Source organism: Ranitomeya imitator, chromosome 1 (assembly GCF_032444005.1).
Source record: "Ranitomeya imitator isolate aRanImi1 chromosome 1, aRanImi1.pri, whole genome shotgun sequence".
Lineage (NCBI taxonomy): Eukaryota > Metazoa > Chordata > Amphibia > Anura > Dendrobatidae > Ranitomeya > Ranitomeya imitator.
The window spans coordinates 1,014,539,113-1,014,666,358 of NC_091282.1; the positions used below are offsets into that span (position 1 = coordinate 1,014,539,113).

General features: G+C 45.5%; 1 protein-coding gene across 1 annotated transcript; it reads right to left on the reverse strand.

Moving 5' to 3' along the window:
- Positions 1-534: 534 nt before the first annotated feature.
- Positions 535-90,150, reverse strand: MGARP (mitochondria localized glutamic acid rich protein). The gene is made up of 10 exons (XM_069743964.1): positions 89,991-90,150; positions 80,868-80,968; positions 77,479-77,569; positions 75,109-75,117; positions 55,770-55,960; positions 54,998-55,022; positions 51,026-51,039; positions 15,486-15,663; positions 6,267-6,315; positions 535-1,954 (listed from the first exon to the last, which is right to left on the reverse strand). The coding sequence occupies exons 1-9, from the start codon at positions 90,064-90,066 to the stop codon at positions 6,269-6,271; spliced, it is 732 nt and encodes a 243-aa protein (XP_069600065.1). The 5' UTR covers positions 90,067-90,150; the 3' UTR covers positions 535-1,954; positions 6,267-6,268.
- Between the last annotated feature and the right edge of the window lie 37,096 nt (positions 90,151-127,246).

Genomic DNA, 127,246 nt, shown 5'->3' on the forward strand with positions numbered 1-127,246 from the left:
GGGTTACTAAGCGCGGTCCTGCGCTTAGTAACCCGATGTTTACCCTGGTTACCCGGGGACCTCAGCATCGTTGGTCGATGGAGAGCTGTCTGTGTGACAGCTCCCCAGCGACCACACTACGATTTACCTACGATCACGGCCAGGTCGTATCGCTGGTCGTGATCGTAGGTAAATCGTATAGTGTGACGGTACCCTTAGAGCAGAACTTGTGATGGGATTTATAGTTTCACTAATACTACCAGAACTATCACTCAAGGAGGAGTGCCCACCATGCCAGAAACCAGAAAGTAAGCAGCTCTGAGCTGCTCAAGACACAAGTTGAGTATAACCCTTTAAGGTTACGTCTACATTAGCAGAGATTCCAATAAACAATACAATGGAGACGTTATGATCTGATTCTGTCACGTTTCCTTTTTTTTTCTTATGAGGCAGAATAGCACAGAACGCTCCAGAAAAGAATGAATGGAAATATGAACAGAACCTGACATGAGGCAATGATCACATTAGGCATCTGTCACCAGGCAATAATTATTCCATAATGGGTTTCAGCAGGGTGGCCCTATGTACTATTTAGGGTGCTTTCACACTGTGTTTTGGCACCTGTTTGCAGGTAGGGTTGGGGCTCATGTTCGAAACTCCCCCCTCAAAACGGGATTCGGGCGTATGTGCCGATGAGGTCATAGACTATAATGGTGCCGACACAGCTCGTCCACTTTGATACTCAGAGGCAGTCTACTACGTCTGGGCATCTGCCTCCGGTAGGAGTACATGCCGGAAATTAATGCATGGCATAGCTTAAGTTCTGTTGGCAATATTATAGTCTATGGCCTTGTCAGATTATATGCCTGAATCACGTTTTGCGGGGCGGGAAGGGGTTTAGGATGTAAGCCTGGACAGGACCGTCAAACTGGTGCCAAAACGCAGTGTGAAAGCACCCATACAAGCAACACTTAGATATAAGCCACATCTTTTGTTTCCTCTTTCAGATTGTCAAGCAATAGCAGCATGTTTAGAGCTGGTAGGATTCACTTCGAGTTTCTCTGAGTCTAAGGCCGGGGTCACACTTGCGAGTGTGATGCGAGAAACTCGCGTCGGTCTCTCACATCAATACCCGACACTGCCGCCGGCACTCGGGACCGGATTGTGCGACTGCATGTATTTATATGCAGCTGAGTGCCGGCGGCAGTGCCGGGTATTGAGGCGAGAGACCTGCTCGAGTTTCTCACATTACACTCGCAAGTGGGACCCCGGCCTAAGGCTTTATTCACACACGTGTGTCACAGTCCATAATCCACATGACGGCTGTGTGTCTCCAGATCCAAAATCAATAGACTCCGAGGCTGTAAAGTTGGAATCAGGAGAACCATGGCCAGTACATATGGTCCTTACTCTGAATGCGGCATATGGATGTGGGAATGGGGCCCTAATAGGCTATGCAGTGTTTGGTGCTGAGTGGTCCATCCCGTAGCCAGAATCCCCCTATTACAGGGAAGAGTCACTGCGTGAAGCTCAATTTGTAATATACCTAGATAATACATGCACATGGCTCACTGTGTTCATGTGTTATACTCAAAGTAAATGTGACTTTATGAAATGTGCATATCTGAATAATGACAGGAGACATTTCTGAAAACCAGCACACACCAAAATGTCCAAACAAAGACATCATAGAATCAGATTTCATAAATCTCCCCCTTATGTTCTGTCCCAGCCTGAAATCCTCACTTTCCCACTGAGAATATACCTATCAGGCCAGCTCGCAATTCTAAGGAGTGAAATCTTCGATTAGGACACGGTATAAATGAACGGTAATGCTTTGCAGAATAGCAGGTGAGCACTGTTTGGCGGTTCCATTAGCAGAAGCAGGATCTCTGGGATCTGGGATTAGTACAATGTCAGGAGTACTAATGCTTGTGAAGGAAGATATGAGACTCGTCTGATGATCATTTAATTCCTGCAGAAAAGAGAAGGATTTTATTACAAAGCATGCAGCATTTTTAATATTTGACAGAATAAAAGCAGCCAAGGTTTAAGAGCAGTTTTTAGGAACTTTAACATTGTTTGCCTATCCTTAGGATTAGGATACTACTGTAATGTCCTGCACATGAGGTAAGCGACATAGGTTATCAGGAGAACGATACTACATTTCTTTTCGGAGGTAGTTGCTAATATTATTATTATTACACCTACCTCATATTGGATTTGAATCTTGGAGATGGGAATACCCCTTTAACAATAAACCTATTCGCTACCCAGACTACCATGGAAGTTAACCTTAAAGGGAATACGTCATCAGATTTTTGCCACCTAATTTGAGCGCAGCATCAGAGACCCTGATTCCAGAGATGTGTCACCTACTGGACTGCTTGCTGTAGTTTTGCTAAAATCATGGTTTTATCAACAGGAGGTTATCATTAGAAGACTAGTAAACCTGCTCCAGGTAGTCCTCCATATCCATATGGGACTGGCAGGGACACAGGACTGGCAGGGATGATCAGAAACACAGGACTGGCAGGGACAGCAGATACACTGGACTGGCAGGGACAGCAGAGACACTGGACTGGCAGGGATGGCAGAGACACAGGACTGCCAGGGACAGCAGAGACACTGAACTGGCAGGGATGGCAGAGACACAGGATTGGCAGGGACAACAGAGACACTGGCCTGGCAGGGACAGCAGAGACACTGGACTGGCAGGGACGGCAGAGACACAGGACTGGCAGGGACAGCAGAGACACAGGACTGGCAGGGACAGCAGAGACACAGGACTGGCAGGGACAGCAGAGACACTGGCCTGGCAGGGACAGCAGAGACACAGGACTGGCAGGGACAGCAGAGACACTGGCCTGGCAGGGACAGCAGAGACACTGGACTGGCAGGGACAGCAGAGACACAGGACTGGCAGGGACAGCAGAGACACTGGCCTGGCAGGGACAGCAGAGACACTGGACTGGCAGGGACGGCAGAGACACAGGACTGGCTGGGATGGCAGAGACACGGGCTGAAAGGAATGGCAGAGACAATGAGTATGGAACCAAAGCAGAGTCACAGCGGAGAAAACAGAGACAGGGAGCCAAAGGAACCTAAAGAAGCGGAAGCCAAAACTAGCGACAACAATAGACACTAAGGTGTCTTACCTGGGTAGACGCAAGGAAGAAGTACCCGACGGACGCCGCCATATTTGGGGCAGAGCCACTGGGTCACGACCTCCCAGAAGCCCCAGCGGTGAGAGGAGCATGTCTGTGCATGTGCGGACCACTGAAGGGACGAGCACCAGTGAATTTGGACGGAGAAGAACGAGGAGGTGCGTCGTGAGCGCGCCGGCCGGAAAGGTAAGTATTAGGCGGTGTAACAGGCGGCGTAACACACTCATTTTTAGATAGATAGACTGTATAGATAGATAGACTGTACAGATAGATAGATGATAGACAGAAATCATGTAGATATACAATGTAGCCTCCTACATATACTGTAGGAAACTTTCACACTTTAGAAATAACATGGGGCCACTCCCGGTCATGTCTCACACTTGATGATGTTAGTAACTCAGTAGCGTCATTGTGCTTGAGAAATAATTGTCAGTAACCTATGAAGTGTTGTTCTCAGAACAATGCTCCATAGCTTGCAGTAGACATTCAAAGTTGCCAGCTCCCGCCAGGCCCTGCGGCTCTGAGCGGCGGTAACTACACCAATCATCAGAGTCGCCGAATCTCATAGAGGCCAGAGAGACTCAGTGACTCTGATGAGTGGTGTAGTTATTCATGTCACCGCTGTACAGAGCAGCCAGGTCTTGCAGGAGCCGGCAGCTCTGATTCTGTACTGCAACCATAGGTCACTCCCAGTCATGTCTCACGAGCGATGACGTTACTGAGTTACTGACCTCATCACTCATGATACATGACCAGAAATGACCTATGAAGCATCATTTTCAGAACGATGCTCTGTAGGTTACAGTACTAAATCAGTGGACATCGTGATAACGCCATGGATTATGTCAGAGCTGGGCTTGATGCCAGTGAACATTTTAAAGCTGACATCAATCCCATAAACCATTACCTCAATTGCCACCACATCAGGAAAATTAGAAAAAGCCAGGCCATGCACCAGAACTGGCACACCTCATGTGATGCCCCAATTCTGGGGTGGCTGCGGGCTTGTATTTTTAGGCTGGGAAGGGTACAATAATCAGGGACCTTCCCAGCATGAAAATATCAGCCAACAGCTGTCTGATTTACCTTGGCTGGTTATCAAATATAGGGGGGACTCTACATTTTTTTAAATTACTTATTAATTTAATTTAGGTTATATAAGGCTAAAAAACACTCTTAGAGACACATGAAAGGCACTAAAGGGTCCTAATAAAATATGTAGGGGGCTTGTGAAATTAAATATCTACATGATATCTATCTATTGTACAGATCTATTCTTTCTCTCTATTCTATCTGTTTATCTATTCTATATATTGTATTCTATTTATATAGTCTGTCAATCTTCATATATTCTATCTATCTATTCTACTTTGATAGTACAGGCTGTGAATTTACTGTACTTGGCTGATGAAATGTCAGGTTTCCTTTGAGATTTGGATGGCACATGCATGGTCCGTGTCCCATCTGGTTTTTCTCTCTTGCACCCATTGACTTGCATTGGCGAGTGCTATCCGATTCCTGCACCCACTCGCAGCATGATGCAATTTTTTTCCTCAGTCCCATTACATCTGAGGAAAAAACTTGCAGATGAGCGCTGACTCATTTACTAACATTGGTCAGAGTGCGATGTTACATTTTGGCACAACTTGTAGTTACACAAAAAGTGTGAGAATTTTAGTGTTTTTATACAAGTCCTGACCAGCTTTGGCAACATTTTAACAGCGGGTGGAGCCTCACCTTGAGGGGCATACAAGAGTGCGTCTAGAAAATTCATCATAATTTATGCCACAAAAATAACATAGTATACGAATATAATGCACTAGATGGTGGCCCGATTCTAACGCATCGGGTATTCTAGAATATGCATGTCCACGCAGTATATTGCCCAGCCACGTAGTATATTGCCCAGCCACGTAGTATATTGCAGTCACGTAGTATATTGCCCAGTCACGTAGTATATTGCCCAGTCACGCAGTATATTGCCCAGCCACGAAGTATATTGCCCAGTCACGTAGTATATTGCCCAGTCACGCAGTATATTGCCAAGCCACGTAGTATATTGCCCAGCCACGCAGTATATTGCCCAGCCACGTAGTATATTGCCCAGTCACGTAGTATATTGCCAAGCCACGTAGTATATTGCCCAGTCACGTAGTATATTGCCCAGTCACGTAGTATATTGCCCAGTCACGTAGTATATTGCACAGCAACGGAGTATACAGCACAGAGCCATGTAGTATACAGACTTAAAATGAAAAATAAACATATACTCACCCTCCGTTGAGGTCCTGGCCCTGTGTGCGGTGCACGCGGCAGCTTCCAGTCCCAGGGTTGGTATGGGCGCAGGACCTGTGATGACGTCGCGGTCCTTGTCGCATACGATCCTTGCCTTGCCATCGGACCCTGCCGCTTGCATGGAGCGGTCACCGGAGCGTCGCGAGGAGCGGGAAAGGCGCCGGAATGTGAGTATATGATGATTTTTTATTTTTTTTATTATTTTTAACATTAGATCGTTTTACTATTGAGGCTGCATAGGCTGCATCAATAGTAAAAACTTGGTCACACAGGGTTAATAGCAGCGTTAATGGAGTGCGTTACACCGCGGCATAACACAGTCCATTAGTGCTGCCATTAACCCTGTGTGAGCAGTGACTGGAGGGGAGTATGGAGCGGGCACTGACTGCGGGGAGGAAGGAGCGGCCATGTTGCCGCCGGACTGCGCCCGTCGCTGATTGGTCGTGGCAATGGTCGTGGGCGTTTTGCCACGACCAATCAGCGACTTGGATTTCCATGATAGACAGAGGCCGCGACCAATGAATATCCGTGACAGAAAGAAGGAAAGACATAAGGACAGACAGAAAGACGGAAGTGACCCTTAGACAATTAGATGTACTGACTGGAGTACATTTTTTTCTGGCGCCACACAGTAGCTGAAAGTTATTTTTCAGCCTCATAATGAATTTGACAAATCTTACTCCAGTGATAGTTCATCAACACTGATATGCAAAACACCGACTTGGGTCAATCAGGCCTGAACCTTTTATTAGACCTATGTAGTAATGTAGTGAAAACTATGGAGATTTGCAGTAAACAGGCTAAAATAAGGGTGGGATGTACCTTTAGGAGCTTGCTGATGATTGCTCAGATACCACGGCCTCTTCACTCTCTAAAATGAAGACAAAAAACTCATATACTGCTTCAATGTATAAATATTAAAGGGATCATTTAAGGAAACTTAGTGTGCCTTGATATTGTTGTTACATAACTGTTATTATAGTGCCCTTTACTAGTCTCTTGTTAACATCTCAGAATGTCGGCCTAGCGTGACCAGGGTCAGAGATCGTACACACTCCAGCAGCCGTTCCTGTCCTTGTACATGCCAGCCAACAAGAATCCAAGCACTAGAGGCGGCATCTTTTCACCAGGACTGGCCGCATTACGTGGGCACTCTGAGAGGGAAACAAAAGAACACTAGAGGACGCCACAACAGGAATTTTACAGCAGTCTATAGAACAATGGAGAATTATTTCTATGAATCTCAATGAATCCTATTAAAAACTTGCTATGTTTTGCTACTTTAGTAGTTGAAAGTATTTTTAATAATCTAACAATTCTGGAGCACCTTTCCTACAACTCTGCATTGTGCCATATCTCTATTATTGCTCTTCGAAATGTTTGAATAGATTGAAAACTGGGTGTTACCAATTTGTGGTGTGTCCATACCCAAAGTCTGACACTGTCCCATCAATGCTGCCAGTGCTGGATTGTGTGAGGACGCGCCTCTTTGACAAGACAATGGTACCTCCCAGTTGTCAATTTACATTCAGGAGGAATAACAGAGCAATGGAACAACATAGATTAATGATAAAAAAAATATTCTAGAATAGTAAGTCCTTGGATATATCATGTTCTCTTTAATATCATAAACAAGATACTACCAGATAGCTTTTCTTTAAGGGTATATGCACACATTGCATTTTGGCGCAGTGTTTTCGGAGCTGTCCTGGCATAAAACCTGAAGGTTATCCTAGACCCAGAAAAGTGAATGACATTCTTGAAGTCTCATGCACACATTGCTTATTTTTTCTTGCAGATTTAAAGCACCACTCCAGTCCTCTGCCCCGTCTGATACTCACCTGCATGTGACCTGGGGCAGGGGGCTTACATTTAAACTGCTACTCCAGTGGTGTAAAAAGAAACAATGCTAGAGTGGTGCTTTAAATCTGCACTGTCAATTCAGTGTTTTTACTGCAGATTTCACCCATTTTATGAAGGGAAAAATACAAGCATCCAAAATACATACACAAAAGTGTAATGCATGTATTTTATGCTGTGTTTTTGCTGTTTTTCTACCAGATATTCAGCATATTTTTCTGCTGCAAAAACTTAACATGTGCACAGAAAGTGCAACTATCAGCATAAAATGACTTATTGTTTAAATCATGTTTTTACATGTATTTTGTCTAAACTTTTGGACAATGTTTTTTTTCACATCCCTATTTTATTTACTTAAAAAAATAATTAGTAATCTTGCAATTTTCACCCTAGCCACTTATGCTTTTTAGGCTATGTGCACACGTATTCTTGAGGTCTGCGGATTCTTCTGCAGCTGATTTCAGAAATCCGCAGGTAAAAGGCACTGCGTTTTACCTGCGGATTTACGGCGGATTTTGTGCGGATTCCACCTGCGGTTTTACTCCTGCGGATTCCTATTATGGAGCAAGTGTAAGCCACTGCGGAATCCGCACAAAGAATTGACATGCTGCGGAATATAAACCGCTGCATTTCTGCGCATTTTTTTCCGCAGCATGGGCACAGCGGTTTCTGTTTTCCATAGGTTTACATGGTACTGTAAACTCATGGAAAACTGCTGTGGACCCGCAGCAAAATCCGCACATAGCCTTAGGCTGCCGTCACACTGCAGTATTTGGTCAGTATTTTACATCAGTATTTGTTTTTCAATAATTTTATTGGGTTTACAGATTATTATGGGGATAAGGGGAGGGGAAAAAAAAGGTGGGGGGAGGATAGGTAATTCCCTGTGGGGCAGGGAATGGAAGAGAGAAGACAGGCTTATCAATGTACACAATCAGTATTTGTAAGCCAAAACCAGGAGTGGAACAATTAGAGGAAAAATATAATAGAAACATATGCACCACTTCTGCATTTATCACCCACTCCTGGTTTTGGCTTACAGATACTGATGTAAAATACTGACCACATACTGCTAGTGTGACGGCAGCCTTAGACTCTTGCAGCAAGAGTGTTCAGCAGGATTGTCATCAGCAGAGGAAGGATCACAATGACAGGTAAGGCTGGGCTCACATTGTGTTGCTGGCGTCCGTTAGACGGACTACGTTACACCGCGGCATAACGCGGTGTAACGCAGTCCATTAACGCCGCCATTAATTCCTATGTCGGACGCATTGCTAGCGCACGCCCACAATGGGCGTGCGCTAGCGATGTGCCGTCATTGAGTGACGGAGCCAGAGACGCGGGCTGCCGTGTTTTCGGGTCTGTCACTGCTAGCACAGTTGGAGCATCTGCTAGCTCTATCTGCACTAGTGCGATGGAATGTCGGCACTTGCGGTAACAGCAGCCTGTTAACGTATGTGTTGAATGGGCTGCTGTTAACGCAATGTGAACCCGGCCTAACACCTCTATACAGACTTTCCTCTGCTCCTAGAATTCACATGGTATGTTCATCCACCCAGCTCTCCTGCTCTCCTGCCTTGCCTGTCTATGAAGTGCACATAGTACATCACCCAACTTTCCACACAGACTTTCCTCTGCTCCTAGCATTCACATGGTATGCCTTTCAGCTAACCCCAGCTTACCCTGTGTTATTTATGACGTTGTTTACTCAATGCTTGATTGTATGCATCTGTCCACTTTTAATTCTCTGACCAAGGTGAACAGAGACCACTCCTCTCTGCTTCACCCCTGAATGCACTTAGTTGTTCATATATTGCATAGTACAAGTCTGCAATGACTTTAGTCTGCAGTGTCATTCCTATAAGTGTGTCCTAGAAGTGTGAAGATTAATTTAGAATTAAAACCAGAATTAAACCAGAATTGAACCAGAAGGGAACTGGCCAGTCACTGTAAACAATGTTTCTGTTTGTTTTCACTTTCTCCCCTATAATTCTTCACTTTGTGCTAACTCCCCTAATCCCTATTCATAGTAAAGAACTGTTCATCTCCTCTTCAATCCTTCCCATCCCTCTCACCTCCTCCTCACAACTGTTCCTTAACATACAATCCTCTGTCTCCAAGCACAGACAGCCACCTCATGCCCTCTCCTGCTCCCACCTGCTAACACTTTCTCTGCTCCTTCTCACTGCTGGTGATATCTCTCCAAATCCTGGTCCTCCTCACCACATCCCCACAGTCAGATCTACCTCCCATCCACGCTCTATCACAAATTTCTGTAACCTCTCTAACCTTATACCCATTCACCCAGCACCCACTTCCGCAGTCCCACTAACAGGAGCTCTGTGGGACGCTCGCTCTGTCTGCAACAAGCTTTCCTACAGCCACGATCTTTTTGTTACTACCAAACTTTCCTTCCTTGCCATCACTGAAACCTGGCTCTCCCCTTCTGACACAGCCTCTCCTGCTGCACTTTCCTATGGTGGCTTCCACCTTTCTCACACACCCCGCCCCAGCAGCAAGCATGGCGGAGGAGTTGGTTTTCTCCTATCAGGTACCTGCTCCTTCACCCCAATCCCACTGCCACCCTCTGTTACCCTCCCTTCCTTTGAGGTGCACTCTGCACATCTATGCCCCCACCAACCTCCAACTGGCTGTCATTTACCGCCCCCCAGGGCCAGCTACCACTTTTTTGACCACTTCACCACCTGGCTACTTCATTTCCTTTCTGTGGACCTCCCCACTATCATCATGGGCAACTTCAACATACCCATTGACACTTCCCTCTCAGTTGCCACTAAACTTCTATCTCTCATTTCCTCCTTCGGCCTCACTCAATGGTTTTCTGCAGCCACTCACAAAGATGGTCACACATTGGACCTCATCTTCACCTGCCTCTGCTCCCTATCTAACCTTTCTAACTCCCCACTTCCTCTTTCTGACCACAATCTACTCACATTCTCTTCCCTATCCGCTCCTTGTCTACAATCCCCTCCCCATAAACTTGCACACCCTCGCAGAAATCTTAAACACCTTGATCTACATTCACTCTCTGAATCCCTCCTCCCTCTCACAGACATAATTTCCCTACACAATGCGGATGACGCTGCCGCTCTATGTAACACCACAATAGCTGCAGCTTTGGAATCTCTTGCCCCTCTCACACATACCAAAGCTCGTAAAATAAACAGACAGCCCTGGCACACCAGCCTGACCAAAGAACTGAGGCGAGCTTCCAGGGCTGCAGAGCGGAGATGGAAAAGATCCCACTCCAACGAGCACTTTATCACATTCAAACAGTCTCTCACTACTTTCAAGACCACACTCGCCACAACTAAACAAACCTACTTCTCATCTCTCATATCCTCCCTGTCTCACAACCCTAAACAGTTATTCAACACCTTCAACTCTCTCCTCCGTCCCCCAGCACCTCCTCCCTCCCCACTCATTTCAGCTGAAGACTTTGCCTCATTTTTCAAGCAGAAGATTGAGAACATCAGAGACAGTTTTAGTCGACAACCCCCAGAGCCCTTCCTCCCAACTACCCAGCCCTCCACCTCCAAAACCAACTTCTCCACCATTACAGAAGATCGACTCTCCACTCTACTCTCAAGATCGCATCTCACCACCTGTGCACTTCACCCGATCCCTTCCCACTTCATCCCAAACCTCGCCACAGTCTTCATCCCAACTCTAACCCATCTCTTCAACCTATCACTAACAACTGGTGTTTTCCCCTCAAGCTTTAAACATGCCTCAATCACACCTATCCTCAAAAAGCCCTCTCTTGACCCATCCTCTGAATCTAGCTATCGCCCTATATCATTTCTCCCCAATGCCTCAAAACTACTGGAACAACACGTCCATCTTGAACTGTCCTCTTTGGTTCTCCTCCTACCTCTCTGACCGCTCCTTCACTGTATGTTTTGCTGGCTCCTCTTCCTCTCCTCGTCCCCTTACTATTGGGGGTTCCGCAAGGCTCAGTCCTTGGCCCCCTCCTCTTCTCTCTTTACACGACCCCTATTGGACAAACAATCAGCAGATTTGGGTTCCAGTATCATCTCTATGCTGATGACACCCAATTATACACTTCTTCCCCCGACATCACCCCTACCCTAATTCAAAATACCAAGGATTGTCTGTCTGCTGTCTCTAACATCATGTCCTCCCTCTACCTGAAACTAAATCTCTTCAAAACGGAACTTCTTGTGTTTCTCCCTTCTATTAACCTCACTCTACCCAACATTGAAATTACCCTGGAGGGTTCAACCATAACTCCCAAGCAGCATGCCCGCTGTCTTGGGGTCATATTCGACACAGAACTTTTCTTTACTCCCTATATCCGATCACTTACTCGTTCTTGTCACCTGCATCTGAAAAACATCTCCAGAATCCGAACTTTTCTCACCGTTGAAACTGCTAAGACTCTTACTGGCACTCTTATTCATTCCCGTCTGGACTACTGCAACTCTCTTCTGATCAGTCTCCCTCTTACCAAACTTTCTCCTCTCCAATCCATCTTGAATGCTGCAGCCAGTCATATTTCTGTCCAGCCGCTTCACCGATGCCTCCATCTTGTGCCAGTCATTACACTGGCTACCCATTCGCTACAGGGTCCAGTATAAACTCATCTCTCTCACCCACAAAGCTCTCCACAGTTCTGCACCGCCTTATATCTCCTCTCTCATCTCTGTCTATCACCCTACACGTGCCCTCCATTCTATAAATGACCTAAGACTAACATCCCCTGTAATCCGAACCTCACATCTCCGTCTCCAAGACTTCTCTCGTGCTGCGCCAGCTCTCTGGAATGCACTTCCCCAGACGATCAGACTGATACCTAGCCCCGACCTATTCAAGCGCGCTTTGAAAACCCATCTCTTCAAACAAGCCTACCACATCAACTACTCAGTAAACTAACTTTGCCCTGTTCCCTCCTTCCAAATATTACTCTGAATCTGCACCCTACTATTCATCTGTCTCCACACCCTCCATACACATGATAACTGCACTTGATACTTGACTATTGCACTTAAACACACGTGCTGATGACCAGATCATGCAGCTTTGCATGAAAATCCCTATTTATTATAATTGCCAGACCTGAAATAACAAGCACTTTTCACCTATTGTGTCCCATTTCCTTGTAGATTGTAAGCTTGCGAGCAGGGACCTCACTCCTAATGTCACTGTTTAAATTGTCTTAACTCGTACCGAATTTATTGTTTGTACATGTCCCCGCTTAATTGTAAAGTACTGCGGAATATGTTGGCGCTATATAAATAAAAAAATTATTATTATTATTATCTTCCTGCTCCCTTTTCGACAGCTTACAATCAGGCTTCCGGTCACACCACTCCACTGAAACTGCCCTAACTAAGGTCACCAATGACCTATTGACCGCCAAGAGCAAGCGACACTACTCTATCCTCCTCCTCCTGGACCTGTCCTCTGCCTTTGACACAGTGGACCATTCCCTATTACTACAGACCCTCTTATCCCTTGGCATCACAGACTTGGCCCTATCCTGGATCTCATCATACCTAACTGACCGAACATTCAGCGTCTCCCATTCACACACCACCTCCTCACCTCACCCCCTATCTGTCGGAGTCCCGCAAGGTTCAGTTCTAGGGCCTCTGCTCTTCTCCATTTACACTTTTGGCCTGGGACAGCTCATAGAATTTCATGGCTTTCAGTATCATCTCTATGCTGATGACATACAGATCTACATCTCTGGACCAGATATCACCACCCTACTAGCCAGAATCCCTCAATGTCTATCCGCTATTTCATCCTTCTTCTCCGCTAGATTTCTAAAACTTAACATGGACAAAACAGAATTCATTGTCTTTCCCCCATCTCACGCGACCCCCCCCCAACGAACCTATCCATTACAGTAAACGGCTGCCCACTCTCCCCAGTCCCACAATCTCGCTGTCTCAGGGTAATCCTGATCTCTCCTTCAAACTGCATATCCAAGCCCTTTCCACTTCCTGCCGCCTTCAACTCAAAAATATTTCACGGATCCGTACATTCCTAAACCAAGAATCTGCAAAAACCCTAGTCCATGCCCTCATCATCTCCCGCCTCGACTACTGTAACCTCCTGCTCTGTGGCCTCCCCTCGAACACTCTCGCACCCCTCCAATCTATTCTAACTCTGCTGCCCGACTAATCCACCTGTCCCCCCGCTATTCCCCGGCCTCTCCCCTCTGTCAATCCCTTCACTGGCTCCCCATTACCCAGAGACTCCAGTACAAAAGCCTAACCATGACATACAAAGCCATCCACAACCTGTCTCCTCCATACCATCTGTGACCTCGTCTCCCGGTACTTTCCTGCACGCAACCTCCGATCCTCACAAATCTCCTTCTCTACTCCCCTCTTATCTCCTCTTCCCACAATTGCATACAAGATTTCTCTCGCGCATCACCCCTACTCTGGAACTCTCTACCACAACATATCAGACTCTCGCCTACCATCAAAACCTTCAAAAAGAACCTGAAGACCCACCTCTTCCGGCAAGCCTACAACCTGCAGTAACCACCGATCGACCAAACCGCTGCTCAACCAGCTATACCCTCACCTACTGCATCCTCACCCATCCCTTGTAGATTGTGAGCCCTCACGGGCAGGGTTCTCTATTCTCCTGTACCAGTTGTGACTTGTATTGTTCAAGATTATTGTACCTGTTTTAATTATGTATACCCCTCCAGTCCTCACATGTAAAGCGCCATGGAATAAATGGCGCTATAATAATAAATAATAATAATAATAATAATAATACACATCTGCTAACACAAGATCCACCAATCACAATAGATGAGGTCACTGCTGACCCTGTTTCAACCTCTTCCGACACACGCTCATTAGATGTTTCAATACAGGAGATAGTTCATTGCAGTTAATGTACATGTGATTTTCCTGAAACAACAGGAAATTAGGGGCTAAGAAATGCCCCAGTGATCAGTGTAAAAATTGCAAGATTTCTATTTTTTCATTTTTTTATTGTTTGGTATGTGAAAAAAAATTGCCAAAAATTGAAAAAAATAAATCTACATTTAACACTAAAACTTGATTCAAGTCATTTTCTAATGACACATAAGGGCCTGTAACCCTACATGTTTGTAACCATTCTGCATTAAGGTCTGCAAATCTAAAAAGTCTATTAAAGGGAACCTGTCACCCCGTTTTTTCAGATTGAGATAAAAATACTGTTAAATAGGGCCTGCGCTGTGCGTTACAATAGTGTATGTAGTGTACCCTGATTCCCCACCTATGCTGCGAAATACATTACCAAAGTCGCCGTTTTCGCCTGTCAATCAGGCTAGTCAGGTCAGGTGGGCGTGGTGACATCGCTCTTTTCTTCCCCAGCTTTCCGTTGGTGGCGTAGTGGTATGCGCATGTCCAAGTTCCGAATTCCCCGCGCGCACGTGAAGAAACAGCGCGCGATCTGCGCTATTATCCCTGTCATCGGTGGGGGCAGCCATCTTCCTGGGGCCGCGCGTGCGCAGATGGAGTGCTCTGCTGCACGGGGCTTCAGGAAAATGGCCGCGGGATGCCGCGCGTGCGCAGAAGAGATCGCGGCGGCCATTTTCCCAAAGCCGAGATGCAAACTCGGCTTTGGGAAAATGGCCGCCGCGATCTCTTCTGCGCACGCGCGGCATCCCACGGCCATTTTCCTGAAGCCCCGTGCAGCAGAGCACTCCATCTGCGCACGCGCGGCCCCAGGAAGATGGCCGCCCCCACCGATGACAGGGGGTGATAGCGCAGATCGCGCGCTCCTTGTTCACGTGCCCACAGTGGATTAGTCACCTCAACATGCGCACACCACTACGCCACCAACGTAAAGCTGAGGAAGAAACAGCGCTGTGAACACGCCCACCCGACCTGACAAGCCTGATTGACAGGCGAAAACGGCGACTTTGGTAATGTATTGCGCAGCGTAGGTGGGGAATCAGGGTACACTACATACACTATTGTAACGCACAGCGCAGGCCCTATTTAACAGTATTTTTATCTCAATCTGAAAAAACGGGGTGACAGGTTCCCTTTAAGTAGGGTATTCTGACATTTCTATATCAACAAGCTAAATGGCAGAAATAGGTACATGGAAGCATTATTGATAGTTGTAGCCAGAAATGTGATGTCACTGACTGGGCACACATGTTCGGGTGCACACCTTGAGCTGCAGGCGCACTCTCTGCCTCCGCCTCAGCCTCCTCTGGTTGTCTGGCTGTGAGCTCAGACCAGTCTTCTGCTGCTGATGCCAGCTCCTCAGTAATGTTGTCTGAACTTGCTTCAAGCACAGGAGATATCTCTTCCAAAGTTTCTCCGACAGATTCAATATTCTCGGGTTCCTCCGCTGGAGAGGTATAAGGTTGATGAACAATTAATATATATCCCTATGTACTCATAACACTAGAGTAAGGTCATCCAACTTATGACAGCAATTGCAGTCTTGGTATTTCATGATGATTTTTAAATATTTTTGCATGTAACTACCGTAAATATATATTAAGCATCTTAGCAAACATTCTTGGTTATAATTACTTTTGGGGCTTTTTCACATATTGCATGTTTGTCAAGTTTTTCAAGCATTTTTTTTTTCGCAGCATGGAAAGGGTAAGCATGTAGGGGACAAGATGGAGACTAGCAGTTTGTAGGGGAAAGTATGGAGAGGCGGAAACATATGGAGGACAGTACAGACAGGGGAAGCATGTGAGGGCAAGTGTGGAGAGAGGCAGCATGGGTTGACGGTGGCGCAGTGGTTAGCACAGCAGCCTTGCAGCGCTGGAGTCCTGAGTTCTAATCCCGCCCAGGACAACATCTGCAAAGAGTTTGTATGTTCTCTAAGTGTTTGCGTGGGTTTCCTCCGGGTACTCCGGTTTCCTCCCACATTCCAAAGACATACTGATAGGGATTTTAGATTGTGAGCCCCATCAGGGACAGCGATGATAATGTGTGCAAACTGTAAAGCGCTGCGGAATATGTTAGTGCTATATAAAAAAAAATAAAAGAATAAAAAAAATTAAAGAACTTGTGTCTTCAAGTTTCTTGGTGGTGTGTGTGAACATGTTCCTACAGACTTGTTCAACATGCAAGTAGCCCATGTGTTTCTGGTTCTATAATTGTTCTCTTGTTTCTACAAGACTGGGGAGTCTACCACTCCTTTGTGGGTTATTTGCATTTAAGCTGTTCCATCTAGCATGTCCACATGGATATTCCCTCTCTGAGCCCTGCTTATACAGGTACTATACAGATGATCAGGTTTTTAAATACATCAGATAGGGATTGCATACATCAGTTAGGACTGCTCTAAATGGGTATACCTTAACGATTGGTGGAGCAGCTTAGTATACATTTTTTTGCAAAAAAAAAGTATCAACTAAATACCCTGTTTTTTTCCATCTTTTGAGTAGCACTTGCTTATTACTGTGATTTTTTTTACAACAGAGTATTTTTGACCTCATTGTGCTCTTTTGTGTCTTCAAGTTTCTTGGTGGTGTGTGAACAGGTTCCTACAGACTTGTTCAATGTGCAAGTAGCGTAGTGTTCTCTTGTTTCTACAAGACTGGGGAGTCCACCACTCCTTTGTGGGTTATTTGCATTTAAGCTGTTCCATCCAGCATGTCCACATGGATGTTCCCTCTCTGAACCCTGCTTATACAGGTACTATATACCTACAATATAATGCACGACAGCAAATATAATAAACGTAATTTTATTTAATCATAAAAACATAACACAATCCATGGTACAATTGAAAGTGAAAACAGATGGATAAAAGTACGAGATGTCACAGGGGCTATCACAATATATATAGTTCATAATGACCCATATTTAAAATCAACTATAAATATCAGTAATGAAAAATTATTAAAGGGACACTAGAACATGTAACATTCCTATGTATAGATACCCACATAAAATAAACACCAACATTTTTTAACTAAAGGGCAACATGGCTCAAGAATTAGTTATTACTATACAAAACTAATGTGCAAAAATTGCAGTAAGAGATGGGTTTGTATAGGTCAATAATACCATCATAATATATATGTATAAAAAATATTAGGGGTAAGACCTATAAACCAAAAGTGTCATGGTGCAATAAAGTGCCAAGTAGTTTATAACATTATAATATGCATACATATGCCCAATATAGTGATGAGCCAGAAAGTGGGAGATATCACCATATCAAAGGATACAAGTAAAGTGTAATGTTGGTGAAATACCCCAATATGCCCATATATGTCTATACAGTGGGGCAAAAAAGTATTTAGTCAGTCAGCAATAGTGCAAATTCCACCACTTAAAAAGATGAGAGGCGTCTGTAATTTACATCATAGGTAGACCTCAACTATGGGAGACAAACTGAGAAAAAAAAATCCAGAAAATCACATTGTCTGTTTTTTTAATATTTTATTTGCATATTATGGTGGAAAATAAGTATTTGGTCAGAAACAAAATTTCATCTCAATACTTTGTAATATATCCTTTGTTGGCAATGACAGAGGTCAAACGTTTTCCGTAAGTCTTCACAAGGTTGCCACACACTGTTGTTGGTATGTTGGCCCATTCCTCCATGCAGATCTCCTCTAGAGCAGTGATGTTTTTGGCTTTTCGCTTGGCAAAACGGACTTTCAACTCCCTCCAAAGGTTTTCTATAGGGTTGAGATCTGGAGACTGGCTAGGCCACTCCAGGACCTTGAAATGCTTCTTACGAAGCCACTCCTTCGTTGCCCTGGCGGTGTGCTTTGGATCATTGTCATGTTGAAAGACCCAGCCACGTTTCATCTTCAATGCCCTTGCTGATGGAAGGAGGTTTGCACTCAAAATCTCACGATACATGGCCCCATTCATTCTTTCATGTACCCGGATCAGTCGTCCTGGCCCCTTTGCAGAGAAACAGCCCCAAAGCATGATGTTTCCACCACCATGCTTTACAGTAGGTATGGTGTTTGATGGATGCAACTCAGTATTCTTTTTCCTCCAAACACGACAAGTTGTGTTTCTACCAAACAGTTCCAGTTTGGTTTCATCAGACCATAGGACATTCTCCCAAAACTCCTCTGAATCATCCAAATGCTCTCTAGCAAACTTCAGACGGGCCCGGACATGTACTGGCTTAAGCAGTGGGACACGTCTGGCACTGCAGGATCTGAGTCCATGGTGGCGTAGTGTGTTACTTATGGTAGGCCTTGTTACATTGGTCCCAGCTCTCTGCAGTTCATTCACTAGGTCCCCCCGCGTGGTTCTGGGATTTTTGCTCACCGTTCTTGTGATCATTCTGACCCCACGGGGTGGGATTTTGCATGGATCCCCAGATCGAGGGAGATTATCAGTGATCTTGTATGTCTTCCATTTTCTAATTATTGCTCCCACTGTTGATTTCTTCACTCCAAGATGGTTGGCTATTGCAGATTCAGTCTTCCCAGCCTGGTGCAGGGCTACAATTTTGTTTCTGGTGTCCTTTGACAGCTCTTTGGTCTTCACCATAGTGGAGTTTGGAGTCAGACTGTTTGAGGGTGTGCACAGGTGTCTTTTTATACTGATAACAAGTTTAAACAGGTGCCATTACTACAGGTAATGAGTGGAGGAAAGAGGAGACTCTTAAAGAAGAAGTTACAGGTCTGTGAGAGCCAGAAATCTTGATTGTTTGTTTCTGACCAAATACTTATTTTCCACCATAATATGCAAAAAAAATGATAAAAAAACAGACAATGTGATTTTCTGGATTTTTTTTTTCTCAGTTTGTCTCCCATAGTTGAGGTCTACCTATGATGTAAATTACAGACACCTCTCATCTTTTTAAGTGGTGGAACTTGCACTATTGCTGACTGACTAAATACTTTTTTGCCCCACTGTATATCTCAATAATAAGCATAAATCTTAAGGAGACAAAGTGTCATAATGTCAAAAAGAGAGATGAAATCCAGTGGGATACTAACCATAGAAAGAGCCCCGTGGCAGCCCGCACCTGCCCGATGCACGTTTCGCCTGAGCTTTGACAAGGGAATGGAATAGTGACATGTGGAACAGTATTTAACTGATAAAAGACTAATCGGTGGTGTTGTGCGCAATAAGTTGAAAACGAACAGCTGGGATTAGGTGCGTGTATTTTGCCATGCATGGTAACGCCGGAGTTAAACTCCTCCCACATGACGCATCTCCTCGGAGCGCACCACGTGGGGGAGAAAAACAACAGCTTGCGCTCCAACCTGGAGTGACGGTGAAGTGTGGCGAGTAAGTGTGACACAGCAGTGAGCATAATGTATACCCGGCGCTACTATCAAAACGCAAAAGAATCACATGTGAGTAAGAAAATATAAATAAAGAGAAGGGGAGGGTTAGAAATTAGCATAAGCTAGGATAACAAATAAAAAATATATATATGGGTATATAATAGTTAACATGTGATTATAATGCAGTGTATAACAGTGAAGGGCAGTGCATAAACAACATGAATATATGCACATGAAAACAGTCAAATACAATAAACATGATGTTATGAAGCAAAAATTATATAAAAATATGGCAAAAGATCTAAAAAAAGAATAATAATTAGTAAATAAGTAATATAACGTGATCAGAGAAAATCCAAATAAAAACCACATAAAAAACAATATATGTGCCGCAAATGCCCACAACACCAGTGCGCACACATACATATGTACGAACCAACACAATGATACTACGATTAAAACTAATAAAATAAGTACACATACATATATATACACATATATACATACACATCTCAAAACAAAACAAAGGGGAGAAAGGAGGGGAGGAAAGAAAATCATAAACACATTAGAGGACGGGAGCAAAACTAATGGTCTCATTGAGACCCTTTGGTGCCATAGTATCTAAAATAGTAATCCACCTTGATTCTTTTTGAGCTAAAAGTTTTTTCCAATCTCCACCATGGTTATCAATAATGACTTTATCTATGCCACTTACCTTGAAGGTAGATGGATCACAATTGTGATATAATTTATAATGCCGGGGGATTGTTTTTAGTTCAGCAAAATTAGTGGTCTCTGCTGCCGCTATAATGTCCAGGACGTGTTCCCGGTCTCTTCTACGCAATTCGCGTGATGTTAGTCCTATATACAGTTTGTTACAAGGACACTTAGCACTGTATATGACAGCTAAAGTTTTACAAGAAATGTTATGAGTAATTTTGTAGATTTTGGAATTAGAAGAATTAGAAAAAGTTTTTGTAGTTTCAACATTTGAGCATGCAACGCATGACCCACAGGATTTGCATCCCCAAGGAGGTCCCTTGGATTCAAAAATATTTTTCACTTTAGGTTCAAAATTGCTCTTGACAAGGATGTCCCTTATATTCTGTGACCTACGGTAGGTAATTGTAGGATGTGACGCAATATATCTGGAGAGAGAGTCATCCATTTTCAATAGATTCCAGTATTTGTTCATGGCTGCCCACATTTCACCATTTCTGCCATTAACCCCTTAATGACCGCCAATACGCCTTTTAACTGACCTGAGATATAAGAGAATAGCCTCCCCATACAGGAGACAATCCAGCAGCTGTCGGTTGTACACTATAGCTGACAACTTTCTGCATCAGCCACGATCAGTGTTTGCACCGTCCAACTCTGTTTAACCCCTTAGATGCTGCTGTAAATAGTGACTACATCATTATATATGGTTAACAGAGTGTGGGGGCTTCCTCTTTATCCAAATTGGTGCCCTCAGATCATGATTGTGTGGTCCTGATGTTTGCCATGGCAATTCATGACCAAATAGCGACCTTAGAGTCTGACGGCTGTTGTAACCTGTTCAGAAGTTAGAGGCATTTAGGTGGTAAAAATACACATTTTCATTTCTGTCATACCACTTTGCATTAATTCCTGTAAAGCACCTGAAGTGTTAATAAACTACCTGACAGCAGTTTTTGATATGTCAGGGGGTGCTGTTTTTAAAATGGTATCACGTTTGGGGGTTTCCCAATATATGAGACCCCTAAAGTCACTTCAAACATGGATAAGTCCCTAAAAAAATACATTTAGTAAATTTTCTTGAAAAAATGAAAAATTGCTGCTACAATTTTAAACCTCCTAAAATGCTAAAAAAATAAAATAACATTTTACAAATGATGCTGATGTAAAGCAGACATGTGGGAAATGTTATTTATTAATGGTTTGCTGTGGTATGACTGTCTGGATTAAAGGGATAATCATTCAAATTTTGAAAATTGCTAATTTTTTAACATTTTTCTCAAATTTTTGATATTTTTTTTATAAATAAACACAAAACATATTGACCTACATTTACCATTATCAGAAAGTATAATATGTCACGAAAAAACAGTCTCAAAATCACTGGGATTCGTTGAAGCGTTGCAGAGTTATTACCACATAAAGTGACACTGGTCAGATTTTAAAAAATTGGCTCCGTCACTAAGGGGTTAAACGTAGAAATAAATCTTACAATATTGTTATCCTTAGGTATCTTACGTTGATATAAAAGATCAGATCGTCTGGTAAATGTAGCTCGTCTGTAGCTCTTCTGTGTAACGGTATCTGAGTATCCTCTGTTTAAAAATCGTTTCCTAAGATCGCTGGCCTGTGCTTCGAACTTAGCATCATCAGAACATATCCTGCGCATTCTAACAAACTGTCCCGTTGGGATGCTATTAATCAAATTTCTAGGATTTGAAGATTCAGCATGGAGTAAAGTGTTCACAGAAGTTGGTTTGCGATGCACATCAGTTTGTATCCAGCCCAGATCATCAACGTTGAATAAAACATCCAAAAATTCCATATTTTGTCTTCCTGATTTGTAAGTTAGTTTGATATTTAGGTCATTCATGTTCAATGACCCAATGAATGTGTGAAGATCTTCCTCCGTGCCCTGCCATAGAAAAAAATATATTGTCTATGAATCTACTCCAAGACAATACCTTATCACTGAGGGGTATATAATCAGATGAAAAGAGGTCCCTCTCCCACAGCCCCAGGAACAGGTTGGCATATGAGGGCGCACAGGATGCCCCCATAGCTGTTCCCTGGAGCTGCAGGAAGAAGGACCCCTTAAATAAAAATAAATTATGAGTAAGTGCAAATCTGCGTAATTCAAGGACAAAGGTAATCATCTCTACCTCCATGTTAGATGTTTCCAAAAAGAACTTAACTGCTCTAATACCATCCTCATGTTTAATGGAGGTGTACAAAGATTCAACATCACACACAACCAGAAGTGTGTCCGAATGAATCTGCACACCATCAATTTTGCGAAGGATATCTGATGTGTCCTTCAGGTATGAAGGTAGTTCTTCCACAAATGGCCTCAGAATATGGTCAATAAATCTACATATTGGTTCACACATGTTATTAATACCTGAAATGATTGGTCTTCCAGGCGGACATTCCAAATTTTTGTGAACTTTAGGTAGGAGGTAGAATGACGCAATCCTAGGGTTTTTCTTAAATAAACATTCCATTTCATATTTAGTGATTATTCCCAACGTTTCTGCAGTAGATAATATGGAAAATAGTTGATCTTGATAACTGGATAACGGATTATATGTCAATTTTTTGTATGTCACTACATCAGAAAGATGTCGTCTTGCCTCCTTCTCATACTGTACAGTTGGCCACAATACCGTGTTCCCACCTTTGTTGGATGGTTTTATAATAATGTCATCCATTTTTTTGAGTTGTGTCAGAGCTACTCGTTCGTCTCTAGTCAGATTATCATAAGGTAACGAAGATGATATAGGTTTAAATTCCTCACTAACCATTTTTACAAATAATTCAATATTTGAGAACATTGAAATGGACAGAAATCGTGTGGAGGTTGGTACAATAGATTTGGGTAGCTTACCAGATTTTTGGTGGTATCTGTTAGTCCAAAAGACTTTGTAAAGTATTCAGCGTCTCCTGTTCTTCTGGGGTTAAAAATATATTATCATCAAGATTTTCATTATCTATAGTCCTGATATATAGTCCTGAAAGATCCGTCCGGTTTCTTCTTCAGGAATAGAGGGGAGTAATATGCCTGCCCTCTTTCTTGCGGGGGAACCTCCAGGAGAACCTCTTTGCTCACTAGTCCCATGAATTATTTTTCTAACGCTAGTTGTTCTTCCTAAGAAGACCTCAGTGATGTCGTCATAAAGGAGGGACGAGGAAGTTTTGGAAATGTTAGCTTTAGTCCTGATTTTATTATATTCAAAATCCAAGGACTGCTGGTAATTTTCTCCCAGGCTGAAAGAGGGACAGTCTTCCCCCCACCTGGGGCAAGCCTTCATTGGGTAGGCTTTTTGTTGTCGTTAGGGTTCTTATTGAATATGAATCCCTTGTTTTTGTTTCTTTTATCTTCCCACTTGTCTTGATTTTTCCCCGGCTTCCTTCGGAAGAACCTCTTGCTCCGAAAGGGCCTCCTGTAGGAAGGGAAACCGAGGGAGGGGAATTAATTCTTTTTATCACCCGCCTTCTCTAAGATGTCGTCTAGAGTGGGCCCGAATAGGAATTCTCCTTCACAGGGGATGGTACACAATTTAGACTTTGTCTGGAGATCTCCCGGCCAACATTTTAGCCAAAGGGCTTGTCTTGCGGCATTAGAAAATGCCGCTGACCTAGCAGATAGTCTGATCGAATCCGCAAAGGCATCTGCTAAGAAGGCAGCAGCTCCACGCATTACTGGCAAGGTATTTAAGATTGAGTCATGAGATGACCTGTTTTTAAGCTGGATTTCTAATTGGTCTAACCATACCATTAGGGAACATGTGGCAGCAACCACCAGTTTTAGCCCTCCACCAGCTGCCTCACATGAACTTTTGAGGAAAGCATCTGCCTTTTTGTCCATTGGGTCTTTCAGGACCCCCATGTCCTCGAATGGAAGAGCATATTTTTTAGATGCCTTAGCGATGGCAACATCTAGCTTACGCGCCTTTTCCCAAAAGGAACAATATTGGTCATCAAGCAGATATTTCCTTTTTGGCGTAAGTAGTGCCTTCCTTATAGTGCCCACTCCTTTTTAATTAATGCTAGGATTTTCTCATTAAGAGGAAATGCCCTTCTCTTTTTTTGGTTGAGACCTCCAAACGTTATGTCCTGAACCGATCTTTTCGGATGAGGGTCTGTTAGTCCCATAGTGCTCCTAACTGCCTTTACAAGACTGTCCGTTTCCTCTAGAGGAAAGCAACTACGACCTCCAGAGGAAGATGATGATGATGATGATGATGAGGAAGAATTAGACGTATTCGAATCCACATTTTCCCCCGAATCGCTGGACTCAGGAGTCGGGGATCTGTGCCTGGTCTTCCTTTGCTTTTTTTCCCTCTCTAAGGGATCTAAAGGTATCTTCTACCTAGTCCCTGATAAGGTTTTTAAGGTCTGCTGCGATCCCGGGAAGCCCTTTGGACACTGTCTGTTGAATGAAAACACTGCAAAGTCTCTTTTTCCACGAAGATGGAAGATGCTTTCTACACAGAGCACATATCTTATGCTTAGTTTTGCCTGTGCTTTTCTTCCCCTATAGCAAGAAAAGACAAATATAGGCCCTTACTATCACTAGCTTTCACGGAGATCACTTACCACCTTATGGACCCATAAATACCGGTTGGGGACGATCCGTGTCTGTTATCGGTTTATCCCTTGTGCCAGACGCTGTACTGGACTCCTTGCTGTGCAGTGATCCAGAGCGTCCCTTGCCGGTAGTATCCTGGTGTCCTTTCTGGGGTCGTCGCTTCTGCTGCTGTGGCGGCGGCGGCGGCAGTGGAGATGACCTGGACAGGGAAGATGCCTGCTCTGGGTCGTTCATGGCTGGCGAATGCTGGTCGGTCTCCACTGGAAGCGTTCTGCTCCCAGGTGTGCTTTCTTGAAATAGCGGTGGATGGCGCCATCTTGCCTGCCCGCGCATGCGTAGTCCCTACGCAAGATCGCATTCTTAATCCCGCACCTGCGCAGAGAACGGCAATCGCGTTCTCGGGCTCGCGCATGCGCAGAGAGCGACAATCGCGGCCTGTATCCCACGCATTCGTGGTGCATTGCTTTGGCCACGCATGCACAGAGCGACCCGCGCCGCGTGAAATCTTGCCCAATCTCGCGCATGCGCAGATGGGGATCCAAGATGGCACCACACATTTGCCGCATGTTGCTTGATCCCGGGAACTTCAGCCCGCAGACTGACGCTGGGGGAGGCAGTGTTAGCTCCTATCCATAGAGGGACCCCCTTTGGATACCACTGCTGCTGTTTGCCTTACCTAGAGAGGTGGCCGTGATCCATGCCACCTCTCTTCGCGCACCCTAGAGGCCCACTAGCCCCAGTGGTGGCGCCTCGGGTCGCCACACCAGCCGAGGCAGGGGGACCCCCGCTGCCTGAATCGGACTGATTGGCCCCGGAATCCCATGACGGTGTCATCTTCTTAAGGTGAGTCTGTAGGTCTCCCACCAAGGACAGGAAACCAACTGATGCGGAAGAGAGGTATCGCCTTTTCATCTGTAGGTTTCCTGTCCTTGGTGGGCGGATCCCCTCTCTCCGTGGTCCCGTCATGGGCGTCAGAGAAATAGATATGATTTGACGAACTAATGACGTTTTTGACCCATTTTTCGATGTTAGATTCCAGGTTCTCTGATCTATTTTCTCTGCTGTTATTATATGCACTACTGTATTGAAGTCTTACCCTCACTTTTCTGTTCTGATACAACCTAATATATCCTGAATATGGTTAGGCCCCTTTCTAGGTACTCTTGTTTTTCGTTTAGTAGACATACGGTAGTTGTCTGTTTTCCAATCTTGAATATACATATACACCAAACAGAGAGTATATGAGGTGCATCCACTCAAGATTATAATACCTACATGATGCACGGCTACAACAAATATATTGGAACAAATAATTTTATTGTGTCATAAAAACATGGCAGAATACATAATATAGGGGAAAGAACAAGACAAATGGAAATGAAATACGGGTTGTCACGGAGTTAAAAAAATACATAATGTCACACAACTAGGATAATTCCAATAAATTAACCTATCAAATGTACAAATATAAAAAATAATAGTTGTGGACAATAAAGTGTATACAATATAGTTGATATGGCACCTATGTAATATGATCTCCAGAACCTACATATAGAATAAATATATAAGATGATAGTTATTGACTATAAAATCCACAAAATAAAAAGAATAATATATTGCAATAAAGTGCCAAATAATTATAGTATACAGTGGATATTATAAGTCAATAGTATATAAAAATTGCACATATATTCAATGTAATACAACGTAGTCATATAGAAATAAAGTGTCATAGTGTCAGAAAGTGCAAATAAAGATTGTAATGTAGTGCTTGTAGAGTCACTACCACATGTGCTTATATTACCAGTATAAATGCCTCGTCCTATAGAGACAAAGTGTCATGGTGCCATAAGGAAGGAGATCCAATGTAATACTGACCAGTACCAGAGACCCCATGGCAGCCCGCACCTGCCCGACGCGCGTTTCGCCTGAGCTATCCCTTGTCAAGATAAGCTGTGGACTCCGCGTCTGCAGCACCACAGCAGGGCTGCGCCCATACCTGAGTATTCTAACCAGTGCCTCCCCTTAAAGGGCAATTAGCACTATAGTCTGTTAAACAGAGCTAACACTTACTTCACCAGCAATCACTTTACGTAACTGATGAAGGTCATGTGTTTATGACCGAAACGTTTGCTGTTACTGCACCTCCGCTTGGAATAATAAAATATCACCTATATAAAGTTGAGTGCCAGGTTTTTCTTATATGTATCACCACGGTTTTGGAACCTACCTGGGCACCTTCATATAGAGCTGTGCACACGTTTTTTGTTGATACAGTATTATGTGGTCTGTGAACATTTCTGTGATCTCTAAAACTGAGGAAAAGCTTAAAAAAATTGTGTAGGGTTCCATTTCTCAGCCATTCAGCGTTGCATGGTCTGTGAACATTTCTGTGATCTCTAAAACTGAGAAAAATCTGTTAAAAATTTTGTAGGCTTCCATGTCTCAGCCATGCAGTATTACATGGTTTAGGAACATTTCTGTGATCTCTAAAACTGAAAAAAAGTTTTTGTAGGCTTCAATTTCTCAGTGATACAGTGTTACGTGGTCTGGAAACATTTCTGTGACCTGAAAAAAGTTGTAAAAATGTTGTAGGCTTCCATTTCTCAGCCATACAGTGTTGCATGGTCTGTGAACATTTCTGTGATCTCTAAAACTGAAAAAGATTTTAAAAATGTTGTATGCTTCCATTTCAGTACCAGGGCGCAGTTGTGGAAGACAAAGTCACTGACCCAACCTGGAAAGCTGGCATGCAGAGCGAGGCCAGCATCTCTGAGGGGGAGAGATTGGCAGCACCAAAACAGACAGGGAGGTGACCAGAGTGACAAGGCGGGAAACTGTTCCGCAAAGCACCGACAGTCCTGAGTTTCTCCATCAAAGAGTTAGGTGTTCCCTAGTCTGGAACATTTTTTAAAGAGTGTTCTGAGACAAACAAAATGGCCATTTAGAACCTGTGCCATGCAAAGAGCACCCAACTTGGTGGGCCGAACACCTGAGTCTAAAATTGGTGCCATAGGAGACACCACTGCCTCTTCCCCTGTGATAGGTGCTTCCCAATCCCCTGTCCGAAACACTGGCGCAGATGCCTCCTGCCATGCACCTATCCTTGCACATTGTAACTTAATACCATGAGGCCTTTCCAAATACTTGCTCTAGCACAGCAGTCAGCTGTCCCTACCCCACGCCTTGGAATGAAAAAGAAAGTTCCTAGCCACCCACCCACAGGCCCAAATGCTAAATGGGCAGATTTCCAGGCTGCTTGCTGTGGAAATGTTGCCACTTAGGCTGATAGAGACGGAGGATTTCTGCCGTCTCTTGGTACTTGGTACCCAGCCGCTACTTTTTCTCCTGGTGTGGCATCCCTGCATTGTACCAGCACGTGTCCAAGGACATCACTCATGCCCTTCCCAACACCCTTATTGTGTGTGATAATGGGTGTAACCTGGTGACAACTATGAAGCTTGGCAAGCTCTCACACACATAAAATGCTTGACACATGTGCTTAACTTGCTAGTTCAGTGGTTTCTGAAAATGTACCCAGATTTGCCAGAGCTTCTGGTCAAGGTAACGCACGTCAGTGCCCATTTCCGCAAGACTGCTACTGTTGCCACCGCTCTGGTAGCGCATGCAAGTGCCAGCTCACAGACTGGTGCGTGACATCACCACGTGCTAGAAATCTGCACTGCACATGTTGGAAAAGTTTTGTGAGCAGAAGAGGCCAGTGGTTGAGTTCCAGCTTCAACACGCCCATCTGTATTCTGGTCAGCCTCCACACATAACAATTGAAGAGTGGGCATGGATGTCTGACATTTTTGTGGTTCTCCAAGACTTTGAGTGCTCCACAAGTCAGCACAACTATACCACTCCTGTGCCTAATTAAATATGAAGCTTTGCATATGGACGAAGAGAGAATGGAGGAAGACATAACACAGAGAGATTGTAGCCAGCCCAGCATCTCTTCTTCCTGAGGTGGAGAGGTCTTCTAAAATGGTGCTATACCAGAAGGCCATTGTGGAAAATATGATGAAAAAAATATCATCAGACAACGATAGCAGCAGGAGGAAAGCTTCCTTGTCCAACCAAGGAGGAGAGGCCAGGGAAACACATAGCAGAGGCAGAGGTACACTGTTAAAGCATTGAGCCAATTTCATAACACCAGCCCAGTGCCTGATGACGGGGTATTTTTGACGAAGGCAAAAGTTTTTAAAGATGGTCAACAATACCTGGCCAATCAAACCAGTGTACTCCCCAATTCCTCTGCAACTTTCAACTATTGGGTCTCAAAGCTGGACAACGGGCATGGACTGTCCCTCTTTGTCCCTTGAAGGTGTTATTATTATTATTATTTATATAGCACCATTAATTCCATGGTGCTGTACATGTGAAAAGGGGTTACATACAGAGTTATAGATATCGTTAACAGTAAACAAATTTACAGTGACAGACTGGTATAGAGGGGAGAGGACCCTGTCCTTGCGGACTTACATTCTTTAGGATAGTGGGGAAGAGACAGGAGGTTGGTGTGCTGCAGCACTGGTGGTGGTGAGGCGGCAGCTCTGGTGGTCGTGGCAGCAGCTCTGGTGGTCATGGCGGCAGATCGGGTGGTCGGTGACATGGCGGCAGCTTGGGTGGTCGGTGACGTGGCGGCAGCTCGGGTGGTTGGTGAGGTGGCAGAATGGTTATTGCAGGCTGTAGACTTTCCTGAAGAGATGGGTTTTCAGGTTCTGTCTGAAGGATCCGAGGGTGGTGGATAATCAGACGTGTTGAGGTGTGGAATTCCAGAGGATGGGGGATATTCGGGAGAAATCTTGGAGGCGGTTGTGTGAGGAACGAATAAGTGTGGAGGAGAGAAGGAGGTCTTAGGTGGATCGAAGATTACGTGAGGGAAGATAGTGGGAGATTAGTTCAGAGATATAGGGAGGGGACAGGTTGTGGATGGCTTTGTAGATCAGTGTTAGTAGTTTGAACTGGATTCGTTGGGGAATTGGGAGCCAGTGGAGGGATTTGCAGAGGGGTGAAGCAGGGGAGTAGCGAGGGAAGAGGTGGATTAGCCGAGCAGCAGAGTTGAGGACAGACAGGAGTGGTGCAAGGAAGTTAGCGGGGAGGCCACAGAGGAGGGTGTTGCAGTAATCGAGGCGGGAGATGATGAGGGCATGCACAAGAGTTTTAGTAGATTGTGGGCTGAGGAAGGGACGGATTCTGCCAATATTTTTGAGTTGGAGGCAACAGGAGGTGGCAAGGGTTTGGATGTGCGGTTTGAAGGACAGGGCAGAATCGAGAGTTACCCCGAGGCAGTGGATTTCAGGTGCGGGAGAGAGCGTGATGCCATTTACTATAATAGATAGTTCAGGTAGGGGGGATACACGAGACGGGGGAAAGATGATGAGTTTGATTTTGTCTACATTGAGTTTTAGGAAACGAGAGTTGAAGGAGGATATGTCTGACAGACACTCCGGGATTCTGAACAGAAGAGAGGCGACATCTGAGCCAGAGAGGTAGATCTGAGTGTCATCCACTTATAGTTGGTACTGGAAGCCATGGGACTTTATGAGTTGTCCTAGGCCAAGGGTATACATGGAAAAAAGTTGAGGCCCTAGGACAGAGCCTTGTCTCCATCAGAGAGAGGGCGGGATGAGGAGGTAGTGTGGGAGTGGGAAATGCTAAATGTGCGGTTGGAAAGGTATGAGGCAATCCAGGACAGGGCAAGGCCGAGGGAAGAAAGAATCTGTAGCAGTAGGAGGTGGTCGACTGTGTCGAAAGCAGAGGACAGATCGAGAAGGAGGAGGATGGAGAACTGTCTGTTAGCTTTGGCTGTGAGTAAGTCATTAGTCATTTTGGTCAGATCAGTTTTGGTGGAGTGGTGGGGGCGGAAGCCAGATTGGAGGTTGTCAAGAAGAGAGTTAGATGAGAGGTGGGAGGAAAGTTGACCATGGACATGCTGCTCAAGCAGTTTGCAAGCAAGCGGGAGCAGTGATATGGGGTGATAGCAGGGCATAGCAGTTGGGTCAAGGTTAGCTTTTTTGAGGATGGGTGTGATGGTGGCATATTTGAAGGCAGAGGGGAAAGTACCAGAAGATAGCGATAGGTTGAAGAGATGAGATAGGGCTGGAATGAGCGTGTTAGTGAGGTTGGGGAGCAAGTGGGAAGCGATGGGGTCAAGTGCACAGGTGTTGTGCTGCCTTGCTGCAAGTGTCTTGTCTGAGCGGGGTTTTAATGCCACTGGGGGAGTCATAACATACAGATACTTTCGCCTGTCAATAGAGAATGTAGACATTCTCACTCTCATAAACATGAACAAAGTATGGATTAGCCCACACTTTTTAACACCTCCAGATGACAGCAGCACATAAAGTATTTGTGATTCAATACTTTAATGAGGCCCACCAGTTGTTGCCCTTCAGGGGTCTATGGATGACTTTCCTCATAATTTCTGTCTGGCTTTGCACTTTCTGCAAAGCATTTATGATTTCAACTACACTTTCAAAATATAGTTCAATTTTTTTATGGATTCAATGATTGATTCATGCATACATTTTAAATAGTTAAATAGTCCTCACCAAGGACAACATCTGCAAAGAGTTTGTATGTTCTCTCCGTGTTTCCGTGGGTATCCTTCGGGCACTCTGGTTTCCTCCCACATTCCAAAGACATACTGATAGGGAATTTAGATTGTGAGCCCCATCAGGGACAGTGATGATAATGTGTGCAAAATGTAAAGCGCTGCGGAATATGTTAGCGCTATATAAAAATAAAGACTATTATTATAGTCATTGTTGCATTACGGTGGTATGTAAAACTTACAAAAATAGAATAGAAAACTATTTCAGGATTAGATTATTCATCCATAGACTATTACGTGCTTTCTGTCTCATTTTGGTGGTATATAACAGTTCAAAAAAGCGTTTGAAAATGTTGCTTGCTTGTTCACATTTCTTATCCATACACTTTGTGTGCTGGGGTATATTTTTGTGATATATAACACTCAAAAAAAAGTTAAAATTTTTTGCTGGGTTACATTTCTCAGCCATATAGTACTACGTGTTCATGGATGCATTTAGTTGGTAAATAACCCTTAAAAAGTGTTCAAAATTTTAGCTTTATTGTATTGATCACCCATAGACTATTCTGTGGTCTCGAGTACATTTCCTTGGTGTGTAAAGGTACCGTCACACATAGCGACGCTGCAGCGATACCGACAACGATCCGGATCGCTGCAGCGTCGCTGTTTGGTCGCTGGAGAGCTGTCACACAGACAGCTCTCCAGCGACCAACGATCCCGAGGTTCCCGGTAACCAGAGTAAACATCGGGTAACTAAGCGCAGGGCCGCGCTTAGTAACCCGATGTTTACCCTGGTTACCATCCTAAAAAGTAAAAAAAAACAAATGCTACATACTTATCTTCCGCTGTCTGTCCTCGGCGCTCTGCTTCTCTGGTCTGGCTGTGAGCGCCGGGCAGCCAGAAAGCAGAGCGGTGACGTCACCGCTCTGCTTTCCGGCTGACCGACGCTCACAGCCAGAGCAGGAGGAGAGCAGAGCACAGCGCTGGAGGACAGAGAGCGGTAGGTAAGTATGTAGTGTTTGTTTTTTTACTTTTGGGATGGTAACCAGGGTAAACATCGGGTTACTAAGCGTGGCCCTGCGCTTAGTTACCCGATGTTTACCCTGGTTACCAGCAAAGACATCGCTGAATCGGTGTCACACACGCCGATTCAGCGATGTCTACGGGGAGTCCAGCGACGAAATAAAGTTCTGGACTTTCTTCCCCGACCAGCGATCTCCCAGCAGGGGCCTGATCGCTGCTGCCTGTCACACTGGACGATATCGCTAGCGAGGACGCTGCAACGTCACGGATCGCTAGCGATATCGTCTAGTGTGACAGTACCTTTACCCTCAAAAAGCTTGTTCAAAATTTAATTGTATTATACTGCTCATCCATTGGGTGTTACATCTTTTTGGGGACATTTTGTTGCAATATAATCCTCAAACAACTTGTTCATAAATTTATTGGTATTATATTGCTCATCCATAGACTATTCCGTGGTCTGGAGTACATTTCATTGGTATATAACAGTCAAAAAAACTTGACCAAAAATTTAGGTTGTGTGCACATGTTGCAGATTTGGTGCGTTTTTGTCACTTTTTTCTGTTTGGGTTTGTGACAAAACCTGATGCCAGTAAAATGATCGGGAAACCTGACATGTCATGCACACATGAGTTCTTTTGACTTGCAGATTTGGTGCAGAAAATAATCTGCTGCATGTAAATTCTCTGTGCGTTTTTGCCCTGCGTTTTTTTACCATTGACTTCAATCAAAAACACAGGGCAAAAAAATACCACCTGCCAAGAGATGAGGAAATGATGCAGAAATTTTACTTATCTTGTGCATATACCCTTATCTGTATTATATTGCTCACCCATAGACTATTCCATGATCTGGAGATCATTTCCTTGGTATATAACACGTAAAAGTGCATAGGTATGAGTCTAGGAGACCAATACATGACAATTGAACAGAATGTGTATGAGGCCCTCCTTTATGTCTAATACTAGGTGGATGTGAGTCCTTTATTTTTGGAAGTTCTTGATTCCTTCATAAATTACACTGAAATGTCCTATTTTTTTATTTAAAAAAAGAATTTCGGTTTACATTATTTTTTTTGCATCATTTTTAAATTTTGCCTTATATACAAGAAAAATGTTTCTTAACATTTTTTTCCCCTGTAAAATGCAATTTCTCATTGGTTAGAAATGCTTTATTGTCACTCCTTAATGTGGAGTAAAAGTGTGACACCGTTGTTCTCAGCAGCGATCTGGGAGTCAAAGATGCTTCCAGGGGTTTTCCCCAATTTGCTCTCTTTCCACTCAGCACTTTTATTATCCACTAGCTGAAGAGCCCGGCGTTGCCTGGGCATAGTAAATATCTGTGGTTAGTTATAGCACCCCACTTCTCTTATTTTCCCATCACGCCTCTCATTTTCCCCATCACATCTTTCATTTTCCCTCTCACATCTCTCATTTTCCCCCTCACTCCTCTTATTTTCCCCCTCACTCCTCTTATTTTCCCCCTCACACCTCTCATTCCCCCCTAACACTTGTCATTTCGACCTCACATCTTTCATTTTCCGATCACTCCACTATTTTCCCTCAATCCTCTCATTTTGCACTCACACCTTTTCATTTTCACCTCACACCTCTCATTTTCACATCAGTATATACATGTTTGTCATCTCCCTTATATATAGTATACACCTGTATGTCATCTCCTGTATATAGTATATACCTGTATGTCATCTCCCCTGTATATAGTATATACCTGCTGTGTGTCATCTCCCCTGTATATAGTATATACCTGTATGTCATCTCCTGCTATATATAGTATATACCTGTATGTCATCTCCTGTATATAGTATATACCTGTGTGTCATCTCCCCTGTATATAGTATATATCTGTGTGTCATCTCCTCCTGTATATAGTATATACCTGTATGTCATCTCCCCTGTATATAGTATATACCTGCTGTGTGTCATCTCCCCTGTATATAGTATATACCTGTATGTCATCTCCTGCTATATATAGTATATACCTGTATGTCATCTCCTCCTGTATATAGTATATACCTGTGTGTCATCTCCCCTGTATATAGTATATATCTGTGTGTCATCTCCTGTATATAGTATATACCTGTATGTCATCTCCTCCTGTATATAGTATGAACCTGTATGTCATCTCCTCCTGTATATAGTATATACCTGTGTGTTATCTCCCCTGTACATAGTATATATCTGTATGTCATTTCCTCCTGTATTAGACCTCGTTCACACGTTATTTGGTCAATATTTTTACCTCAGTATTTGTAAGCTAAATTGGCAGCCTGATAAATCCCCAGCCAACAGGAAGCCCTCCCCCCTGGCAGTATATATTAGCTCACACATACACATAATAGACAGGTCATGTGACTGACAGCTGCTGGATTTCCTATATGGTACATTTGTTGCTCTTGTAGTTTGCTTATTAATCAGATTTTTATTTTTGAAGGATAATACCAGACTTGTATGTGTTTTAGGGCGAGTTTCGTGTGTCAAGTTGTGTGTGTTGAGTTGCGTGTGGCGACATGCATGTAGCGACTTTTGTGAGATGAGTTTTGTGTGGCGACATGCGTGTGTCGAGTTGCATGTGACAGGTTAGTGTAGCAAGTTGTGTGCAGCAAGTTTTGCGCATGGTGAGTTTTATGTCTGGTGCCTTTTGAGTATGTGCAAGTTTTGTGTGAGGCAACTTTTGCATGTGTTGCAAATTTTGTGCATGTGGCAATTTTTCCGCATGTGCAAGTTTTGCGTGTGGCGAGTTTTCCATGAGGTGAGTTTTGCACTTGTGGCGAGTTTTGCGTGAGCCTAGCTTTTGCATGTGGCGAGTTTTGCGCGTGGTGAGTTTTGAGCGGCGACTTTTGTGTTTGGACTTTTATGTGGCGAGGTTGGTGTATGTGTGGTGAAATGTGGGCTGAGGGTGGTATATGTGTTCAAGCACGTGGTAGTGTGTGGCGCATTTTGTGTGTGTTCATATCCCCGTGTGTGGTGAGTATCCCATGTCGGGGCCCCACCTTAGCAACTGTACGGTATATACTCTTTGGCGCCATCGCTCTCATTCTTTAAGTCCCCCTTGTTCACATCTGGCAGCTGTCAATTTGCCTCCAACACTTTTCCTTTCACTTTTCCCCATTATGTAGATAGGGGAAAAATAGTTTGGTGAATTGGAAAGCGCGGGGTTAAAATTTCACCTCACAACATAGCCTATGATGCTCTCAGGGTCCAGACATGTGACTGTGCCAAATTTTGTGGCTGTAGCTGCGACACCTCCAACACTTTTCCTTTCACTTTTTTCCCCATTATGTAGATAGGGGCAAAATTGTTTGGTGAATTGGAAAGCGCGGGGTTAAAATTTCACCTCACAACGTAGGCTATGACGCTCTCAGGGTCCAGACGTGTGACTGTGCAAAATTTTGTTTCTGTAGCTGCGACGCCTCCAACACTTTTCCTTTCACTTTTTTCCCCATTATGTAGATAGGGGCAAAATTGTTTGGTGAATTGGAACGCGCGGGGTTAAAATTTCACCTCACAACATAGCCTATGACTCTCTCAGGGTCCAGACGTGTGACTGTGCAAAATTTTGTGGCTGTAGCTGCCACGCCTCCAACACTTGTCCTTTCACTTTTTTCCCCATTATGTAGATAGGGGCAAAATTGTTTGGTGAATTGGAACGCGCGGGGTTAAAATTTCGCCTCACAACATAGCCTATGACGCTCTCGGGGTCCAGACGTGTGACTGTGCAAAATTTTGTGGCTGTAGCTGCGACGGTGCAGATGCCAATCCCGGACATACATACACACACACATACACACATTCAGCTTTATATATTAGATTTCAACATTTTCACTGCCCCCCCCCAGACCTCTTTGTAGGGTCAGCCGGAAAAAACTTTTCCATTGACTCCCATTATACTCGTTAATCAAAATGAGCATGCGAGTATTTAGAATTGCTCGGTTTGAGAAGCGAGCACACGAGTATTTTAGTGTTTGCTAATCTCTACACAGAATTTCAGGAAAAGAACATCTCACCAATTATTAATCATGGGGGTGGATCAATCATGCTTTGGGGTTGTATTGCAGCCAATGGCACAGGGAACATTTCACGGGTAGAGGAAAGAATGGATTGAATGAAATGTCAACAAATTCTTGATAGAAACATAAAACCATCTGTAAAAAAAAGCTGAAGCTGAACAGAGGATGGCTGCTACAAATGGATAATGATCATAAATATCTGTCAAAATCCGCAATAGACGACGAAGGTGCAAGCTGAAGGTTTTACAATGGGTCTCAAAATGCCCTGATCTGAACATCATCTCCACAGCATCTTTCTAGAGTCTCCGCAAGAGGTAATTCACATGCTGTGGTCCTAAAAGACGCATGTCAATGTCTGCAGGTGATCGATTCACAGAGACACGCATAGTGGACATGGGATTTATAGAAATCCCATCCATTATGCTGTAATATCTGGCTGCTGTGGTTTTGACGCTGTATAAATACGCAGTGCCAAAACCGCAGCAATTCCCAAAAGTGGGAATATACCCTCATGGTCCAGGCTTACTCACCACCTTTTTGTCTCATCAGTATTTTTTCTCTTTTAATAAATATACAATTATACTTTGATTTTAACTTTGTTTAAATAAAGTTTTGCAATTTTATTCTGGCCTCACAGTTAATTGCTCTACTTCACTATTTGCATTTTGACTCTATGGCATAACTTATGGGATAACTTATGTAGGTGTATTTATATTTCTCCTTTCGGCTAAATACACATAGTGTACATTTAGTATTTTTTTATTTTTTTGTGAGAGTTTGCGTGCAGAAAATCCACATTGTAATACAGTACCAGCAAAGTTAATCAGATTTTTTAAATCTCAACTACACTTTGCGCAAATTTTTGGCACATAAATTAGCTTGTGTGGATTTTAAATTTCACAGCATGTCAATTCTTTGTGCATAATACATTGCGAGCTTCTCCATTGCAATGCATTGGTTGAAATTCTCACCAAAATAGTATTCTTATGTAACACATGCACATATTGATGCAGAAACACAGCAGAAATGTAGGGAAAAATCAGCATCAAATCCACAATGTGGATATGTTTTTTCACTGACATGCTTTAGCGCTTCAGAGAAAATATAGGTTAAAGAGCTGCTCCCAGCACCACTCTAGTTGATTAACAGGTATTTCCCATGTGTGTACCTGTCAATCACCTGGAGCGGAGCAAGGAGAAGCTGGCTAGGGACAATGTTGGATTAGTCTCATCTGGTCCCCGGCCAGCTCTTCAAACTATATTTACCTGGTGGCAATCTGTCAACCAGACTCTAAGTCATACAGCTCATGGTTTGGGCAGCATCAACTCAGTGCCAGCTTCCCTTAAAAGTCTGCTTGTTCATAGAACAGCGAGAAAGCACTTTTATAGGATAACCTAACATACAATGTTTATGGAGATCCTGTCTGGTTCAGTGAACTACTCATGGCATTTAATTGGGATATTTTTGTTCTGCCATATTGTACTACTATAGAGTAGAATTGTTCTACAATGGAGGAAAGATGTACGGTCATAGAGGAGAGATGTACGGTCATGGAGGGATGTGCTGCTATGGAGGAGAGTTTACAGTACTGCCATGGAGGAGAGTTATATGCCCATAAAGGAGAGTTGTACTGCCATGGATAAGGATTGTACTACAATGGAGGAGAGTTGTATGGCCATGGAGGAGAATTGTACTACCATGGAGGAGAGTTGTATTACAATAGAGAAGGGTTGTACTGCCATGGAGGAGGGTTGTACTGCCATGGAGGAGGGTTGTACTGCCATGGAGGAGAGTTGTACTGCCATGGGGAAGGGTTGTACTGCCATGGAGGGGAGTTGTATTACCATGGAGAGATGTATAGCCATGGAAGAGGGTTGTGCTGCCATGGAGGAGATTGTACTGCCATGGAGGGTTGTACTGCCATGGAGGAGAGTTGTACTGCCATGGAGGAGAGTTGTACTACCATGGAGGGGAGTTGTATTACCATGGAGAGATGTATAGCCATGGAAGAGGGTTGTGCTGCCATGGAGGAGGTTGTACTGCCAAGGAGGGTTGTACTGCCATGGAGGAGAGTTGTACTGCCATGGAGGAGAGTTGTACTACCATGGAGGGGAGTTGTATTACCATGGAGAGATGTATAGCCATGGAAGAGGGTTGTGCTGCCATGGAGGAGGTTGTACTGCCATGGAGTAGGTTGTACTGCCATGGAGGAGAGTTGCTTTACCATGGAGAATTGTATTACCATGGAGGAGAGTTGTATGGCGATGAAGGAGGGTTGTACTGCCATGGAGGAGAGTTGTACTACCATGGAGGAGCATTAATAAACTCAAACTCACAGACAAGATATGGGTTTCATATAATAAGTAATATCCCAGTGGTTTTATATATCTACCCATAAAGTAATAAAAAGGTAAGTGTATACTCCCAATACACATTTAAAACACCAAAAATGGAGTTCCATACACCAAGTAAAAAATATATAAATTTTATTGTAAATATAATTACTTAATAAATCATAAGTTAACAAACAAAGAAACAAAAAAGAGACCCTAGTAAGGAAACAAGTGAAACCTGGGCATAAGCATCACTAAATGTCACCATGGTATTAATAATATATCACTACCGATCATACAGACCTCCTGGATGCATCGGTGGTCTGTATGATCGGTAGAGATATATTATTAATACCATGGTGACATTTAGTGATGCTTATGCCCGAGTTTCACTTGTTTCCTTACTAGGGTCTCTTTTTTGTTTCTTTGTTTGTTAACTTATGATTCATTATGTAATTATATTTACAATAAAATTTATATATTTTTTACTTGGTGTATGGAACTCCATTTTTTGGTGTTTTAAACATGGAGGAGCATTGTATTACCATGGAGGTGAGTTGTATTACCATGGAGGAGAGTTGTGCTGCCATGGAAGATGATTGAGAGGATAGGTATGTGATGTAAAAACGGACCAAAGGAAGATAATGCAGCAAACTCTGTAAGAAGATGCCATTACAGCAGTATTTCTTTTCTTTATTCAGCCTGTATCATGATAAAGCATTGCAATCAACACGTACACTACCATTCAAAAATTTAGGGTCACTTAGAAATTTCCTTATTTTTGAAAGAAAAGCACAGTTTTTTTCCAATTAAGCTAACATTAAATGATTCAGAAATACACTCTATACATTGTTAATGTGGTAAATGACTATTCTAGTTGCAAACATCTGGTTTGTAATGCAATATCTTCATAGGTGTATAGAGGCCCATTTCCAACAACCATCACTCGTGTGTTCTTATGGTACTTTGTGTTTGCTAACTGTGTAAGAAGGCTAATGGATGGTTAAAATACCCTTGTGCAAGTATGTTAGCGCAGCTGAAAACAGTTTGGCTGATTAGAGAACCTATAAACCTGACCTTTGAGCTAGTGGAGAATCTGGAGCATTACATTTGTTGGTTCCATTAAACTCTCAAAATGGCCAGAAAAAAAGAACTTTCATGTGAAACTCGACAGTCTATTCTTGTTCTGAGAAATGAAGGCTATTCCATGTGAGAAATTGCCAAGAAACTGAAGATTTCCTACAACGACGTGCACTACTCCCTTCAGAGGAGAGCACAAACAGGCTCTAACCAGAGTAGAAAGAGAAGTGGGAGGCTCTGCTGCACAACTGAGCAACAAGACAAGTACATTAGAGTACTTTGTAGTTTGGGAAATCGACGCCTCACAAGTCCTCAGCTGGCAACTTCATTAAATAGTACACGCAAAAGGCCAGTGTCAACGTCTACAGTGAAGAGGCGACTCCGGGATGCTGGCCTTCAGGATAGAGTGGTTAAAAAAAGCCATATCTGAGACTGGCTAATAAAAGGAAAAGATTAATATGGGCAAAATAACACAGACATTGGACAGAAGAAGATTGGAAAAAAAAGTGTGGTAGACTGACGAATCCAAGTTTGAGGTGTTTGGATCACACAGAAGAACATTTGTGAGACACAGAACAACTGAAATGAGGCTGGAAGAGTGTCTGAAGCCATCTGTCAAGCATGGTGGAGGTAATGTGATGGTCTGGAGTTGTTTTGGTGCTGGTAAAGTGGGAGATTTGTACAAGGTAAAAGGGATTCTGAATAAGGAAGGCTATCACTCCATTTTGCAACGCCATGCCATACCCTGTGGACAGCGCTTGATTGGAGCCAATTTCATCTTACAACAGGACAATGACACAAAGCACATCTGCAAATTATGCAAGAACTATTTAGGGAAGAGGCAGGCAGCTGGTATTCTATCTGTAATGGAGTGGCCAGCACAGTCACCAGATCTCAACCCCATTGAGCTGTTGTGGGAGCAGCTTGACCGTATGGTAAGCAAAAAGTGCCCATCAAGCCAAACCAACTTGTGGGAGGGGCTTCTGATTCATGGGGTGAAATTTCTCCAGATTATCTCAGCAAATTAACTGCTAGAATGCCAAAGATACTGTAATTGCTGCAAAGGGAGCATTCTTTGATGAAAGCAAAGTTTGAAGGAAAAAATTATTTCAAATAAAAAATTTTTTTTCGAACCTTGTCAATATCTGGACTAGATTTTCAATTCATTTGGCAACTCATTTGATTAATAAAAGTATGAGTTTTCATGGAAAACACAAAATTGTCTGGGTGACCCCAAACTTTTGAACAGTAGTGTATTTCACTGTTATTTACTTCTGCAATAGTATTGTTAGGTCACTGTATGACAGTATTATTCAGTCATGGTATGGTGGGGCTAAGGCATAATGCTTAGCTATGATTATAAAATGTTCTATGGATTATAGCTAGTAATATTGTATGGAGGGATGATAAAGTCATATTTACATTGTGTCATATATTTTATAAGAACTACATATACTAAATAAGGCATTTGGGGACTGTTGTATTAAGGGGAATAACTGCTGGAGAAAGAAAGCCTTGATTGTTTTTAGAGCATCTTAGGAATCACTAGTGAGAGGAGGAAGATGCAGGAGTTATGTTTTTGCTTATCTTGCAAGATAGTACATGTACATTTACTACTGTTTTGTGGGCACTTCATATTTATGGAGGAACAGACGTTGCCACTGCTTTGGAGGTGTCAAAATGTAAAGTGAAATGTATATACCGGAATATCTGCAAGAAAATTCAATTTTGGGTCATTCACACTGGCTAATAGGTCTGGGATATGACTGTAAACTGTACTAGTGACATCTTCATAAATCCCTTAGAACTTCAAAACACTGTCAGAGCCACCATACTATATAAAAGAAAAGATTTGGTATAACTGTGATGAATATTATTTCAGTATAAATGACTTCAAACGGTAATTGGTGCAATGGTAACTGAGGATTCATGCTAGAAATCATATCACACCCCGATTCCTGCAGACAATGGGCTAGGACCTGTTAGCCTGCCAGAGGCAGATATTTAACTAATGCATGTTGTCGTGTACAAAAGCTGACACAGGAAAGCTAAATGAAGCTGATATAATGTAATATGTTCGGTAATAGTGGAATGTTCCAGTAGTTGTTAGTCGTGACCCGACATTCTGACAACTGCCTATAAAGTAGCTGTATGGTTATATTTTTTTCTCTATAATTTATCTGGTCACTAGTCCCCCAATATATATATATATATATAATTCTGCCAGTATTACATTATTTGATTCTTTCTATCTGAAAACTAATTTGCTTGAGAAAGGGCTGTACCCAGGACCGAAACGTCGCCACATGGGCTATTAAAAAGCAATTTATAACTTTGGATTTGGTGTGCTGCCTCAACTTTTTTGGAAAAGTATTTACTAGGACTGGTATGTACCTGTGAGGCGTCTGCACCCTACCTCTTAAGGCCCCTTCACATTTAGCGACGCTGCAGCGATACCGACAACGATCCGAATCGCTGCAGCGTCGCTGTTTGGTCGCTGGAGAGCTGTCACACAGACCGCTCTCCAGCGACCAACGATGCCGGTAACCAGGGTAAACATCGGGTAACTAAGCGCAGGGCCGCGCTTAGTAACCCGATGTTTACCCTGGTTACCATGCTAAAAGTAAAAAAAAACAAACAGTACATACTTACCTACAGCCGTCTGTCCTCCAGCGCTGCGCTCTGCTTCTCTGCTCTCCTCCTGTACTGTCTGGGAGCCGGAAAGCAGAGCGGTGACGTCACCGCTCTGCTTTCCGGCTCACAGCCAGTACAGGAGGAGTGCAGAGCGCAGCGCTGGAGGACAGACGGCTGTAGGTAAGTATGTACTGTTTGTTTTTTTTTACTTTTAGCATGGTAACCAGGGTAAACATCGGGTTACTAAGCGCGGCCCTGCGCGTAGTTACCCGATGTTTACCCTGGTTACCAGTGAAGACATCGCTGGATCGGTGTCACACACGCCGATCCATCGATGTCTCCAGGGAGTCCAGCGACGAAATAAAGTTCTGGACTTTATTCAGCGACCAACGATCTCCCAGCAGGGGCCTGATCGTTGGTCGCTGTCACACATAACGATTTCATTAACGATATCGTTGCTACGTCACAAATAGCAACGATATCGTTAACAATATCGTTATGTGTGAAGGTACCTTTAGTTGTGCTGTTTTGTTCTATTTATGTAACCTGAAAGATGAGAAAAAGAGGTTAGATTATACTCACCCGGGGGCGGTGCCGCTGCGGTCCGGTCTGATGGGCATCATGGTCCGGTCCAGCGCCTCCCATCTTCTTACGATGACGTCCTCTTCTTGTCTTCACGCAGTGCACAGGTGCTGGGCCTCTCTGACCTTTCCCGGCACCTGTGCAATGCAGTACTTCGCTCTGCCCTCAACAGGGCAGACAAAGTACGCCGGAGCGTGAAGACAAGAGGACGTCATCCAATGAAGATGGGAGGCCCCGGACCGGGACGCCCATCAGATCGGGCTGCCCGCCCAGGTGAGTATAATCTAACCTCTTTTTCTCATCTTTCAGGTTACATTGGGGGCTTATCTACAGCATTACAGAATGCTGTAGATAAACCCCTGATGGCGGTGGGCTTAGCTCACCTTCGATTTTGGGGATGACAGGTTCCCTTTAAAAGAAAGAACCTGGCACTCAACTTAATGCTTGTGAGATTTTAATCGTAGTAGCCAAAAAACGTTTCGGTCCTATATCTGGACCTTCATCAGTTAGGCTACGTTCACGTTTGTGTTGTGCGCCGCTGCGTCGGCGACGCAACGCACAAACGCAAATAAAAACGCACCAAAACGCACGCAAAAACGCTGCGTTTTGCGACGCAGGCGTCCTTTTTTGCAGAAATTTGGACACAAGAAAAATGCAAATTGTTGCGTTTTCTGTGCCCGTTGCTTGCGTAAAAAAAACACGCATGCGTCGCACAACGCAGCACAACGCATGTCCATGCGTCCCCCATGTTAAATATAGGGGCGCATGACGCATGCGTCGCCGCTGCGTCGCCCGACGCAAACACGCAAAACGCTAATGTGAACGTAGCCTTACGTACTATAATGAAAAAAGTAAATGACTGTAGTGTCATATGAGGCACAGCATGGTCTGCGTCTGGTATTTATTCAGATAGGTTTAGGCACACAGAATGGACTTATTCACGCTGATAGGTGCTGTGCTTGTGTCCAGACGCGGTGTCCCCGCTTGTCTCTGAGACAGATATAGATATAGGACCGAAACGTTTTTTGGCTACTATGATTAAAATCTCACAAGCATTAAGTTGAGTGCCAGGTTCTTTCTTTTAGTATCACATGGTGTGGGAACCTACCTGGGCACCACTAGTAGTAGTGCACACGGCTTTATCTTTGAAATTAGGTTCCCTTTAAAGGCTAGAAAAGACAAAATAGCAATAAACATTTTCTAAGCCTATTGATAATGTTATGATAAACAGGACAGTGTACAGTATAAAATGGAATATACCCCCAGAATATAAAAAGTAGTATTTTTCCAAAACCATGTTACCGGCTCTATGCGTTTCCCCTATGAGATATCAGGTTCATCAGGAGACCAAGAGATAAGTCTTCAGTCCTATATAGGACGATGTAGAGGGACGCCATATGAGAGGTTACCATATTATATTGATCAGGGGTTCCACTAGGCAAATTTTAGGGTGCCAACCTCCACGGATCAGATAGGGTCAACTAAGTTTTAGAGTCTTACAGGGATACTGTAGATGTCCTCTCCTCTTTCCTATCTAGTTATTTTTTGAGTGATCCTGTTGTTCCCTCTCTTTATATGTATAGTTTTCTGATGTTATTTGGGTGTTTTTAACCAGGTCATCTAATTAAGATTTACTAATTTTAAAAGGGGTAATCTTTCTGTTGCTATATATGTTTTTGATACCCTTATGTCATTTATCTTATTTTCTCTGTAGATTTTTGTTCTCTGAAGCTGGGACAACCATCTTTGTTACTAAAACTGCCTGTATGAAGGCTGGTTTCACACTTGCATTGGGCAGAGTTGCGGAGGGCTGCATAGTTCCTCCGTTTAGCCCCGCCCACTGTCGCACATCTCCCATTCAGCTCTGCCTACAGAGGCATGCGTCCTACGTACCTATCTTTAACATTGGGTACGCAGGCCATGCTAATGTATGCTGATGCCTCCGCATGTGTCGTTTTGACGCTGTGCCGACTGCAACAAAATGCATCATATTGCGTTCGGCACAGCGTCAAAACGACGCAGACGTAGGCGGAGCTGAATGGAAGAGGTGTGGCAGTGGGCGGGGCTTAACGGAGGAGCTACGCAGCCCTCCACAGTTCTGCCCTACACAAGTGAGAAACCAGCCGAAGACATTGCATGTACTGTATTGCAGAAGTTTTCTACAGTGGATAGTGAGGAGCTCCTATCACAGTTACTGATGATGAGTAGACGGTGCCTGTCACACAGTTATGAGGATGATGACAATTCAACCTCCTGATAGTAAACTTAATATTTAAGCTTCTTTCAAATATATAGAGAAGAATATCATACTGTTGCCACAGCAAATAGAGATACTACTGACTTTAGCTGACCTTTTAATGTTGTATTGACACATCATTGGACTGACAGCAGAGCATAGAGCAATACACTGCAGGATGAAATCTGGGAATCAACATGAGGGATGAAGAGAAAAAATAGAAGGCTGAACTGTGTGGCTGTAAGTAACCCATGTATAAGGCTGCCGTCACACTAGCAGTATTTGGTCAGAATTTTACATCAGTATTTGTAAGCCAAAACCAGGAGTGGAGCAATCAGAGGAAAAGTATAATAGAAACACGTCACCACTTCTGTATTTATCACCCACTCCTGGTTTTGGCTTACAAATACTGATGTAAAATACTGACCAAATACTGCTAGTGTGACGGCAGCCTAAGATAAGTGCAAAATATGATAAACAATTGGTATCAGGGAGCTTTGTAAGAACTGACTTATATAGCACAATAGGGAACCTGTCACCAGAAAAAGCTATATTAACCTGCAGATATGGGGTTAATCTGCAGGTTAACAGCGTTATTAACCTGCCCTGGGCCTGCATTTACCTGAATGCTGCTGGGTGAAAGTGAACTGTATTCTCCCCGCTAGCATTCCGGTTTTGGTCACCGCTGAGAATACAGAGCGGCGCTGTAACCGTGCCCCCGGCACTGACTGACAGCTGGACCCAATGCAGAGGGAGTGTCAGGGCCAGGGGCACATTTATAGTCGCCCATGTTACTGAACTCGTGCTGGCACTGCCCCAGTGACTGAAATGGAACCGCTGCCGGGAAGAATAGAGTTCTTTTTCTCCCCACAGTGTTTGGGTAAGTGCTGGCGCCGGGCAGGTTATTAACGCTGTTAACCCGCGATTAACCGCGTATCTGCAGGTTAATAGCATTTTTTCTAGTGACAAGTTCTCTTTAAGTTGTAATTTACTTTTTTAAAAAGGACATTTTTACTTTCTTACCCAGTATAGTATTGAACTTCGTTCACACGCTCAGTTTTTGGTCAGTATTTTACCTCAGTATTTGTAAGCCAAAAGCAGGAGTGCAACAATCTGAGAAAAAGTATAATAGAAGCACGTCACCACTTACTTCAAAGTATAATAGAAGCACGTCACCACTTCTGTATTTATCACCCACTCCTGGTTTTGGCTTACACTTACTGACCATGTGAATGGTGCCTTACGGTGAGTGTTTAATGCTGTATCTTACATATCTATGGAAACCACGTGTAATTTTGGCATTTGTCCAGTTGTTATACGTTGGTGTGGCTTCTTTTTGCTGCATGAAATGGAGCAGTTTATACAGGAATTATTCAGGAAACCTGTGTAACTATGCATCCGGCGACACAACACCACTCATTGTGAATGCATCCTAATATACAGTTATATGAAAAAGTTTGGGCACCCCTATTAATTTTGAAATGAGGTTTATTGCACTAACAGAAAATGTGCAATCTGCATTCAAGCAAAATTTGACAGGTGCATAAGTATGGGCACCCTTACCATTTTCTTGTTTTAAATACTCCTACCTATGTTTTACTGACTTACTAAAACACTTTTTTTTGGTTTTCTAACCTCATTGAGCTTTGAACTTCATAGCCAGGTGTATGCAATCATGAGAAAAGCTACTTAAAGTGGCTACTTGCAAGTTGTTCTCCTGTTTGAATCTCTTCTGAAGAGTGGCATCATGGGCTCCTCAAAACAACTGTCTAATGATCTGAAAACAAAGATTATTCAACATAGTTGTTCAGGGGAAGGATACAAAAAGCTGTCTCAGAGATTTAACCTTTCAATTTCCACTGTGAGGAACATAGTAAGGAAATGGAAGAACACAGGTACAGTTCTTGTTAAGGCCAGAAGTGGCAGGCCAAGAAAAACATCAGAAAGGCAGAGAAGAATGGTGAGATCAGTCAAGGACAATCCTCAGACCACCTCCAGAGAGCTGCAGCATCAACTTGCTGCAGATGGTGTCACTGTGCATCGGTCAACTATAGAACGCACTTTGCACAAGGAGAAGCTGTATGGGAGAGTGATGCAAAAGAAGCCGTTTCTGCAAGCACGCCACAACCAGAGTCGGCTGAGGTATGCAAAAGCACATTTGGAGAAGCCAATTTCTTTTAGGAAGAAGGTCCTGTGGACTGATGATACCAAGATTGAGTTGTTTGGTCATATAAAAAGGCGTTATGCATGGCGGCCGAAAAACACAGCATTCCAAGAAAAACACTTGCTACCCACAGTAAAATTTGGTGGAGGTTCCATCATACTTTGGGGCTGTGTGGCCAATGCCAGCACCGGGAATCTTGTTAAAGTTGAGGGACGCATGGATTCCTCTCAGTATCAGCAGATTCTTGACAATAATGTTCATGAATCAGTGACAAAGTTGAAGTTACGCAGGGGATGGATCTTTCAGCAAGACAATGATCCAAAACACCGCTCCAAATCTACTCAGGCATTCATGCAGAGGAACAATTACACTGTTCTGGAATGGCCATCCCAGTCCCCAGACCTGAATATCATTGAACATCTGTGGGATCATTTGAAGAGGGCTGTCCATGCTCGGCGACCATCAAACTTAACTGAACTGGAATTGTTTTGTAAAGAGGAATGGTCAAAAATACCTTCATCCAGGATCCAGGAACTCATTAAAAGCTACAGGAAGCGACTAGAGGCTGCTATTTTTGCAAAAGGAGGATCTACTAAATTTTAATGTCACTTTTCTGGTGGGGTGCCCATACTTATGCACCTGCCAAATTTTGTTTGAATGCAGATTGCACATTTTCTGCTAGTACAATAAACCTCATTTCAAGGCAGAAACATTACTGTGTCCAACAGTTATTAGATATATGAAACTGAAATAGCTGTTGCAAAAAAAAACAACAATTTTTATAAAACGTTAAGCTTAAGATTAATAGGGGTGCCCAAACTTTTTCATATAACTGTATATATATGTTACAGGAAAGAAATATATCTTGGTACCGTGTTAGCCAGTGGATAGAAAAATATTTAGAACTGAGGACTCTCAATTCTAAATATTTATATATGTTACTGCATTCTACTCTTTTAACAGTTAATTAGACATAATGCTTGCTATAAGAAAAATATATTGGCCTACCTATAGCATCATTTTGGTATATACATTTGCCAATAAATTTTAACTAAAATCAATAGAAATCGAGGCTGTCAGCATTTCTACACTTTATAGGTATAATTTATGCTTACAAAAAATGCAGACTTTGAATGTGCCTTACTTTCTAAATATACTACTGTAATCTGCATCTACATTGTAGTAATTTTTCATATCGGAACCTGATTAAAACAGGATTTTTGGTTGCTTACCATAAAATCTGTTTCTTGAAGCCTCCATTGGGGGACACAGGAACCATGGGGTGTATGCTGCTGCCACTAGGAGGCTGACACTATGCAAATAAAAAAGTTAGCTCCTCCTCTGCAGTGTACACCCCACCGACTGGCATTATACTTTTCAGTTAGTGAGAAAGCAGTAGGAGATAATGAAACAAGGTTGAAAAACCATAAACACAAACTTGAGAACTGTAACGTGAGAACAGTCATAGAACAGATAACAACAGAAAACATTGGGAGGGAGCTGTGTCCCTCAATGGAGGCTTCAAGAAACAGATTTTACGGTAAGCAACCAAAAATCCTGTTTTCTTTATCGCCTCTCATTGGGGGACACAGGAACCATGGGACGTCCCAAAGCAGTCCCAAGGGCGGGAAAAACAGACTTCCATCGGGTCAGAGGACTCACCACTGCCGCCTGCAGGATCCTTCTGCCTAGGCTGGCGTCCGCCGATGCATAGGTATGGACCTTGTAAAATTTGGCGAACATGTGGATGGAAGACCAAGTTGCCGCTTTGCAAAGCTGTAGGGCGGAAGCCCTGTGGTGCACCGCCCAGGAGGCGCCGACTGCCCGGGTAGAGTGAGCCTTAATCCCAGGAGGGGGCACTCTGTTCTTGACCCGGTAAGCCTCCAAAATTGCCATTCTGATCCATCGAGCAATAGTCGCTTTAGAAGCCGGCTGGCCTCTGCGCGTGCCATCAGGAATGACGAAAAAGGAATCCGTCTTCCGGAAAGAGGACGTTCTGTCCAGATAAATCCTCACTGCCCTGACGAGGTCTAGCTTGTTCAACGATCGCTCCAGAGGATGAGTCGGAGCTGGACAAAAGGAAGGTAGAACGATGTCCTCGTTGAGGTGGAAGGTGGAAACCACCTTAGGAAGAAAAGAAGGTGGGGGTCGGAAGACCACCTTGTCCTGGTGAATGACCAAAAACGGAGGGCGGCAAGACAGTGCCGCCAGCTCGGAAACGCGGCGAATGGACGTGATGGCCACAAGAAAAGCCACCTTCCAAGATAAAACTGATAAAGGAATCTCCCTAAGAGGTTCAAAGGGAGAAACCTTTAAAACGTCCAGTACCAGGTTTAGGTCCCATGCCTCCACAGGGGCCCTGTACGGCGGGACGGCATGGGCTACCCCCTGAAAGAAGGTCCTAACCTGTGGCCGAGAGGCCAAGGTCTTCTGAAAGAGGATGGAAAGCGCCGAGACCTGACCCTTCAGGGAACTAAGAGCCAGGCCCGAATCCAGCCCTGCCTGAAGGAAGGCCAAAAGAGAAGGCAGGGAAAAAACCATAGGCGGAACGCGGTTGGACTCGCACCAACGGAAGTAGGCCTTCCAGGTGCGGTAGTAAATCCTGGAAGGAGAAGGCTTCCGAGCCTGAATCATGGTGTGAATCACCCGGTCCGAAAGGCCGGACGCTCTTAGAACCGCGGTCTCAACAGCCACGCCGTTAAACTGAGCGACCGAGAATTCGGGTGGCAGATCGGACCCTGGGACAGCAGATCGGGCCTGTCTGGAAGGCGCCAGGGAGTGTCCGCGAGAAGGTTGACGAGCTCCGCGAACCAAGCTCTCCTGGGCCAATCCGGGGCGATCAGAATGACCGGCACCCCTTCCGCTTTGATCTTCTTCAAAAGTTTGGGAAGTAATGGAAGGGGTGGGAACAGGTAGGGCAGCTCGAACTGTGACCAGGGAATGGCCAGAGCATCGACGCCCACTGCGAGAGGATCGCGGGACCTGGAGACGAACTGCGGAACCTTCCTGTTGATTCGAGACGCCGTGACATCCACATCCGGAGTTCCCCATCGAAGACAAATCTGATGGAAGACCTCCGGATGCAAGGACCATTCCCCTGCCGCGAGACCCTCGCGGCTGAGGAAGTCTGCGGCCCAGTTTTCCACGCCGGGGATATGCACCGCGGATATCACCGGAACCGTTGCCTCTGCCCAAAGGAGGATCTTGGATACCTCGGCAAGGGCCAAGGAGCTCCGAGTCCCCCCCTGATGGTTGACATATGCCACAGCCGTGGCGTTGTCCGTCTGGACCCGGACTGGAAGGCCCCTGAGGATCCTTTCCCAATGGCGGAGGGACAGAAAGATGGCCCGAATTTCGAGGACGTTGATCGGCAGAGAAGACTCCTGCGGCGACCAACGGCCCTGAACCGTCAGGTGGCGAAAAACCGCATCCCAGCCGATCAGGCTGGCGTCCGTTGTCACCACCTGCCAGTGAACCGGAAGGAAGGACCTGCCCTGGGAGATGAGAGGTGACGTCAGCCACCAGTTGAGAGACCGCTTGACCCGAAAGGAGAGTCTGATCGGCCGATCCAGGGAGAAGACCGACCTGTCCCACTGAGACAGAATGGCTTGCTGAAGGGGTCGAGAATGGAATTGTGCGAAGGGAATCGCTTCCAAGGTAGCTACCATCCTCCCCAGAACCTTCATGGCCGATCGGAGGGAGGGAGGCCGAGGACCCTGGAGCAAGCGTATGTCCCGACAAAGGGTGGATCTCTTGTCCTTGGGAAGGAAGACTCTGGACTGATGAGTGTCGAAAAGCATGCCCAGAAAGATGATGCGCTGAGAAGGAATAAGGCAGGACTTCTTCCGGTTGACCAGCCACCCGAAACGGGATAACGTGTCGAGAACTATGGACAGGCTTTCGTGGGCCTGAGCAAAGGACGGAGCCTTGATGAGGATGTCGTCGAGGTATGGAAACAGGACCAAGCCTCTGACTCTCAAGATGGCCCTCAGTGCCGCCATGATTTTCGTGAACACCCTTGGCGCGGTTGCGAGGCCGAACGGCAGGGCGACGAACTGAAAATGATCTTGTTGCACTGCGAAGCGCAGGAAACGGTGATGTCCGGGAAATATCGGAACATGTAGGTAGGCGTCCTGGATATCTATAGAGCATAGAAATTCCTGAGCCTCCATGGAAGCAATTACTGAACGAAGGGATTCCATCCTGAAGTGTCTCAGGTGAACCCTCCTGTTCAGCAATTTGAGGTCCAGAATGGGACGAACCTTGCCGTCTTTTTTCGGTACCACAAAGAGGTTCGAGTAGAAGCCCGTGTACCGTTCCTTTTCTGGGACGGGAACGATTACCCCGGATTTGAGCAGAGAAGCGATGGCTGCGAAGAAGCCCGGAACCAGAGCGGGATCTTTTGGAGGACAGGATTGGAAGAAACGATCCCTGGGTCGGGAGGCGAACTCTATCTTGTATCCCGAGGATACAACTTCCCTGACCCATGCATCCTCCACTGCGGAAATCCAGACGTCCCTGAAACGGAGAAGACGGCCCCCCAACCTGGGAGTTGGGCTGGAGTCTTGCCAAGAGTCATGCGGAGGTGGATCTTCCAGTCCTGGACGATCTACCCTGGGAAAAGCGAGGATGCCAGGACGGAGTGGGCCTGAAGGACACCGCCTTCCTCTCTTGACGTGCCTGTGGCCTCTGTTGCTGCTGGGAAAAGGAGTTCGACGCAGCGAAGCGACGAAAAGGCTGAAAAGAGCGAAACTGTCGTCTAGGAGGAGGGCGACGAGGTTTAGCCTGGGGGAGAAGAGAACTTGTACCCCCGGTGGCGTCCTTAATGATTTGGTCCAGCTGGGAACCAAAGAGACGAGAGCCCTGGAAGGGCAGACTAGTGAGGGACTTTTTGGAGGACAAGTCCGCCTGCCAGGCCTTGAGCCAAACGGTCCGGCGGATGGCAACGGCATTGCTGGAAGCCTGAGCCGCACAAGACGCGACATCCAGGGAGGCGGAAACCAGGTATTCACCAGCGTGGGAAATCTGGTTGGCAAGTTCCGCCAATTGCGCAGGAGGTGCCCCGTCAAGGATACCTCGCCGTAGATCCTTGGCCCATTTTGAGATGGATTTTGAAGCCCAGGTGGAAGCAAAGGCTGGGCATAGCGCTGCTGAAGCCGCTTCAAAGGCAGATTTCGCGAAGGATTCTATAACTCTGTCGTTAGAATCCTTCAGAGACGCTCCGCCGGACAGTGGAAGCACCGTGTTGGTGGACAGCCTGGAAACAGGGGGATCCACCGAGGGAGAGACCGTCCAATTGGCGGTAAGTTCTGGTGAAAACGGATATAACACCCCCAGGCGTTTTCCCCTCTGAAAACGTCTGGTTGGATTCTCTCTCTCTCTGGACAAGATTTCCTCGAATTCCGGATGAGGAGCGAAAAATTTAGAAGGTGGTTTGGCCCGTCTAAACGAAACCGCCTGATCTGCGAGTTCCGTAGAGGGATCCTTGATGCCACAGGTTTGGTTTATTGCCCCAATGAGGTTCTGGACTGTCTCACTCATGGTGGCGATTTGGTTAGGATCCAGCTCCGAAATATCCTCCGAGAGCGCATCAGATAATGCCTCGCCTGACTCAGGGGAGGAGGATCGGTGGGACACCAACCGCAGGGGAGGGCCGAGCGGCGAGATGGAGCGCGAAGAGGACTCAGACCGACGTTCCTGTCTGGACCTTTTGTGGCTTATCAAGGAGGGCTCGGGCGGCGGTTCCTGCGACCCGCTGGCCACTGCAGGTGTCTGCAGGGGTAACCGATCCAGCGCGGACACTAGGGTTTGAGATACCCGTGTTAAATCGGCCACCGATTGTGACAGAGAGGCGGCCCAGCCTGGGATGGGGGGATCACTCTCGGGCGGAACAGCCGGGGGATCCTGGGCGGTGGGAACAATTGGGTTGCTGCAGGACTGACACAGCGGGGAGGACTGACCTGAGGGAAGTTTGCTGTTACAGGACGAACATGCAAAGTACGTGACTAAGGCAGTAGATGAAGAAGAAGTAGGGGGGCGAGAGCGGCCCCCTTTAGAGGTAGACATTTTGAGGGACCCTGAAGATGCCAGTGGGTTAGGGGACAGTGGGCAGAGGGGGGTGTCAGTCTGCAGTGCAGCTACTCACGGACCCGGTCCTGGGAGATGTCCCACTTGTCGATGAAGTGCCCTGAGGAGCTGAATTCAGCGCAGATAGAGCTGCCCACAGAGGATGCGTACGAAGGTGCGGGTGCGCTTGCGAGGGCTGGTGCTGCTGCCGGTACAAAGCGGTGCTCACACCAGACGAGTGTCCCAGGAGGAAGGGGGCGGAGCCAGACGCAGGGGCGCGCCGGTAGGCAGGGCACAGTAAGTCGGGCGGGAAAAAGCCCGCCCGCAGAGCCGGAAGTGAGGGGCCCGAAAACCGGAAGTAGGCCCCGACAGAAGCCGGGGCCTAAATTAGGGGCCGGCGGCCGAGGAAAGGAGCCAAGGCGCCGGAATAGAGCGCCCTAAGAGACAGCTAGCGGCGCGGTCGCCCACCAGGCTGCGCCGCTGAGGGGCGCCCAGAGAAAGACCTCCCGCGGCGCCAGAGCAGAGCGCCGCAGGGAGAAGCAGCGCGACAGCCTGCAGGGCTGCCGCTCTGTGGATGGTGCCCCATGAAGAGCCGCAGCACCGAGTGGTGCGCCGCAGGGGGGAACGTATGGCAGCCCAACGTGCAGGCATACAGAAGAACGGCGCAGCAGCCTGTAAGGGCCCAGCGCCGGAAAGAAGGCAGAGGGCCCCCGTATCTGAATTGGGGGAAGAGGTGCTGTGGGGGAAGAAAGCGCACCTACGGATGTCGCAGCGCGACACAACAATCCCGGCCGCGTCACTGTATGGACGCATCATGGTGTTGACAGGTATGAAAGGAGGCTGGGAGCCCCTAACAAGACCCCCCCCTATAAAAGATGTGGGATGGGACTGGGGAAAATACTCACCTAAAACATCCCACGCCAAAACTAACCTGACAGGAAGGGTATGAGACGTCCAGGGAGCTGATGGACGTCCTCGTCTCCGCAACCGACAGGCTCTGGTGGGCGAGTGGGTGGGGGACGGAGCCAGGACCGGACTTCTGAGCACGCTTGTGTGCTAGGATCTTGGTCCTGGAGAGGGATCTATGAGGATACGGGGTGGCAGTACACGCCGTACTCATAGTCCGCTTGTGGGACTACAGGTGTGACTGCTCACCCTGTATCCCTCCGGAAAAACCTGAAAAGAAACGACGCACATTGAGGTAGATAAGGGTCTAATGAAAGACCCGTGTCCACCTCCTACTGACACTAAGCTAAACTGAAGAGTATAATGCCAGTCGGTGGGGTGTACACTGCAGAGGAGGAGCTAACTTTTTTATTTGCATAGTGTCAGCCTCCTAGTGGCAGCAGCATACACCCCATGGTTCCTGTGTCCCCCAATGAGAGGCGATAAAGAAAAACACATTATTGCAGAAATGTTTGCTTTAACCTTGTTCTGTACCTGGCGCTGGCTCCTGTTCTGTTGGTGCTGATGTAACTTCATCTCCTGCTTGCTCTTGTTCCACAGTTGGGAAGGTGGTTGTCTCTTGCTCCACAGTTGCTGACTCTTGCTCTAGAGCTGCGGCGGGGGCTGACTCCTGCTCCAGAGCCGGGTCGGGGGCTGACTCCTGCTCCAGAGCCGGGTCGGGGGCTGACTCCTGCTCCAGAGCTGTGTCGGGGGCTGACTCCTGCTCCAGAGCCGGGTCTGGTGCCGACTCCTGCTCCAGAGCTGCAGCAGGGGCCGACTCCTGCTCCATAGCTGAGTTAGGGGCCGACTCCTGCTCCAGAGCCGGGTCTGGGGCTGACTCCTGCTCCAGAGCCGGGTCGGGGGCTGACTCCTGCTCCATAGCTGAGTTGGGGGTTGACTCCTGCTCCAGAGCTGCGGTGGGGGCTGACTCCTGCTCCACAGCTGCGTCGGGGGCTGACTCCTGCTCCACAGCTGCGTCGGGGGCTGACTCCTGCTCCAGAGCTGCGTCGGGGGCTGCCTCCTGCTCCAGAGCTACGGCGGGGGCCGACTCCTGCTCCAGAGCTGCGGCGGGGGCCGACTCCTGCTCCAGAGCTGCGTCGGGAGCCGACTCCTGCTCCAGAGCTGCGTCGGGAGCCGACTCCTGCTCCAGAGCTGCGTCGGGAGCCGACTCCTGCTCCAGAGCTGCGGCGGGGGCCGACTCCTGCTCCAGTGCTGCGTCGGGGGCCGACTCCTGCTCCAGAGCTGCGTCGGGGGCCGACTCCTGCTCCAGAGCTGCGTCGGGGGCCGACTCCTGCTCCAGAGCTGCGGCGGGGGCTGACTCCTGCTCCAGAGCTGCGGCAGGGGCTGTCTCCTGCTCAGAGACCTCTTCTGCAGCAACTTCCTCAATGCCTGCTTCTACAGCTTCTTTAATGGTTTCAGGCACTGCATTGGCTTCCACTTTATCACCTTTCAAAGGAGGCGAGTAAAGATGACACGGCTCCAAGATCAGACAATTTATAAAGAGGCACTCACGTGCACTTATGCAAAATGAAGAAATGGTACGCATACTCGTGCTGGGTTGTGTATGCATAGGGCTTGGATGGTTTCTCTACTTTATACCTTTGGTTGCTGCAAGAATGACACTACGGCAGCATTCGTCATAACAATGGTGATTCTAGGGCCATTCTAGCTGAACAGATTATGGACATAAGCAATGAGCACTATTTGGTCACACTGCAAATAATATTATAATATTCCCTATTACCTTGGGATTTATTTAATCCAATTTATTATTAAACCATTCCCAATGCATTCACTTTACTTGTCAGTAAAAGAAAAAAGGGCTATGTACCTGAAACTATAGAGGTAATCATTCTGCAATTCAGTAATGCCATTGGCAATTTTTTTAATAATCTATATAAGAAAGTGCACCAGGTACTTTCCTATTAAGAGGGCTACTTAAAAAAAAAATCAAACCTGAAAAACAAGAAAGTATTTCATGTGATGTAGAATATGACGATGGGACCCTTATGGGCGACAGGAAATCTTCTGGGCGTATAACACCTGTAAAGGCTCAGAAGTAATGTGCACTGCACCCTTCTCTACTTCCGACTGTAGACATGAGAAATTGCATTTTTAAATAATCTATTAGGGAAATCTGAGGTTGTCAAGGTTGGTCACTGGTCTTGGATTCTAATTTATTTGCCAGAGCTGAAACGCTATTGCAAACAGTGAATCTGTCTTCAAAATCGTTAACACACATAACATGGACCTGGACGGCACAATAAGAGTGGAGCTGCAGTTCTCGCCAATAGCTTCATACACGGTTTATATTCGGCAGCTATCGGTGCTATAGAAGCTGCTCATGGGGATCCAGTTGTTGGATCCCAACTAATCTGATATTGAAGACCTGTCCTTATTATAGTTCATTATCAGAGTAGTGGACAACACCTTAAAATAGAAAACTGTGCATAATGTATTGTAAGGTATCGCTATGAGTTTCCCATAGATTACAGCCGATCAGCAGGGACTCGGAAGACGGGAAATCCAGTGACTAAGTATGGTCAAGTGAATCTTGTAATGCAATGAAAATTCATAAAAAATATGATACTGTGTGTACAGCTTCTATGGAGACCGATCCATTTCCATAGTAACAGACTACAATGAACCCTGTGCAGTCTGATCATGAAGTACCCATTTTTACTTATGGCATTTCTTGGTAATTTAAAGTTGTATGTTAGCAAGAAGAGGACAGATGGAAGTTATGATGGCTACATGATGAGACCATATCGGGTTTTTTGTACTCTAGTCCAATGGACAGCTAGATCTGCAGTTATGCTATAGAGGTTATTCCTGTGAGATAATGGCCTACTCAAAAGGTCAGGCATCAAGTGTACCTATGGAATAATTGTTCTACAGATGTCTCGTGAGAGGGTGCAGTATGCTTCAGACATACCCACAGCCATATCAAAAGCTCTATCTGATGTGGCACCTTACAATCCAATCTACAGCTCTGTTCATATCTGTGTCTTTCCAGAAGTCAAGATGCTCCGTTGGATCCATTGTGAAACTATCAAAAGCCACTCCGCAACAGATGACACGTAGATGACAAGGTCAGTTGTTCCAATGGTCAACGCAGTCCTGGGAGGCTATTCAATGTGAATGTGCTACTATTTACCACATGTATTTTATACTATTTCACACTCGCATTACTTTTGGGGCTAATTACTTGTCACTAGTCTCATACCATTCTATTCATTCTCACTATATTAATTATAGATATATAATTAAATCTGATCAGATCTTTGTCACATTCTGTGAGGAGCTCACATGGCAGGCTCCCAAATTATAGTTTATCAATATTTCACATATTATTTGTTCTACTCATATCCGATCTAAGTTAGTTAGAAGCTACACTCTCCGTCAATGTTTTTTTCTTAATTCAGGATCTTTGCCATGATTTCTGCCATGCTCTGGTGGTGCGCCAGCCATAGGATGGTGGCCTGTTTATGTAGTGATTGACTCGCTACTTTACCCAGAAAACTCGTTGTAACATCTAAAAGAGAAGATGTATCATTCTGAAATTTGGACTGTACATGAGAATTTCTCTGTCATGAGAATTTAATGTTTTAACCCCTTTCTGCCATTGGACGTAATATTCCGTCCATGTGGGGTGGGCCTTAATTCCCAAGGACGGAATATTACGTCCAGCGCGATCGGCCGCGCTCACGGGGGGAGCGCCGCCGATCGCGGCCGGGTGTCAGCTGCTTATCGCAGCTGACATCCGGCACTATGTGCCAGGAGCGGTCACGGACCGCCCCCGGCACATTAACCCCCGGCACACCGCGATCAAAGATGATCGCGATGTGCCGGCGGTGCAGGGAAGCATCGCGCAGGGAGGGGGCTCCCTGGGGGCTTCCCTGAGACCCCCGCAGCAACGCAATGTGATCGCGTTGCTCCGGGGGTCTCCTACCTCCCTCCCTGCAGTAAGTCCCGGATCCAAAATGGCCGCGGATCCGGGTCCTGCAGGGAGGGAGGTGGCTTACCAAGTGCCTGCTCAGAGCAGGCACTTGGTAACGCTGCACTGCTCTCAGACAGATCGGTGATCTGTCAGAGTGCTGTCCAAACTGGCAGATCACCGATCTGTATTGTCCCCCCCTGGGACAAAGTAAAAAAGTAAAAAAAAAAAATTCCAAGTGTGTAAAAAAAAAAAAAATCCTAAATAATGAAAAAAAAAAAATATATATTATTCCCATAAATACATTTCTTTATCTAAATAAAAAAAAACAAAACAATAAAAGTACACATATTTAGTATCGCCACGTCCGTAACGACCCGACCTATAAAACTGGCCCACTAGTTAACCCCTTCAGTAAACATCGTAAGAAAAAAAAAAAAACGAGGCAAAAAACAACGCTTTATTATCATACCGCCAAACAAAAAGTGGAATAACACGCGATCAAAAAGACGGATATAAATAACCATGGTACCGCTGAAAGCGTCATCTTGTCCCGCAAAAAACGAGCCACCATACAGCAACAGCAAAAAAATAAAAAAGTTATAGTCCTCAGAATAAAGCAATGCAAAAATAATTATTTTTTTCTATAAAATAGTTTTTATCGTATAAAAGCGCCAAAAAAAATGATATAAATGAGGTGTCGCTGTAATCGTACTGAACCGAAGATTAAAACTGCTTTATCAATTTTACCAAACGCGGAACGGTATAAACGCCTCCCCCAAAAGAAATTCATGTATAGCTGGTTTTTGGTCATTCTGCCTCACAAAAATCGGAATAAAAAGCGATCAAAAAATGTCACGTGCCCGAAAATGTTACCAATAAAAACGTCAACTCGTCCCGCAAAAAACAAGACCTCACATGACTCTGTGGACTCAAATATGGAAAAATTATAGCTCTCAAAATATGGTAACGCAAAAAATATTTTTTGCAATAAAAAGCGTCTTTCAGTGTGTGACAGCTGCCAATCATAAAAATCCGCTAAAAAACCCGCTATAAAAGTAAATGAAAAAAATGTATTTATTTCCATTTTCCCATTAGGGTTAGGGCTAGGGTTAGGGCTAGGGTTAGGGCTAGGATTAGGGCTAGGGTTAGGGCTAGGGTTAGGGCTAGGGTTGGGACTAGGGTTAGGGTTAGGGCTAGGGTTAGGGTTGGGGCTAGGGTTAGGGCTAGGGTTAGGGCTAGGTTTAGGGCTAGGGTTAGGGCTAGGGTTGGGACTAGGGTTAGGGTTGGGGCTAGGGTTAGGGCTAGGGTTGGGACTAGGGTTAGGGTTGGGGCTAGGGTTAGGGTAAGGGCTAGGGTTAGGGTTAAGGCTACAGTTAGGGTTGGGGCTAAAGTTAGGGTTAGGGTTTGGATTACATTTGCGATTGGGATTAGGGGTGTGTCTGGGTTAGAGGAGTGGTTAGGGTTACCGTTGGGATTAGGGTTAGGGGTGTGTTTGGATTAGGGTTTCAGTTATAATTGGGGGGTTTCCACTGTTTAGGCACATCAGGGGGATCTCCAAACGCGACATGGCGACCGATCTCAATTCCATCCAATTCTGCATTGAAAAAGTAAAACAGTGCTCCTTCCCTTCCGAGCTCTCCCGTGTGCCCAAACAGGAGTTTACCCCAACATATGGGGTATCAGCGTACTCAGGACAAATTGGACAACAACTTTTGGGGTCCATTTTCTCCTGTTACCCTTGGTAAAATAAAACAAATTGGAGCTGAAGTAAATTTTTTGTGAAAAAAAGTTAAATGTTAATTTTTATTTAAACATTCCAAAAATTCCTGTGAAGCACCTGAAGGGTTAATAAACTTCTTGAATGTGGTTTTGAGAACCTTGAGGGGTGCAGCTTTTAGAATGGTGTCACACTTGGGTATTTTCTATCATATAGACCCCTCAAAATGACTTCAAATGAGATGTGGTCCCTAAAATAAAATGGTGTTGTAAAAATGAGAAATTGCTGGTCAACTTTTAACCCTTAAAACTCCCTAACAAAAAAAAATTTTGGTTCCAAAATTGTGCTGATGTAAAGTAGACATGTGGGAAATGTTACTTATTAAGTATTTTGTGTGACATATCTCTGTGATTTAATTGCATAAAATTCAAAGTTGGAAAATTGCGAAATTTTCAAAATTTTCGCCAAATTTCCGTTTTTTTCACAAATAAACGCAGGTAATATCAAAGAAATTTTACCACTATCATGAAGTACAATATGTCACGAGAAAACAATGTCAGAATCACCGGGATCTGTTGAAGCGTTCCAGAGTTATAACCTCATAAAGGGACAGTGGTCAGAATTGTAAAAATTGGCCCAGTCCATAACGTGCAAACCACCCTTGGGGGTAAAGGGGTTAAAGCAGGTGTTGAAAATGTCCACTACTCGCATCCAAGCATGTGTCATTCCATATTGTTGAATGTATGCTGCAGGATGTCTGGAGTTATAGCCTGAATTTCTCACTGCATGTTTTCTCAGGGCGCCTGTAATGTTCATGGCTTGTTACTGTACACCCGAACTTTCAAATGGCCACAAAGGAAAAAATTAGACAGTGATAAATCAGGCGATCTTGGTGGCCACAGTCCCTTGGAGATTACCTTGTCATTTTTCAGGATGAAGCGCAAGCGGGTTGTCAGCTGCCTAAATACAGGTGTTTTGCGAATTGACGTAGCCACATAGGGGAAACTAGGCTTCATCAGTGTACCACGTATAATCCAACATGTTTTCTTTTTCATTAATGAAGGTCTGAAACCACGGACAATAACAAATCCTTTTCTCTTGATTAAATTCTTGAACGACAGTGACAGGCAGTGACTTTGTACAGGCAAACATAACCTTTCTTGGCCGCTCATAGACAGGCTTGTCTCACAATGCAGGCACACTCGTCCAATCTGTAGCTATACATTGATAACAAAAGAAGCAATTTGGCAGGAGATAACCGCAAGCACCACACAAACTACTGATGCGCTGAAAAACGTGCAACAAGTCTCTTGTAATAGAGACCACTAAGCACGAGGATGTTGATCATCGCTGTCACTGAGGTTCATTGCACTCACTTCTTATGAACCAAAGTACACTGCTCAATAAAATAAAGGGAACACTAAAATACCACATCCTAGATATCACTGAATGAAAGATTTCATTTGCAAATCTTTATTCATTACATAGTGGAATGTGTTAAGAACAATAAAACATAAAAATTATCAATGTAAATGAAATAGGGATTTTTGTGTTACTCACCGTAAAATCCTTTTCTCCGAGACGCTCATTGGGGGACACAGGACTGTGGGTGTATGCTTCTGCCGCCAGGAGGCTGACACTAAGTAAACGTGAAAAAAAGTTAGCTCCTCCTCCATCGTATACACCCTGACACTGGCTACCAGAGACTCCAGTTTGGTGCAAAAGCAGTAGGAGAACAAAACACAAAAAAATAATATAACAGCATAAATACAGAAAACTTATGTCTAGAAAAGATCCTACTGACTAATGTAATCAGATATAACCAAAGCAGCCATAAGGCTACCAGGGAGGGAGCTGTGTCCCCCAATGAGCATCTCGGAGAAAAGGATTTTACGGTGAGTAACACAAAAATCCCTATTTCTCCTTCGCCTCATTGGGGGACACAGGACTGTGGGATGTCCTAAAGCAGTCCCTGGGTGGGAAAAATAACTCACCAGTAAAAGACATCCAGATGATGGTTGTCTATAAGTGCGCCACTGCCGCTTGAAGAATCCTTCTACCCAGACTTGCATCTGCAGAGGTCTGGGAATGGACATTATAATGTTTGACAAACGTATGCAGACTAGACCAGGTCGCAGCCTTGCAAACCTGTTCTGCTGAGGCCTGGTGCCGAATGGGCCAGGGAGCCCCCACCGCTCTAGTCGAATGAGCCTTGATTCCGGCCGGAACCGTCATGCCCATGGAGCGATAAGCCTCCTGAATGGTCGCCCTTATCCACCTGGCCAGGGTAGATTTTGAAGCCGCGCATCCCTTCCTGCGACCCTGCGGCAGGACAAACAGAGCATCTGTCTGGCGAAAAGGAGCCGTTCAGGAGACGTACCTCCTCAGTGCCCTCACCAGATCCAACGTATGGAGAGCTTTTTCTACACGGTGCGTGGGAGCAGGACAAAAAGAGGGCAGAACAATATCCTCATTGATGTGAAATGAGGAAACAACCTTCGGCAAAAAAGACGGTGCTGGTCTGAGCACTACCTTGTCCTGATGAAAACGAAGAAAGGGAGAACGACAGGAGAGGGCTGCCAGCTCTGATACCCGCCTTATGGAGGTTATGGCCACTAAAAATACAACTTTCCAGGAAAGGAGAGTCAAGGAAATATCCTGAAGAGGCTCAAAAGGAGCGTCCTGTAAAGCCCTTAAGACCAGATTAAGGTCCCAAGGATCCAAGGGAGTCTTATAAGGAGGGACCTTATGAGCGACACCCTGGAAAAAAGTTTTGACCTGAAGATTAGTAGCAATCCTGCGCTGAAAAAAGACAGATAAGGCCGAGATCTGCCGTTTAAGAGTACTTGGCGCAAGCCCGGAATCCAGGCCTGTTTGAAGAAAGGCTAAAATGTTGAGGACGGAAAACCGCAGCCCGTGCTCTCTACACCAAGAAAGGAAAACTTTCCAAGTGTGATGGTAGATTCTGGCCGAAACAGTCTTACGTGCACTGATCATAGTATCTGCTACCTCTTGGGAGAATCCAGCCCGAGTTAACACCCAAGATTCAACGGCCAGGCCGTCAAACGTAGGACCCCTGAGTTCTGGTGGTAGATCGGCCCTTGCGAAAGAAGATCTGGCCGATCGGGGAGCCGCCATGGAACCCCAGCGAGAAGCTGCACCAGGTCTGCATACCAGGTCCGACGAGGCCAATCCGGAGCGATCAGAATAGCCGGTACTCTCTCTGCCTTGATTTTCTTGATTACTCTCGGGAGCAGAGCCAGAGGCGGGAACAGATAAGGGAAGAGAAATTGGTTCCAAGACAGTACTAGCGCATCTACCGCGATAGCCTGAGGATCTCGGTACCGAGAGACAAATCTGGGCACCTTGGCATTGCCCTTGGATGCCATTAGATCCACGTCTGGCGTCCCCCAACGATGGCATATCTGCAGAAAAACCTTGGGATGGAGAGACCCTGACGGCTTAGGAAATCTGCCGCCCAGTTCTCTTCGCCCGGAATGTGGACTGCCGAAATCACAGAGTGATTTCTCTCTGCCCAGAACAGAATCTGTTTTACTTCCTGCATGGCTGCCTTGCTGCGAGTGCCCCCCTGGTGATTTATATAGGCCACAGCTGTGGCCAGAAGATGGTGGAAATGTCGCAAGGCTAGCCGAACTGCTCGGATCTCTAAGAGATTGATGGGGAGGGCTGATTCCTGAAGGGACCAGAGCCCCTGAGCTGTGTGATGGAAGAACACTGCTCCCCAACCCCGGAGACTGGCATCTGTTGTGACCACAAGCCAATTGGTTGGAGGTCCCCCTGAGGAGTGATGAGCTGTTTAGCCACCAAGAGAGGGATTGCCTGACCTGGAGAGACAACCGGAATCTGTGGTTGAGGGAGAGAGGATTTCCGTTCCACACTGCCAGGATAGCTTGTTGGAGAGGACGAAGATGAAGCTGCGCAAAAGGAACTGCCTCTATAGTTGCAACCATTTTTCCTAACACCCTCATGCAAGACTGGATCGTATGAGAGTACGGTTGTTGAAGCTTCCACACTTCCTGCCGAAGGGCGAGGACCTTGTCCTGGGGGAGAATTGAAAGGGCTTGAGAGGTGTCGAAGATCATGCCTAAAAAAGAGATTCTCCGAGATGGTTGAAGGGATGACTTCCTTAAATTTATTAGCCAACCTAGACGAGAAAGGGTGTCCAGAGTGATGCCGACATTTTCCCTACAAGATTGAAAAGTCGCCCCTTTGATCAGTAGATCGTCTAGATAAGGCAGGACAACTATGCCCCGGGAGTGCAAAATGGACACTACAGTTGCCATGACTTTTGTGAACACCCTGGGGGCGGAGGCCAGCCCGAAGGGTAGAGCCGTGAACTGGAAGTGCTGATCGTTTAAGACAAACCGGAGAAATCTTTGATGAGGTGGAAAGATGGGAATATGTAGATAGGCGTCCTGAATGTCTATTGAGGCCAAAAACTCTCCCTTTTCTAGCGAGGCGATGACAGACCTGAGGGATTCCATCCGAAAGTGACGAACGCGGACAAACCTGTTTAAAAGTTTTAGATCTAGAATAGGCCTGACTGTTCCGTCCTTTTTGGGGACTACAAAAAGATTGGAATAAAAGCCCCGAAACCTTTCCTCCCTTGGAACAGGAGAAATTACTCCACTGAGACGAAGGGTCTCTATGGAGTTGTACAGGTCTTGTCGGAGAGACTCGGACTTGGGAAGACGGGATGGGAAGAACCGGGGAGGAGGAAGACGGACCAGCTCTATCCTGTAACCTGAAGATACGAGCTCCCCCACCCACCGGTCGTGGATTACCTGAAGCCAGACCTGGTGAAACAAAAGTAGACGTCTGCCTACTCTGTTGGAGGAACCCTGAGGAGACCTCCAGTCACTTAGCCGAAAACCTTTGAGTCCTAGATCCTCTGGATCTAGTTGACTGGGAACGCATTCTTCCCCCCTGATTGGCCGAATAGGGGAACCGAACGTCCCGGTCCTGATTGGGTGGACCCTGCGCAGCAGAACTCTATGCTGGAGCCCATCTGGCATTGCGAAAGGGTCTGAAACTAGCTTGAAAATGGCGGCGAAAAGGCTGTCTAATCCTCAGCTGAGGAAGAAACTTACTCTTCCCTCCTGTGGAATCCGAAATCAGCTGATCCAGTTTTTCACCGAACAGGCGACCACCCTGATACGGTAGAGTAGTAAGCGATTTTTTAGAGGTAGCGTCAGCCCGCCATGATCTTAGCCAGAGAGCCCTTCTAATATCAATAGCATTAGCCGCCGCTGCAGAGGCACAATCTGCAGCATCCAAAGATGCATTAATCAGATAACTGCCAGCCAGAGCTATCTGAGATGACATTTCCGCCAATTCTGCTGACAAATCACTTTCTTGAAGAGCCTTTGTTAAAGACTCTGACCAAGACATCATAGCTTTAGTAACCCAGGTTGGGCAGATGTCAGGGGGAGGGACCGCCAAACAGCGCTGCGGCCTGTAGTAGGCCTAAAGCCGGGACCTCAATTTTTTCCCCCCCGAGAGAGGAAGGGCGAAACCGGAAGTGGACGCGCCGGAAGGGGAGGAGCCCAACGGCGCAGTGTGCAGGGCGGAAGCCCAGGCCCTGTGCTGCCCGAAGATGTCCCCATGAAATCTGGAGACCTGGCCCGCACCTGGAGATAATAGTGCGGTACTAGCCGCACGTAGCGCCGCCGCACCATAGCGCCGCGGCGCCAGAAGCACCGTAGCGCCGCGGGGCCAGCCGCAACGCAGCATACAGAGACCCCACCACAGTGCCGCAGAAACGGCTGAAAGAAAAAAGGGGTCAGCAGCAAAGCAGCGCTGCAGCACAACCACTCGCAGGCGACGGATCCCCCTCCAGCACTGGAGAGCCCCTGCCATCGCAAGATGCATAAAGGTAAAACCTAAGGCGCCCTGTCAGGAGCCCCCCCAGTTAGATGCCAGCAGCGAGGAGGGAGGCAAAAAAGACGGTGCAGGAGCCCTATCTCCATTATCTAGGATAAGGAGAGGGACTGTCCACCACCCCATCTATCACCGCAGCAGAGCAGGGGTGTAGAAATCCGGGGGGGAAGCACGGACGTCTGGGGGCGCCTGTACAGCCCACGGTCTAAATACCTTAGGGTGGTCAGGGCCAAGTCCGGTGCAGAATCCCACGTAGCGGGAAAGGGAACGTGGATATGGAATCACACGTGATTGCCCGTTGATGGTTTTGGGGAGATCGGACCCTCAAAAGGATCAGTCGCCCCTTCAATTCATAATGTAGAAAAAAGGAGTCCAAAGGAACAGGACTCAGAGGTGTGCCTCCTTGAGACACTAAGCATAAAACTGGAGTCTCTGGTAGCCAGTGTCAGGGTGTATACGATGGAGGAGGAGCTAACTTTTTTTCACGTTTACTTAGTGTCAGCCTCCTGGCGGCAGAAGCATACACCCACAGTCCTGTGTCCCCCAATGAGGCGAAGGAGAAAATGAATATCCCATGGAGGTCTGGATTTGGAATGATAATCAAAGTGGAAAATCAAATTACAGTCTGATCCACCTTCAGTGGAAACGTCTCAAGACAAGGAAATGATGCTCAGTAGTGTGTGTGGCCTCCACGTGCCTGTATGATCTCCCTACAACTCCTGGGCATGCTCCTGATGAGGCGGCGGATAGTCTCCTGAGGGATCTCCTCCCAGACCTGGACTAAAGCATCCGCCAACTTCTGGACAGTCTGTGGTGCAGCGTGACATTGGTGGACCGTGCGAGACATGATGTCCCAGATATGTTCAATCGGATTCAGGTCTGGGGAACGGGCGGGCCAGTCCATAGCTTCAATGCCTTCATTTTGCAGGAACTGCTAACACACTCAAGCCACATGAGGTTTGCCATTTTCCTGCATTAGGAGGAACCCAGGGCCAACCGCACCAGCATATGGTCTCACAAGAGGTCTGAGGATCTCATCTCGGTACCTAATGGCAGTCAGGCTACCATGTCTGTCACATGTGCTCAGTGTGAACCTGCTTTCATCTGTGAAGAGCACAGGGAGCCAGTGGCGAATGTGTCAATGCTGGTGTTCTGTGGCAAATGCCAAGCGTCCTGCTTCGTGTTGGGCTGTGAGTACAACCCCCATCTGTGGATGTCAGGCACTCAGATCATCCTATTGGAGTCAGTTTCTAACCGTTTGTGCAGACACATGCACATTTGTGGCCTACTGGAGATCATTTTGCAGGGCTCTGGTAGTGTTCCTCCTTGCACAAAGGCTGAGGTAGTGGTCCTGCTGCTGGGTTGTTGCCCTCCTACAGCCCCCTCCACGTCTCCTGGTGTACTGGCCTATCTCCTGGTAGCGCCTCTAGACACTACGCTGACAGACAGCTCGCATTGATGTGCCATCCTGGATGAGCTGCACTACCTGAGCCACTTGTGTGGGTTGTGGAGTCCGTATCATGCTACCACGAGTGTGAAAGCACAACGAACATTCAAAAGTGACCAAAACATCAGCCAGAATGCATTGGTACCGAGATGTGGTCTGTGGTCCCCACCTGCAGCACCACTGCTTTATGGAGTATATCTTGATAATTGCCAATAATTTCCATCTGTTGTCTATTCCATTTGCACAACAGCATGTGAAATTGATTGTCAAACAGTGTAGCTTCCTAAGTGGATGGTTTAATTTCACAGAAGTTTGATTTACTTGGAGTTATATTCTGTTGTTTAAGTGTTCCCTTTATTTTTTTGAGCAGTGTATGTACAGTCCAAATTTCAGTACAGTCGACCATCTCTGTTAGAAGTGACAACAATTTTTCCAGGTAAAGTGGTGAGTGAATCCACCTGTATATCTCTCTATGGTAACAAGCTGAGCAGTGTGTGCAGAATGATGTTGTCCCAGCAGACATGCACAATGACACCAACAGAGCTGGACAGGACAGTTACACAGTACGTGCATGCTGGGAGAGAAGTCACTGCCAGACACCTCTGGATTAGGCATTTAGGTTACACGTGCCTGCTCTTTCTCTCCTCTGATGCCAGTAGTCAGAGCTGGGAAGGCACCACACACACACATTGCATGGTTGGCCGGCCCAGCCAATTTCTACGGGTTTATTCATCTTTTATATAAGGGCCCTAAAATGGTGTTCAAGAGAATGCCTACTACATAAAGGGAACCCATCATGTTTTAAAGTGGGCTCTGATTTGCAGGCAGGATGAGGTGATCAGATTGGGGGTCCTATTCAATGATTCACAGTCTTCCTTTTAGGACTGTGCAGGCAGAGATAGCCGTCAGTCATTGAATAGGATCACCCACTAAATATAAAATACAAGCTATAGATTTGTTGGAAAAGATTCAGTATAAATTATTCTGCTCATTGGTTTTTCTCTATCTGCAACTGCATGTACAACATAACAGGTTCCATTTAATACACTCAACATCGAAATTGCAACACCAAGAAAAGGTAGTGAAAATTAGTAAATCACAAGATTGACGGGTATGTTTATGATACAAAAACGTTAATAAAAAAAAATTAGAACAACATTTTCAAAACATCTTGACTTATTAGTATTGAGTAAGTATCTTGCATGCAGAAATACATGAACTTACATGCCTTGGCAGTCATCAAAACCTCCTGCTGGCAGCTCCTTTTGCAATTGCGGACCAATGATGTCACAGATCTGCTCGATGGGAGACAAGTCCATGGTAGCACATTTAGACCTGACATTGTTGTGTTGAAAAACTGCTCAGGGGTCACTTTGGAGAAATGGCCGTTCCACTGGTTCCATGACCACAGCAATCGTATATTACTTCACACCATAATCTCAGGAGTAGGACTGTTGTGACATTCCCTCATGAAGGACTCTATTGCATTGGTAGCGTTGTCTCAGGATCGTCCTTCAGTTATTATTTAACCCAAGACAAAAGTGGGACTGATTGCTGAGGAAAATAGATGTCCATTCCAGTCTTGCTGTGCACGATTCAACATGACAGCTCCAGGCTACATGTTGCTCGTGCTGTGAGCAGCCTGTATGTCCTAAACCTGCTACCATGGCCTGAGGTATCTCAGGACTTCTCTCTCAGCGAGCACATCTGGGACATCAGTGGCTGATAATTGCAAAGGGAGCTACCAGCATCAGATCTTGATGATTTGTGTGCCCAGGTGCATTCAGTGTTGCAGCAAATTCCTCAGATAACCATTAATAACCTGATTGATACATGCCTAAGCATGCCAAGTGCTTATATTTCTATACGTGCCACTCATACTTGATACTGTATAAATCTAGATGTTTTGAACATTTTAATATCCATTTTCTTTATCATTTGCATTTCAATAAATTATTGATCCAGTGATCATCATTCCAAGATTTTTCTTTATAGGTGTTGCAATTTCATTTTTGGAGGAGTGTATAGAAGGGTTTTGAATACATTAAATACCACAAAAGAAGATTAGAAAAAAAAAAAAAAAAAAAGTAAAATAGAGACACATGTAATTCCAGTAAATATTCTCCTGATTCTATCATCCTCTAAAAGGTATGTTTCCACGTTCAGGAAATGCTGCGTGTTTGATGCTGCGTTGAGCCACAGCGTCCAGATGTTACAGCATAGTGGAGGGGACTTCATGAAATCCTGTCTCCACTATGCACTAAAAGACGCATGCGGCATACACGCGAAAACGGACATGCGGCGCGTCTTAAAAACGCAGCATGTCCTTACATTGCAGAAACAACGCAAGGACAACGCAGGTGACCTGCCAGTGACCTCAGGTGCAGATTTGGTCAGGATTTTACCTGCATAAAATCCTGATGCAATCCTGAACGTGGACACATACCCTTAGGGACAAATTCCTATATCCTTGGATGAATAGGAAAACAGAGAATTGGCGTTTGGCCACTGCCTCGCAATTTAATTTTGGGTCATGAAACAAATTCTCTTATGTTATTCTATAGACTGGAATCTAACGAAATGATTCACTTACCTATAGAAAACCTCTTTATGAAGCATCTAAGCAGCTCTATGGTAATACTGGGACTCTCACCATTCATACACTAACCAAGACTACGACCAAGTAATAGATATTTCAGCAAAAACTAATCGGGGGAAGTTTGTATTTCTTTCTTGAAAACCCTTTTATGGAATGGAGGTCTATGAAGTAGTGTCACTAAGCAGCAGTGTTAGTTGTACCCTCGCAGACAGCCCCAATATGCCTACAGACGCCATTTTGCATAAGTGCATTAATATATTTGCAACGGCAAAGGGTTAACAGTATACAGGTGAGAAACAGGGTGAAGAACAGCAGGTGAGAAGACAACATTCTGGTTGTAACCCTTCAATGCATGGTGTGAAATAGTGGGGCTATTGTAAACCATGTGAGCAAACCTGGGCAGCCAACAGGGATGACAAGCAGCCTTCTCATGGGCATCATGCAATTAGTTGTGAGTCAGACAGGATTAGGCATGCACAAGTGTCTAAGAACATCAGTATATTGCAAGACATCTGCAGAAGGGTTGAGGTGTGACAATCTGGGTTATGGCAGCAAACTTACTGCCTTTTACATTAGACTCCTTTCTTTAATTGTGTTTTTAAAGGCATTATATTGCCTGGTATGTCATGGGTAAAGATTTTGTAATAATCACCCATTATAAAGGTTTTCACGTTTGCTTGCCTGATCAAGAACTTGTCTTTGCTAGGGTATGTACACATGGCAATTCTCTTATGAGAAAATCAGTACAAAGTTTAATCAGTTTTTCTCTGATGAGAAAGAAAAAAAAAAAGAAAAAAAAAAAAAGTTTACCACCTTCTCCGAGTACAGACCTGCTTTTTCATTAAGCCAAATTTCCATAGCCCAGTTTGATCTGACTCAGATTAACAGCACGCTCCCTGCTATTTTGCACTGAAACACTAATACTCCACACAAAATAAAAATCTGCCGTGTGCACGTTTAGTATTTGCAGCAGATTTTTCTGCACCAGAAGCCAGAGTGTTGTAAGGTAAATTGCTGAGTAAAATAGGTTTTTTATGCATTTTTGTGTGAACAAGCCCTTACATGCAGCTTTATTCTCACGACTGATCGATAAAACCATATGGTCTTAGTGTAAAATGGACTTTTGTCTATGCAGCCTTATCTTTACATGTGATCCTCCAATCAAAGTGAGTTGAATGATGGAGAATGGACAAAAAGTATTGGGAGGGAATAGTGTTAAACAACTTAATTCTTCATTAGAAAGAGCTCCTTGTAGCAATTAGGTCAATTATATATTGACGGCATCAGACTTACTAAATTTGTCTACATGACCAAAAAGCATGATCTCTGGACTCTATCATTGTCACCATTCTAAATGTTCACAATGTGGTGGAAAACAAAACAATTACGTTTTTTCACAGTAAACTACGCCCCTACACGTTTTTAAAAGGAGGAGTTTTCATAGAGAAGCAGAAAAGAACCTTCATTCATGCTGCCTAAACCCCAGGCAGCATGAATCAGAGACTGTTTGCATGGTTGCAGATAGGTATGCTTTTCTCTGCAACACACTAGCATATATATTTGGACAACCCAGCTGAAGGCGATAAGGACAAACAAGACTGGTCTGATCATATCCCAGGCCAGCTTCTCCTCGCATCCCTCAAGTTGATTGACAGGTCTCTCCTTATGTACACACATGGGAGAAACCAGTCAAACTCTGAAGCTGGCCGGCCCGGGAGTGATGCCTGACCAGTCTGCTCTGTCCTCAACCAGCTCTTCAAGCTATGCTTGCAGAGAAAAACATACCTGGCTGCAATAGAGCAACCAGGCTCTGAATCATGTGGCCCATGGTTAGGGTAACCTGAATCAACTGAAAGATTTCTTAAACTAGAAATAATGGGACCTGAACTAAAAAATATAAAGCAGTCCTATATTACCAAACTTTACATGAAGAAATCTCATGGCATGTACCAAACCTCTGTTCTCCACTGATGTGTCAAATGTATCTTACAACACTCCAAATTTTGCTGCTAATGGTGTGGTCCTCAAGGACCAAGCATTTTTGGATCTCCAGATTTGTAATCTTTTTTTCCCCCCTCAATGGTCTTTGGCAGGAGCTTACTTCTCCATCCTACTGAGATCACATACATAGTAGGCCAAGAGTGTCACGAAAAAGTGCTTTTGGCCAATTGTTCATAAACTAAACCTCATTGCCACCTTAAAACAACTGACCGGTTATACCACTAAGAATGTTAATGTTGGGTGTCCTCAGTGGTTTTCCTTCTACTGGCTAACAGTACAAACACATTTTTCCTGTAACGCTAGGTGTGGCTGATAGAAGGAATGTCCACCATAGTTTTGGTCATGAAGTGAATATATATCACCAGACACAAGTCATAATTTCCTTAAAGGGAACCTGTCACCCCGAAAATCGCGGGTGAGGTAAACCCACCGGCATCAGGGGCTTATCTACAGCATTCTGTAATGCTGTAGATAAGCCCCCGATGTTACCTGAAAGAGGAGAAAAAGACGTTATATTATACTCACCCAGGGGCGGTCCCGCTGCTGGTCAGGTCAGATGGGCGCCTCTGGTCCGCTGCGGCGCCTCCCATCTTCTTTCCATGACATCCCCTTCTGATCTTCAGCCACGGCTCCGGCGCAGGCGTACTTTGTCTGCCCTGTTGAGAGCAGAGCAAAGTACTGCAGTGCGCAGGCGCCGGGCCTCTCTGACCTTTCCGGCGCCTGTGCACTGCAGTACTTTGTTGTGCCCTCAACAGGGCAGACAAAGTACGCCTGCGCCGGAGCCGTGGCTGAAGATCAGAAGAGGACGTCATGGAAAGAAGATGGGAGGCGCCGCAGCGGACCAGAGACGCCCATCCGACCTGACCAGCAGCGGGACCTCCCCTGGGTAAGTATAATCTAACGTCTTTTTCTCCTCTTTCAGGTAACATCGGGGGCTTATCTACAGCATTACAGAATGCTGTAGATAAGCCCCTGATGCCGGTGGGCTTACCTCAGTGACAGGTTCCCTTTAAGGAGACGATCAGTGCTACAAAACGGTTTCATGAAGAATTTGCACCTTATGATTTTGCTGCAAAATTTACTAAATCTAGAAAAGAATCAAGCCTTGTGCATCAAGTCAAAGCGAAGCAAACATTAGTTACGAGCACACATAGACCACACTTTCCCAGTTAGTTTTATTCTAGGAAATGTTTAGTCACCTCAAAGGAAACTACTAGCCAGAAACCCGGACAGAGAAAAATAAAGGACAATCAGTCAAAACACAACATTCAGTGTGGTCTTTTTATTGGACAGTCATTTACACACAGATAAGAGCGGTCAGCCATAACCAAGTCAATGGACTTAACAGATTTCACAAACCGGTTTGTAACAAATCATAACCGAATCCAACCCCTCATTCACCAAACGAGATCTGCACATAGATTATTAAAACGAGATTAGGTAAAAATGAAACGTTAAAGTCTGGGTGTTTTTAAAGGGCTGGCGTGTCTAATCATCTCTAGTTAGGCTGCACGGCAAGATGGACTGTCCCTTTTTTTGCTCCTATAGCTTCAAGTTTGGGTAGATATCCCCATGGACTTTATTCTGGAAATTGTAAGAAGCAAAAGTGACAATTAGAGAAAACTAAAATTCACATGAGCCAAAAATAAAATGCTCTGCTCATGCTATTTTTCACTTTTTTTTTGTTGCTTTTTTTACAGTGAGATTTTGTATTCAAACACTAAACCAGAATTAGCAGACGCAACAAAAACTTCCATACACGGTCACAGAGACAAGGACACAACCTGTGCCCCGTTGTGAACAAGGATATAATACCTGATTTTCGCTCACATTTACATATAAAAACAATACATACTGTATGTACATTAAAGGGCCACTGTCACCCCCCTCCAGCCGTTATAAACTAAAAGAGCCACCTTGTGCAGCAGTAATGCTGCATTCTAACAAGGTGGCTCTTTTAGTTTTAGGTTCAAGTATACCCCAAATAAAGCGTTTTTATACTTGGCCACAATTCCTGTCTCTAGCCAGGGAGGCGGGTCCTCACTCCCCAGCTCTAACCGCTCCTCTGCCGTCACCCAACTCTTCCTGCACTTTCGGCGCCGCCCCCTCAGCGCTGTGTACGTTTCAAAACCGGCGCCTGCGCAGTGTACTGCTGTGCTGCGCAGACGCAGTAAGCTCTGGCCGTCTGACGTCCCAGCCAGGCTTGCAGACTGCGCCTGCGCGGGCATTGCGGCCAGCCACCTTTGGAATCCCCGCCCCGCACTGTGTTATGCATTATGCACAGTGCGGGGCGGGGATTCCAAAGGAGGCTGGCCGCAATGCCCGCGCAGGCGCAGTCTGCAAGCCTGGCTGGGACGTCAGACGGCCAGAGCTTACTGCGTCTGCGCAGCACAGCAGTACACTGCGCAGGCGCCGGTTTTGAAACGTTCACAGCGCTGAGGGGGCGGCGCCGAAAGCGCATTAAGATTGGAGTGACGGCAGAGGAGCGGTTAGGAGCTGGGGAGTGAGGACCCGCCTCCCTGGCTAGAGACAGGAATTGTGGCTAAGTATAAAAACGCTTTATTTGGGGTATACTTGAACCTTAAACTAAAAGAGCCACCTTGTTAGAATGCAGCATTACTGCTGCACAAGGTGGCTCTTTTAGTTTATAACGGCTGGAGGGGGGGGGTGACAGTGGCCCTTTAACATATGAAGATTTTTTAAAAATTTTAGACACCAAAAAGCTCAAAGTGGAAAAGGAGCCACAAAATAATCCTTGTTCAGAAGAGAGACAGGGTTTTCTTGCCATACATACTGCGTGGCCTGGGTGCCCACTGTACATCATGCACAATATACAAGTTACACTACAGACTTCGGTACATTTGTAGGAACCTTTACTGGTGCATCAGGGGGGCTGATCAGGCCAAGCAGTAAGTTATGCAAGTATTAGGAGTAGATAAAAGGAAAAGCACATATAGGAAAGGAGATTAAAATATTAAAATCTACTTACTTTTGCTCTCTGGGGAGGAAAAAAAATGAAATACAATTATCAAGCGTATTACACCTTCAGAGTAAGAATAATAAATTAAAAAACAAACAAACATACAAATACAACTGTATTCATAGTACAAGGAACAAAGTCTGAAGATCCGCCTTGGTGCATTTAAAAATTAAAAATGGGCCTGAAAATAACTAGCAATGGTAATATACATTCATGTTTGTATTTTTTTTTTTGTAATTTAAATTTCTTTTGCTGCATCTTAGATGCTTTTGGCTAAAAAAAGAAAATGCAGTCAAACATAATATGAAGGGAACAGAAAATCCGCTGCTTATTAGGCTATGGGCATGGGTTTTTTTCCCCAGGAGATTTCAAATCAGAAAATCTCCATTTAGAGTTTAGGTTTTTAGAGAGTTTCTAAGCCAAAAACTCGTAAAAAAAAAAAAAAAAAGCCAGGAGTGCGGCAGATGACATTTTAAGATGTCTCACCCACATGTGCGGTGAAACATCCCCTCCCCCATAGTAACTCACTCCGCACCGCGGATAGAAAATATGCAGATCAATTTAGGCTTCAGATATTGGTGCGTATTTCACAATAAGATGTGTAGCTTACAACCATCATTTCCTCAACAATATTGCTGTGGATTTCACTCGTAATCTACAGCGAAACCTCCGGTGTGAATAGGATAAGAGATAAAGGACTAAAGGTACCGTCACACTAAGCGACGCTGCAGCGATACCGACAACGATGTCGATCGCTGTAGCGTCGCTGTTTGGTCGCTGGAGAGCTGTCACACAGACCGCTCTCCAGCGACCAACGATGCCGGTAACCAGGGTAAACATCGGGTTACTAAGCGCAGGGCCGCACTTAGTAACCCGATGTTTACCCTGGTTACCATCGTAAGAGTAAAGAAAACAAACACTACATACTTACCTTCGCTGTCTGTCCCCGGCGCTGTGCTTTCCTGCACTGGCTGTGAGCACAGCAGCCGGAAAGCAGAGCGGTGACGTCACCGCTGTGCTTTCCGGCTGGCCGGCGCTCACAGCCAGTGCAGAGAAGCACAGCGGGGGACAGACAGCGGAAGGTAAGTATGTAGTGTTTGTTTTTTTATACTTTTACGCTGGTAACCAGGGTAAACATCGGGTTACTAAGCGCGGCCCTGCGCTTAGTAACCCGATGTTTATCCTGGTTACCAGTGAAGACATCGCTGAATCGGCGTCACACACGCCGATTCAGCGATGTCTGCAGGGAGTCCAGCGACCAAATAAAGTTCTGGCCTTTCTGCAGCGACCAACGACATCACAGCAGGATCCTGATTGCTGCTGCGTGTCAAACTGAACGATATCGCTAGCCAGGACGCTGCAACGTCACGGATCGCTAGCGATATCGTTCAGTGTGACGGTACCTTAACTGCTGGGAAGCCAACAATCACTAGAATGGAGGTAGGGGGTCCCTACTTGAACACAGCAAGTTGTTCAGTAAGGAGAAGGGGCTGTTAATCACGGAGGATCCCAGGGGGTGGAGTGTCAATTATGGGAACTCCCCTTTAATGATGTTATCGCCACCCTATAGATTTATGTGATCATCACGATAGGATACATACATTCACCTGGTGTCTCTTGAGCAAAGTGGCGCGTGTGTCATAGTAACATTTAAGGAGGAACCCTTTAAATGAGTTGGTGGCCCTTACAGCACTTTCTGAATGTATGTATCGGCTACCTGACAAGTTGGCGTGTACCATAGGATTACAGAGGCCCCCAGTTTTACTCAAACTGAACAGATAGTGCTATTACTCAATCTCAGTTTTAAAGAAGTCCCTCTCCACCCATCAAAGTTTTTATCCTCAATATATTTTGCAATCATCATATTATACAGCACTGTGTACTTACAATTGCTCATTTTGTCTTTCTACCCAGTTACCGTAATTCTTTTCTTTCCTCTGATCTATGTAGAAACAGAACGTCTTGTGTCTACATTTATCATTCCCTTCTTCATCTCCTGACCCAGCTGCTCTTATCCTCCCTGTCAGGAACTTTTGCAGTGACTCAGGAGTCATGCTGGGACAACTGGCCTCCTGTTTCTACATAAAGCTTAGAAGGATTCAGCGCGTCAATTTTTTATCATGTGATGTCATAGATCTAATGGAAAAAGAAGAATTAGAAGGGCAAAATGAGCAAGTGTAAGTGCACAGAGCCATATAGTATGGCTTCAATATATGAAGAGGATCATTTTGATGGGAGGAGGAGAGCTTCTCTAAGTGAAAGTTAATTACTCTTGAGAACATGGCTTGTCGAAAAGTTGAATGTTCTCCATGGCTGGCCTAATGACGTTAGCAGCATACAGAGGCAGTGTGCCACTTTATCATGGATGAATAATCTTACCATAATCATCAAATGCAGGTTTCAGTTGTGTATTGATGTATTCATGGCGCTCATTGAAACGTGCTCTATCTCTGCTTACGGTCCGGTAAGCCTGAAATGACATGAGGAGATCAGGAAGAGTCTAGCAAAGGAACAGTCAAAAAAAGAATCTACATTCGTTCCGTCTCCCCATTAAATCCTCAGGCAGCAGAAAGTACTGGAAACCAGGGCCAACAATCTTTTGACCTTGGCTTCTCCGGAAATTAATGTTTCTGACTGCGGGATATTTATGATAGCACAATCGTAACCACGGACAGCTGCTCCTTGCCCACAAAAAAACAGGCGGCAGGTCCAAAGCTGACTTATGTAGTCAGAGTAGTTCTGATGTGATTAATTCTTGGCAGATTTCCTAAAGAAAGAATACTGGGCCATAGAGTCATAAAGGGTTATTTGTCAGCAAGAGAAGTGGTTCAAATTATAGATTATCTGCAAACAAAACTGTTTATTGAGTTACCGGCCACCTCTGCAGTTTATCAGAGGTGGTCAGGCTCCTAAGAAAGAAGTGCGTTGATTACAAGCGGCTTGCTATAGATGAGGCAGGACTATGCTAAAGCTGGTTGGTTCACTTCAGTCCCTCTGAGCTCCTCCAAGACAAAACTGCCTGAGCTTGCAGTATCAACAAATGGCGACTTTTGGCCAGAAGAGCAGCCATGCCACTGGCCCAAACTGTCAATCAAGGACGCGTCACCTTTGGCAAGCAGGAAGGCAGGGAGCACTGTGCTCCTGAAGAACAATGTAAGGAACGAGCCATTTCATTGTTTTTTAGCATTTTGTGTGTTTGTGTGTTATAATTTGTCACAGTAAGGCCTCTTTCACACTTCCGTCGTTTAGGGGCCGTCGCAATGCATCGTTCTGTGCAAAAAACGCATCCTGCAAAGTTGCCCGCAGGATGCGTTTTTTGCACATAGACTTGTATTACCGACGCATCGCGACGTATGGACACACGTTCCATACATCGTGCACTGGATGCGTCGGTATTTGGCGAACCGTCGTAGCTAAAAACGTTCATCGGGTCCTGCAATTCCTACCGCGCATGTGCGGCCGGAACTCCGCCCCCTCCTCCCTGGGACTATACAGTGGGCAGCGGATGCGTTGAAACACTGCGTCCGCTGCCCACGTTGCACAGAATTTTCACAATGTCCGTCGCGCCGACGCTTTGTGACGGCCCCGTACCGACGGAAGTGTGAAAGATGCCTAAGAGACATCCAAGTGCTATAAAAAACAGTATAGAAAAACCACCACAACACTAAAGCTGAAGCAAGTCTAGTTTTGCACAAAAATGCCAAAGACAACCCATCTCTCCATCCGTTAAGATGACGATGTGCCTCAACAAGAGACTATTTTTCATTTATTTTGGGATTGTTCTCTGATCAAACCACTAAGGACGGAGGTCTAATCTCTCAATAAACAAGTCTTCGGTATACGTGTTCCTTTAGATCCTCAAATTTTCCTACTAAATATTTTTCCACAGACCAGATCTAAGAGCCACCAGATAGTGTCTACATATATTGATGGTAGCCAGCTGTTTAATAGTTCATCATTGGAAGCAAATGTCTCCTTTTCTGGTTGACCTATACATTCGCATCAAAGGCATCAGGAATGCTGAAGATGCTGAACACAACATTGTAGAGATTTCATCTTACTTGGCCCCATGAGGCACCTTCTGGGCTCTTCTGTCCATTTAAAGGGAACTTGTCACCCCCAAAATCGATGGTGAGGTAAGCTCACCGTCATCAGGGGCTTATCTACAGCCTCCCATCTTCATTCCATGACGTCCTCTTCTGGTCTTCACGCTGCGGCTCTGGCGCAGGCGTACTTTGTATGCCCTGTTGAGGGCAGAGCAAAGTACTGCAGTGCACAGGTGCCGCTCTGACCTTTCCGGCGCCTGCGCACTGCAGTACTTTGCTCTGCCCTCAACGGGGCAGACAAAGAACGCCTGCGCCGGAGCCGCGGCGTGAAGACCAGAAGAGGACGTCATGGAATGAAGATGGGAAGCGCTGTTCCGGACCTGAGACACCCATCGGAGCGGGACCGCCCCTGTGTGAGTATAATATAACCTCTTTTTCTTCTCTTTCAGGTAACATCGGCGGCTTATCTACAGCATTACAGAATGATTTTGGGGGTGACAGGTTCCCTTTAAGAGGCTACTACAAAGGGTCATTCAATTATCTCTAGTTTCCCCCCCCCTTCTCCTTCTAGTCTGTGTCTATATGCAAGTTTGCTGTTTAGCTCCTCTCCATATCGTAAAACATCTGATTAATTGATTATTAAAATATCATAAATCTGGTTTATTGCTTCATGACTGATATAAGACTTAAAATATCTGATTCTTTGCTTCCTTAAAAAAATTAAAATAAAAATTACAATTAAAAAAAAAAAAAAAAACTTTAAAAATGCCACAGAACAAAATGCATTGTCTGTAGTGCATTGTATGTAGACTTTCAAGTAACATCTGACTATGATATAAGAAGGTCAGGAAAAATGCTGTTTTTTTTTTTAGAAAAACTTGCTGAACCCGAGCCCGAGTGCAGCATAACAAACAGACACCAGACTGAGCAGATAGGAAGTGAGGACAGTAATATCTGTGAAAAAGCTGCACAACATTATAGCCTAAATTGTAAGCCGCAGAGAGCACCCAAGGACAAGAAATGGCGACATGAATCACCAAGAAGTGCAATAAACTGATGAATTCTAAGGAATCTCTGAAAAAGGCAATATACGGTATTCTCTAACACTCTGAGCCTAAATGCCCGCAAGGGTCACGGACAAGTGGCATTGGGAACACATCTTTAAAGCTTTGGTTGATATTCTGTATTTTTGCCCTAGGGCCTTATGGTGCATTTACAGGACTACTGGTGTTATGAATGGACAGGGATCAGCTACTTGTTTGCTGCTCGGTGGCCGTTAACAGTCTAACACAAACAGATAGCTCGAGTGATGGGCCATGTACAGCCAGTAATAGATCACTCAGTGTGCATAGGCTGCCGTTCTCGGCAGCACGACACCCAGTTATACAGGACGATGTGCTATCGACAATGATTTTCTGTGCAGAAGATCATTTCACCCGATGAATGATCATTTTGGTAGACAGCCCGTTTACAGTACACGATTATTGTGAATGAGCGTTCCCATTGAATACTTCTTGTGATACTCGCTTACTAGAGGTTCATAGACCACAGGAGATTGCCATATCTACATGCAATCTCGGCTCTTTCATTTGTGGTACTATGTAGGATGTAAAAGTTTGCTGTCACAAATGATGTGATGTTTAGGACAATGTATAATGCTAAAAAAATGACAACAAAACTCCACGTGAACATCAGATACTTACGTGAACGTCAGATACTTACGTAAAATCCACCACCAGCCAGAGCAACGCCAACTAACAGGTAATAAGGGAGAGCTTCTCCAGAAGATCCAGGCACGCTGCTGGACATCTGCCGGGCAGAAGCTACAGAAAGAGAAAGCGCACAATAACCACCGCACATAATCCAGGCTACACATGCATTTGTACACCAGACGGACACCTGAGAGCAGACTTCTTAACAATGGGGCTTATACATAGACGTTCTGCAACAGGAAACCCCGATTGTCTGTGACGCCTCGTGTGAGCTAATTCAATTTTACACACACGGAGGGCTTCTATATTATCGTGGACACGTTTGGAATCTGAGACAAGAAAAATACAAAGAAATTGTGGCCCTCTCTAACAGGTATTTTCCAATGAACGCGCCTATTCACACAGCGCTCCATGGAGGAATCACATGGTGGGGTACAGGCTGCCCACGAGTCCTTACAGACCTGTAGGAACTTTACACCATCAGGAAGAACAAGAAGGCTTTGCAGAGTAGATAGGGTATAAGTTCCCCATCACTGAGGGTCTCCAGTAGGTGATAACCTCCAAACATCCCTTTAATGCCACTATATGTAGTATTGGGGTGTAACCATTGGGTGCAGGTTTTGCAGGCACCGCTGGGTTGTCGAGCCTATGGAGGTGGTGGGGAGGCAAAAACAATTCATGTTTCCCTAATGTGAAGACTAACTTTTAAAACTTGTTATAGTTGGGGGCCATGTTGGAGATTTTTTACTGGGGCCCACAAGCATCAGGTTACGCCACTGCAAAGTATGCAGCTAGTTGACCAATCGTAATGCTGTCACATTTCAATCCATACAGCCAGTAATAGCCAGCACTGATCCCGCGACTGGTCTCCCAGGGCTCCTGTAACGTTGTCACGTCATGTGGGCCCTGCAGCCGCCACTTCACTCACTTCCATCGGAGAATAAAGACATCCTGAAGTAATCAGAGAGCAGCAGCCTTCACTTCCTTTGGATAAAACTGACAACCGGAAGTGTGAGTGCAGCATCGGCTGATTGGTTGCAGGGATCACGTGACAATGTCACACAAGCCCTGGGAGACTAATCGTAGATGTCATTGGAACATCACCAACATCGGAGAGGAGTATAAAAGGGTTTTTTATTTTATGGGGGGGGGGGGGGGGGGGGATATTGTACTTGAGATGGGATTGTCCCGAGTAGTGGACAACGCCTTTATAGTTGTGATCTAATGAATGATGGTCTTGGTTTAAGTCGTTCATTTTTACTAACTTTAATCTAATGGAGTCTTTAGGTGGAATATAGAAAGCATATCTCTCCGTCATCAGTTTTGGCTGTTTGCAGTCACCCCCAACATCTGCTATAGGAGGTCCCAATGTACACAGATCCTATGCGTGTATGACCCACATCCCTATACAGCAGCATTTGACAGACGCAGAGATGTATCGCCTCTGTAAGCTTAAAGGAAATGGTCAGCTGGGTAAGATCACAAGATCAGAAGTAAGCTCCTGCTTAGTGTGCACCAGAGTGTGTAGGGTTAAGTGTCTGAATGGACGGGCACTAGATCACTGACAGATGGCTGGGCCGATTTCCATACAACAGTCTGTCAAGGCAAACATGGTCACAGCTCCCAAAGCCTCAATTACTCCCATAGGTGAGTATTAGGCCTCAGTCAGATATCCATGAATCAGTGCATTTTCATGAATAGACCATGTACCCATTGTAATCCATGGAGCTGTAATCCATGGAGCTGTCATAAGAGGGCGCCCTCTGCTGGTTGTCCTCATATGATCTCGAGCCAGGGAGATTTCTAGGAAAGTTCCCACGATCTAGGAACAACCAGCAGAGGGCGCCTCACCGCAAATGCAGGTAAATATAGGTCATTGACCGACTAACTTCATTCGCTGGGGTTTTGCAGGCAGGAGCACCGCTGCATTAACAGAACTCCTGCCTGCAAAATATTTTAACCCCTTCAGATGGATTTACATCGTTGGACCTTACAGATCCTCGGAAGGTATGTATATTCTTGGTTTATTTTTATTTTTTTATTTACAGATCGAGGGTCTTCAGTGAGTGGATTGAGAGTAGAATAAATTAATACAACAGCCTTTGTGTTTTTTTCATTAAATTAATTTTTAATAATGTGTGTTTTTTTTTAACCCTTTACTAGTATTGGATTAATAATGGATAGGTGTCATAATTGACGCCTCTCCATTATTAATTTGGCTTAATGTCACCTTACAATAGCAAGGTGGCATTAACCCTTCATTACCCCATATCCCACCGCTACACGGGAATGGGAAGAGAGAGGCCAAGTGCCAGAATAGGCGCATCTTCCAGATGTGCCTTTTCTGGGGTGGCTGGGGGCAGATGTTTTTAGCCGGGGGGGGGGGGGGTGGAATATGCACACAGTAGTGTGGAATATGCAAAAAAAATGGTGATATGAGATGGTTTACTGTATGTAAACCAGGTCTCATATCATGTCGGGTTTTAGGAAGGAGAAAGCAAAAGCCGGCAATTGAATTACCGGCTTCAAAGCTATCTCGCGCTGGATGAAATATTAATATATATATACATATATGTGTCTACTAATTAGATAGATAGATAGATAGATAGATAATGTTTGTTTTTGTTTTTTACACATGGATCCCTTGTATAGCCGTATGTCGGTTTTGCAAGCCTGCGATAAAAACACGCATTACGGCTGCCATACGGATTACATACGGAGGATGCCATGTGCAAAAAACGGTGACACACCCTGCCTACGGAGGAGCTACGGACCACTATTTTCGGGACTTTTCAGCGTATTACGGCCGTAATTTACGGACCGTATTTTCATATGCTGTGTGTGACGCCGCCCTTAGGCGAGTACTTCCACACGCCAACCATGATAACAGCTGATCGAGAGGGGGTCCCAGGTGTCGGATCCCGACCAATCAGACATTGATGGCCTATACTAATCCATGATTAACACATTGTAATAGACAGGAGAAAGCGTGTAATTTATACATAGAGTTTATACAGGTTTGGTTTTGTTTTTTACAATCAAATCAAACACACTGGTGATACTCAGACCATTTTTTTGCACGTCAGAAAAATCAATGATGTCTGAATGAGACTAAGGTAACGTTCACACTAGCGTTATGCTAGTTTGCGTCGGGCGACGCATGCGTCATGCGCCCCTATATTTAACATGGGGGACGCATGCGTTTTTTTTTTGTTGCGTTGTGCGACGCATGCGTCTTTTTTGCCGCTAGCGTCGGACCAAGAAAACGCAACAAGTTGCATTTTTCTTGCGTCCAAATTTCGGCAAAAAACGACGCATGCGTTGCAAAACGCAGCATTTTTGCGTGCGTTTTGCTGCGTTTTTGCGTGCGTTGCGTCGCAGACGCAGCGGCGCACAACGCTAGTGTGAACGTTGCCTTAATCGTACACTTGTAAAAGAAGGGCCACTCCTGACAAGATAAAAACATTGGCACACCTTTTTTGTGCAGTTTCTCTTTTACTCCTACTAGAAAAAAGTATGAATACATTGACAACTGGGTGGTACAAATAGTTTCTGATAAAGGGGCGTGTCCCTGAGCAGTACAGTGCAGTCAGCTGATTGGACAATGTCAGACTGTAGCCACACGCCCCCTGCTGATCACTGCAGGTTATGGTATATCATACAATTCGAGGAGTAATGACAGAGGAACGGCGCAAGACGGAAGTAGAAGGAAAGATGCTCCAATATTGTTATTTCAGGAAGAATACAATTACTAAACCAAACATGTCTGGAGAGATGACCGCTCTCTAAATGGTAAATGTACTCGCGTATCCCATCATAACAGCCTGCCATGCACAGTACGGACAGCTGGCAATCACGCCGAGCACAGGCCTCATTTTTAGCCATTAATCTCTAATAATTTTGTATCCTTCAAAAACCCAAGGTCAAACACGACCACTATATTATCACTCGCCCTGGGAGAAAAACAGGACCAATACTCCCAGTACCATACAATGCCAATCCCCAGCAGACGTGAATGATCCAGCAATACCATCCAGCCAGGACACCGAGGTGGAAATTAAACCGGCGACCTGCAAATTAAGCTTCACTTGTCAGCAGCCAGGAGACAGAATCCAGAGGCAGAACAGCCAGGAGGACGGACAAATATTCTGTTACATGGTGGAACGTTATACAGTAGAGACAGATAACTCACTGCTGCAGATACTTCCTCCAGAACACTGAGCCTCATTACCGTCATGTGACCTTCAGCTCCTCTTAGGTCACACACTGCCTTCCTGTAGTGCAGTGTGACGCAATGTGTACAGGGCTCTATCCTGCAGTAAGGACAGTGGTGGTATACACAGCAGGCAGCCCTGATGGGGATCACTGAGTCCCCACCTATAAGGGCAGTGGTGGTACACACAGCAGGCAGCCCTGATGGGGATCACTGAGCCCCCACCTATAAGGACAGTGGTGGTATACACAGCAGGCAGCCCTGATGGGGATCACTGAGCCCCCCACCCATAAGGGTAATGGTGGTATACACAGCAGGCAGCCCTGATGGGGATCACTGAGCCCCCCACCTATAAGGGCAGTGGTGGTATACACAGCAGGCAGCCCTGATGGGGATCACTGAGCCCCCCACCTATAAGGACAGTGGTGGTATACACAGCAGGCAGCCCTGATGGGGATCACTGAGCCCCCCACCTATAAGGGTAATGGTGGTATACACAGCAGGCAGCCCTGATGGGGATCACTGAGCCCCCCACCTATAAGGACAGTGGTGGTATACACAGCAGGCAGCCCTGATGGGGATCACTGAGCCCCCCACCTATAAGGGCAGTGGTGGTATACACAGCAGGCAGCCCTGATGGGGATCACTGAGCCCCCCACCTATAAGGACAGTGGTGGTATACACAGCAGGCAGCCCTGATGGGGATCACTGAGCCCCCCACCTATAAGGGCAGTGGTGGTACACACAGCAGGCAGCTCTGATGGGGATCACTGAGCCCCCAACCTATAATTGCAGTGGTGGTACACACAGCAGGCAGCCCTGATGGGGATCACTGAGCCCCCCACCTATAAGGGCAGTGGTGGTATACACAGCAGGCAGCCCTGATGGGGATCACTGAGCCCCCCACCTATAAGGGCAGTGGTGGTATACACAGCAGGCAGCTCTGATGGGGATCACTGAGCCCCCCACCTATAAGGGCAGTGGTGGTATACACAGCAGGCAGCCCTGATGGGGATCACTGAGCCCCCCACCTATAAGGGTAATGGTGGTATACACAGCAGGCAGCCCTGATGGGGATCACTGAGCCCCCCACCTATAAGGGCAGTGGTGGTATACACAGCAGGCAGCCCTGATGGGGATCACTGAGCCCCCCACCTATAAGGGCAGTGGTGGTATACACAGCAGGCAGCCCTGATGGGGATCACTGAGCCCCCCACCTATAAGGGCAGTGGTGGTATACACAGCAGGCAGCCCTGATGGGGATCACTGAGCCCCCCACCTATAAGGGCAGTGGTGGTATACACAGCAGGCAGCCCTGATGGGGATCACTGAGCCCCCCACCTATAAGGGTAATGGTGGTATACACAGCAGGCAGCCCTGATGGGGATCACTGAGCCCCCCACCTATAAGGGCAGTGGTGGTATACACAGCAGGCAGCCCTGATGGGGATCACTGAGCCCCCCACCTATAAGGACAGTGGTGGTATACACAGCAGGCAGCCCTGATGGGGATCACTGAGCCCCCCACCTATAAGGACAGTGGTGGTATACACAGCAGGCAGCCCTGATGGGGATCACTGAGCCCCCCACCTATAAGGGCAGTGGTGGTATACACAGCAGGCAGCCCTGATGGGGATCACTGAGCCCCCCACCTATAAGGACAGTGGTGGTATACACAGCAGGCAGCCCTGATGGGGATCACTGAGCCCCCCCAACTATAAGGACAGTGGTGGTATACACAGCAGGCAGCCCTGATGGGGATCACTGAGCCCCCCACCTATAAGGGCAGTGGTGGTATACACAGCAGGCAGCTCTGATGGGGATCACTGAGCCCCCCACCTATAAGGGCAGTGGTGGTATACACAGCAGGCAGCCCTGATGGGGATCACTGAGCCCCCCACCTATAAGGGCAGTGGTGGTATACACAGCAGGCAGCCCTGATGGGGATCACCGAGCCCCCCACCTATAAGGGTAATGGTGGTATACACAGCAGGCAGCCCTGATGGGGATCACCGAGCCCCCCACCTATAAGGGCAGTGGTGGTATACACAGCAGGCAGCCCTGATGGGGATCACTGAGCCCCCCACCTATAAGGACAGTGGTGGTATACACAGCAGGCAGCCCTGATGGGGATCACTGAGCCCCCTACCTATAAGGGCAGTGGTGGTATACACAGCAGGCAGCCCTGATGGGGATCACTGAGCCCCCCACCTATAAGGGCAGTGGTGGTATACACAGCAGGCAGCCCTGATGGGGATCACTGAGCCCCCCACCTATAAGGGTAATGGTGGTATACACAGCAGGCAGCCCTGATGGGGATCACTGAGCCCCCCACCTATAAGGGCAGTGGTGGTATACACAGCAGGCAGCCCTGATGGGGATCACTGAGCCCACCACCTATAAGGGCAGTGGTGGTATACACAGCAGGCAGCCCTGATGGGGATCACTGAGCCCCCCACCTATAAGGGCAGTGGTGGTATACACAGCAGGCAGCCCTGATGGGGATCACTGAGCCCCCCACCTATAAGGGCAGTGGTGGTATACACAGCAGGCAGCCCTGATGGGGATCACTGAGCCCCCCACCTATAAGGGCAATGGTGGTATACACAGCAGGCAGCCCTGATGGGGATCACTGAGCCCCCCACCTATAAGGGCAGTGGTGGTATACACAGCAGGCAGCCCTGATGGGGGATCACTGAGCCCCCCACCTATAAGGGCAGTGGTGGTATACACAGCAGGCAGCCCTGATGGGGGATCACTGAGCCCCCCACCTATAAGGGCAGTGGTGGTATACACAGCAGGCAGCCCTGATGGGGATCACTGAGCCCCCCACCTATAAGGGTAATGGTGGTATACACAGCAGGCAGCCCTGATGGGGATCACTGAGCCCCCCACCTATAACGGCAGTGGTGGTATACACAGCAGGCAGCCCTGATGGGGATCACTGAGCCCCCCACCTATAAGGGCAGTGGTGGTATACACAGCAGGCAGCCCTGATGGGGATCACTGAGCCCCCCACCTATAAGGGTAGTGGTGGTATACACAGCAGGCAGCCCTGATGGGGATCACTGAGCCCCCCACCTATAAGGGCAGTGGTGGTATACACAGCAGGCAGCCCTGATGGGGATCACTGAGCCCCCCACCTATAAGGACAGTGGTGGTATACACAGCAGGCAGCTCTGATGGGGATCACTGAGCCCCCCACCTATAAGGGCAGTGGTGGTATACACAGCAGGCAGCCCTGATGGGGATCACTGAGCCCCCCACCTATAAGGACAGTGGTGGTATACACAGCAGGCAGCTCTGATGGGGATCACTGAGCCCCCCACCTATAAGGGCAGTGGTGGTATACACAGCAGGCAGCCCTGATGGGGATCACTGAGCCCCCCACCTATAAGGGCAGTGGTGGTATACACAGCAGGCAGCCCTGATGGGGATCACTGAGCCCCCCACTTATAAGGGCAGTGGTGGTATACACAGCAGGCAGCCCTGATGGGGATCACTGAGCCCCCCACCTATAAGGACAGTGGTGGTATACACAGCAGGCAGCCCTGATGGGGATCACTGAGCCCCCCACCTATAAGGACAGTGGTGGTATACACAGCAGGCAGCCCTGATGGGGATCACTGAGCCCCCCACCTATAAGGGCAGTGGTGGTATACACAGCAGGCAGCCCTGATGGGGATCACTGATCCCCCCACCTATAAGGGCAGTGGTGGTATACACAGCAGGCAGCCCTGATGGGGATCACTGAGCCCCCCACCTATAAGGGCAGTGGTGGTATACACAGCAGGCAGCCCTGATGGGGATCACTGAGCCCCCCACCTATAATGGCAGTGGTGGTACACACAGCAGGCAGCCCTGATGGGGGATCACTGATCCCCCCACCTATAAGGGCAGTGGTGGTATACACAGCAGGCAGCCCTGATGGTGATCACTGATCCCTATACTTATAAGGGCAGTGGTGGTATACACAGCAGGCAGCCCTGATGGGGATCACTGAGCCCCCCACCTATAAGGACAGTGGTGGTATACACAGCAGGCAGCCCTGATGGGGATCACTGAGCCCCCCACCTATAAGGGCAGTGGTGGTATACACAGCAGGCAGCCCTGATGGGGATCACTGATCCCCCCACCTATAAGGGCAGTGGTGGTATACACAGCAGGCAGCCCTGATGGGGATCACTGAGCCCCCCACCTATAAGGGCAGTGGTGGTATACACAGCAGGCAGCCCTGATGGGGATCACTGATCCCCCCACCTATAAGGGCAGTGGTGGTATACACAGCAGGCAGCCCTGATGGGGATCACTGAGCCCCCCACCTATAAGGGCAGTGGTGGTATACACAGCAGGCAGCCCTGATGGGGATCACTGAGCCCCCCACCTATAAGGGCAGTGGTGGTATACACAGCAGGCAGCCCTGATGGGGATCACTGATCCCCCCACCTATAAGGGCAGTGGTGGTATACACAGCAGGCAGCCCTGATGGGGATCACTGAGCCCCCCACCTATAAGGGCAGTGGTGGTATACACAGCAGGCAGCCCTGATGGGGATCACTGAGCCCCCCACCTATAAGGGCAGTGGTGGTATACACAGCAGGCAGCCCTGATGGGGATCACTAATCACCACTGTGAGATGAGACACCATGATCATGTGGGCTGAGATCCTGCACAGCTCCCAGAATGACCTCTAAATAAGCCCACAGGGGGCTCACTACACCACCATGGCAGACACAGCTGCACATTCCAGCGCATGTGCCAGTGACCCAGTGAGTAGCGCCAGCCAGGACTGCACGGACACTGCAGAACGTGCCTGCAGCACAGTGATGGCAGCACGCGCCCGGTGACCTTACAAGACACAATGGCGACTACCATGACCGGAGAGCAGAACACCACGCTAGGAACATCTAGGTTTGCTCACCAGTGCGGAGAAGAGCGGCCGCTCCCCGCTGTGTCAGGGGGGCCAGTTTCTGCCAAGCGTTCCGGCACAGATGCATGGCGGACAGTACGGTGCGATCACTGCACGGGGAGGACGACGGAGTGCAGAGGATGACAGGGTGGGAGGAGCCGGGAAACGGGCAAGGACAGGTGACGTAACGGGGCGTGGTCTCACGTCATTCTTCCCCCTTCTCAGGTGACATAGAATTGGCTGCATTCCCGCACTGGGCGAGAGAAGCTAATGAGTGCACGCATGCGCATTCTGTAGAAGACGCGCACGTAACTGTAGTAGCGTTAGTGGCACGCATGCGCATTCTGTAGAAGACGCGCACGTAACTGTAGTAGCGTTAGTGTCACGTGATGCTCGCCAGGTTGTGAGCAGTGAATGTGCAGTACTGAGGACAGGTCACACCCCGCGGCCGAGCTCTACGCAATGTAGAACAGCAGAGCGTGTGGTCATGCAGAATTCTACATAGAAACTGTGACGGACCAATTCTCCATTCTGTAGCCAACCTCCTGTGGAATGTGATTAGCAGTAGGCTGGCTGACACAATTGGCCTGTAAGGCTACGTTCACATGTTCAGTTTTTTTTTTACCTCAGGAGCTGTAAGCCAAAACCAGGAGTGGAACAATCAGAGAAGTATACTAGAAACATATGCACCACTTCTGTATTCATCACCCACTCCTGGCTTTGGCTTACAAATACTGAGGTAAAATACTGACCGTGTGCACGTGGCCTTAAAGGGAACCTGTCACCCCCAAAATCACGGGTGGGGTAAGCCCACCGGCATCAAGGGGCTTATCTACAACATTCTGGAATGCTGTAGATAAGCCCCCGATGTATCCTGAAAGATGAGAAAAAGAGGTTAGATTATACTCACCCAGGGGCGTTCCCGCTGTTGGTTCGGCGCCTCTCATCTTCTTACGATGATGTCCTCTTCTGGTCTTCACCCTGCGGCTCCGGCTCCGGCACAGGCGTACTTTGCCCTGTTGAGGGCAGAGCAAAGTACTGCAGTGCGTAGGCGCTGGGCCTCTCTGACCTTTCCCGGCGCCTGTGCACTGCAGTACTTTGCTCTGCCCTCAACAGGGCAAAGTACGCCGGAGCCACAACGTGAAGACCAGAAGAGGACGTCATCTGATGAAGATGGGAGGCCCCGGATCAACAGCGGGAACGCCTCTGGGTGAGTATAATCTAACCTCTTTTTCTCATCTTCTAGGATACATCGGGGGCTTATCTACAGCATTCCATAGAAACCTTCAAAAAGAACCTGAAGACTCATCTCTTCCGACAAGCCTACAGCCTGCAGTGATCCTGAAGTTACTGAACCGCCGCGCAACCTGCCCTACCCTCTCCTAGTGTTTCATCACCCATCCCCTGCAGACTGTGAGCCCTCGCGGGTAGGGTCCTCCCTCCTTATGTACCCGTGTGCCTGTTATCTGCTCATGTTTAATGTATTTGTCTATATTTGCCTCGTATTCACATGTAAAGCGCCATGGAATAAATGGCGCTATAAAAATGTATAATAATAATAAAAATTCCAGAATGTTGTAGATAATCCCCTTGATGTCGGTGGGCTTACCCCACCCGCAATTTTGGGGGTGACAGGTTCCCCTTAACCTATCATTTGGCAACACTCCCTTAAAAAAAGAGACCATCTTCACAAACTGAAATCTGCACTTTTCTCCTTTAAGGCCATGTTCACACAGTGCGTTTTTTACTGCGGAACCGCAGCGGTTTTGCCGCTGCGGTTCCGCAGCTGTTTTCCATGCAGGGTACATAACAATGTAACCCTATGGAAAACAGTCACTTCTGTGCACATGATCCGTAATTTCGTTTAAAAAGCCGCGCAGAATAGCTGCGGCAAAAAAGAAGGAGCATGTCACTTCTTTTTCCTGAACCGCAGCGGTTCTGCACCCATAGACCTCCATTGTGAGGTCAAAATCGCAGTAAAACCCGCAGATCAAAAATATATCTGCGGGTTTTACTGCGATTTGATGTGCAGAACCGCTGCAGCAGGAAGTGCGGGGGAGCGGGCGGAAGTGCGTGGGCGGAGTGTGGCTGCCCCCCCGTGCTCCGATCCCGCCCCCCGTGCTCCGATGCCCCCCCCCGTGCTCCGATGCCCCCCCCCCAGTGCTCCGATGCCCCCCCGTGCCCTAATCTCCCCCCTTTATACTTACCCGGCGTCCCGGTGTCCGTCCGGCCGTCTTCTCCCTGGGCGCCGCCATCTTGCAAAATGGCGGGCGCATGCGCAGTGCGCCCGCCGAATCTTCCGGCCGGCAGATTCGCTCCAAAGTGCATTTTGATCACTGAGATATAACCTATCTCAGTGATCAAAATAAAAAATAGTAAATTACACCCCCCCCACTTTGTCACCCCCATTGGTAGGGACAATAAAAAAATTAAGAATTTGTTTTTTTTTTTTTTCACTAAGGTTAGAATAGGGTTAGGGGTAGGGTTAGGGGTAGGGTTAGGGGTAGGGTTAGGGTTAGGGGTAGGGTTAGGGGTAGGGTTAGGGTATTTTCAGCCATTTTAGCCCTAAAAAGCTTCCTAGGAAACACACAGTCTCTGCATAGAAAACTGCATAAAAAAAGGATAAAAAAACGCATCAAAAAACGCATCAAAAAAGGACAAAAAAAGGACCAAAAAAAGGACCTGCGTTTTCTGCCAAGAGCTGCAGTTTTTTAAAAAAACTGTCCTGAAAAAAAAAGGATGGAAATCCTGAACGTGTGAACATACCCTAAAGGCCATGTTCACACAGTGCGTTTTTTACCGCGGAACCGCGGCGGTTTTGCCGCTGCGGTTCCGCAGCTGTTTTCCATGCAGGGTACAGTACACTGTACCCTATGGAAAACAGGACACACTGTGCACATGGTCCGGAAATTGTAAAAAAAAAGCCGCGCTGAATAGCTCCCGGAAAAAAGAAGGAGCATGTCAATTCTTCTTCCTGAACCGCAGCGGTTCTGCACCCATAGACCTCCATTGTGAGGTCAAAATCGCAGTAAAACCCGCAGATCAAAAATATACCTGCGGGTTTTACTGCGATTTGATGTGCAGAACCGCTGCAGCAGGAAGTGCGGGGGAGCGGGCGGAAGTGCGTGGGCGGAGTGTGGCTGCCCCCCCGTGCTCCGATCCCGCCCCCCGTGCTCCGATGCCCCCCCCCCGTGCTCCGATGCCCCCCCCAGTGCTCCGATGCCCCCCCGTGCCCTAATCTCCCCCCCTTATACTTACCCGGCGTCCCGGTGTCCGTCCGGCCGTCTTCTCCCTGGGCGCCGCCATCTTGCAAAATGGCGGGCGCATGCGCAATGCGCCCGCCGAATCTGCCGGCCGGCAGATTCGCTCCAAAGTGCATTTTGATCACTGAGATATAACCTATCTCAGTGATCAAAATAAAAAAATAGTAAATGACACCCCCCCCACTTTGTCACCCCCATTGGTAGGGACAATAAAAAAATTAAGAATTTTTTTTTTTTTTTTTTCACTAAGGTTAGAATAGGGTTAGGGTTAGGGGTAGGGTTAGGGGTAGGGTTAGGGGTAGGGTTAGGGTTAGGGGTAGGGTTAGGGGTAGGGTTAGGGGTAGGGGTAGGGTTAGGGTTAGGGGTAGGGTTAGGGTTAGGGGTAGGGTTAGGGGTAGGGTTAGGGGTAGGGTTAGGGGTAGGGTTAGGGTTAGGGGTAGGGTTAGGGGTAGGGGTAGGGGTAGGGTTAGGGTTAGGGGTAGGGTTAGGGTATTTTCAGCCATTTTAGCCCTAAAAAGCTTCCTAGGAAACACACAGTAAAAAAAGGATAAAAAAACGCATCAAAAAACGCATCAAAAAACGCATCAAAAACGCATCAAAAAAGGACAAAAAAAGGACCTGCGTTTTCTGCCAAGAGCTGCAGTTTTTTAAAAAAACTGTCCTGAAAAAAAAAGGATGGAAATCCTGAACGTGTGAACATACCCAAAGGGTATGTTCACACTCAGCATTTTTGCTGTGTATTTTTATGGTAATTTTCAGCTGTGTTTTACAGTAGCAGCAATGCCTTTCAGAAATCTCATGCACACACATTGGTTTTTTTTGTCATCAGGATTTTGTGCTTTGCAGCGTTTTTTTGTCAGAGAGCATGTCACTTCTTTCAGCGCTTTTCACCCATTGACTTGAGTGGATGGTGAAAAAACGCTGCAAATACGCAGATTGATTTTTCTTGCAGCTTATTTGTTGCAGAAAAGTCAAGGACAGCCGGATGTGACGTCACACTCGGCACTGCTACATCTAGATGGCAGGCTGCATGATGCATCCATACAGCCTGTCATCCAGGAGAGTGGACCCGAATCCCATTCAATTGAATGGGGGGGTCCGACTTTACAATGTTTGACACGCTATCATATACATGACAGCGCAGCAAACACCGCTTCTGATCGGCGGGGAAATCATCGCTGGTCAGAGAGTCATAAGACAGCGGGAAGCGTTCAGCTGTGATCGGAGGTATAAAACCTTTACCTCCGGTCATTGGTGTCAGCTGATGGGACTACTGATCCCATCATCTAACACCTACAGCCGCTAACTACAGTGAGAGCAGGAGAGGCGGATGGGAGTATTCATCTGCTGCTCCAGCGCTGTAAATAAATAAAAAAAAGTGTGGTTTTCCCCACATTTTTGATAACCTGCCAGACAAAACTCAGCTGTGGGCTGCAACCCTCAGCTGTCAGCTTCAGCAAGGTTGGTTATGAAGAATAGAGGGGTCCTCACGCTTTTTTAAAATTATTTAGATAAATGAATAAAACATCAAGCCCACGGCTTAGTAATGGAAAGGGGTCTATAAGACACCTATCCATTACTAATCCTATAGTTATATGTTAAATAGACACAGCCAGAATAAAATCCTTTATTTTAAATAAGACTAAACACAGTTTTCCATTTTTATTTAAACGCCTACTCCAAGCCAAGCCCTCGATCTCATGTAATAAAAGTAAAATAACAAACCAACAATATACCATACCTGTCCGTCGTTGTGTCCCACGCCCCATGGTCCAGAGGTCGCCGCAGTTCAGGCTGTGAGGGACCACAGCTTCAGTGACATCACCGCTAGACACTGAAGCTCCGCTCCCAGCATCTCATTCACCAGTTGTTTTCAGCTGGGATGGTCACATCTTAGCACTATCCAGGTTGAAAACTGTGTATCCCCCAGATATGGATTACTGCGCGGGACACATCGATGGACAGATATGGTATATGGTTGATTATTTTACTTTTATTACGGGAAATCGAGGGCGTCGGGAAATTAGGTGTGGCAGTAAGTATGGTTTAATTTAGAACATTAAAGGAGTCTGTGTCTTTATTTCAATTAAAGGATTTTTTACTGGGTGTCTGTGTATTCTTAACAATTTGACTATGGGGTTAGTAATAGGGGCATCTTATTGATGTCTCTCTATTACTACCCTCGGGGCTTGATGTCACAAAGGTGATATCAACCCCCACAACTATTACCCCACTTGCCACCGCTACAGGGCAAGTGGGAAGAGCGAGGCTAAGTGCCAGAATTGGCGCATCTTAAACTTGCTCCTTTTCTGGGGCAGCTGAGAGCTGATGTTTTTAGCCATGGGGGCCAATATCCATGGCCCCTTCCTAGGCTATTAATATCAGCCCGCAGTTGTCTGCATAGCCTTTGCTGGTTATTAATTATAGGGGGACCTCACATCATTTTTTTGGGGGGTTCCCCATTTTAATAGCCACTAAAGGCTAAGTATACAGCTGTCAGCTGATATTAATAGCCTGGGAAACTCCATGGGTACTACCCCCTTCCCAGGCTATAAACATATGCCCCCAGTCACTGGCTTTCCCTCTGCTAGTTTTGAAAATTGCACGGGAGCCCACGCCATTTTTTTCCAATAAATAATCATTTATTAAATACATGTCCAGTAATTTGCACACACTGTACTAATTGTATTTTTCACTGACATCTATATATCTACCTATTCTATATGTATTTACTGTATGTAATCCATCTCTTCTATCCTGTTGGCTCCTGCAGTGACTTTACAGAAGCCGGCAGATGTATTACCGGCTTTGCTATCTCTCTGTGCATTATAAATACATATATACTGTATATATATGTGTGTTACTGATATGTATATACAGTATATGTATTTTATGTGTATATATCTATTCTATTCTAACCTGTCAGTGTGATTTTACTGTAGCGGCACATGAATTGCCGACTTTTCAAAGGAGGTACGGTTCTACAGGAAGTAGTTTTTTTTCCTCTTGGGGCACTCGACTTTATTAGCATGCACAAAGAGACCTAAATTAGCCCCCCAAAAGCATGAAAAAAAGACAACAAAAAACGCAAACAAAAACATAAAAAAACATGCGTTTTTGCTGCAGCTTCTTTCCTGCTAAGAAATCAGGTTTTGCTGCAGTAAAAAGCAGCAAACATGCCCAGTATGAACATACCCTAATAAATCCAAATTTATTTGTACAGTTTTTGCTGCAGAAACACACAAAAAAATGCAACGAGACAATGGCAGGCCAGTGGTCCAACCTGCGGATTTAGGGTCCCCATTGTAATGGGTGACAGGTGCTTTCTGCAGCAGAAATTGAGGTGCTACAGATTTAATCTCTTCATATCCAGGTGACTTTTTTGGTTTTGCCCTTTGTTTTTTTTTTCTTCCACTTCTTCCAAGAGTCATAACTTTTTTATTTTTCTGACAAGTCATACATCTGAGGGTTTGCTTACTATGGGACAAGTTGCAGTTTTCCTCTATATCCAGTGCATGTTGTACCTCTGGGCTCCTTCTATGGGCGATAGCAATTTCCAACCATCTCTGGATCCTTATACAGCCCAGTGACTCCATCCCTTTATATATATTGGTACAAATGGATCTTTTGCGCTTTTGTTGTGCAAGAAACACATTTCACACATACCCTATTCAAAGCCTGATGAGGGGTACAGTACCCGAAATGTTGCTATACTTCACTCTGTGGTGTAATAACTGTAATATGAGGGCAGAAAATTAAAAGCATTAAAAAAAAAAAAAATCTGTCTTGTGCCTATTCTTGGTGTAATATTCCTTTACACAATATTAATTTTCTGATGAAACAAGAAATAATGTTGTCTTCTCTATTCTCTTCATTGCAACATAAAATGGAGGTTGTGTAACATGGCGTGGGGCGTTAGCTGTGGGTAAGGTACCCGACCTGTTACATGAAAGTGGGGTTCCTGGCTGGGTGTGTGGACTTGTGCTGTGAGGGTGCTGCGACCGTGCAGGCCGCATGTTGCCACCGTTGTGGTCTTGCCAGGACCAGATGCTTCACACGTCAATGAGAGAGACCACTATTTAAAAATAAACTCTCTACTGAACGGCAACTTGATAAGAGCTATATACAAGGGATAGCGGGTACACAGACTTAGGCCGGGGTTACACTTGCGAGTGTGATGCGAGAAACTAGCGTGAGTCTCTCGCATCAATACCCGGCACTCGGGACCGGAGCACTCAGCTGCATGTATTTCTATGCACATACCCTTAAACTTAACCAAAAAGTGTTTTTTATTCTTTTTAACCCCTTCATGACCCAGCCTATTTTGACCTTAAAGACCTTGCCGTTTTTTGCAATTCTGACCAGTGTCCCTTTATGAGGTAATAACTCAGGAACGCTTCAACGGATCCTAGCGGTTCTGAGATTGTTTTTTCGTGACATATTGGGCTTCATGTTAGTGGTAAATTTAGGTCAATAAATTCTGCGTTTATTTGTGATAAAAACGGAAATTTGGCGAAAATTTTGAACATTTTGCAATTTTCACATTTTGAATTTTTATTCTGTTAAACCAGAGAGATATGTGACACAAAATAGTTAATAAATAACATTTCCCACATGTTTACTTTACATCAGCACAATTTTGGAAACAAAATTTTTTTTTGTTAGGAAGTTATAAGGGTTAAAATTTGACCAGCGATTTGTCATTTTTACAACGAAATTTACAAAACCATTTTTTTTAGGGACCACCTCACATTTGAAGTCAGTTTGAGGGGTCTATATGGCTGAAAATACCCAAAAGTGACACCATTCTAAAAACTGCACCCCTCAAGGTACTCAAAACCACATTCAAGAAGTATATTAACCCTTCAGGTGCTTCACAGCAGCAGAAGCAACATGGAAGGAAAAAATGAACATTTAACTTTTTAGTCACAAAAATTATCTTTTAGCAACAATTTTTTTATTTTCCCAATGGTAAAAGGAGAAACTGAACCACGAAAGTTGTTGTCCAATTTGTCCTGAGTACGCCGATACCTCATATGTGGGGGTAAACCACTGTTTGGGCGCACGGCAGGGCTTGGAAGGGAAGGAGCGCCATTTGACTTTTTGAATCAAAAATTGGCTCCACTCTTTAGCGGACACCATGTCACGTTTGGAAAGCCCCCGTGTGCCTAAAAATTGGAGCTCCCCCACAAGTGACCCCATTTTGGAAACTAGACATCCCAAGGAACTTATCTAGATGCATAGTGAGCCCTTTGAACCCCCAGGTGCTTCACAAATTGATCCGTAAAAATGAAAAAGTACTTTTTTTTTCACAAAAAAATTCTTTTAGCCTCAATTTTTTCATTTTCACATGGGCAACAGGATAAAATGGATCCTAAAATGTGTTGGGCAATTTCTCCTGAGTACACCAATACCTCACATGTGGGGGTAAACCACTGTTTGGGCACATGGTAAGGCTCGGAAGGGAAGGAGCGCCATTTGACTTTTTGAATGAAAAATTATTTCCATCGTTAGCGGACACCATGTCGCGTTTGGATAGCTCCTGTGTGCCTAAACATTGGCGCTCCCCCACAAGTGACCCCATTTTGGAAACTAGACCCCCCAAGGAACTTATTTAGATGCCTAGTGAGCACTTTAAACCCTCAGGTGCTTCACAAATTGATCTGTAAAAATGAAAAAGTACTTTTTTTTCACAGAAAAATTATTTTCGCCTCAATTTTTTCATTTTCACATGGGCAGTAGGATAAAATGGATCATAAAATTTGTTGGGCAATTTCTCCCGAGTACGCCGATACCTCATATGTGGGGGTAAACCACTGTTTGGGCACTCGGCAGGGCTCGGAAGGGAAGGCGCGCCATTTGACTTTTTGAATGGAAAATTAGCTCCAATTGTTAGCGGACACCATGTCGCGTTTGGAGAGCCCCTGTGTGCCTAAACATTGGAGCTCCCCCACAAGTGACCCCATTTTGGAAACTAGACCCCCCAAGGAACTTATCTAGATGCATATTGAGCACTTTAAACCCCCAGGTGCTTCACAGAAGTTTATAACGCAGAGCCATGAAAATAAAAAATAATTTTTCTTTCCTCAAAAATGATTTTTTAGCCTGGAATTTCCTATTTTGCCAAGGATAATAGGAGAAATTGGACCCCAAATATTGTTGTCCAGTTTGTCCTGAGTATGCTGATACCCCATATGAGGGGGTAAACCACTGTTTGGGTGCACGGCAGGGCTCGGAAGGGATGGCACGCCATTTGGCTTTTTAAATGGAAAATTAGCTCCAATCATTAGCGGACACCATGTCACGTTTGGAGAGCCCCTGTGTGCCTAAACATTGGAGATCCCCCAGAAATGACACCATTTTGGAAACTAGACCCCCAAAGGAACTAATCTAGATGTGTGGTGAGGACTTTGAACCCCCAAGTGCGTCACAGAAGTTTATAACGCAGAGCCATGAAAATAAAAATAAAAAATTATTTTCTCAAAAATTATCTTTTAGCCTGCAATTTTTTATTTTCCCAAGGGTAACAGGAGAAATTTGACCCCAAAAGTTGTTCTCCTGAGTACGCTGATACCCCATATGTGGGGGTAAATCACTGTTTGGGCACATGCCGGGGCTCGGAAGTGAAGTAGTGACGTTTTGAAATGCAGACTTTGATGGAATGCTCTGTGGGCGTCACGTTGCGTTTGCAGAGCCCCTGATGTGGCTTAACAGTAGAAACCCCCCACAAGTGACCCCATTTTGGAAACTAGACCCCCAAAGGAACTTATCTAGATGTGTGGTGAGCACTTTGAACCCCCAAGTGCTTCATAGAAGTTTATAATGCAGAGCTGTGAAAATAATAAATACGTTTTCTTTCCTCAAAAATAATTATTTAGCCCAGAATTTTTTATTTTCCCAAGGGTTACAGGAGAAATTGGACCACAAAAGTTGTTGTCCAGTTTCTCCTGAATACGCTGATACCCCATGAGTGGGGGTAAACCACTGTTTGGGCACACGTCGGGGCTCAGAAGGGAAGTAGTGACTTTTGAAATGCAGACTTTGATGGAATGGTCTACGGGTGTCACGTTGCGTTTGCAGAGCTCCTGGTGTGCCTAAACAGTAGAAACCCCCACAAGTGACCCCATTTTAGAAACTAGACCCCCCAAGGAACTTATCTAGATATGTGGTGAGCACTTTGAACCCCCAAGTGCTTCACAGACGTTTACAACGCAGAGCCGTGAAAATAAAAAATCATTTTTCTTTCCTCAAAAATTATGTTTTAGCAAGCATTTTTTTAGATTCACAAGGGTAACAGGAGAAATTGTACCCCAGTAATTGTTGCGCAGTTTGTCCTGAGTATGCTGGTACCCCATATGTGGGGGTAAACCACTGTTTGGGCACACGTCGGGGCTCAGAAGTGAGGGAGCACCATTTGACTTTTTGAATACGAGATTGGCTGGAATCAATGGTGGCGCCATGTTGCGTTTGGAGACCCCTGATGTGCCTAAACAGTGGTAACCCCTCAATTCTACCTCCAACACTAACCCCAACACACCCCTAACTCTAATCCCAACTGTAGCCATAACCCTAATCACAACCCTAACCGCAACACACCCCTAACCACAACCCTAACCCCAACACACCCCTAACCCTAACCACAACCCTAATTCCAACCCTAACCCTAAGGCTATGTGCCCACGTTGCGGATTCGTGTGAGATATTTCCGCACCATTTTTTAAAAATCCGCGGGTAAAAGGCACTGCGTTTTACCTGCGGATTTTCCGCGGATTTCCAGTGTTTTTTGTGCGGATTTCACCTGCGGATTCCTATTGAGGAACAGGTGTAAAACGCTGCGGAATCCGCACAAAGAAATGACATGCTGCGGAAAATACAACGCAGCGTTTCCGCGCGGTATTTTCCACACCATGGGCACAGCGGATTTGGTTTTTCATATGTTTACATGGTACTGTAAACCTGATGGAACACTGCTGCGAATCCGCAGCCAAATCCGCACCGTGTGCACATAGCCTAATTCTAAAGGTATATGCACACGCTGCGGAAAACGCTGCGGATCCGCAGCAGTTTCCCATGAGTTTACAGTTCAATGTAAACCTACGGGAAACAAAAATCGCTGTACACATGCTGCGGAAAAACTGCACGGAAACGCAGCGGTTTACATTCCGCAGCATGTCACTTCTTTTGTGCGGATTCCGCAGCGGTTTTACAACTGCTCCAATAGAAAATCGCAGTTGTAAAACCGCAGTGAAATGCGCAGAAAAAAACGCGGTAAATCCGCCATAAATCCGCAGTGGTTTAGCACTGCGGATTTATCAAATCCGCAGCGGAAAAATCCGCAGAGGACCAGAATACGTGTGCACATACCGAAACCCTAACCCTAGCCCTAACCCTAGCCCTAACCCTACCCCTACCCCTAACCCTAACCCTAAACCCTACCCCTAACCCTATTCTAACATTAGTGGAAAAAAAAATTTTTTTATTTTTTTATTGTCCCTACCTATGGGGGTGACAAAGGGGGGGGTCATTTATTATTTTTTTTATTTTGATCACTGAGATAGATTATATCTCAGTGATCAAAATGCACTTTGGAACGAATCTGCCGGCCGGCAGATTCGGCGGGCGCACTGCACATGCGCCCGCCATTTTGGAAGATGGCGGCGCCCAGGGAGAAGACGGACGGGACCCCGGCTGGATCGGTAAGTATGATGGGGTGGGGGGGACCACGGGGGGGGGGGGGGGATCTGAGCACGGGGGGGGAATCGGAGCGCGGGAGGGGTGGAACGGAGCACGGGGGTGCTGGAATGGAGCACGGGGGGGCTGGAATGGAGCACGGGGGGGTGGAACGGAGCACCGGGGGGTGTGGATCGGAGTGCAGGGGGGTGATTGGAGCACGGGGGGGTGATTGGAGCACGGGGGGAGCGGACAAGAGCATGGGGGGGAGCGGAGCACTGGACGGAGGGGAGCTGGAGCAGTGTACCGGCCAGATCGGGGGGCTGCGGGGGCGATCGGTGGGGTGGGGTGGGGGCACATTAGTATTTCCAGCCATGGCCGATGATATTTCAGCATCGGCCATGGCTGGATTGTAATATTTCACCCGTTATAATAGGTGAAATATTACAAATCGCTCTGATTGGCTGTTGAAAGTGAAACTGCCAATCAGAGCGATCGTAGCCACGAGGGGGTGAAGCCACCCCCCCTGGGCTAAACTACCACTCCCCCTGTCCCTGCAGATCGGGTGAAATGGGAGTTAACCCTTTCACCCGATCTGCAGGGACGCGATCTTTCCATGACGCCGCATAGGCGTCATGGGTCGGAATGGCACCGACTTTCATGACGCCTACGTGGCGTCATGGGTCGGGAAGGGGTTAAAGTGTGTAAAGACATCCTTAGCCATATACCTGTCCCCAGGGACAAATGTCAGGAATGCTACTAATGCGCCCTCATAAGTCCCAGTCATGTGTCCTCTTGTGTTTGGAAAAATATATCTTTGTACCGTGTTAGCCAGTAGATAGAAAAATATTAAAATGTGAGAGTCCTCAGTGGTTGATACCTTTTTATGGCTAAGGGCTCCTTTCCACTTGCGAGATAAACGCCCGTGTCTCGCATGTGAAAACCAAGCTCTGGCGCCGGCACTTGGGAGCGGAGCGTGCGGCTCCATGTGTTGCTATGCAGCCGCACTCTCTGCTCTGGAGTGCTGGTGCCACAGTTTGGTTTTCACATGCGAGACACAGGCGTTAATCTCGCAAGTGGAAAGGAGCCCTAACTGAAAAGATGGGAACAAATCTTTTTCAGTTAGGCATAAGAGGCTGTCACGCTCAGATAGGGAGAGGCACGGCCAGTCTGTGCATTATGGTCCAAGACTGGACCGAGATCCACGGATATCTGCATGAACTCGAAGATAAAAAGGATGCTGGAAAGATTTACACTTCTTCTTCGTTTTGGAGCCCTCCTGCTCTTGACTTACAAATAGGCTAAGTTCACACAAGCGTAAAAAAAAAAAAAAAAATGGAGTTTCATCTCATCTCAATTGTCATCCATATTACATCTGATTTTTTTTCATTTTTTTTTTTTTAGACGTCAGCAGTTATTAACATTTCCAAGACCAAATACAGTTTCCTATGTTAATAATGGCAATGTTTCCATAAAATTGGATGATATACAGTTGATATTTATGTGATACAATTTTTTTTGCCCATCCGTAGACTTAAATAGACCGAGTCTCATGTGACTCACAGAATAAACTAATGAATGCTGCAATTTTTTTTTCATGCTCTAATTTGGTCCATAGTACAAAACGGCCATCTGCACTGCCCTATTGAATTACACTGGCACTTGCGCTGGTTGATTTTCCGCAGACAAAATTTGGACCAAAAATACCATTGTGTGAATTTGGCAATACTGAAGTAAAATACTGCACACAATATGGTCAAATACAAGAGGGCTGAATTATTCTACATGCATTAGACAAGTACTTATTTATGAGGAGGACACCATTTTTGCACTTATTAAGTAAATTAGGTCACTTGCCTTTTTTCATTACGTTTATGAGCGCATATTTTAAATGGGTTTTTATTGTGTTTTTTTTACTGCATTTTTTGTCTCTTTGGTATATCGTGCACTAAATAAAGCTGCTTTGTTTTTAATGCTTCCTGGTATTTGGCTTTGACAAAACTTCATTGATACAGTCATGTGCGGACTACATGAGGTTTCCATATATTCCATCTACATGGCTGGAACTAGTGAGGAGGCTGAATGAGCCAGCACCCTTCAGAGAATGATGGGAGTCAGCACCCCAGTGAGAGCCGCTTGCAGTCTCTGAATGGCTCTAAAAAGGGGTAAAATCAACGCGTTCCAGTACCACGGTGGATGAAAACCCTTCCACTTGCCCCAGGAAATGCTCTGTTATTGGCTGGCATCATAAGTTTCGACGGCATCAGACTACAGTGATTTTGCCATACTTATATGTCACCCGTGAGTAAACACATATTAGTTAGGGATCTGTCGGGATCACACTCAGTCGGAGCAGCCTTTGGAAGTGGTGAATCACCAGAAATAATACACAAGACACGTCTTGTATAGTGTATCACTGGGAAGTCTCTGAAGCACGCCTGCCTTCAATGTGCTATCCCTTCTTTATATAGTTGTCTCAGTAGGTTTAGTGGTTATACAAGTTTTGCATGTTTAAACAAAGAGACAAAACAGGAAAGAAAGAAAAGAAAAGAAAACAGTTTCGTGGGCGGCAGTTTCACAACAAACAGTACAAAGGCAATTCCACAGACAGGAAAAACAGGATTTCATACTATAGCTAAAATGTCCTTGAATGGACAGGTCAATATTTATCACAAATTCTTTTTTTTTCTGCTCTTCACAATCCCCCCTTTGACATATTCCATTCAAAACCTTGTCGATCATTTTAGTCATTCTTTTTGTGATATTACAAGAAAAAAACTTTATATTCTCGCATCCATTACACAAAATTTATTTGTGCATACCGAGATACCCTTGAGTACAACCTTGAACAATACATATATAATTACAATAACCATAACTGTATGTATTAGGCTTTGCATAATCCCGGTAACCCACCCACCGATCCCTCTGAACCAATTGGCCGGGTTAAGAAAAGAAAAGGTATCTGACCACCAGCTATCCTTATTTTGGTCATTGTCTTTGTAATACTGATCCCTGAGTCGTTGTACGTCTTTTAATTTAAATCTCATACTCATAGTACTATTCGGGTCTATATAATGACAGCAGGTGGGTCCGATGATTTGACACATACCCCCTTGTGAGGCAGTTAGGTAATCCAATACCAGGGTATGTTGGTTAGTGACTATTATAAGCTGATTCTGTACAGCTATACTAGTATTTAATATGTCCAATATATCCCAAATCTAATCATCTAGATAATCCGTGGCTCTAACTAATTTATCCCACATCTGTGTTAACATTATTAACATCAATATCATGAGTCTTATACTGCTTTTTTGCAATGGCTTGCATGTATCCATGATGCCTTTCCTTCAAGCTTGACTGCTGTTGAAGTTGTTAACAGGACTTGGAAAGGTCCGTCAAATCTCGGTTCCAGAGTCTTTCTGGTGTGTCTTTTCACGTAGACTTGATCACCAGGTTCCAACTTGTGGCCTCCTTCGAGATTTTCTGGATCTGGAAGGGAAGCAAAAACTTGCGAATGCACTTTAGTTAAACGTTTTTGTAATTCTTGTACATAAGCAGTTAAAGTCTCAGTATTCAACATCAGTTGTTGTGGAAAATAACAACCCAAATTTGCTGCTCTACCAAAAAGAATCTCATGTGGTGACAGCTTAGCCTTCCCCCTTGGGGTGTTTCGGATGGAATACAGGGCAAGTGGTAGACACTCAGTCCAAGGCTTTCCTGTTTCTGCCATGGCCTTCTGGATTTTTAATTTTATTGTCCCATTTAATCTTTCCACTTTACCTGAACTCTGTGGATGATATGGAGTGTGAAACTGGTTTTCTACTCCCAACATTTTCATAACATTCTGGAATATTTCCCCAGTAAAATGGGTACCTCTATCTGACTCGATCACCTCAGGCATGCCGTAACGGGGTATCAGTTCATGTGCTATTTTAAAGGCAGTAGTTTTTGCTGAGGCTCTACGAACTGGATAAGCCTCTGGCCACCCTGAGAACATGTCCACACACACAAGCACATATTCGTATCCATTGTACCTAGGAAGTTGGATGTAGTCGATCTGGAGTCTTTGAAAGGGATACAGTGGTCTTACATGATGCTTGGTTGGGGTTTTAATGGCCTGACCTGGATTGTGTGCCAGGCATATAGCGCATGCAGCACACATGTTCCGAGCAAAATTACCAAAACCTGGAGCCAACCACCTTTCTTTTACCTTGAGCGTCATACCATTTGCCGACACATGCGTGGGTAGGTGGAGGTCACTTGCCACTGCGGGGTACCAGGCTCTGGGTAAACACAACAAAGTTCCTTTTTTCCATAATCCTTGCTGATCTTCTGCCCCTTTTTTCTGCCACTGCCCTCGTTCTTCGTCGTCTACCTGTTTCTGAGCTTCCTTCAATCTTTCCTCATCATCTTCAGAGCTATCTAGTGTGTGGGCATGATGTAAGGGTTTACGTGCTGCCTGTTTTGCTGCCTTATCGGCTTTATCGTTACCCCTGGCTTCCTCGGTGTCGAGTCTCACATGTGCAGCTACCTTTATCACCGCTATTTCTTTAGTTTCTTGTGCTGCCTCCAGAATCTGTCTAATGAGGGAGGCATGTTTAACAGGTTGGCCTGAAGCAGTCATATAACCTCTGGCTCTCCATATTACGCCAAAATCGAAAATAATGCCATGTGCATATCTAGAATCAGTGTATATGTTTGCTGTCTGATCTTTGGCTATTTTTAGAGCTTCAACTAATGCCGTAAGTTCTGCTTCTTGTGCAGACTGATTAGCAGGGAGAGGTTCTGCTTTCAGCACTTCATGCGGAGTTACTACCGCATAACCTATATGAAATTGTCCATTCATATCTGCATATCTACTGCCATCTATGAAAAGTTAAAATGTAGCATTACAGAGTGGCTTGTCACGTACATTACATAAGCCCTGAGTCTCTTGTTCCATTAATTGTACACAATCATGCATTGACTTTGATGGGTCAAAGGAGTTGGAGAGTGCAGTTGCAGTTTCCTCAGGTATGGTACCCCCCTCAGACTCTAAAGGGAGCAAAGACGCGAGATTAAGAGTCTGAATCCTGGCAAAGGAAATGTTGGGCGGCAGTAGTAGGGAACATTGGAGACGGAGGTGTCTGGCCATTGAAATATGTTTAGGTTGGACCTGGTTAAGAATGCCATGTACATCATGAGTGGTCTGAACTAGAAGTGGGTGATCAAGAACAATCTCAGAAGCTTTATCTAATAACAGTGAAATTGCGGCTACTACTCTTACACAAGAAGGTGCGGCTCTAGCTACAGGGTCCAGATGAGCTGATATGTATGCCACAGGTCTCTGTTTGTTTCCATGTTTTTGTGTGAGCACCCCTGTAGCATGTGAGGATATCTCAGCTGCCATCAATTGAAAAGGTTTAGTGTAGTCTGGGAGTCCCAAAGCCGGAGCTGATACCAGTGCTGTTTTCAAAGAGGAAAATGACTGTTTAGCCTCTTCACTGAGTGAATATGGTGTGTTGGCAATACAGTCATATAAAGGCTGCATGAGTTGACTTGCATGTATGATCCACTGTCTACAGTGTGAAACAATACCTAGGAAAGCACGCAGCTGTTTGTGATTCCTGGGTTCAAGCATGTTACGTATGGCTTCCGTACGTTGAGGTGTGAGGTGTCTGATGCCCTGTGATATGCAGTGACCTAAAAACACGACTGTTTGTTGGCAAGCCTGGAGTTTCTGTCTATTTACTTTACAGCCTTCTTGCGCTAGGAAAATTAAGAAATTAACAGTTGAGGTAACTGCCGTCTGCTCATCAGGGCAACAAATAAGTAAGTCATCTACATACTGTAGAATGACTACTCCTGGTTCTGGGATGAAATTTTTTAGCACGGTCTGCATTGCTTCAGAGTACAAAGTTGGTGAGTGTACCATACCTTGTGGCAATCTTGTCCATGCTAATTGTTTACCCTTGAATGTAAAGGCAAACAAATGCCAACAGTTCTTATGTAGTGGCACAGAAAAAAATGCGTTTGATAAGTCAATTACCGTAAAATATGCAGCAGTGCTGGGAATTTGAGACAGTAAGGTATGAGGATTCGGTACCACAGGGGTGACCGGTGCCAAAACCTTATTGATTTCCCGTAAGTCGTGCACCATGCGATATTTCACCATAGTTTCTTTGGAGGACACTTTCTTTTTAACAGGATATAAGGGTGTATTGGCGGGTGACCTGATTTCTACCAAAACACCTTGTAACACATAATCCTGAATTTGTTGAGAAATCGCCTGTTCTTGCTGGGCGCTGATGGGGTATTGCCTAAGCTGAGGTAATATGGTTCCCGGGGCAGTTTCTAACAGTATAGGAGCTACTGATAAAAATCCTACATCAGTGTCTCCTTTTGCCCATAGGCTGTCAGGAACCCGAGACAAGTCAATTTTTGCTTGTTGAGTGTAAATTTCGGGAAAATCCTCCATTGCCTGTATTCTAACATATGGTTCCAGAGTTTCTGCATCTTCAGGGATGGTCAGCATAACTGTGCCATCTTCTCTAAAATGGATGTTTGCATGCATTTTACTTAACCCTGCTGTTCTGTTGGTCAAAAATGACCGACTTTGAACTTCAATATTCTTTAAAATATTCAAGATGCGGCTCTGAAACCCGTGGCCGACCGACCCATCCTCATTTAAGTCAATCAACCACAAGTTTCAGAACCGCATCTTGAACACCCCAAAAAATACCAAAGTTCAAAATAGGTCTCCCCAGACCGAACAGAACAGCAGGGTTAAGACATCAGTACCCAACAAGCAGGTAGGTGCACCTTTAGCAAATAAAAATTTGGATACAAAAGTTTTAGGGCCAAAGCTCACATTTAAAGGTTTTGTACAGGGCAACGCCTGAATTTTACCATCATACCCTTCTGCATATGTAACCTTTGAGGATATATTGTCAGGATATGGTAAAAAGTCCTGATTTAAAATGGAGGATGTTGCTCCCGTATCTATCAGAAAAGGTACATTTTTACCCTCAACTTCAACTTGTATTATTGGTCTTCTAGAAGGAAGAGAGACCTGCATAACTTTCAGTCATTCTGAGCTGTCTGTTTGATCAGGCACTGGGTTATTTATCCTATTTTTGGGTACAAAGGTTCCTGAATCTATATCTGCTTTTCTCTTCCTACATTCCCTTTGGAAATGTCCTGGCTTCTTACAGTAATGACAAGTAAACTTTTGATTAGCAGAGCCAGTATTAGCCTGTGCAATTCTTACTGGCTTAGAATTTTCTCTTAAGTCCATTTCTATCCCTACAGCTTTCTGTCTAGCCAGGTGTGGGTCTTCCAAGGTTCTCCAATCAGGGGTTGCGGCCTTAAGCTTTTCCTTCACTTTTGGAGACAATCCATCTATAAAGGTTTTTGTAACTAACCTCATCATTCCTGGAGCGGTTAGATCCATGCCTTCATCTCTGAAATTATTTTCTACACTTAGATAATATTCGTCTACTGATTGTCCAGATTTCTGAGCCACCACTCCCATTGTTCCTCTCTGCCTCTCCCTCATGAAAACCATTAAGTGATCTACAAATTGTGTACCTGATTCTATCGTTTGTAAGGCACCATCTCCTGCTTGGGGCCTATGTACCTGTAGATTCGCTAATAGCTCCTGGAAGAGTCCAGGAGTCATTTTCATTCTACATAATTCTTCTCCATCTGCCCAAACTCCAGCGTGAGTCTGCATAATTTGCTGTATATATTGTGCAAATCTAACTGGACACTGGGTGGGATCTGGTGCGTTATGCAAGAGAGACATGCCTTCAGCGGGGGACCAAGGGAAATATTGTCGAGTTTGGTGATATCTAGTTCCCATTACTCCGTCAGAACCAGGTTCCCTAAAGGGTCTTGGTACTACCCTAACAGGGGCAAGTACAGCGCCATGTCTAGGTGTACCACAGGCTAGGCAATCATTTCTCCAGTCTGGATTTTGTTGTCCACAGTGCGGACATACCCATCCTCCTGGTCCGGCTAAACTTTGAGGTGGTGTTTGGAGAAAAGATGGGGCATGTGGGTTAAGGTATGGGGGTGGGGTATTAATAAAAACTACATTTTGTTTTTCTCCACAGCCTGTGGGTCTAATACACCACTTTTTACTCTGTTGATTATATGTCCATCCCTCATTTTCTGCTACCCTAGAGACATCAATCAATGCTTGGATCTGATCTATCCATTTCTTGTCTCTGATTATGCCTTTTTTCCTTTCCTGAATTCCTTCCCATAGTTTTCTACTAAAAGCTTCTGCCCTAGTAACTCCAAACTTACTAAAAATCTTTTTCAGCCCCTTAGTGGCATCTTCACCACTTCTCTCCTTTATGATAGTATAGATATCTAATTCTTCTGGTTCCGACTTTGTTTGCTTATTCCCCATTTTCTTATCCTGAGCTTTCTTGCCCTAGGTGGCGTTTGGGTATGAGAATACCTCGTTACCTTCTTCCTAAGGAGCTAGGATGTCTTTTTCTTGCCCTAGGTGGCGTTTGGGTATGAGAATACCTCGTTACCTTCTTCCTAAGGAGCTAGGATGTTTAAACTGTGTTGATGTAAGAAAATCCTGATTCCTACACCTATAGCAAACAACACAAATGCAACCAGACAGAAAAAGAAAAAGAACATACAACGTATCTTGTCCCAGGCTAATTTATCTGTCCTGGGCTTATACTATCACATACAACGTATTCTTGTCCCAGGCTAATTTATCTGTCCTGGGCTCATACTATCATACACTTATGCGTCACCAGGTTTTTGTCAAAGACAGGATCAGAGATTGAACATAGGCGCGGAGGTCTCCCCGAAAGGACGCAACCACGTTGCCCAGTGGGACAGTCACTTCTTCTGTTTCAACCCCCTGGGCGGCTTATAGGGCTATTCCCAACTTCCACACACCTTCTATTCACATTCACTCTCATTCAATGCCGTACTCCGTGAGGTGATCAATTCCTAAATAGTTCAAGAACCCGAGCTATAGGTATCCTCCTCTACTAGAACTACCCGCTAAAGAACACGACACAGAAAATCTTACGGACAGTGCAGGGCAGATATAAGAGATCTAACAGTGTCTCTTACCTGGCCAGGTTTTTGTTCATCTGCCGTCCATTATCCCAGATTCTCTTTTCGTTCGTATTCTGCCGGTGTTCTTGAAGGAATACACAGACCTCGGGTCCCTGTTCGGGCGCCAGGAAATGTCGGGATCACACTCAGTCGGAGCAGCCTTTGGAAGTGGTGAATCACCAGAAATAATACACAAGACACGTCTTGTATAGTGTATCACTGGGAAGTCTCTGAAGCACGCCTGCCTTCAATGTGCTATCCCTTCTTTATATAGTTGTCTCAGTAGGTTTAGTGGTTATACAAGTTTTGCATGTTTAAACAAAGAGACAAAACAGGAAAGAAAGAAAAGAAAAGAAAACAGTTTCGTGGGCGGCAGTTTCACAACAAACAGTACAAAGGCAATTCCACAGACAGGAAAAACAGGATTTCATACTATAGCTAAAATGTCCTTGAATGGACAGGTCAATATTTATCACAAATTCTTTTTTTTTCTGCTCTTCACAGATCCATTTGAGATCCAAAAGAGCTGGTTCTTTTTGGTGCATGGAGCCAAATACTCCAGCTCACCAAAAAACTGGACTGCCCATCACTAGTTGGAACTGTGAGAAGCTGCGACTTTGAAGCAGCGACTTTGAAGCAGCAATAATATGCAGCTTAAGGGTATGTGCACACGTTGTAGATTTCCTGCAGATCTGCAGCTTTTTTTTCCCTGCAGAAATGTTGCAGACCCGCAAGTGATTTACAGTACAATGTAAATCAATGGCAAAAAAAAAAATGCTGTGCTAATGGTGCAGAAAAATCTGCACAGAAAACACAGCAGATTTAAAAAAAGGACCATGTCAATTCTTTGTGCAGATCTGCTGCGTTTCTGCACCTATTCCAGAAACTCATTGTGGGTATGACGGGAGCCGCTTGTAGCTTCTGAATGGCTCTCACTAAGGGAATAGTACACAATCTGCTTCCCCGGCCTGCAGCTTTATTGAAAAATCCTCATCAGCCAGCTGCAGGTGAGCGAGTAATGTAATAGATAAACCATTATTTCTTATTTTTAGTGACTCTATAGCGACAGGGTCTGTTCCGCAGGACTGGCGCATAGCAAATGTGGTGCCAATATTCAAAAAGGGCTCTAAAAGTGAACCTGGAAATTATAGGCCAGTAAGTCTAACCTCTATTGTTGGTAAAATATTTGAAGGGTTTCTGAGGGATGTTATTCTGGATTATCTCAATGAGAATAACTGTTTAACTCCATATCAGCATGGGTTTATGAGAAATCGCTCCTGTCAAACCAATCTAATCAGTTTTTATGAAGAGGTAAGCTATAGACTGGACCACGGTGAGTCATTGGACGTGGTATATCTCGATTTTTCCAAAGCGTTTGATACCGTGCCGCACAAGAGGTTGGTACACAAAATGAGAATGCTTGGTCTGGGGGAAAATGTGTGTAAATGGGTTAGTAACTGGCTTAGTGATAGAAAGCAGAGGGTGGTTATAAATGGTATAGTCTCTAACTGGGTCGCTGTGACCAGTGGGGTACCGCAGGGGTCAGTATTGGGACCTGTTCTCTTCAACATATTCATTAATGATCTGGTAGAAGGTTTACACAGTAAAATATCGATATTTGCAGATGATACAAAACTATGTAAAGCAGTTAATACAAGAGAAGATAGTATTCTGCTACAGATGGATCTGGATAAGTTGGAAACTTGGGCTGAAAGGTGGCAGATGAGGTTTAACAATGATAAATGTAAGGTTATACACATGGGAAGAGGGAATCAATATCACCATTACACACTGAACGGGAAACCACTGGGTAAATCTGACAGGGAGAAGGACTTGGGGATCCTAGTTAATGATAAACTTACCTGGAGCAGCCAGTGCCAGGCAGCAGCTGCCAAGGCAAACAGGATCATGGGGTGCATTAAAAGAGGTCTGGATACACATGATGAGAGCATTATACTGCCTCTGTACAAATCCCTAGTTAGACCGCACATGGAGTACTGTGTCCAGTTTTGGGCACCGGTGCTCAGGAAGGATATAATGGAACTAGAGAGAGTACAAAGGAGGGCAACAAAATTAATAAAGGGGATGGGAGAACTACAATACCCAGATAGATTAGCGAAATTAGGATTATTTAGTCTAGAAAAAAGACGACTGAGGGGCGATCTAATAACCATGTATAAGTATATAAGGGGACAATACAAATATCTCGCTGAGGATCTGTTTATACCAAGGAAGGTGACGGGCACAAGGGGGCATTCTTTGCGTCTGGAGGAGAGAAGGTTTTTCCACCAACATAGAAGAGGATTCTTTACTGTTAGGGCAGTGAGAATCTGGAATTGCTTGCCTGAGGAGGTGGTGATGGCGAACTCAGTCGAGGGGTTCAAGAGAGGCCTGGATGTCTTCCTGGAGCAGAACAATATTGTATCATACAATTATTAGGTTCTGTAGAAGGACGTAGATCTGGGTATTTATTATGATGGAATATAGGCTGAACTGGATGGACAAATGTCTTTTTTCGGCCTTACTAACTATGTTACTATGTTACTATGTTACTATGAGGTTTCACGTATGAGCTTAATAGGGATCCTATAGATCTGGCTCTGTATGGTGAGCAAAGCCAAATTACGTAGATCACCATAAGAGCCGGACTGCCCATCTGTTATGGCTGGCAATCAGGCAACACAGCGTGCAGTAATCAGCGCACATACAGAGATCTGGCAAAAACCCAAAACAATAGGACGAGCTCTGAGACGTGGAATCTCTGTAGACTGCAGTACCTGAACTGTCCTCACACAACTGGAAGCAGCAGTGGATTGCGCCTATCACTACCTATGCAACTCGGCACTGCCTGAGGAGCTGACTAGCCTGAAGATAGAAATACAAGCCTGACTTACCTCAGAGAAATACCCCAAAGGAATAGGCAGCCCCCACATATAATGACTGTTAGCAAGATGAAAAGACAAACGTAGGAATGAAATAGATTCAGCAAAGTGAGGCCCGATATTCTAGACAGAGCGAGGATAGCAAAGAGAACTATGCAGTCTACAAAAAACCCTAAAACGAAAACCACGCAAAGGGGCAAAAAAGACCCACCGTGCCGAACTAACAGCACGGCGGTGCACCCCTTTGCTTCTCAGAGCTTCCAGCAAAAGATAATAACAAGCTGGACAGAAAAAACAGAAAACAAACTAGAAGCACTTATCTAGCAGAGCAGCAGGCCCAAGGAAAGATGCAGTAGCTCAGATCCAACACTGGAACATTGACAAGGAGCAAGGAAGACAGACTCAGGTGGAGCTAAATAGCAAGGCAGCCAACGAGCTCACCAAAACACCTGAGGGAGGACGCCCAGAGACTGCAATACCACTTGTGACCACAGAATTCACAACAGTACCCCCCCCTTGAGGAGGGGTCACCGAACCCTCACCAGAACCCCCAGGCCGACCAGGATGAGCCACATGAAAGGCACGAACAAGATCTGGGGCATGGACATCAGAGGCAAAAACCCAGGAATTATCTTCCTGAGCATAACCCTTCCATTTGACCAGATACTGGAGTTTCCGTCTAGAGACACGAGAATCCAAAATCTTCTCCACAATATACTCCAATTCCCCCTCCACCAAAACAGGGGCAGGAGGCTCCACAGATGGAACCATAGGTGCCACGTATCTCCTCAACAACGACCTATGGAATACATTATGTATGGAAAAGGAGTCTGGGAGGGTCAGACGAAAAGACACCGGATTGAGAATCTCAGAAATCCTATACGGACCAATAAAACGAGGTTTAAATTTAGGAGAGGAAACCTTCATAGGTATATGACGAGAAGATAACCAAACCAGATCCCCAACACGAAGTCGGGGTCCCACACGGCGTCTGCGATTAGCGAAAAGCTGAGCCTTCTCCTGGGACAAGGTCAAATTGTCCACTACCTGAGTCCAGATCTGCTGCAACCTGTCCACCACATAATCCACACCAGGACAGTCCGAAGACTCAACCTGTCCTGAAGAGAAACGAGGATGGAACCCAGAATTGCAGAAAAATGGAGAGACCAAGGTAGCCGAGCTGGCCCGATTATTAAGGGCGAACTCAGCCAACGGCAAAAATGACACCCAATCATCCTGGTCAGCGGAAACAAAACATCTCAGATATGTTTCCAAGGTCTGATTGGTTCGTTCGGTCTGGCCATTAGTCTGAGGATGGAAGGCCGAGGAAAAAGATAGGTCAATGCCCATCCTACCACAAAAGGCTCGCCAGAACCTTGAGACAAACTGGGAACCTCTGTCAGAAACAATATTCTCAGGAATGCCATGCAAACGAACCACATGCTGGAAGAACAAAGGCACCAAATCAGAGGAGGAAGGCAATTTAACCAAGGGCACCAGATGGACCATTTTAGAAAAGCGATCACAGACCACCCAAATGACAGACATCTTTTGAGAAACGGGAAGGTCAGAAATGAAATCCATCGAAATATGTGTCCAAGGCCTCTTCGGGACCGGCAAGGGCAAAAGCAACCCACTGGCACGTGAACAGCAGGGCTTAGCCCTAGCACAAATTCCACAGGACTGCACAAAAGCACGCACATCCCGCGACAGAGACGGCCACCAAAAGGATCTAGCAACCAACTCCCTGGTACCAAAGATTCCTGGATGACCGGCCAGCACCGAACAATGAAGTTCAGAGATAACTTTACTAGTCCACCTATCAGGGACGAACAGTTTCTCGGCCGGACAACGATCAGGTTTATTAGCCTGAAATTTCTGCAACACTCTCCGCAAATCAGGGGAGATGGCAGACACAATGACTCCTTCCTTGAGGATACTCGCCGGCTCAGATAACCCCGGAGAGTCGGGCACAAAACTCCTAGACAGAGCATCCGCCTTCACATTTTTAGAGCCCGGAAGGTATGAAATCACAAAATCAAAACGAGCAAAAAATAACGACCAACGGGCCTGTCTAGGATTCAAGCGCTTGGCAGACTCAAGATAAGTAAGGTTCTTATGATCAGTCAAAACCACCACGCGATGCTTAGCACCCTCAAGCCAATGACGCACTCCTCGAATGCCCACTTCATGGCCAGCAACTCTCGGTTGCCCACATCATAATTACGCTCAGCAGCAGAAAATTTCCTGGAAAAGAAAGCACATGGTTTGAACACTGAGCAACCAGAACCTCTCTGTGACAAAACCGCCCCTGCACCAATCTCAGAAGCATCAACCTCGACCTGGAACGGAAGAGAAACATCAGGTTGACACAACACAGGGGCACAGCAAAAACGACGCTTCAACTCCTGAAAAGCTTCCACGGCAGCAGAAGACCAATTAACCAAATCAGCACCCTTCTTGGTCAAATCGGTCAATGGTCTGGCAATGCTAGAAAAATTACAGATGAAGCGACGATAAAAATTAGCAAAGCCCAGGAATTTCTGCAAACTTTTTAGAGATGTCGGCTGAGTCCAATCCTGGATGGCCTGAACCTTAACCGGATCCATCTCGATAGTAGAAGGGGAAAAGATGAACCCCAAAAATGAAACTTTCTGCACACCGAAGAGACACTTTGATCCCTTCACAAACAAGGAATTAGCACGCAGTACCTGGAAAACCATTCTGACTTGCTTTACATGAGACTCCCAATCATCTGAGAAGATCAAAATGTCATCCAAGTAAACAATCAAGAATTTATCCAGATACTCACGAAAAATGTCATGCATAAAAGACTGAAAAACAGATGGAGCATTGGCAAGTCCGAACGGCATCACCAGATACTCAAAATGACCCTCGGGCGTATTAAATGCCGTTTTCCATTCATCTCCCTGCCTGATTCTCACCAGATTATACGCACCACGAAGATCAATCTTAGTAAACCAACTAGCCCCCTTAATCCGAGCAAACAAGTCAGAAATCAATGGCAAGGGATACTGAAACTTAACAGTGATCTTATTAAGAAGGCGGTAATCAATACACGGTCTTAGCGAACCATCCTTCTTGGCTACAAAAAAGAACCCTGCTCCCAATGGTGACGACGATGGGCGAATATGTCCCTTCTCCAGGGACTCCTTCACATAACTGCGCATAGCGGTGTGTTCAGGTACGGACAAATTAAATAAACGACCCTTAGGGAATTTACTACCAGGAATCAAATCGATAGCACAATCACAATTCCTATGCGGAGGAAGGGCATCAGACTTGGACTCTTCAAATACCTCCTGAAAGTCCGACAAGAACTCTGGGATGTCAGAAGGAATGGATGACGAAATAGACAAAAATGGAACATCACCATGTACTCCCTGACAACCCCAGCTGGTTACCGACATAGAGTTCCAATCCAATACTGGATTATGGGTTTGTAGCCATGGCAACCCCAACACGACCACATCATGCAAATTATGCAGTACCAAAAAGCGAATAACTTCCTGATGTGCAGGAGCCATGCACATGGTCAGCTGGGCCCAGTACTGAGGCTTATTCTTGGCCAGAGGTGTAGCATCAATTCCTCTCAACGGAATAGGACACCGCAAAGGCTCCAAGAAAAATCCACAACGTTTAGCATAATCCAAATCCATCAGATTCAGGGCAGCGCCTGAATCCACAAACGCCATGACAGAATATGATGACAAAGAGCACATTAAGGTAATGGACAAAAGGAATTTGGACTGTACAGTACCAATAACGGCAGAGCTATCGAACCGCCTAGTGCGTTTAGGACAATTAGAAATAGCATGAGTAGAATCACCACAATAGAAACACAGTCTGTTCAGACGTCTGTGTTCGTGCCGTTCTACTTTAGTCATAGTCCTGTTGCACTGCATAGGCTCAGGCTTACTCTCAGACAATACCGCCAGATGGTGCACAGATTTACGCTCGCGCAAGCGACGACCGATCTGAATGGCCAAGGACATAGACTCATTCAAACCAGCAGGCATAGGAAATCCCACCATTACATCCTTAAGAGCTTCAGAGAGACCCTTTCTGAACAAAGCCGCTAGTGCAGATTCATTCCACAGAGTGAGTACTGACCATTTTCTAAATTTCTGACAATATAGTTCTACATCATCCTGACCCTGGCATAAAGCCAGCAGATTTTTCTCAGCTTGATCCACTGAATTAGGCTCATCGTAAAGCAATCCCAGCGCCTGGAAAAATGCATCAATATTACTCAATGCAGAATCTCCTGGTGCAAGAGAAAACGCCCAGTCCTGTGGGTCGCCGCGCAAAAAAGAAATAATAATCAAAACCTGTTGAATAGGATTACCAGAAGAATGAGGTTTCAAGGCCAAAAATAGCTTACAATTATTTCTGAAGCTCAGGAACTTAGTTCTGTCACCAAAAAACAAATCAGGAATCGGAATTCTTGGTTCTAGCATCGATTTCTGATCAATAGTATCTTGAATCTTTTGTACATTTACAACGAGATTATCCATTGAGGAGCACAGAGCCTGAATATCCATGTCCACAGCTGTGTCCTGAAGCACTCTAATGTCTAGGGGAAAAAAAAGACTGAAGACAGAGCTAAGAAAAAAAAATGATGTCAGGATTTCTTTTTTCCCTCTATTGGAAATCATTGAATTGGCTCCTTGTACTGTTATGGCTGGCAATCAGGCAACACAGCGTGCAGTAATCAGCGCACATACAGAGATCTGGCAAAAACCCAAAACAATAGGACGAGCTCTGAGACGTGGAATCTCTGTAGACTGCAGTACCTGAACTGTCCTCACACAACTGGAAGCAGCAGTGGATTGCGCCTATCACTACCTATGCAACTCGGCACTGCCTGAGGAGCTGACTAGCCTGAAGATAGAAATACAAGCCTGACTTACCTCAGAGAAATACCCCAAAGGAATAGGCAGCCCCCACATATAATGACTGTTAGCAAGATGAAAAGACAAACGTAGGAATGAAATAGATTCAGCAAAGTGAGGCCCGATATTCTAGACAGAGCGAGGATAGCAAAGAGAACTATGCAGTCTACAAAAAACCCTAAAACGAAAACCACGCAAAGGGGCAAAAAAGACCCACCGTGCCGAACTAACAGCACGGCGGTGCACCCCTTTGCTTCTCAGAGCTTCCAGCAAAAGATAATAACAAGCTGGACAGAAAAAACAGAAAACAAACTAGAAGCACTTATCTAGCAGAGCAGCAGGCCCAAGGAAAGATGCAGTAGCTCAGATCCAACACTGGAACATTGACAAGGAGCAAGGAAGACAGACTCAGGTGGAGCTAAATAGCAAGGCAGCCAACGAGCTCACCAAAACACCTGAGGGAGGACGCCCAGAGACTGCAATACCACTTGTGACCACAGAATTCACAACACCCATCACTGTCAGCTATGGCTCCGAGCCTCCGATGTTCGCCTAGTTCACTGTATACATACACACCATTCATTCAAGCAATCAGAAATGAGGAAGTCACGTGGTTAATAAGCAGTTTGACTTGCTGAGACTCGCTCAACAACAACCAAGGTCACCAGGGTGGTAGCAGGAGGCTGACATAACACTGTGCGGAGTCAGCACGCACAGTGCACACACACATTCCTGTGCAGTGTTCCCCCAGCACGTACACAGCCAGGCTGGGCATGCATGTCACTGCAATGTCAGCAACTGCTTGTGCCGCTCTCATGTTAACAGCATGTGAGTGGCAATAATCCACCATCATTTTCATATATGGGCATAAGTCTGGCTGAATTTCTAAAGCATTAAAGGGACTCTGTCGCCTGAATTTGGAGGGAACAATCTTCAGCCATAGGGGCGGGGTTTTCGGGTGTTTGATTCAACCTTTTCCTTACCCGCCTGCTGCATGCTGGCTGCAATATTGGATTGAAGTTCATTCTCTGTCCTCCATAGTACACGCCTGCGCAAGGCAAGATTGCACCTAGTGCAGGCATGTACTATTGCACTTAGTAACCTGATGTTTACCCTGGTTACCAGGGGACTTCGGCATCGTTGAAGACAGTTTCAACGATGCCGAAGTTGTTCCCCTGATCGTTGGTCGCTGGAGAGAGCTGTCTGTGACAGCTCACCAGCGACCACAGAACGACTTACCAACGATCACGGCCAGGTCGTAATCGTTGGTAAATCGTTTAGTGTAACGGTACCTTAAGACACGCTTGGTGAGGCAATTGGTGCAGTGACGCCTAAGGGTAAGGATCTGTGCCTCTGTACGGATGGCCTGTGGAGATTGGAGAGGGGTTGCCAGCTGGAGCTTGGTACACATGCCACGGTCGGGATATCTATTGTCAGGATATGAGAAACTATCTTAAGGACTGTTATTGCCAGCTGGAATGGAGAACATACGGTCATGGTATGGAGCATGGAATTTGACTACATACTATACTGGCAGGAGGTAAAAAAAAAAAAAAAGCTGTGGGTCAACCAAAAGTTGGGAGACAGTGGGTATCACCTGATAAGATGGCAGTTGAACTATCAGCCCCAAGATGGTATCTTGTGGACTGGGGACACTGCATTGTTTGTGACCACCTACCCAGAATTGGGATGTAAGGCTTAACAGTAGTTGCAATAGAGAAAACAAGAGATTCCAGAAAGGACGGAACCAGGTAATGATGTATACACAGGCCCTGTTGATGAGGAAGGATTCTTCTCAAGACCCTCTTTCACACGAGTGTTATATGCGTCTCAAGGATGGTGCTTCACGTATATCAAGAAAATAGAATCACAATTGATGCTAAAGTAAAGACGTAGTACTCACCCGAAGTTGCGGAAATCAATGTCCTTTATTCGTCTTCATGCAGTAATGAACATTAGTGGAAAGGCGGCAGGTTAGCGAAGGGGTGCAAAAATAGTTGCATTGTTAACCTGCCTAGATGATTATTACAATCCAAGCAACCTCAGATCTTCACAGTTATAATTTTTGCCATTTTTTATTTTAACCCCTTCCCGACATTTGCAGTATACATATATGTTATGGAAGGAAAGGACTTTCCGACTGATGAGGTATATATACATCAAGGCAATAGCCAATGCACAACAGACATCAGGATCACCAGGCTATGGCAAGCCTCTTAGACCATGTGCATATGGACTGAAGCACTGACAGTTATAAATACCGCCAAACAAAATGTTCCTTGGCTAGGTGAAGAGAATGGGGCATCAGACTGTGCTCCTCGCCTGTCAGGATAATGTACCAGAGAAGTCCAAATAGATGTAATAGAGAATAGACTTTATTTACATCTACTTGGACTTCTCTGGTACATTATCCTGACAGGCGAGCAGCGCAGTCTGATGCCCCATTTTCTTCACCTAGCAAAGGATCCTCACATCAGGGCTTGCAGCAGCTGCCAATGCTAAGTGCAGTGGTTGTGTCTTACACAACCATAATAGGTGAGTGAATTTATACTATCTCTCACGAATATTCCCTTTATCTCGGATAAGACCCTATGTGCGCTCTATATTCCTTCTAGCTACCTTGCCAAACAAAATGTGGAATAAAACGCAATCAACAAAGCAAATGTAAATAAAAATGGTATAGCTGAGAATGTCATTTTGCCTAGCAAAAAAAACGAGCTGCCATACACCCCCCCCCCCCTTCAGTGGAAAAATAAAGAAGCTATAGCTCTCAGAAAACAATGCAAAAATAACTTTTTTCTATAAAATAGTTTTTATTGCACAAAAGCGCCAAAACATGACAAAATTATCTAAATGTGGTATTGCTGTAATTGTACTGACTGGTAGAATAAAGCTGCCTTATCAATTTTACCACACAAGGAATGGCATAAAAAAACAATTCCTTAACTGCCGGCTTTTGTTCATTCTGCCTCCAAAAAATCAGAATAGAAGGCAATCAAACAACATTATGCGACCAAAAGTGGGAGCGGAAAATAAGGCTATGTAGCGATATAGGTTATGACAAACATAGTAACAGCACAGCCACAAAAGATATATATATAGATATTGATATACCGTTATTCAAATATTAATAAGTACAGCCTCATATACAGTTAGGTCCATATATATTTGGACAGAGACAACATTCTTCTAATTTTGGTTATAGACATTACCACAATGAATTTTAAACAAAACAATTCAGATGCAGTTGAAGTTCAGACTTTCAGCTTTCATTTGAGGGTATCCACATTAAAATTGGATGAAGGGTTTAGGAGTTTCAGCTCCTTAACATGTGCCACCCTGTTTTTAAAGGGACCAAAAGTAATTGGACAATTGACTCCAAGGCTATTTCATGGACAGGTGTGGGCAATCCCTTCACTATGTCATTCTCAATTAAGCAGATAAAAGGCCTGGAGTTGATTTGAGGTGTGGTGCTTGCATTTGGAAGGTTTTGCTGTGAAGTAAACATGCGGTCAAAGGAGCTCTCCATGCAGGTGAAACAAGCCATCCTTAAGCTGCGAAAACAGAAAAAACCCTTCCGAGAAATTGCTACGATATTAGGAGTGGCAAAATCTACAGTTTGGTACATCCTGAGAAAGAAAGAAAGCACTGGTGAACTCATCAATGCAAAAAGACCTGGGCGCCCACGGAAGACAACAGTGGCGGATGATCGCAGAATTATCTCCATGGTGAAGAGAAACCCCTTCACAACAGCCAACCAAGTGAACAACACTCTCCAGGAGGTAGGCGTACCAATATCCAAATCTACCATAAAGAGAAGACTGCATGAAAGTAAATACAAAGGGTTCACTGCACGGTGCAAGCCACTCATAAGCATCAAGAATAAAAAGGCTAGACTGGACTCTGCTAAAAAAAAATCTAAAAAAGCTAGCACCGTTCTGGAAGAACATTCTTTGGACAGATGAAACCAAGATCAACTTCTACCAGAATGATGGAAAGAGAAAAGTATGGCAAAGGCGTGGTACAGCCCATGATCCAAAGCATATCAAATCATCTGTAAAACACGGCAGAGGCAGTGTGATGGCTTGGGCATGCATGGCTGCCAGTGGCACTGGGTCACTAGTGTTTATTGATGATGTGACACAGGACACAAGCAGCCAAAAGAATTCTGAGGTATTCAGAGACATACTGTGTGCTCAGATCCAGCCAAATGCAGCAAAACTGATTGGTCGTCGTTTCATACTACAGATGGACAATGACCCAAAACATAAAGCCAAAGCAACCCAGGAGTTTATTAAAGCAAAGAAGTTGAATATTTTTGAATGGCCAAGTCAGTCATCTGATCTCAACCCAATTGAGCATGCATTTCACTTGTTAAAGACTAAACTTCAGACAGGAAGGCCCACAAGCAAACAGCAACTGAAAACCACTGTAGTGTAGGCCTGGCAGAGCATCAAAAAGGAGGAAACACAGCGTCTGGTGATGTCCATGAGTTCAAGACTTCAGGCAGTCATTGCCAACAAAGGGTTTTCAACCAAGTACTAAAAATGAACATTTTATTTAAAAATTATTGAATCTGTCCAATTACTTTTGGTCCTTTTAAAAACAGGGTGGCACATGCTAAGGAGCTGAAACTCCTAAACCCTTCATCCAATTTTATTGTGGATACCCTCAAATGAAAGCTGAAAGTCTGAACTTCAACTGCATTGGAATTGTTTTGTTTAAAATTCATTGTGGTAATGTCTATAACCAAAATTAGAAAAATGTTGTCTCTGTCCAAATATATATGGACCTAACTGTATATACCTATATATACTGTGAGAAGGCACGTTGCCGAAATGCGCATTGGGGCTGTGGCATCACCATTTGGATGTTGGCAAGCGTTATTTGATGTAACTTTACAACCTACTGCATATATCTTCTTGGGTATATACTAATGATTTAGGGGTTGCGACGGCCCTGTACCGACGGAAGTGTGAAAGTAGCCCTAACAACGAACTGGCATAGGGGTTCGTCATTCCACGGATCTGCTTTCATACTGTGGTATGGCTGCATATAGTACAAGCAATCAGACGATCTCAAGTTCAAGTCCCCTGAGGGAACTCATGAATACAGTGGGAAAAAACAAACAAACTTAAATTATGAAAAAAATTAAACATTAAAAAAAAAAAAAATTACCCCTCTTTACCTCATTAAAAATAAAGATCCTAAAAAAACAAATACACATAAGTTGTATCACGGAGTACCGTGTATACTCGAGTATAAGGCTGCCGTCACACTAGCAGTATTTTACATTAGTATTTGTAAGTCAAAAAAAGGAGTGGGTGATAAATGCAGAAGTGGTGCACATGTTTCTGTTATACGTTTCCTCTATTTGTTCCATTCCTGGTTTTGGCTTACAAATACTGATGTAAAATACTGACCAAATACTGCTAGTGTGACGGCAGCCTAAGCCGAAGCACCTAATTTTGCCACGGAAAGCTGGGTAAGCTTATTGACTCTAGTATAAGCCTGGTATGTATTGTCCCTTCATCCCTATCCCGGTATGCTTGGTTCCCCCCGTTGTATACATGGCTCCCCCGGTCCCAACCTTGTATGAATGGCTCGGCTCCCTCGGTCCCATCCTTGCATGAATGGCTCGGCTCCCCCGGTCCCATCCTTGCATGAATGGCTCGGCTCCCCCGGTCGCATCCTTGTATGAATGGCTCGGCTCCCCCGGTCCCATCCTTGTATGAATGGCTCGGCTCCCCCGGTTCCATGCTTGTATGCATGGCTCCCCTGTCCTCCCCGTCATACTCCCCCTCCTCGCTCCATCACTGAATGTCCCTGCATCTCCATTGTCCCGGCGCAGCAGTTCTTCCTGTGCTGAACGGTCACGTGGTACCACTCATTAAGGTAATGAATATGCGCTCCACGTCTATGGGAGTGGAGACGCGTACATATTCATTACCTTAACAAGCAGTACCACCTGACCGCTGAGCACAGGAACAGTAAAGAGCTGCCGGGTCAGAGGTGCAGGGATGAAGATGCAGCGACGGAGGGTGAGTATTAATGTCTTCTGGAAGCCGTCGGCTAAAGCTGTCACTGTGCTACAGCCATCGGCTCCCCCTCTGACTTTCTGGACCATGACTCGTGTATAAGCCAAGGGGGACGTTTTCAGCACACAAAGAATGTGCTGAAAATCTTGGCTTATACACGAGTATATATGGTAAATAAAATTTAGATTTATAAAAATGATTAACCCGACTGGCAAACAGAAAAAAAACCATCAATATTTTTATTTTTTTGTTGTTGTCACAACACAGAAAAAAATGGTGTATGAAGCCATCAAAATGATATACCTATCCCAAAATGGTATCACTACAAACCTTGTCTCACCTTGCAAAAAGAAGCCAGCACATAGCTCTATTGACAGTTATATATTTTTTTTCACCTCTAAAATAATAATAATAAAAAAAAATAAAAAAATAAAATAAATTGGTATCAGGCAATAGAGGGCTGAATACAAATGAACGTCACAATTTTCAGACTTATTTTTTAAATATTTGGAAAACCATGTATCATTTCCTTGACATCTCAAATACTTGTTTCTTTGCGTTGGTATATCACATAAAATCCCAATAAAGTACATTTGAAGAGAAGGTTCCGCATTTTATTTTTTGTATTAAAAATGATTGTTTATATAAAAATATATTTAGAATTGAGAGTCCTCAGTGGTTGATACCTTTTAATGGCTAACTGAAAAGATGGTAACAAATTGCAAGCTTTCGAGACTACACAAGCTTGCAATTTGTTACCATCTTTTCAGTTAGCCATTAAAAGGTATCAACCACTGAGGACTCAATTCTAAATATTTTTCTATCCACTGGCTAACACGGTACCAAGATATATTTCTTTCCTGTTTATATAAACAAATTATTTTTAATACAAATTTACATTTTTTAACTTTAACATTTTTTTTTATTATTAATAATTTTTTCAGCCACTGGGCACCGCCATTTTGCTTTGCAGGAGTGTAAGTGTAGCTGTACGACACACTCTGCAAATTCAGCTGCCCTGGGCATAGACATCTGCGCTCAGCATCCGACCCTATACTTTACATTGAGCTGCTTCCTGCTGTGATCTGGCCACTCCCCCTGGGCGGTCCACATCACAGCAGAGGCAGGAGATCGGCGCCATCTTTCTGGAGCTCACAGTGCATCTGTGAGCTCCACTTGAGAGCCCTGCTGTTATAGGAGGAGGAGACCAAACACGGCACAGGAGGGAGGGAGAAAGGAGCAGCGTGGGCAGCAGTGAAGTAATATTGGCGGGGGAGGGGGAGAGGTAATCTAAGGCTACTTTCACACTTGCGTTGTTAGGCGTAGGTCGCAATGCGTCGTTTTGGAGAAAAAAGGCATACTGCAAAGTTGCCCGCAGGATGCGTTTTTTTCTCCATTGACTTGCATTAGCGACGCATTGCGACGTATGGCCACATGTCGCATCCGTCGTGCGACGGATGCTTCGTGTTTTTGGCGGACGCAACGCACAAAAGTTCAATGTAACTTTTTTTGTGTGTCGTGACCGCCATTTTCGACCGGGCATGCGTGGCCGAAACGCTGCCCCCTCCTCCCCGCTCATCGCAATGGGCAGCAAATGCGTTGTAAAACTGCATCCGCTGCCCACGTTGTGCTACATTTAACACACTGTCCGTCGGTACGTCGGGCCGACGCATGGCGACGGCCCCGTACCGACGCAAGTGTGAAAGTAGCCTAACCCTATCCTTTGTGATGCTGACTCTGAGCAGTGTATCTCCTCCCATGTGTGTTACTGTGCTGAGCCGTGTATCTAATCCTATCCTGTGTGACACTGACAGAGCTGTGTATCTAATCCTCTCCTGTGTGATGCTGTCTGCTGAGCCATGTATCTGATCCTACCCTGTGTGATGCTGTGCCAAGACATGTATCTAATCCTCTCCTGTGTGACACTGACAGGGCTGTGTATCTAATCCTCTCCTGTGTGATGCTGTCTGCTGAGCCATGTATCTAATCCTATTCTGTGTGTTACTGTATGCTGAGCCGTGTATCTAATCCTACCCTGTGCGATATTGACTGAGCTGTGTATCTAATCCTCTCCTGTGTGATGCTGTCTGCTGAGCCATGTATCTAATCCTACCCTGTGTGATACTGTGCTGAGACGTGTATCTAATCCTCTCCTGTGGGATACTGTGTGCTGAGCCGTGTATCTAATCCTATTCTGTGTGTTACTGTATGCTTAACCGTGTATCTAATCCTACCCTGTGCGATACTGTGTGCTGAGCCGTGTATCTACGGTAATCCTATTCTGTGTGTTACTGTATGCTTAACCGTGTATCTAATCCTACCCTGTGGGATACTGGGATACTGTGTGCTGAGCCGTGTATCTAATCCTATTCTGTGTGTTACTGTATGCTTAACCGTGTATCTAATCCTACCCTGTGC

Excerpts from the sequence above, each read along its gene's own strand:
- MGARP (XM_069743964.1), bottom strand. The coding sequence starts at position 90,066 with ATGCATCTGTGCCGGAACGCTTGGCAGAAACTGGCCCCCCTGACACAG. Across the intron at positions 80,969-89,990 it reads GGCCGCTCTTCTCCGCACTG|CTTCTGCCCGGCAGATGTCC; the intron begins GTGAGCAAACCT and ends CTCTTTCTGTAG. Across the intron at positions 6,316-15,485 it reads GAGTGCGCCTGCAGCTCAAG|AGAGTGAAGAGGCCGTGGTA; the intron begins GTGTGCACCCGA and ends TCTTCATTTTAG.